Source organism: Lepidochelys olivacea, assembly GCF_965140295.1.
Source record: "Lepidochelys olivacea isolate rLepOli2 genome assembly, chromosome: 9".
Classification (NCBI taxonomy): domain Eukaryota; kingdom Metazoa; phylum Chordata; order Testudines; family Cheloniidae; genus Lepidochelys; species Lepidochelys olivacea.
Window position 1 is genome coordinate 77,757,456 of NC_140419.1, and position 122,979 is coordinate 77,880,434.

The 122,979-nt window shown below is 46.4% G+C and overlaps 1 protein-coding gene and 1 long non-coding RNA gene across 2 annotated transcripts in view; both read right to left on the minus strand.

Moving 5' to 3' along the window:
* Positions 1–2,357: 2,357 nt before the first annotated feature.
* NALF2 (NALCN channel auxiliary factor 2) lies at positions 2,358–81,468 on the minus strand. The gene is made up of 3 exons (XM_084639657.1): positions 80,090–81,468; positions 6,712–6,883; positions 2,358–5,668 (listed from the first exon to the last, which is right to left on the minus strand). Exons 1-3 carry the CDS (start codon positions 80,912–80,914, stop codon positions 5,259–5,261), a joined length of 1,407 nt encoding a protein of 468 aa, XP_084495783.1. The 5' UTR covers positions 80,915–81,468; the 3' UTR covers positions 2,358–5,258.
* Positions 81,469–116,127: 34,659 nt separating this feature from the next.
* LOC311526774 overlaps positions 116,128–122,979 on the minus strand; it is a 10,898-nt gene continuing 4,046 nt past the window's right edge. Inside the window, exons 2-3 of the long non-coding RNA XR_014713128.1 lie at positions 120,894–121,012; positions 116,128–116,953 (exon numbers count right to left, since the gene is read on the minus strand). This is a non-coding gene — a long non-coding RNA (uncharacterized lncRNA). The remainder of the gene's footprint in view (positions 116,954–120,893; positions 121,013–122,979) is intronic.

Below are 122,979 nucleotides of genomic sequence, written 5' to 3' on the forward strand. Positions count from 1 at the left end.
CATTTCACTAGACTGGCAAAGTGTTGAATACAGCATATGGTGCACTAAAACCACAGAACTTACTGACAACAGCCTGGACTTGTTAGAGAAAATAACTCTTTTCAAAAGCTTGTTTCTGTGAAGATACAGCTCTTTCCCCCCAATCACCCTTGATACCAAGCATGTTCAGGGGCAGAGAGAAAGCACTAGCACAAAACAGCATCATCAGGGGACAGTCCTGAACCTGCAGGCCAATGGAAACCCAGCACCAGGCTTCCCTGAATTTCCCTCATGCCGGGCAGATGGGATGGCCTTACTGTTGGTGCAACAGCAGACTTTTATTTGTGAATCTTATGGGAGACTGTAACCTGAAACGTCATTTGGATCTCATTTTAATTCCATGGCATAACTATGCTGTGAGGCCTCTTTAATTACTGTGTAACTGCCTAGCATTCACTTGACTGAAATAGTGCAATTACATGGTAGTTACATGCTCCTGTAGGTTTCTTACTAATTACACTTATGGCGAGGTTTGTTGAAAGCCTCAACACCTACAATTGGACCTAGATTTTGAAAATGGCTTAGCACCCTTCCGTTCCCACTGTTCTTAAATCACTTGCTGGGATTTAGTAAGTGACCTGCCCAATCCAGGCAAGCAAACTATCAGCACTTACCAAGTAAATAAGGAGCATTTGGAGCATATTTTGTGTACTAAAGGTGAAAGAATGAGAGGGTTGAACTCTATTTGCTCACATTGCTATGTGGTCACCCCTCTCTCCTTAAGAAGGGGGTATTTTTGCCAAACTCTGCTCTGATTTAGCATTGGTCATCAAGGACCAAACAGGAATGCATCTGCATTCTGTGCCAACAAGATGTTATTACAATCAAGGGGCGGAGTGGCATTTCTCACAGTAACTATGTTATCTGGAAACTAGAAAGTGGTCTCAGGCCAATTACAGTGGATGGTGGATAGAAGGCATAAATCAAATGGAGACAGGACAGTGGCTTGATCTAGGTCACAAACCACGACAATCCTGAAACAGGTGCCAAGGTACTTTGTAAAAGAGGTGCAGCTCATCAATTCATATTGTATTGAGTAAGGTCAGAAAATGTCTTGAGGCACATAGTATATTCCAACAAAACCCTACTCAACCTTCTCTAGCCCCATTCCATGTCCACAAAACCCTATCTATTCTATTTTAGTTCAGTCAGACAGCATTTCTACATTTGGCCCTGAGTGGTGAACTGGTGGATAAAGGCCTGTCCTGAAAATGTAGGCAACTTCCGTGGCAGATTCTCTCTTTTCTTCAGATTCAGGCTCTGACAGGTTGTGTACCCCCAGATTTGGGGGGACTGTAAACAAGTCACATAATACAGACCTACACAAAATGTCCTTATATCAGTATGTGGCTTCCCGTTATCATATGGCACATGTAGGGCCTGATTCTCATTTACCGTAAGGACTCTTTACACTGTCCTGGCAGTATAAAAGGCTCTGGCAAAGTAAAGGGGCCTTAAAGTAGGCATAATTACATTTACACCCATTTTATGGTCCCTTTAGATTGCCTTCATGTAAATGAGATTCAGGCCCACAATCTTTATGGGATTACCTAGCATTCACAGAAAGCAGAAATGACATGAAAAAAAAAATTAGAAACAGGCCACTATGCCCACCTCTGGCTGAGCAGTACTTGGAGTTTTTCGCTTGGTGTCTGACCTGAACAGAATCAGACCAGACATTGAACAAGTCTGGTGACACAGGATCATGTGCTGATGTGCAAACTGGTCTGCTCTTCTCCATCCTATTGTATTGTTTAAAGCAGAGGTAAGCAAACTACAACCCACAGGCTGCATCCAGCCCACCAGCCGTTTTAATCCGCCCTCGAGCGCCCACTGGGGAGCAGGGTCTGGGGCTTGTCCTGCTCTGGTACTCTAGCCAGGGAGCAGGGTCGGGGACCGCTCCACACGGCTCCCAGAAGCAGTGGCATGGCTCCTCTCCGGCTCCTAAGCATAGGGGCAGCCAGGGGGCTCTGCTCTGCATGCTGCCCCCACCCCAAGCACCACTCCCACAGCTCCCATTGTCTGGGAACCACAGCCAATGGGAGCTGCAGGGGCGGTGCCTGTGGACGGGGCAGCATGCAGAGCCACCTGGCTGCGCCTCCACATAGGAGCCAGAGAAGGGACATGCTGCTGCTTCCGGGAGCCGCTTGAGGTAAGCGTCACCTGGAGCCTGCACCCTTGAGCCTCTCCTTGTGCCCCAACCCTCTGCCCCAGCCTTGATCCCCCTCCCGCCCTCCGAACCCCTTGGTCCCAGTCCAGAGCACCCTCCTGCACCCCAAACCCCTCATCCCCAGCCTCACCTCAGAGCCCGCACCCCTAACCAGAGCCCTCACCACCTCCCAATTATGTGAGCTTTCATGGCCCACCCTACAATTTCTATTCCCAAATATGGCCCTTGGGCCAATAAGTTTGCCCACCCCTGGTTTAAAGACTGTACTCATCCTATCTCTGAAGTAGACACTTCGAATTAGGTGACCACTCAAACCCTAACAATACTAGTGAAGTTTAGTTTCCTTAAAAAATGAGTCAGAGTCTGTTGTCTTGATACAGAAACATGCTTGTGCATGTTCCTTTGGCCTCGTCATCTGGTCAAGTCATCATAGCTATCACAAAGGCTGGTTTTAAAGGCTGGTTTCAAGGCAAAAAACTCCCAAGATCAAAAAAGTCTGATTCATGTTTGCTAAACTGTTGCACATACCTGTTCTTAGATCAGAGTGAACCAAACTGCAAATACATGGTAGCTGTTGTGAATGTTCACACAAGGTCTGTCCTAGCCACAGTGGGTGCAAACAGCCACAGGATCTGTCTTAAGAAGTGTCCCCAGGATCTGCCCTGGAAACTAGTTGTATTAACATTATTACACAGTGTTAGCCTGATAGCCAATGGGTCGGTTTGGCGCTATGAGAATGGTGTTCACAGGCTTTATGCGTTCGTGACTTTGGTAGTGCATGGGAAATAACAACATGTAAACATCATCCAAAAATTCTGAGGTTCCAGTCAAATAAGAATCCAAACATTCAGCTGCTTTTCCGATCCTCTTTGGTCTGGAAATGGGCTGGAAATGTCCCAGCTTTCCCATGAGATTTCTGGTACTTCCTTCTTCCAGCCAGGCAGGAAGTAGCTTTTCTCATGGTGTTTTGGTTATTTCTGCTTCAATTCAACAGAAGCCAGGAAATACAAAAGTATTATAAATCCTGAACTTAAAGAAATTTCTTTGCCCTTCAGACAGGTCTGGGTTTGGTTTGAGATTTGACAGAATAACCAGTCTAATTCTGATTTCAGTTGGTTTGCCTGACCCCTAGTTACAACCACTCGGCCACTGAACATGCTGTCTCAGGTGGTGGGATCTAAATCTTAATTTTTCCCTAAATGAGCCATGCAAGATGAATAATAAATGCTCCCGGTCACTGTGACCTGGAGAGAGGGAGAGCATCTAACTGTACACAACATGCTTTTCTGTCTCCTTGTGCTTCACTTCATACTGATGTTGGGCAACAAGTTCATCTTGCCTTACCCCTCCAAAGTGAGATTTGTCCTCACTAATATTTGATCCTCAACTCTTCGCTCATTCCTGATTCTTTTGTCTTTGTTTCCAGCCAGGCCCCCAAGCATTCCTTCCTAAAATGTCATTTGCTCCTCCTAGTGATATCATCAGCCCAGTACAGTAACATCACTGCGAGTATGAGAGAAATCACCCTGAATGTGGGCTCTGCAGGAGGAAATATCGGCTATAAAGGGACATGGGGGAGGGGAGGGGGGAGAAAAGAGTGCTACATACCTCAAATGGCAACATTGCCTACGAGTATAAATCTCAGTCCTTGGGATGGAGAATTTGAAAGGTCAGAGTTAGAGGTGGGATCCTATGTCTGGATGGGGCTGAATTCCAGTGTATGACTGTGTTTGGACAATCTAAGCGTTGCCAATCAACGTCTTGCCAGGCTAAGTGTGGCTGTTCCAGCAGGACTTCCAGGAGCTGTATGATCAGTAATGGACATAGTGCACATGAAACCTCTCTTCCACACCTGTGCTTTGTTAGCTGGTGGCATTTTATTTGGGAAACTATTTCCCTATGGGCTGGATTTCTCCAGTCCTCTTCCCACATGCTGTAAGAGTTTGTAACGTGGCAACTTTAAAGGGTGCAATTTGGGGCTTTTTATCCATTTGTTACCATCCTTGGCCCCACTGCAAACTAGTGCAGTCAGCTCTGCCCCTGCAGATTCTTGTTGCCCTAAGTGCTGCCCTCTCCAAACTCAAACATGCTGTTGGAGAAAACAAAGTATAGGAGTTTAAGGAAATTCTGAGGACACATTGAAGAGTGAAGTGTTAAGAACTCTGGGAATATAATTTCCTGTTCCATCCTGTACTACAGCCATCTCTCTACTCACTGCCAACACCCACAGGGGACGTTCTTTATGTTCAGTGTATCGAAGGACAAGAGTGGCACAGACAAGGAAGGGCTGACTGAGGTAAGAAACACAACCCCAAATGGCACACACAATGCCAGGTAATACATCTTCCACCCCAACAACTTAGCCTTAGAAATGGATCTTGTCTGTTGGCAAGAGAGTGAGCCTAACACCAGGGCTACCCAGACGGAGGGGTCACCAGGTCACACTAAGGACCCAAGACTGTCCCTCAGCAGGGAGAGGTTTGCTGAGAAGTTAGCTGGGGTTTGTTTTGAGGTGTTTGAGTTGCTGTATATGCCACCTAGCAGCTTTGGCGATATACATGGGTGAAGTTTAAAGACTGAGGGGAAAAAAGGAATAATGGATAAACCAGTTTCTTGAACCCATTGCACTGAATTATCCAGTTGGTAGAAAAAATAGGGGCACCACATGAGATACCTCATAGGTGGCAGGGAGAGCAGTGGCATTTCCATGGGGAGAACTGTTTCAAAGGGACCTTCTCCCATCCCAGCCCCCCTCCCTTTTTCTATACCTCTTTGCGCTAGCTCCCAGAGCCTCTACCAGGCAGGATGCACACAGCTGAAAGGCTGTTGATAACTGAACCCTTCTCAAAGCTGAGTCCTGCAGCCCTGTGTGCATTAAAGACTCTTCATCACGGGGATGCCCCGTGGCGAGCAGCTCTTGGGGTGTAGGTAGGGGTGTGTGTGTGCGCATCACCCCCAATCCTGTGCCTCCCATTGGAGGAATAGCGTGTGCCCCCCTTGGCAGGAAAAGAGCCGGCATTCTGCTTGGACGTTTCCTTCCCCCTCTGGGTCACTCATCTCTTGTTATGCTCTCATCCATAGCAGGTAGGGCCTCCAAGCTCAGGCCCCTGCTGGCAGTCCCCTCACTGCTGTGCACGCTTGAGAAGGACACCATGGTGTGGAGAAGCATAAGGACCAGGACGCACAGTCTGATTTTGCTGTTGCTGAGGCGAGACCCTGCGGAGACAGGCAGCAAAGATGGTGGGTGGGGTTGGTGGTACTGGTGGTGGTGGTGGTAGAGGTGATAGTGATGCTGCTGGTGGTGATGAAGGTGGGGGTCATGACGGTGGTAATGGAATGACTCCGACTCTGTGGATTTGGGGGACGCATTGTAGTTGCTGTCTGGTGGGTGGTCACAAGAGTCCCATTGCACATCGCAGCACTTTGCTTCCTCATTGGATAATTGGTTCTCTAGCAACCCTGGCAAAACATAATAACAGATGGTGAGAATCAGTGAACGTGCAGGGGAAGTGCAATAGAGAGTAAAGCCATAGGGCCTGCCAGAAAATCCACTTGAAGTAGGAAAAAAGGGTTTCCATTCTGGTTGGCTGCCTGCTCCTGGACAACTTTCAGCCTAAGGACTGGGACCCTGAGCACCTTCATCTGGCAGATTTTCTCTGGGACTAAGACCCTAGGCCACATTCCCCCAGAGAAAAAGCAACCATGATCCAGGTCCACTTTATTGCAAGATCCAAGGACCAAGTGTAATGATAATTTGTGACAAAGCTGTGAACATCTCAGGCTGAGTATTTATCAGATCTTACAAACTATAGGATCAGGCCAGGTTCAATCATGGATGGGAGAACTGCCAGGAAAACCTAGTGCTATGGTAGGTGGCAGGATGGAAAGTTTGTACCGCCCATACCTATGCTGTACCTGTTGTATGGATGGATAAATAGAGGACTTCAATCTCTGAGCACCTGCCATGAATACTAAACACACTTTAAAAAAGGAAATCCTCTGACATCTTTTGTATCAGTTAGCGTCAATGAGCTGGTCAAACTTTAACGCAGTCACATATTGCCTCACCAAATAGACCCTTGAAGTTTCAGTTAGTGGTGGGACTGCTTTTCACGTCCTGCCCTAAATTGTCAGGTAGTGTTGCTGTGAGGCTGCTAAACAGCTATATTCCATCTCAGAGATGGAAATATTTCAATAATTGATAATGTACTTCCTATATATATTTATTTTATATATATGACCAAATCCTGAAGTCCTTACACACATGCAAAAAGACTTCAAGATTTGGCCCATGATTTGTACAGTGCTACAGGAGTCTTCAGGGTGAAAGGCTCTAGAGAAATGGAACTTATTACTTGAACATGAGTTGAAAATCCTCCCCATCCACCCCACACATTTGTCTGCCTGTCTTTTTGTATTTCCTCCATTTCCTGAAATGTACAATGGGCAGGAGATAAGAAGTCATTACAGGGACACCTATCCTACTTCCATGACCTTCTTACCCGTACAGATGAAACCAGGTAACCCTCCATAGATCAGCTCGTCATTGTCAGGTAACACAAAGGGGCACCTGGTCTGCACCTCCAGACAGTATTGCTTGCATGGAATCCGGTGTCGGCACTGTTGTTGTGTCACATTGAAATACTCGGAGCACAGCCAGGCCTTGTAGACAGCCTAAGGGAGAAAACAAGACACCGCAAGACACAACGTCACATCAGCAAAAATATGTATATTAAAACCATTTAATAATCTTGTGGCTTAGTGCAAGTTAAAGGCAGATGAATGGTGAGCTTTTACCCCACTGTTTAATCTCAATAAATATTTGTTAATACATCAGGGTTACTTATTGAATTAACTGTTTCCTTTTAAGCAAACTGAAAGATGTGAGACAGTGTGAAATTCAATTCACAATCTAAAACATCTATAAGAGTAAAGCAAATGAACATATAGGCTACTGTCCTCTATTTGTAGGTCCTTAGACATCGTTCATTAGAGGCTTTAGTGACACTGTCAAGGTTGGTAGACTCAAAATTTCACCTGTTTGCAAAATTCATGAAATTATTTGTTTCCTCTTTAAAAATAAGTATGGAAATGCTTTTTCCTCTTATGACCATGAGTCATAAGCAACGCTACAAATAACAAAATAACACTGGTAGCTTGGTTCCTGATAAGTAGTCCTACAATATAACAAACTATATTGTGCAGCCCAACACTAATGAGAAACTCTGCAACAGCAAACCAGCATCGGCAGCCAGTATAACAAACCAGGATATGAAATCTCGCCCTTATGAGCAGCCCCACAACAAGTAACAGTTGATAGAGGCATTAAAGATACATGTACACTTATATGAAACAGAATAGCATCTGCAGTGACACTAGGTAAGATAAAATTACCCAGGCTCTTGATCCTTACACTTCAGGATGTAAAGTGCTTACCAGCTGGAGTCCGGAAGGAATTTACCTCTGGGACACTACTGCACAATAATAATCATTATAGGGATTTTACACCTTCCTGTGAAGTGTCCAGCATTGATCACTGCTGGAGACTGGAAACTTGGCTTGATGGACCTTTGGAGTGGTCCAGTCTGAAAATACCCATATGCATATGACTGCTGGAAAATCTACACTAGCTCCAGCCACTGGGGAGATTCCTGTATATTACCAATCCTGCCTCACACTTTATTCTGAATGATGTTAATAAGAGGTAGCTCATTGTTAGTTAGAATTGCCTCTTCCTCTTCTGCTTCACCGTTAAATCTATTTAATCTTCTACATCCATTTACCTGTTGCTTAGGTGGAATCTTTTATTCATGGAAAGCATGCCATTTCTCTTGGTTCAGATGGGCATATCTCATGGGCAACATTGCATTTTATAGATGTATTTTAATTGCCAGTATGTACCAAACAATGCTTAATCGCGCTAGAAATGTTCCTGTATGCCCCTAAACAAGGATTTTATGTTCATCTTTTAGCTGGTTAGAGCTGAACTTTGCAAAACTCTCAGAATCAAAGGCTAGCTTGTGTGTAGCTTGTAACTTAGGCTCTGCTTGTGCCTGCCTCAACATTCATACTCCACATGTGCCATAAACTCTGGCTTTGAAGTCTATCAGGCTTATCAACAGCAGCAACTCCTCTAATGCAAACAGCATAGGCAAGGCCTGCCCGCCCCAAAGGAGACAAAACCACGCAGTAGTGGGGGAGAGCAAATACCCCTCAAGAACTGGCTAGTGGAGAGGCCCCTCCCCGCCAGAAACCAAATCATGCAAACCAAAGTAATACTGAGTTAGTGATACATGCACTGTCTGGAATTACCCAGTCCCGGAAGTATCCCACTTACAGGAGCCCATTCCCAAGCTCTTCACTACTCCTTTCCTCTTTTCTGAGTGTCCTAATACCCAGCCAGAGTCTTAAGGAAACAGCTAATGTATTCCAGTACAAAACAGAACAGGTGCCTGCAGATAGCTCCACTGGTAACCCAGCCAGGGTGTATCAGGGTGAAACACCCTGTCTTGCCCTGCAGCATGGGGGGCATCTTCCTTTTCATTGCTCAGCTGCTGTCAGAGCCCAGGAAAGTGAGGCTTTGCAGAATGGAGCGGAGCAGTTAACATCAGGTGGGCATGGTTAGACCTGGCTGGGACCCATAGTGAGAAATCATGGCCCTAACAAGCTAGCTCAGATGGACATTTCCTGCCTTTGCTAGTATGAAGTATTTTAGGGACTGGCTGTTGTGAGCCCCTAGGGTCAGGTTTTGGAGGGTCAGGTTTTGGGGAAAGACTGAGAATAAGCTCCTACCAGCCTTCCGAATTAGCACAGACTCCCATAGCACTGAGAGCTCCCACTGTATGATCCAATGGCACAGAAACTCTATTAGCTTGGAGCCCTGTGCTGTGCTGGAGGCTGTATCATCACTTTTGCAGTGAATGACCAAGATGCAGCAAGAGAATATATGACACAGAATTGCACAAACCTCCCATGTATACCAGGGCGAGGTGAAGACATGGCAGCATTCCCACCTCCTTGGAGCTGCAGAACTTTGCAGCTGAAGTGATTAATTCTGGCCCAAATGCTTCACTTCAGTAGGACATACCTAATTCACCAGGAAAAACATAATCTGTAGTGTTATTTAAAGCAGCACCCAATAGATGTTAGACCCCGGTCTTCAACCCTGTGCTATCAGCTGCAACCTGTAGGTCCACTAGCTGCACATTGCTGGTTCTCTCTCTGCTACCAAACACAGGCAGATATCATTTGGCATTTGTAATTTAATTTTCCTTTGAAAGGGAAAACAGTGCAGGTGAGAATGAGGTGCTGGATCGACAGCTCTAGAGACATGTCTCTGTCTATCCCCACAACAAGCACAACACAGGCTGCAGTAGCGTAAGATTTGACACACACATCTCCCTGACCGTGTCCATTGTTAGGAGGGAACAGGAGGAGGCAGGGCGCTGCGGCTTGAAGCAGGACCATTCAGGGGATGGCTGTGGAGGCAGGCCTGTGACAACGGTAGACTTTAGAAAGGGTGATTAGTTTTCCAAGTTACTCAAAACCCCAGTTAAATAAATGAGGTGTGACAGAGTCACTGCCTACAGAGAGCCCTCCTTATGAGGGGCCTGCACAACCCTGCCTTTGTTTTCCTTTCTCACACCTTCGCAATAAACTCCTCACAATCCAAGGTATTCAAAAAAAGTTTCCCCTTATGGCTGGGGTCTAATTTATTTAATCCTACACATGATATCCAGTGGCCCAAACCCTTTCCTCCTAACTAAGGGAATTCCACAACCCTCCTTCTGATGCTTGTGTTGTGTTTCTACCCGGTCCCGTTGACACCACCATCCAGACTGGTTCCACCCAGGCTGGCGATCAAGTCTTTCCAGAACAGAAATCAATAGTGTTCCTCCCCTAGTGGGCCAAAAGAAAAAGTCTTCACTCCAGTCTCCAGCTGGGCCCAATCCTTTCTCCCTGCGGGTAGGGTGACCAGATAGCAAGTGTGAAAAATCGGGACAGGGAGTGGGGCGTAATAGGTCCCTATATAAGAAAAAGCCCTGAATATCGGGACTGTCCCTATAAAATCGGGACATCTGGTCACCCTACCTGCGGGGTCTCTCTTCCTCTCTATATCCAGCTCCCGCTCCTAGTCCTTCTTGCCAAGTCTGGCCTCCCCCTGGTGCCCCAGTGTCCCCTGCATGAGCTTTCTTGCTCTCTGCAGCCTGCAGGAGCCTTTAACTCCTTCCAGCTCTTCCATAGGCCTCTACTCTTATCTTTTCCCCAGAAGGACTGGTTGGTGATATTATCCACCAATCACAGGACCATTATTTTCAGGAGGTGAGCTAATTGTGTCACAGGTGGGATTGGGCCTATATCCCCTTAAAGGGGCTGGCCATCTGGGACATGAGGCCTTTATCATTGCTATTAGAAATCACTGGGACCAAGACCTTAGCAGGATTCCAGCAAGGTTTCCATGAACAGTGAGAACATAAACCATTATACTAGACAGAATAAAAAAAAAGTGATGAGAGGTAAAACCTCATGGTTCAGGGCCATCAACTAAGTAACAAAGGAAATGAAGAAAATTCCTATAGCAGCAGTTTATCCCATAGTTGTCCACTGTGGAGATATCTGTGTCTATTTCTGAACTATTTGGCACTGGTCACTGCTAGATACAGAATCCCAGATTCGATGCACTGCTGCTCTGGTCCAGTGTGGCAATCTCTATGTGCCCATCAGTGCAATATTATTACTTACACAACACTATAGCTATGCATGGCACTTTAGAGAACAAATGAGTAACAGGTCTCTGCCCCAAGCAGCTTGCTGTCGAAATTACACAACATGCAATGGTAATAAGTGAAGGAAGGGGGTGTGGGAAGGCAAGGGTTACAGTGGTGGAAGAACAACCATGAGATAAACTGCTAGTGACATGTGCTTGTAGTTAGCTGCTCTCTCTCTCGCTCTCTCTTTAAAACGTAGTGTAATAACATTTGGGAACAGTCTCTGGAATGATTTCAGGGTGAGGCCTAGCAATGGGAAATGATAACCAAATGGGGAATACATTTAAGAAGTGGGCATTTTGGCAGGGAATGGGATAGCAACAAACTCTAGAAATGGGTCAGTTGCAAAGTCATCTGACAACGAAGGGTCCTCCCCAAGGAGCTTACTTGAAATAAAATATCTTGCACTATGAGGAATTCAAAATACAATTTCTCTAATCTGATGCCTAGGAAAGGTTTATTCCCATCTTCTCCATTAGAGGGTGCATTCATCCCATTACATCTTGTGTTAGCAGAAATCTGCAGGGCCTTTTAGTTCTATCATCAAAGCAGTGGGATGAGAAAAGTAATATTCATACAAATGAAAGCAGACAGGGAGGATGAAGGGCACAGTGTGTTACTACTTTAAAATCTGGGTTCAGAGCCTGACTAGGTCACAGGAGAAATAACTTCACCCTCATAGTAAAATCCTATAAAAGTTAATAGGAAATGATAACTTTTCTAGAGAAATTTTCTGCCATTCTATAGGATTTAATATTTAAGACTGCATCTCTTGAAGTCTTTACATCAAGACTGGATGGTTTTCTAAAAATATGCTCTAATTCAATTACATGTTGTTGGGTTAGGTGCAGGAGTCACTAGGTGAAATTCTATGGCCTATGTTATGCCATAGGAATTGTGACTGGAGTCCCAGGGGAGCCAACTGAGGTCACTTAAATTAGGGTGAACTGCAAAGAATGGGGCAGACAATCCCTAAAGTTGGTGAATATTCCAATACTTAGATTTACCAAACCAGCACAAAACAGCTTCTGTAATACCTCACTGGTTACCCAGAAGCCAACAACACAGTTCCCTTGAAGTAACCCAGCCTTAAGCCTCCACCCAGACACCCAAGTCAACTATGATGAGAATTACTGAAAATCTTATTCATCATATAAAAAAGTTCTACCAATCCCAAAGGATCTGACACATTACCTCCTAGGTTAATGAATATTCCAAATCTTACCCAAATACATGCTTACAGATAATTCTTATTAACTAAACTAAAATTTATTAAAAAAGAAAAGAGAGAGAGTATGGTTAAAAGATCAGTATACATACAGACATGAGTACAATTCTTGAGATTCAGATTCATAGCAGAGATAGTGACCTTTGTGGTTGCAAAGAGTTCTTTCAAAAACAGTTCATAGGTTATAGTCCAATGTTTATATTCAGGGTGGTCCAGCCAGGAGTGGGATCTCAGTCCTTATGGCTTAGGCTTCCCCTGCATGAAGCCTCAAGCAGATCTGAGATGACAGGATCTTTTAAACTGGTTTCTAGCAGCCATTTGACCATACAATCCTGGGTGAACAATAGGCTTTTGATGTAACCTTCTGTTTCCTAAACCTCACCGGTAATTAACTACATGGATTAACATAAGATAACTTATCAATCAGGCAGTCTATCACAAACTTTAAAGAGACATATAGACAATGACATTATTGCATTCAAGATTCATCTAAATGTTAATATTCCCTTTAGATCTCTGAATCAATAGCTATAGTGACAGACAGGAACTGTCTGTTTACATGGCTAATTATTAAACAACATATAAGTAAACACACACAATTAGTATCATTTCTAATTCTCTAACAATACAGGTTTGCACTTCAAAGTTCTAGCCTATCTAGCAGGGAATAGCCCTAATTACCATTCACATACTTTCTAACATGTCTTTAATGGTTGGCTTTGGGTCATTTAGCCTGCAGGATGCTTAACCCTTTCTGGCCATATGTTACACTTTGTATAAGATTCATTGCAATTATATAACAGTGGTAGCAACAATGGTTTGCATGGTTATATTTTAATTAGACAATGTCACAGGAAGTGAGATTAGAAGATCATGATGGTCCCTTCTGGATTTAAAATCTATGAAACAGAATTATCTCCCTGGTATATAGCTCCATAAAATAATTAAAAAATATAAAGAAAGGATTTTATTCTCTGTAGTATTCTTTAAATTTTTACAGTAATTTGTATATGACCTGATTGGCTTTACTCCTATTAAATTCAGTGGGATTTTTTCATAAAGGCAGTGGTTTCATTCTATTCTCTGTTGGCTGATATTAGATAACCACTGGGCAGGTTGACATGAATCACTATTAATGTTCTCCCTTCACTAACCCATTCATTGTGATCAGGAGCTTCCCTAAACCTGCAGAGGAGGTGTAGACAATGGAGAGAGTATGGTCAGCTCCAGACTTGATCTCATAGTTGGAACAGATTCAACTTTCTAGCCTTGAATATGTCTTGAAGCAGCAACTGGAAATAAGAGACAGTTTTAGACACTGATGAAAGCCCCAACTGAACTAGTATAATAGCAACTTATTGGGAAGCTCCCATGCTTTTCTCATCCTGCATCCGTGTGTGTTCACAGGAATCCATTGTTTCCCTGTGCACAGAGCAGAATATGGTTAAATAAAATAGGAAGTGATTCCTAAATATTTAGGTGACTGAAAGTGTTGAGTTCAGTTTGCGGTTATTGGGGTCATACTATTTGTTGTTTGTGAGGGCTTAAATAGCCACCAAGTATTCATTAAAATGTTCATGGGGTCTCCAAAGTTTGTGAATTTTAGCCTAAATTACTCTTTGTGCTAGGTAGGAATTATTTACTATTCTCTTTATTGGTCATTCATTTTTCTCCTGTTCAAAAGTCATCCAGTTAGGGAGCAGAAGCAATACCATGTGGCTTAGGGGACTCCTCCCAATCCATGGGTAATGAATAGAGAATGCATGAACAGTTTGCACATAGCTCATAGGATGAAATTTGTTCATAAAAATTTTGGTGTGAATACTAATCAATAGCGTTCACGTTCACAAAAATCAAGATCTGTCCATGAGTGATTCATGAAGAGGAAAAAGGCATCAAATTTCCAGGGAAGATCATTCATTATTTGACCAACTCCAGAACAGGTGTCTCTCATCATAGCATGAACAGCAGCTGGATGGCTAAATGTGACATGCTGAAGGCAAAGAACTCCTTGATGCAATCCCTCACAAGAGGATACAAAGATACCACAAATAGCTGATCTGCAAGTCAAGTCTCCATTGTATTCTGTTTACTTTCTGGGCTGCACTATAGCCTTGTGCCAAAGGGAGACAGAATTGCTGCACATGTATAAAAATGAAACTATATCTGTAAAATAAATATTCTGTGAGGATTGAAGCCACCCAAATGGCATTATCTGCAGCACCAAAGGCATCAGCAAGACCTTCCCTAAGGTCTTTAAGAGGGAGATGGACACAATGGTGGCCAAATGACCCAAAGTGGACATATAGCACTTGAAATCTTGAATGCCTATAGCAGCCATACATGGCCTGTGCAAGGTCTGTTCTTTTCTATCATGCCAAGGGTTTCAGTTAGACAGCAGGGATGGGAAGGACCATTTAGGATGTAGTCAGTTCATGGCCAGTGCCAGATTGTTTCCCATAGTCTCCTATCCTCCATGACTTTATCTAGCAATAGAACTTCAATACCTACCCTCAGAAGACTATTTCACAGCTGAGAACAGTATATCCTACCTTGGATTTGGTACATCATGCCAGTATATGGATTTGTTAAGAACAAATCACATCAAAAGAACTAATATCCTTTTTTTTGAAAGGGTAACAGAACTTGTGTTGGGGGAAAGCAGATGATGTGATATATCTCAACTTTGATAAGGCTTTTGATACTGTCTCACATGACCTTCTCATAAGCAAACCTCAGAAATATAGTCTAGATGAACCTACTCTAAGGTGGGTGCACAACTGGTTGGAAAACCGTATTCATAGAGTAGTTATCAATTGTCAAGCTGGAAGGGCATATTGAGTGGTCCTGCAGGGATCTATCCTGGGTCTGGTTCCATTCAATATTCTCATAGATGATTTGGATAATGGCATAGACCCATGGAAAATACACTTATAAAGTTTGCAGATGATATCAATGTGGGAGAGGTTGCAAGTGCTTTGGAGGACAGGATTAGAATTAAAAATGATCTTGACAAATTGGAGAAATGGACTGAAATAAATAGGATGAAATTCAATAAGGACAAATGCAAAGTACTTAGGAAGGAATAATGAATTGCACAAACAGAAAATGGTAAATGACTGCTTAGGAAGGAGTACTGCAGAAAAGGATAAGGGGTTATAGTGGATCACAAATTAAATTTGAGCCAACATTGTAATACCGTTGCAAAAAAGCAAACAACATTCTGGGATGTATTAGCAGGAGTGCTGTGATCAAGATACAAGAAGTCATTTTTTCACTCTACTCAGCATTGATAAGGGCTCAGCTAGAGTATTGTGTCCAGTTCTGGGCATCACACTTTGGGAAAGACGTGGACAAATAGGAGAAAGTCCAGAGGAGAGCAATAAAAATGATGAAAGGTCTAGAAAACATGACCTACAAGGAAAAACTGAAAAAACTGGATTTGTTTTGCACTGTGCCTTTGTTGCCAAGAAGGCTAACCGCATATTGGGCTGCATCAGTAGGAGCATTGCCAGCAGATCGAGGGAAGTGATTATTCCCTTCTATTCGGCACTGGTGAGGCCACATCTGGAGTATTGCATCCAGTTTAGGGCCCCCCACTACAGAAAGCATGTGGACAAATTGGAGAGAGTCCAGCGGAGGACAGTGAAAATGATCAGGGGGCTGGAGCACGTGACTTACAAGGAGAGGCTGAGGGAACTGGGCTTGTTTAGTCTGCAGAAGAGAAGAGTGAGGGGGGATTTGATAGCAGTCTTCAACTACCTGAAGAGGGGTTCCAAAGAGTATGGAACTCGGTTGTTCTCAGTGGTGGTAGATGACAGAACAAGGAGCAATAGTCTCAAGTTGCATTGGGGGAGGTCTAAGCTGGATATTAGGAAACACTATTTCACTAGGAGGGTGGTGAAGCCCTGGAATGGGTTACCATCCTTCGAGGTTTTTAATGCTTAGTTTGACAAAGCCCTGGATGAGATGATTTAGTTGGTGTTGGTCCTGCTTTGAGCAGGGGTTTAGAATAGATGACCTCCTGAGGTCTCTTCAAGCTGTCAAGCGATTAAAAAAATTAATCGCGATTAATTGCACGATTAAAAACATTTATCCCGATTAATCGCACAGATAAAGAAGAATAGAATACCATTTATTTAAATATATTTGGAGGTTTTCTACATTTTCCAATATAGTGATTTCAATTATAACACAGAATACAAAGTATACAGTGCTCACTTTATTTTTTATTACAAGTATTTGCACTGTAAAAAAAAATAGTATTTTTTCAATTCACCTAATACAAGTACTGTAGTGCAATCTCTTTACCATGAAAGTTGAACTTGCAAATGTAGAATTATGTACCAAAAAAATACATTCAAAAATAAAACAATGTAAAATTTTGGAGCTGGCAAGTCCTCTCAGTCCTACTTCTTGTTCAACCAATCGCTCAGACAAACAAGTTTGTTTACATTTGCAGGAGATAATGCTGCCCGCTTCTTGTTTACAATGTCACCTGAAAGTGAGAACAGGCATTTGCATGGCACTGTTGTAGCCAGCATCGCAAGATATTTATGTGCCAGATGTGCTAAAGATTCATGTCCCTTCATGCTTCAACCACCATTCCAGGGGACATGTGTCCATGCTGATGACGGGTTCTGCTCGATAACAATCCAAAGCACTGTGGACCGACGCATGTTCATTTTCATTATCTGAGTCAGATGCCACCAGCAGAAAGTTGATTTTCTTTTTTGGTGGTTCAGGTTCTATAGTTTCTGCATCCCAGTGTTGTTCTTTTAAGACTTCTGAAAGCATGCTCCACACCTCGTCCCTCTCAGATTTTGGAATGCACTTCAGATTCTTAAACCTTGGGTCAAGAGCTGTAGCTATCTTTAAAAATCTTACATTGGTACCCAAAGGCGTCAACTTCTCCTGGCGCCGGTGGGTGCTCACGCCCCCCCACCCCTGGCCCCGACTCCACCCCTGCCCGCTGCCTCCCACCCCTGCCCTGCCCCATTCCAACCCCTTCCCCAAAGTTCCCGCCGCCCCAACTCCGCCCCCTCACTGTCCCTATTGGACTCATAGAATCATAGAATCATAGAATATCAGGGTTGGAAGGGACCCCAGAAGGTCATCTAGTCCAACCCCCTGCTCAAAGTAGGACCAATTCCCAGTTAAATCATCCCAGCCAGGGCTTTGTCAAGCCTGACCTTAAAAACCTCTAAGGAAGGAGATTCTACCACCTCCCTAGGTAACGCATTCCAGTGTTTCACCACCCTCTTAGTGAAAAAGTTTTTCCTAATATCCAATCTAAACCTCCCCCACTGCAACTTGAGACCATTACTCCTCGTTCTGTCATCTGCTACCATTGAGAAAAGTCTAGAGCCATCCTCTTTGGAACCCCCTTTCAGGTAGTTGAAAGCAGCTATCAAATCCCCCCTCATTCTTCTCTTCTGCAGGCTAAACAATCCCAGCTCCCTCAGCCTCTCCTCATAACTCATGTGTTCCAGTCCCCTAATCATTTTTGTTGCCCTTCGCTGGACTCTCTCCAATTTATCCACATCCTTCTTGAAGTGTGGGGCCCAAAACTGGACACAGTACTCCAGATGAGGCCTCACCAATGTCGAATAGAGGGGAACGATCACGTCCCTCGATCTGCTCGCTATGCCCCTACTTATACATCCCAAAATGCCATTGGCCTTCTTGGCAACAAGGGCACACTGCTGACTCATATCCAGCTTCTCGTCCACTGTCACCCCTAGGTCCTTTTCTGCAGAACTGCTGCCTAGCCATTCGGTCCCTAGTCTGTAGCTGTGCATTGGGTTCTTCCGTCCTAAGTGCAGGACCCTGCACTTATCCTTATTGAACCTCATCAGATTCCTTTTGGCCCAATCTTCCAATTGGTCTAGGTCCTTCTGTATCCTATCCCTCCCCTCCAGCGTATCTACCACTCCTCCCAGTTTAGTATCATCCGCAAATTTGCTGAGAGTGCAATCCACACCATCCTCCAGATCATTTATGAAGATATTGAATAAAACCGGCCCCAGGACCGACCCTTGGGGCACTCCACTTGATACCGGCTGCCAACTAGACATGGAGCCATTGATCACTACCCGTTGAGCCCGACAATTTAGCCAGCTTTCTACCCACCTTATAGTGCATTCATCCAGCCCATACTTCCTTAACTTGCTGACAAGAATACTATGGGAGACCGTGTCAAAAGCTTTGCTAAAGTCAAGAAACAATACATCCACTGCTTTCCCTTCATCCACAGAACCAGTAATCTCATCATAAAAGGCGATTAGATTAGTCAGGCATGACTCCTTCCCCAAATCCCCACCACGGCCCCGCCTTTTCCCCTGAGTGCACCACATTCCCACTCCCGGAGCTGTTTCGCAGTGGCAAGCACTGGGAAGAGAAGCAGGGATGCAGTGTGCTCAGGGGAGGAAGCGGAGGAGGAGGAGGAGGTGAGTTGGGGTCGGGGGGGCAGGGAGGGGAACTTGGCTGCCAGTGGGTGCAGAGCACCCACCAATTTTCCCCCATGGGCGCTCCAGCCACGGAGCACCCACGGAGTTGGCGCCTATGTTGGTACCTTCTTTGCGTTTTGTCATGTGTTGGGTCATCATCCAAGACTGCTATAACATGAAATATATGGCAGAATGCAGGTAAAACGGAGCAGGAGACATACAATTCTCCCCCAAGGAGTTCAGTCATTAAGTAATTAATGCATTATTTTTTTAACTAGCATCATCATCATGGAAGCATGTCCTCTAGAATAGTGGCTTAAGCATGAAAGGGCATACAAATGTTTAGCATATTTGGCACGTAAATACTGTACCTTGCAATGCTGGTTAAAAAAGTGCCATGGGAATGCCTGTTCTCACTTTCAGGTGACATTTTAATAAGAAGCAGGCAGCATTATCTCCCGTAAACGTAAACAAACTTGTCTGTCTTAGAGATTGGCTGAACAAGAAGTAGGACTGAGTGGACTTGTAGGCTCTGAAGTTTTACATTGTTTTGTTTTTGAGTTCAGTTATGTAACAAAAAAATTCTAAATTTGTAAGTTGCACTTTCACGATAAAGAGATGGCACTACAGTACTTGTATGAGGTAAACTGAAAAATACTATTTTTTTTATCATTTTTACAGTAGAAATATTTGTAATAAAATATAATATACACTTTGATTTAAATTACAACACAGAATACAATATATATGAAAATGTAGAAAAGCATCCAAAATATTTAAATAAATTTCAATTGGTATTCTATTGTTTAACAGTGCTATTAAAACTGCGATTAATCTCAATTAATTTTTTTAAATGGCGATTAATTTTTTTGAGTTAATCGTGTGAGTTAACTGTGATTAATCAACAGCCCTACTACAAATATATAAAAGATTGTTATAAGGAGGAGAGTGGTAAATTAATCTCCTTATCCACAGAGGACAGGACAAGAAGTAATGGGCTTAAATTGCAGCAAAGGAGATTTAGGTTAAATATTAGGAAAAACTTCCTAACTGTCAGGGTAGTTAAATACTTGAACAAATTACTTAGGGAGGTTGTGACATCTCCATCTTTGGAGCTTTTTAAGAACAGGGATGGTCTAGGGACTGTCAGGGATGGTCTAGATAATACTTCGTTCTGCCTCAGTGCAAAGAACTGGACTCGATGACCTATCAATGTCCCTACCAATCCTACATTTCTACGATCTCACTGTCTAGAGGGTCTCTCTGATATTTAACCTACATTTTCTCTTCCATAAGGGAAAGGGAAATCGCATCCCCTTGTATTGCTATAAATCATTCCTAACGTCCTTGGTGTTTACACGTTTCTAATATTTGTAGATGTATTGTACTGTCCATTTAAATAATTGCTTAGACAAACTAGGCTGATTTAACTCTTTTCACCTTTCCCTATAGGTCAGTCTCTGGTCTCTTTAATCTTTCTGAACTCCCTTCAGTTTGTCACAATCCTTCTGTTATTAAGGTTCCCAGAACAAATGCAATATCCTATAGGATGTGCTGTCTACTCTAATTGGTCAACATAGGCTGGCAAGGACCGGATTCTGTTAGTTGAAGTTTGCCTCTTCTGCACTATGTGACCACTCCAAGATTCTTTGCCAGACTCCTTGTCACTACAACTGTCTCTTGCACCATGCACTGATTGGAAGTGGATGTGTCCACATACGTAGTTCATGAACAACCAGTTCCTTCCTACTGAGCATGCATTTCCTACCATAAAAGGACATCACCTACTTTTGCCCCTAGGATCAAAGGGGCCTCATCAATATTACTGCCCCATCTGGTATAGGTAGATCATGGGCTATTTCTGTGCCACTAAAATGCATTAATAAAGATTCTCCTGGGTTCACCTGCACTAGAAGACAAAGGAAAAATATTAGTTTAAAACCAAGTTAACATTTATCATATAGATTTTCAACTGGGGTATCCTGGGATGGTGGGGCCAAACTAACCTCCCTTATGGATCTCACAGTCTGTGTTTCTTGTCTAAGCTGCAGCTGAAGCCTGCTTATGACTAACACCTGCTCCTGCGACTCTCAGAAAACACAGCACCTGAAGTGGCACAGCTTGGGGATAATAGTTCATGGGGGGTTTCTATCAGGAACAGGAGTCAATTCCTGGCTGAAGTAGCAGGTGAAGGGCTCGTTGAAACAACCCTTATGTTTAGGGCCCTACCAAATTCGCAGCCAAGAAAAATGTGTCACAGACTATGAAATCTGGTCTCCCCATGTGAAATCTAGTCTTTCATATGCTTTTACCCTATACCATACAGATTTCATGGGGGAGACCAGCGTTTCTCAAATTGGGGGTCCTGACTCAAAAGGGAGTTGCGGGGGGGGGAGTCACAAGGTTATTTTAGGGAGGTCACGGTATTGCCACCCTTACTTCTGTGCTGCCTTCGGAGCTGGGTGGCTGGAGAGGGGTGGCTGTTGGCCGGGCACCCAGCTCTGAAAATTCAGCACCCTGCCAGCAGCAGAGTAGAAGGGTGGCAATACCATACCATGCCACCCTTACTCCTGCACTGTGGCCTTCAGAGCTGGGTCGCCAGAGAATGGCGCATGCTGACTGAGGGCCCAGCTCTGCAGGCAGCAGCGCAGAAGTAAAAGTGGCAATACCATACCATGCCATCCTTACTTCTGTGCTGCTGCTGGCAGCGGCTCTGCCTTCAGAGCTTGGCTCCCAGCCAGCAGCCACCGCTCTCCAGCTGCCCAGCTCTGAAGGCAGCGCCGCCGCCAGCAGCAGCACAGAAGTAAGGGTAGCAGTACCACACCCCCCCGACAATAACCTTGCAAACCTGCCCCCCCCCACGACTCCTTTTTGGGTCAGGACCCCTACAATTACTACACCTGAAATTTCAGGTTTCAATGGCTGAAATCATGAAATTTATGATTTTTAAAATCCTATGACTGTGAAATTGACAAAAATGGACCATGAATTTGGTAGGGCCCTACTTATGTTACAGGAAGTAGACCCATATAGGCGAGGGGAGCTGGGGCTCCCTCAAGCATTGGTGGAAGAGACATTATCTTAAACGTACAGGAAAAAACAAAAGAGAGCAGCTCTTTTCATGTCTCCAAAAGGCCTAAATAGCATGTGGAATGCTCCTGTATCACAAACACAAGAAGAGCCACTCACAAATCACAGAGAAAGCATGAACAGAACTTGTTTTGCATGGTCTTTTTTGTTTATTCTTTCTTCCAAGTGCACCTGCTGCTTGAGACACTGCTTTGGGATTGGGGTTCTCTTAGGCTTCTCATTTCTCCCCTATGTCTCACTTCAAAGGCTACACCTCATGTTGCTCCTTCATTGATTTGACCAGAGGGAGGGGCAAAGAAGCCTCCCACAAGACCCAAACACAGCAGTACATTTTGTTGCCTCTGGAACCTTAGGCCTGGCCTTCTGGGGCACTTCATGCTAATGATCCACCTTGGTGACACAGAATCAGGTTTCTCCTTTCTGCCTTGCAGTTTGCTGGTGGCATTGTGTGGTAGATTGGCAGCACTTACTATGTAAATTCTGCTGCCCCATCTCTATTGGGCACCAAGACCCTCTTTGTCTGGAGAATTCATGGGCACTGTTCTCCCATGAGCCCCATGGCACAGTTCCAAGTCTGATACTTTCTCTTTAGCACATGTTGAATAAGGAAAAACCTACTTGTGATTTCTGTGGGTGTTTAGCTAGGAAATCCTTGCGCCATGCATAATAGAAATCTCCTGTTCTTGGTCAAAAATAAAGATGGCAAAGGGCCACTGGCTAAATACAGCTTGCAGCTGCTCCACACCAAAGCCAACCAGACTATCACAAAGCCAGCTTTCTAGGACTAGAACAAAGTGCTGACTTCAAACAGAAACTGGCATTTTCCTATCAAATACTGAACAGACTGAGAAATATTCCAACAACATTATATCAAAGGTATAAAAATAACAAAGATTACTGAAGCAGGAATTCTTACGGCTTCTCTTGCTGTGGACGTTTCTGAGGTTATTCCATTCTTTTCCTATCAGCAGGAAGTGAGAGATGTTAGGACAGAAAGAAACTTATTCTCCATTAAAATCGAACGGAAAAGCACAGCTATGAACCCTAATTTTACATCATTGTTTTACATTTTGTTCAGAAAAGTGAAGCTTGGTTTTAAACTTTACTGGTGTTTCTTTATTTTATTGTCAGCTTCAAGTGAAGATAAATAGCTGGCACCCCCGAGAAGTGGTGCACCTCTGATATCTGCTGCATTCCCTGCTTTTTCAACTCACAAGTCTGACCAGAGGACTACTACTTCAAGGAGGAGATGGTACAAAGATGCACCATTCCCCGGGAGGAGGAAGGATGGGTTATATATCTGCACTTGAATTTCCAAGACACCATCTGGCAATCAAATAAATAAATGTTTAAATAGATTAGATATAAAAATATGATAGCTAGATAAACTAAATGTATCTGCCCTCCTAGTCATTGACACCTAATATCAACATTCAAAGTCCAGGCTTTCCCCCACTGATTTCAGTGCAGAAAGAATTTCATCCTGTTCAAATTTCTCTTACTGCCTTCCTGTTAACAGAAAAACAGCAGATTCCATGAGGAAAGTTTTACCCTTTTGTTTACATTGTTTCATATTAATTTATTTTTAAAGCAATTTAACTGCAGTTCTAGTTGATATTGAGTTTTGCAGACATTGGCATTTTCCTATAAACTTCATTAGCCAAATTCAGAGTGCTGCAGGGGTCTGGGTTTCAGGTGGAAATAAATCTTTGGGATTCACCCAACAAGCCCCTCAGCACTTTTCAAAAGGATTCTGTGCCTGGGATAAACCGGGGGCCCAGAGGGAGGATCATCTGTAATTAACTTAACAAGCTGCTGTTTTCCTATTAAAACAGGAAGTAAGGCTTGGGGAAATCTCCCCTGGGAAATCCTGCTTGTGGCTAATCATCAGGGGGGTTGGCCCAGCTGGAACAAAACTCTTCTCTTTAATTAGAGACGGGGGCTCTGGTAATGGCTGCCATGGCAACTGCATCTGCTTATTGAGGAAACAGGATTTGCAAATTGAATGGAAAGAATACAAGGGCTGTGGGTGTAACAGAGCGAACAACAGGTAGCTAAGGACAAGAGTGAAAGATAATGAGAGGAGAGAAGGAAGCAGGGAAACTTTCAGACATGATTTAATATGATTCAGCTCAGAAAGGTAAGATCTTGTGGCTGCTTCCTCTTCTGCTAAAATTACATCTGGATGAAGAGCAATTATTTCATCCCATCTAACTGTAGAATAGGAGCATCAGGGTGGCAAGAGCATGACCACCAACAGCAATGCAACAGGACCTTTCTAGCCCTGGGGCTGGAGCCAGGCAGCTGGCTGCACTCCCTTCCCCACTAGAAGCATTTCACACAACAGAGCATCTGGCTTGAATTCCTTCAGTCAGGGTCTAGACCCATGCAGGAGCACTCCCTATAGATCAGCAGTAGCTCTCGAGTCACCTAACCAGTGGTGCCCACTCTCTGAGGCATTTCAAATCATACACACAAGGTCAGGATCACTCAAGAAACCATCTTCTTCAGGGCTAGTTTTATTTACTCATAACAAATTATCACAGTTTCTTTCTCCCCTTTCACAGGGACAAACTCAGTTCTCTCCTAGCCTCTCTTGCTTGAGGTCTTCATCAAGCCTTTTCACTGCGTATTTAACAAATACAAAGCTCAACTGTCTTGACCCTTAAATCTAATCCCTACAAAGTCCAGCTGTTTTGGCTCATAGTCCCAGGTCAATTTTCATAAAACTTACCAGCCTGCTCCCCTTCTATAGGATTCCTCAAGACTTCTTTCTAGGGCTCCCTACTCAATTACTCCTAGTGGGTCCCTCTCTAGCCTTTCCTGGCCCCCATGCCTCTGTGCCTCAGGATTCTTCCCTAAGTGACCTTGGTTTGCTTCCTATGGGTCCCTTGCTACATAGGAAGCCCATACATCCTGTTTTAAGCTGAACAGTCCTATTTAAAGTTTGTATCCTGTCCCATATTGGTACAAAACCAGCCATATCACCCACTATCGGGCATGGCTGGTTTTGTACCAATTTTAAAGAGTGCACTGCTCCACCTCTGGTGGCATGGCCTTGCACACACCATATATGTGAGGTCAGACTGCTCAGGGTGGAGCGTTGTGCTTTTTAAAACAGTGTCCTCTGTGTGGCCTGGCATCACACTAATGAGGGCAGGGTTATACCAATGGGGGCAGGCCCACACCGTTCCCAGAAGTACCAGAATGTCTAGTGTTGTGAGGATGTGCAAATGACCACCCTCTTTCTACAGGAGAGTCCTTCCTTGCCCACTCTCCCTTACTAGACTCCTGGCTCTTTCTATTCCTTTAGCTCTTTCCTCCCCACACCTGGGACTAATCACCACAATTAAGCTCCCATCCAAGGAAGGTATGCAAATCAGATGCCCTGGCTCTAGGGCCTAATTAATTAAATTTGAGGAGTGTTCTGATGAGGCACAGGTGGACTGGCCTTAGCTTACCCTCAAGAGCCCTTACTCTGTGACAACTTCCTAAGAAAAGCCTTCCAAGGCAACTGAGACCACTGAGGGGCAGCGATAAGTGGTTACACAAGGTAACCACCTAACCCCACTGACTGCTTGGGAATTTGGCTGAACTGTTCCTCAGTATTTGTTCAGCCTTAAATTTTGATTTCTCCTACATGCTTAGAGATTTTGTTTACATTTTGCACACCATGTGGATAAGGGTGCTGATCTGGAAGTTTGCAGGTGCCCAGCTATTGAGAAACAGAGCTCGTAAATCTGTCCTCAAGTACATCCTTTCCAACACAAAAACCTCCTGTCTCTCCCTATCACCTTCTCCCTGGTTCTTTGAAGAAATAGTTGCCAGGTCTTGCATTTCCATCGTGACTTGAGATGAGCATCTGGAGTGGCCGCGCCTCATTAATCTTGGACGCAAGGAAATGAATACTGCTAATGAGATTCTTGGGCATCTCTCCAAGCCTTGGCACATCAGGATAGAGTGCAGGAGGAAGGAGCTCTAACAAGGGGGAGAGAAGAGCCCCCCTTTAACAGTGAATACAAGGGAATAGCTAAACAGTCCACTACTCTCCAGAAGGAATCACAGACTAACAAAAGCACCAAAGCCCAATTAGCATTGTACACAATTACAGCCACCTGGAATTTTGACATTTACAACGCTGAACTTTTTCACAGTTCCCCTCACTTCTCCCCCAGATTGGCCTTGGTGAAAGCTGTTCTAGTGTTACATCTGTAGCAGCTGCATTTTTGGTGACTCTTTTCCTGTTTAGGTCCTGACTTGCATCTTGGCTGTATTATTCCAGTCTTGGCTGAGTGTTTGCATGTTCTGATTCTTTGGCTTGAGAAAAACGCTTTGATTTTATTTTTTTAATAACATTACATTTTGTTTAGTGATGATAGCGCTGGAGCCTGGGCTTCTCTGTTTTCCAATTCAATGAGTTTAGTCCAGGCAGCAGCAATGTAAATTTTGTCCCACTGCCCATAGAATGGATACTATTCAAGATGGGAAAGGTCCTAATGGCGAACAGCCCCTTAATTTAAGACATTGTGGGGGATTCATTGCTCCTGATTTTCCAGATAGGGACCCAGATTCAGATCTCAGGTGAGGCTGGCATAGTTATCCTAGTGATTTCAGTGGAAGTACTCTGGATTTACCCTGATGTACTAAGATCAGAATCTAGCTCAATAAGAGGCACATGACAGCATCTTTGTCAATTCTTGTAATTTCATTTTGAACCTCATGATATTTTTAGTGTTTTTTCTAAAATCCTCAGCTCCTGCAGTCAAGTGATTACACGAAAATCTCAACTTTTATAAAAAAAATAAAATTTTCTAGCCCTCACGATTGCAGAGAAAAGCTCAAAACCATGACCCAAGAGCACCCTAAAGGTTTAGAAACCAGATGGCAAAGAAAAAGAACCCAGAATAAAAGTGTATTAAATCTTGTAATTTTTGAATGCTTGGGGTTGGCAATCCTGCACAAGGGAGAGGAAGATAGAGACCTAGGGCTCTCATCCATAAATATAGATGTATATGGGGAAACAGATTTGAGACGCATTTAAAGTGGCCACTTTACCTCAGAACAAGTGGGTGTGAAGATAAGAATCTATTGAGCCATAGAGGGTTTGCACCAGCTATGGACGAGGCCCTGATCCAGGGCATCTTAGGCATATTTAGGATCTATGGCTGGCACTAGCTGTGAGAAGGCCTGGAACAGGAAACACTATTTATCAGAATTTACAGCCTATAATAATCAATTTCAGGGGAAAAGCAAAGAACAATTTTAAACCACATATTCTGTAAACTCATCAGATGGTCCAATTGCTGAGTTATAGAGCACTCTGTAGGCTGCCAGACCCAGGGAGTTGGAACTGCACGCACACACTGGGCCAGACTCTGGTGACTGGCTGTGCCGTAACTGGTGCAGCACCAGAGTGTCAGGGCACCTAGCTAGCTGTAAATTTCCTTTGCATTGACCTGATTCTGGAGCTCCTGAGCTCCGCTCCAGTCATTGATGCGAAATAGAACAGTCAAGGATGCTCTCTTTTACTTCCAGCTGCACATGCCCCCACGGGCTGGTCTAGCAGGCAGGGATTGGCTGGAGTTTGTGACACTCTGGTACCACTCCCCAGGACATGCACCCAACGGATAGGGGGCTGTAACTGCGGTTGGCAGAGAGTTAACTACAGTCACCCTACACCATCCAGGAATTCCTTGTCTGCCAGGGAAATCCCCAGGAACTCAGTTAAGCTGGCTTTGAAGCTACATTATACTGTTGGAGCAGCACAAAGCTGCCTTAGTGGGAGTCCAAATCTTGCCTTCTCATTATAAGGCTATTCAGATGCTTATTAATGGTGAGAATTTTCAGTGGTGAGTTGGTAGTGATGTGCAAGCGTCAGGAACCCCTTGGAACCAATATCCCTTTGCTAACCCATTCAGCATGAGCAGGAGCTAAGCCTTCACTAAGGATGAGGCAATGACAAGACTTGGACATGTAATCAGAGGAAATTCAACTTTATAGCTGAATGTGTCTTGAAGTAACAACTGGAAATGAGACATTCTGGATCCTAAATTCAGTGTGTAAGGTGGTATCCCTTTAAAGAGCTTGTGCCCTCACAGTATTTCCAACATCACCAGATCCATGTCAGAGCAGCAACACGTAGGCCTTAGATATTGCATATAGTTAGGTAACATGGTTATTTAAACCACACTCTGTCCACATAGTTCCTTCATATTACATTTGTTGTGTAAAGAGGAAAAGATCCAACACTAATAAAAGCCACAGCTGCCATGGTCAGTAAGTTATTGGGAAACTCCAGTGCTTTCCTTGGCCTGTACCTGTGTGTGGGCATATGCAGGTTCATTGGAACCCCATGTCTCCCTCTGCACCGAGTGTCTCTTCATGCAATCAGCATGCAAAACAAACAGCTGCAAGGCCCAAGTGTGACTTTCAGACCCACACAGCTGGCAAAGAGCCCTCTGATAGTTAGGAGGTGCAGAGGGTGCTGCAGGTGAGGACTGAGGTGCACTGGCATAACTGTGTAAGAGGCTAAGATTGGAATAGCGGGCTGTGCTGCAGGGCCATAGGGAGAGGCATTGGCAGGCATTGGCAGATCATGTGTGGAGTGTGAGCAGCATGCACAGACATACAGGGGTGCACACTGCTCTATAGTAGTGATGGGAGGAGGCCCATAGCTCTAGTGATCCATGAACCTTATTGTATCCGACTATATTCTAGGCCCCAGAGCTTCCTGGGCTCTCAGAGGCCCCTTTAATCTTCCCTCCACCAATGTCACTCACACCATACATAATCTCTGATTTAGTCCAATGCAACATTTGCCATTGCAGCCTGGTTGCCATAGAAACCTGTGAATGTTGGTTTCTAGGGGTGGAGAGAAGGGGCTGGGAGCAGAGAGGAAGGAGGAAGCAACAATTAGACCAGAATCAACAAGGCAAAGCTCTGAATGTTTTATCCAGGCAGACAGTGTGTGCTGTGAGAAGAGGGACATTTAAGAGGCAGCCCAAAGGCCTTTGTGTTACTGCAGCTGCTGAGCTCACTATGCTCCATGGCTTTGCTAAGAGAGTGGCTGCTTGAAAGAACAAACAGCTTCCCCCAAATTCATGACACACACAAAAAGCAAATGAAGACAAAAGCTTCAGTAACCTCGATGAGTTACATGAGCCAGCCAGAGAACAAGATAAAACTCATGTCAGGGAAACTGCTGCAGGGCTTTCCAGGGGAAACAAACAGGGCAGATGGGAAGAAAAACAAAATCTCTCTCAGCCTGGTAGGATGAAGGGCAAGCTGTAGTGTAGGAAGCTATTTCTAGCTAATATCCAGACACTTTCCTAACTCAGCAAAAGAGAGGGGGTTGATATGGGGGAGTGGAATGCATGACTATAGCCGGCCTGGTGTCAGGGAAGGAGCAAGGATTTGCTAAAGCAAATCCGACTTGGTCCATGAAGTCCCGTCTCCTGTCCATAGGAGTTGTCAGTACCTGATGCTTCAAGGGAAGGCAAACAAATCCCATACCACACTTGACTTACTGATGGTTCAGTGCCACAGATAGCTGAGTGGCAGACTTATTTCCAGATGCCTGAGGTGATCATCTTTCCATTTCTTCTAACATGATTTCACCTGCAGGTCTGAGTCAGTAGCATACACTGGATTCGCTACAGAAGTTTCTTGGTAACAAATCTACATTTCAAATGTCGTTTTCCAGGTTGCAGGAAAGAGATTAGTTTAACAATTAAACTTGGTCTTGCAGGCAATCTCCTTGCTCCTGCAACCAGTTGCTTGCTCACTCAAACTTGAAAAGGGTGGTTTCTCTCACTACGGCAAAGGGCTCTCACCTTGAGCAGATTCCATGACCACTGTCTCAACAGGCATAACTACAAGTATTATTGTTCATAGAATTACCCAGGCATTCATCAAATCCAGCTCCAGCATTTGTCTTACTGATCACCTACAGGTTTAACAGTAGATGCAGGGGGAAGAAGAAATTCAATATTTTTTTCCCTACAATGAACAGCCATTAATAATTTGCATGATGACTTTTCTTAATTATGTGACAGGTTAACTTTGACGTCTCTGCCCACTGTAATTTCTCAGATGTTGCTGGGCTGACGAAACACAAAGAACCTAATTTTCACATTTGTGCCCTAACTTTGGCACATACATTTTTCAGTAGTATATATGGGATATATATCCCTTATCCCCACGCTGTGTTTAACTGAAAGAAAAGGAGGACTTGTGGCACCTTAGAGACTAACCAATTTATTAGAGCATAAGCTTTCGTGAGCTACAGCTCACTTCCTCAGATATGCATCTGAGGAAGTGAGCTGTAGCTCACGAAAGCTTATGCTCTAATAAATTGGTTAGTCTCTAAGGTGCCACAAGTCCTCCTTTTCTTTTTGCGAATACAGACTAACACGGCTGCTACTCTGAAACCTGTGTTTAACTGGTTTATTCCGATTGTAAGCTCCTTAGGCTAGGGAGGACTCTGCTTATACAGCTCCTAGCCCAATGTGGCTCCAAGCTTGGTTGGGGCCTCTGGTTGCTACTGTAATACAAGTTAATAATTGTCACCCCCTTCCTGTTATTTGTTGGTTTATAACAGTACTGCCTAAGGACCAACCACGACTGGGGCCTAATTGTGCCAGATGCCATATGAAAACAGAGTAGCAGACAATTCCTGCCCTAAAGAACATTAGACAGTATAGACAAGCGGGACCCAGGAAGGTGTATGAACACACTAGGAGAGGTTTCAGAGTAGTAGCCATGTTAGTCTGTATTCACAAAAAGAAAAGGAGTACTAGTGGCACCTTAGAGACTAAACAATTTATTTGAGCATAAGCTTTCATGAGCTACAGCTCACTTCATTGGATGCATTCAGTGGAAAATACAGTGAGGAGGTTTATACACACAGAACATGAAAAAATGGGTGTTATCATACACATTGTAAGGAGAGTGATCACTTAGGATGAGCTATTATGGGGGGGCGGGGGAGGAAAACCTTTTGTAGTGATAATCAAGGTGGGCCATTGCCAGCAGTTAACAGGAACGTCTAGCGACCACTAGGATAGCAGCAACTGTCAAGGTTGCTTTTTATTTTTTGAGTGGGGTTGAGTGAGGAGGGCATTGGCTAAATGAAAGGGAAAGGAAGGGATGGGGCTGAAGAGGGAAGGGGAAAAAAATATGTGGGGTGAGGCTGAGGTAGAGGGTGAGAGAAGGTTGAAGTGAACAGCCAATCAGCAGAGGGCAGCGAATATCCAGTCAAAATTGTAAAATATACTTTCATGACACTTTTCAGAGTAGCAGCCGTGTTAGTCTGTATTCGCAAAAAGAAAAGGAGTACTAGTGGCACCTTAGAGACTAACCAATTTATCTGAACATAAGCTTTCGTGAGCTACAGTTCACTTCATCTGAAGTGAGCTGTAGCTCACGAAAGCTTATGCTCAAATAAATTGGTTAGTCTCTAAGGTGCCACTAGTACTCCTTTTCTTTTTTCATGACACTGTGTCCCATAGGCGCTGCTTAAATTGTTTCTCCAGCTGTTTTGCTGGCTTCAGTGTGCCTGGCTGCTCTCTGCAGTTTCTTTTCTCAAGGCCACATGGCTGGAGGGTGGGTAGGGTACCATGCCCGATACCTCTTGTGGTACAGAGGACAAATTCTAAAAATGGCAACTGCAGAAGTCTCTGGAAGGACCAGAGATAAGGGAAGCTTGCCCTGCTGGTGCCTGTCCTTCACTTCCGGTGGGGGACGCAGAGGATTCAGCATTGCTAAATGTTAGCAGTTGGATGACTCCACAATAGGGGATCAACTTTGTCCATGAACTCAAACAAATTCTAACATGCGGATCTGCTAATTTATGATGCCCCAAAAATACAGACATTGGATTAAAAAAAGTGTGCATTACTACCTCAGATTCCAGTGTGAAACAATGGGTATGTTCCTACAGCAAAACTATAGGCATTGCACTGTGATGTGAAATCAGACAATAGAAAACCCACAGAAAATTAAGGCAGTGCCAAATGTGGCAATTATTTGTGGAGAGGCCCCTTTATTTCATCCCCTGAACCAGGCTTGGGCGCTAGCTAGCTGATAAGATGGTTGCCAAAGTGGTATTGCTGGAATGAGGCTGCTGTGGACCTCACTGCACCAATCCTATTTTGGGGATTGGAAACGGCCACATTCTCCCTCTGGAAAGGAAATCCACTGAAATCCAGCTTGGGCACCACAAAATCTGGGATGGGCACACCTGGTAAGAGCTCTGGGTGCAGCTCCTCATGCCCTCGCCTTGCTGATGCCTTCTCCAGGCCAGATGGTTGTTGGCCACCTTTTATCATCTCATCAACTCTGCAGACCTTGTGGTGGGACAAGTGTGGCAGTTTCCGCTGTGGGACTTGCATTTACACACATTCTCCCACACTATCCATGTGTCTTCCCCCACTCTCTAAGCTCCCTCAGGACCTGAATGCTCTGGCACTGCCCTTAGCACACACTTACCACAGTGAACGAAAGCTTGCATTGTGGTTGTAACGTTCAGTGCAGAGAGAGAGAGAGAGAGAGAGAGAGAGAGAGTTTTGCCTCCTTTGCTCTGGTTAGTGGAGCTTTGACTTTGTTATATCCTTGGGGGCAACAGTTTTAGGAAGAAATCACTGGAGACACAGAGATCTGTAAACCCTGAAAACAGCCATGACAACCAAATTCACAACAGACTTGCTCTGTGTTTGAGCCCAAGTTGCATCCCATGCTCTGGTACCCCTATTTATAGCTGGAAGCCAACCTCGTGGTCTGTGTGAGGCACTGTGTTAGCCCAGGCTGTTCCCAGCGGCTCTGCCTGCAGTCCAGAGGGGAAACCAGCACTGACTGTTACTTGCCAATTCCCAAAGAAAGGAAGATGTCACTGTTACAAGTATATTCATCTCAATAAGTGTTGTGACCAGTCAGCTGGTATTTTAGGTAACACACAATAAACGTCTGATTGAAATTAATTCACAAAGTGTATGTGGGAGCCTTTGTTTAACATGTTCTGGGATTGTCTGTCACTCACTCCCTTCTGGACTGAATTTCAGCACAGTTCACACTCCTGCTCTTCCCCCAGCACCTGGAGCTGCTGTAATCTATGCATTCATTCCCTTCCTCCCAAGAGGGCCTGCTATTTGGCACTAGGGGACAGGAATCAGGAACAGGGGCAGACCCCTGAGGCATTGCACCTGTTCTTTATTTTCACTCCCCTCACCTACAAGCCTTGTGTCTAGGAGTTGACTTCACTCTGCACAACCACAGTCCTCTCACACTTTGTGCCTGTTCCAATGGACCACGGTCAGATGGGAATGGAGCACAAAAAGCCAACTTGCACAAACCTGTGGCAAAACTATCTATTGTAGTTAGGCTTTTTGATTAAGCCACAGCAGGACTGTAAAGTCACTCACTGGCCCCAGAGCTGTGCTGCAAAGGGCTGTAGGACTATGCACTGCTAACCATGCTGCAGGTTTTTGCACCTCACTTGCTTCCCATCACACAGCTCTGGATTAATTTGCTTTCACAAATCAAAATTTAACAAACACAGACAGATTGGGGAACAGGGCAACCCCTCACAAACTGGTGATGTTTTTTCTGCTTGTCAAAAAGGATTCATGTACCAGACATTGGTTCTGGGTCTGCAAATAAAAAATAAACCTATTTGAGTATTTACAATAAATTCAATTTTCCCTGATTTTTACAGAAGAATAGTAACTGAGCTTTTGCTTTTAAGGAAGGAAGAGCCCCCAGTTTGCCTCAGAGCCATGATAATTTTCCTGAATTCTTACCGCTACCCTAAAGCCCTGGATTGTGGCCATTCTCCTTCCAGATGAGAAGGATGGGAGAGTATCTCCTTCACAACAGGGGTGTCAAATGCCTCCTAGGCTGAGGTCCAAAGGAGGATTTCAAGTGTGGTTACAAATTGGGGTAGTAGCAACACTTTAGTTGGCCAAGTTAGCAGTTATCACCACTCACATGGATTTCTGAGCACCCCAGCTTCTGCCAGCTTTTGGAATGCAATGCAAGTAGGATCTCTTTGCTGCCTCTACAGCTCTCTCAGCATCTGCTGGCACAGGGGGCCAGTGAGTAGGCAGGGCAGATTAGGTCACTGTGGTATCTTTTAGGTATAGTGCTACCTCTATCTAATGGGATAGCATTCTGAGTGGGGAGCATGACAACAGGGGAATCTGAATGGATACAAATCCGAGGTCATAAGAATGCAAATACTAGCAGGGTTATACCACTAATCTCTGAGCAGGAAAGGGATACTGAATGCCCAATGTTTAGGGATATCAGAGAGGCAATAAAAACAGTAATAATGGATGAATGACCTTAGGTAACTGCACATAAACTGGTCAAATGGCTCAGCAGGACATGGTTTAGAGATGAAATTTTCCAATACCTTACACGATTGCCTCTCAGAATAGCCACTGCTAGCCACATGGTTGCTTGCTTTAGCCCTAAGTAATGTGCAGGAGTTGGTTCAAGAGGTAACTAGTTAATTAAACAGCCCTACAAATAAATAAGTTAGCCATCCTTGGGAAAGGGATCATACTAAAAACAAGCACTAGGATGCCAAACTTTAGAGAAGGGGATTTAAAAAATTAATAATAATAAAAAAAATGGAGGGCACTAGGCAGAAAGACTCTGAAGTCAGAGGTAAGGCAATGAAAATATTTGGTCTCAGCACAGAAGCTACAAAAGGAACCATAACAGAATCACAAAAGGCATGCAGACCCCTAAACAAAACAAAACAAAAAAAAACAGAACAAAAAACCAAAGAAACAGAACAGCAAGGGGACAATCACTATGGTTAAACGGAAGTATGGTTATTAGAACCAAACAAGTGTCCAAATGGAAATCTAGCTCCACTTCAGCAACAGAAAGGAAGATAAACTATGACAGATAATATGCAAGATGGAGATTACAAAGGATCTGGGGGAATTTGAAGAGCAATTTGCCAACATCATGAAAGTAATATTTTAAGTACATCAGAAGCAAAAAGCCTGTGAAGAGAATCAGTGAGCCTATTTGATACCAGCGGGCGAGAAAGGAGAAGAACGCTACTGAGAAACTAAATTACTTCTTTGCATCAATTTAAACCACAGAGGATGTTGGGAAGTCACCACCTCTCTTCAGCTACTAAAGACACTGTCAGACTGAGGCGACAATGGAATAGTGCAGAACCAGAGGGTGTACATCCAAGAGTTCTGAAGAAACTTAAGAATGCATAGTTTTGTTAGCAGCTCAGCCACTTGAATCTCTCACACTGTATCAGAGGATTGGAGAGTAGCAAAGGTGTAACTATCATTCTTGTTTTTTTTATTGAAACAATCACCTTGTGCCCCACACACTAGGGTGATCCTGGAAACTACCCGTGAGCCTTATTTCAGTACCAGGTAAAACAGCTGAAACAATTAAAGACAGTTACGAAACATCTAGATGAACATGATAGGGTCAAACCAGCAAGTCTTCGATAAGGGAAAAAATCAAGTTTCTCAAATCTATTAGAATTGTTTGAAGAACTCACTTCCATTAGATATAATTGCAGCCAAAAGCTTAGCAGGATTCAAAAGTGGGTCAAGAATTTATATGGATGAGAATATCCAGTTACATTAGGTAATAAAAACAAATAAAAACAGTCTCTTGTGACACATGGCATAAGTCAGCCACTAGCAAATAGGGTTTAGGACAGGGGTGGACAAACTTTTTGGCCTGAGGGCCGCATTGGGTTTCAGAAATTGTATGGAGACCCAGTTAGGGGAGGTACTGCCTCCCGAAACAGCCAGGCATGGCCCAGCCCCTGACCCCCCACTGCTTCTCACCCCCTGACAGCCCCCCCGGGATGACGACCCCATCCACCCCCCTGTCCCCTGACCGCCCCCAGACCCCCCGCTCCTAACTGCCCCCGCAACCCCATCCAACCCCCCCTCCTTCCTGACTTCCCCCAGAACCCCTGTTCCCATTCAACCACTTGTTCCCCACCCTCTGACTGCCCCAACCCCTAACCACACCCCCAGCCCCTGACCTCTATCCAACCCCCCTCCCTGACCCCTTACTGCGCTGCCTGGAGCACTGGTGGTGCGGCTGAACCAGGACAGGCAGCCGCACCACCTGGCTGGAGCCAGCCACGCACCCTGCAGCACAGAGCACCGGGTCAGGCTGGGCTCTGCAGCTGCGCTGCCCAAGGGGCTTGCAGCCCCGCCGTCCAGAGCATTGTGCTGGCGGTGCAGTGAGCTGAGACTGCGGGGGAGGGGCTGGGGACTAGCCTCCCGGGCCAGGACTCAGGGACCAGGCAGAACAGTCCCACGGGCCGTAGTTTTCCCACCTCTGGTTTAAGAGGACAGTCCTTCTGGACAGGGAAGTCTTCCATCTTTCTCTGAAGCAACTGCTATTGGCCACCTTACACAAAGGACATTTGACAAGACCAACTACTGGCCCAATCCACTACGGCAATTCCTATGTTCTACAGGGTTTACTGCAGAGCAATATGAGGAGCTGCTTTCAGAGTACTCATGGTCCTGGTGATGGGAAGGTAGGGCCTGATTCTCTGAGCTGCCGAAAACACCTAACTGGCACTATAGCTAATATAGTAAGGGTACATTACACCTTGCTCAGTCAGGTCCTTTATGAATATGGAAATAACTTGAAGCTATTTGTCAATTTTTAATCACACTCCACAGCCCCTCGGAGCAGATTCTGAGCTGCCTTTTGTCTCAAGGATGCTGGATTTTAGCTGAATATAGATGAAGGAAGCAGCTTCTGACATTCTTCCACTTCCTTAATACAGCATGTCAGGGAGAGGAGAGCATCCCTTCTTGCTAGTACAGTCCTTGGATACTATGATGATTGGTGCTATATAGACGATAACAAGGCCAAGCCAACCCTGATTACAGAATGAGCCCCACATGAGGGGAATTGGGCAGTTTCTGATAAAGAGCAGAAGGTGGCTGCAGTAAGGGGAAAGTTTGGGAGAGGAACACACACACTCTCACTCACCTCTGTAGAAGAGATCCTGAGACCAAGAAGGGCTAGGAGTAGCCTGCTTGGCAGGAGGGACTCTGACCAGACTGGGGGAATTTGGGCTGTACCCAGCTGAAGGCAAGACTGGTGTTTAGTTCTGAATGTTTATTTAATAAATCAGACCTTAAGGAGGGCTGTTGTGACTGGACTTGAAAAGCCCTGTGTGGGAGTTTATTTGCGGATCCAAGAAAGGAAACTGAGATGAGAGGTTGTGTTCAGGGCTGCCCTGAGGCCACGATGGGGGCGCTGTGAGGTGGCCACTCAGATGCCCCCCCCCCCAAGAAAAAGAAAAAAAATAAAGACAAACTGAAAGAGAGACAGATTTCCCTCCTCCCCAGCTATGCGGGTGTGGGGTGGCAGCTGGGTGTTCAGCTGTCTGGAGATACCAGTTGTCATACACGATGTGTGTGGAGGTTGCTCAAACTAACACTGAATGCAGGGGAAGTGGTAATGTGCTAAGCATTTGTGAAACGGGCAGAAGTTACTTCTCCCAGCAGGAGCTACGAGAAGTAACTAGCTCAGATTTGGCCCCCTGTCAGAACCAGAACTGGTTTGGGAGTCTCATTTTTACCCCTTGTTGAACACAGCTTGGGAACATCCCTTCCACGTGGGCCCTTAAGGGCTGCTGGCTGAGAGAAAATGAAAGGTTAGGAAGAATCCAGGATTGCTCCGTTTCCATGGTGACCAGCAGGAAGTGAGAGACTCCCAGGCCAGCATCTCCCGACCAGAGACTTCAGACAAACATGTAGGAGAGAGAGACTCCTACGCAGACACTAAAGGGGAAGCCTTTTCTGTGCGGGGAGCTCAGGGAAGGGCTGAGGCTGGAGCTGGTGCTCCCTGTCCCCAGGTAGATGGGGAAAGTGGATCAATAAAAGCAGGGAAGAGAACAGAAATGAATCAGATCCCTCTAGCTGCAGAAAATTCTAGCTTCTGGCAGACACCCCCCCCAGAAATACCATGGCACAGGGAGGGCTCCCCAGAGAGATCCCCTCCCCTGCGGAGGGGAAGAACATAAGAGCTGCCATACTGTGTCAGACCATGGTCCACCTTGCACAGTTTCCTGTCTCTGACCAGAGCCCTTACTAGAGCTTCAGGGTGAGTGTGCAGAACAGGGAAATTATGCAATGATCTGCCCTCACTTTCTGGTAGTCGGAGGTTTAGGGTTATTCTGAGCATGGAGTTGTGTCCCTGGCCATCTTGGCTAATAGCCATTGATAGACCTATGTTCCATGAACTTACCCACTTCTTTTCTGAACCCAGTTATACTTTTGGCCATTGCAACATCCCATGGCAATGAGTTCCACAGGTTAGGTAGTGCAAAAAAGTACTTCTTGTTTGCATTGAAACTGCTGCCTATTAATTTCATTGGGTGACCCCTGGTTTTTGTACTGTGGGGAAAAAGTAAACACTTCCTTATTCACTTTGTCCACACTGTTCATGATTTAATAGACATATACCATATTCTGTTAGTAATTTTTTTTTCTAATATGAACAGCACTAATCTTTTTAGCCTACACATATGGAATAGTTTCAATACCTTCAATCATTTTTGTTGCCCTTTTCTGAACATTTTTCCACTTACACTATATCCTTTTTGAGATGGCATGACCAGGACTGGATACAGTATTCAAAGTGTGGACACAGCATGGATTTATATAGTGGCATTAGGATATTCCTGTCTATTTTCTAGCCTTTTCTTAATAGTTGTTAGTGTACTGCTAGCCTTTTTGACCACTGCTGCACATTGAAGAATTCAAAGAATTGTCCACGGTGACTCCAAGATTTCTTTCTTGGGTGGTAACAGCTAATTTAGAACCCATCATTAGGTATGTATAGTTGCAATTTTTTCCTCATGTGCATTACTTTGCAATAATCAACATTGCATTTTGTCTGCCATTTTGTGAGATCCTCCTGCAAACTTCTCAGTTTGCTTTGGACTTACAAAATTATTCAAGATTATCTACGAACTTTGCTACTTTACTGTTCACCCCCTTTTCCAGATTAATGATTATGTTGAACAGCACAGCTCCCAGTATATATTTCCCTGGGGGACTCCTCAGTTCACCTCTCCATTGTGAAAATGGACCCTTTATTCCTACCGTTTCCTTTCTTTCAACCAGTTACTGATCCATGAGAGGACCTTCCTTCTTATCCCATGACTATTTTACTTTGACAAGGTCACTCACCAAAGGCTTTTAAGCAAAGGCTTTCTGAAAGTCCAAGTATACTATATCCATTGGATCACCCTTATCCACCTGCTTGTTGACTCCCTCAGAGAATTCTAACAGATTTCCCCTTACAAAAGTGGTGTTGACTCTTCTCCAACAAATCACATTGTTCTGTTCTTTACTGTAGTTTCAACCAATTTGGCCAGTACTAGAGTTAGACTCACCAGTCTGTAATTACCAGGATCTCCTCCCTAAAGCCCTTTTTGAAAGTCAGCTGCACATTAGCTACCTTGCAGTCATCTAGTAGTACAGGGGCTGATTTAAACAATAGATTACATACCACAGTTAGTAGTTCTGCGATTTCATATCTGAGTTCCTTCAAAACTCTGGGGTGACTGCCATCTGGTCCTGTTGACTTAATAAACTAAACAGTAATAATTTGTGTAAATAGAAGAGGTTTTAGATCATCAGTTTGGGACAGTACTTAAGATTGGTTACCCAAAAAGAATAGCTCTGATGCTAGTATCTCCCCTACAGTCTCTGTAGTGAAGACTGATACAAAGAATTCACTTAGCTTCTTTGCAATGGTCTCGTCTTCCTTGAGTGCTCCTTTGTCATCTAGTGGCCCCATCACCTGTTTGTCAGGTTTCATACTTAAACAAGTACTTACATTCTATGGCACAGACAGGGCAGCCCCAGAGGCACAACCTTGGCTCCCAATGGAAACACCCCTAGCTGTGGAATGAACTTAACACAGAAACACCCCAGGCCATGGGACAGCATAGGTCAGGCACCCGCACAGACAAGTTTTCAGAAGCTTTGGGCAGGGCACCCCATAGCCCTCTCCACCAACATCTTTGCTCTTGACATGGCACTCCACAATTCACCCCCGTGAAGATGGCCCATGGGCAGGGTATCACACTGACCTTGCCCCATGACCCAGGGGTGTGACGCCTCAGACATTATGGGTCTAAGTGGGATTGCCAACTGGGGCCAAAGCTCACAAGCATTAAGCAGATCCAAGCAGGTAACAGAGGTTTAAAGATCAGGAAAATAACCAGAAACTGCCCTGTTAACCTTGTGATTGGGGATAAATCTCAATCACTGCAAATCCAGTATTAGAGCTGGGAAGATCCTCCAGGAGAGTATGGGAAGAGAGGATTTCATAGTAATTAACCAACAAGTGTGGAGTATCCACAACTGGCATAAAAATGGCTAAATGGAGCAGAAAGTGGAGTACCTCACACATTACCTCAGGCACAGACAGTCCTGCGCCAGAGCTCAGCCCAAGGAGAGTAGTTTCAGAACACATTAGGGTAGAATTAGTTTGCTACCACTTCCCCCACTGGTACCAAGGATCAGTGAAACTGAAGGCATTCTGAACATCAACCTTTTACTATTGGACAGTTTAAAGAGGGACTCTCGGGGCAATTTGAATGACAGTTTATATCCTTTGCTCCTCGCAAGATCCAAGGCCTGACTTGCACACTTAGCTGCTTCCGTTGTTATTCTACAATGATATATGTATAGAGTATGAGTATCCAAAGCCTTCCATACCATATGACAAACAGTAGGATACACCTGTGCAAATGGCTGCTCTAATAGAATCTCATAAGGTGTTACACAGACTTGCTTTACATCTGTTGCAAGTCTGCATGCTGATTTAAATGCCGTAACAACCCCAATTTGGGGTAGCCAGGAGAATGCACAAGCAATAGCGTCACTTTTATTCCTTAGAACTACCCCCTCCCCACCACCATCTGAGCAAACCAAGGAATGTAAGAGTTGGTCAATCAGTAACGGGTAGAATGCATATGCATATAAATTAAAATACACAAGCCTTTAGTTTGTCATCTTAGCAGCAAAAATGTTTAAAAAAAGCGGGGGGGGGATTGATTTAGAAGGATGGAATCTTTGAAGGGTCACGGCATATTGTTCTACAGAAGTAACTGGACATGCAGGAATATCACTTCCTTCTGGACCTCACAGCAATGAGGACGCAGCTTTCAATATCTTTTTCAGGCAGAAGAATTCCTGGGGAGCTCGGGGGAGAGAATTTAGTGTGGCTAGTTTCCAACAAGAGGAGAGCAGCAGTGGGGAGGAAGGACACAGAGTGGTTACCAAAGAGAGCCCAGGCATTATAATAGGGAACCAGGTCAGATGGGGAGAGAGAACTGGATATAAATTGATTCAAACTGGACAAACACTGAAAACTGGCAAATGGAGCTTAACTACGTAGTAACAGTGCGAACACACTATGATTCTACAACACGGAGGCTGTTGGGGGGCTGAGGGAGGAGAAGGGCTAAAAACCTTGGGACATTTTAAAAAAAACTAGACTAGACAGAACATGAGTAAAACATACATTGGGGAACAATCCTGGTCTGCCTCTGGGAGATGGGCTGGATGAACTCACGGGTCTTTTCGATCTCTCATAATACTAGCATTTATACAGAGGTTTACAGTTCCAAAGCACTGTGCAATCATTAATTATTCTGATTAATGATAAATGGGAATAGATCCCATTGTGGGAAAGAAATCTGGTGAGATACCAGAGATTGATACCTGGTCTAATTTTAAACACCTTTAATTATTTAAAAGAGGAAGTAAACAGCACGTTAATTACATTTGTTAATGATACCGAACGGTAAGGTGTTGTGAACACCAGCAGGGACAGAGAAATGATAAAGATACACAGGGAGGTTAAGATATACGGGCAGGAAATAAATGAGATTCATTTTGAAAAATGCAGTTAATCAAACTGGTAAAATTCATTTCTAAGAGCCTACCATCACAGAATATAGCCACAGTAAAACCATTTTCAATGAGAGCCAGGACTCTCCAAAGAGAGCCAATTCTTCAGGCTGTTCTTGGGTTAATCATTGGCTTCTGCTTTGGAGTAGACAGATTTTTCTTCTGCTCTGGTTCTTTGGGAATGGCATGGTGAAAGTGGGCGTGGGGCACAACCTCAGAATGTAGAAGGTTGGACATGAAATACAGATATTCAGAAGGAAGGAGGCAGCTGGAAAGCAGTTGTGTCAAAAGGGAATTAAGAGTGATAGTGGATATCAAACTGAATAGGTTTCAGAGTAACAGCCATGTTAGTCTGTATTCGCAAAAAGAAAAGGAGTACTTGTGGCACCTTAGAGACTAACCAATTTATTTCCACAGTTTCCACAGTATGCATCCGATGAAGTGAGCTGTAGCTCACGAAAGCTCATGCTCAAATAAATTGGTTAGTCTCTAAGGTGCCACAAGTACTCCTTTTCTTTTTGCAAACTGAATAGGGAATTCCTAATTGGAAACTACAGTGCTATATGGCAAGGGAACATTAGCCAGTGCTGTGTACATGTAGGCATCAGATCATGGCCTGGGATCCTCCTTCTCTGTACACCACTGGGGAGACAGCACTGTGAATTCTGCATTCATTTCTGGAGTAGGGTTGTCAGGTGTCCGGTTTTTGACCGAAATCCCTGGTCGAAAAGGGACCTTGGCATCTCCGGTCAGCAGTGCTGACTGGGCCATTAAAAGTCTGGTCAGTAGTGTAGTGGGGCTAAGGCAGGCTCCCTGCTTGCCTTGGCTCTGCACGGCTCCCAGAACCAGAGGCATATTCCCCCCCCCCCGGCTCCTACGTGTAGGGGCAGCCAGGGGACTCTGCATGTTGCCTCCGCTCCAAGCGCCAGCTCCGTGGTTCCCATTGGCCAGGAACCATGACCAATGGGAGCTGTGGGGGCAGCACCTGCGGACAGGGCAGCACGCAGACCTGCCTGGCTTTGCCTCCGCATAGGAGCTGGAGGAGGGACATGCTGCTGCTTCTGGGAGCTGCTTGAGGTAAGTGCCGCACAAAGCCTGTGCCCCTCACCTCTCCCTCACACCCCAACCCCAGTCCTGATTCCCCTCCTGCCCTCCAAACAGCTCGGTCCCAGCCTGGAGCACCCTCTTACACCCCAAACCTCTCATCTCCAGCCCCACCCCAGAGCCTGCAAACCCCCAGCCCCACCCCAGAGCCTGCAAACCCCCAGCTGGAGCCCTCATGCCACCTCCCCCCAACCCCATCCCAGAGCCTCCTCCTGCACTCTGAACCCCTCAGTCCCAGCCTGAAGCCCCCTCCTGCACCCCAAATCCCTCATCCATAGCGCTACCCCAGACCCCACGCCCCCAGCCAGAGCCCTCCCCCCCCCACACCTGCCCGGAGCCCCCTGGCTCAGCCCAGAGTCAGTACCCCCTCCCAGACCCCAACCCCCTGGCTCAGCCCAGAGTCCCCTCCCATACTCCAAACCCCTCAGCTCCAATCCCCAGCCTGTGGCCCCCTCATGCACCCAAACCCCTCATCCCTGGCCCCACCAGAGCCTACATCCCCAGCCAGAGCCCTCACCTCCTCCACACCCCAACCCCCTGAGCGAGCCCAATGAAAATGAGTGAGTGAGTGTGGGTGGGGTGAGCGACAGAGGGAGGAGGAGGATGGAGTGAGCCATCACTGCGGGGGCCTCAGAAGTGGCAGGACCTCAGAGGATGGGTGGGGCAATGGTGTTCAGTTTTGTACTAGCAGAAAGTTGGCAACCCTATTCTGGACCCTGCAGTACCAGAGGTCAACAGATTAGGAAATTCTGAGACGAGCTACAGAAATGATAGAGCCGGAAGTGTTGCTTTCATGATGCGCTGTATACTGAAGACCACTCCGAAATTTCATCTAGTACAGAAGCTAGCTTCCTACTTCCTCTGTGCTTCCTGCAGCAAGGACTTAAACACCCATGTTCCAAAGCCTAACACTGGCTGTCAAGTTGTTTCTGGTGCAATTCAAGACACTAGTTTTGACCTGAGCAGGGCAAACTATTTGTAACAAGTGACAGAGCTAATTTTCTGTTCCCAAACTACATGGGAACTGCTGAGGATTGTCTCTCATCTCTTGGTTTTTTGTAAGCATCTGTGGAATCATTAGTCTGAACTACAGCCTAAAGATTAGCCTCAAATTGAGCACTATGGTTATTTCATATTCCTTTTGTCACCTAAGTCACATGGTTTTGTTTCTATTCCATGGTTTGATGACAAACTTTTAACCAGAGAGTAATGAATTATTGCTAATAAGTAACAAATTAACAGAATAATGGCCAGGATTTGCATGCAAATACAGGGGTTTGTATATATATATATATATCTCATCCACAAACGTGTACAGAGACTAGAATTCTGAATATTTGTTGGAAAATTAACAGAAAGAGGCACAAATATGGCCAAATCAGATGGTTGGATTTTGCACATACATTCACATATATTTTCCCCATCACTCAGCCAGCTCTCACTGTGACCTGTACAGCTCTAAATATTGTGGATCCTGTTTTTTCCTTCTGTTAGCAGCTGTTGCAATCAGCTGAGGTGCTGGTGGAGGTGCATTCTCAATAAGGAATCCTTGACTCTGCCTCACCACCCCCTATACAAGGCTGGCAGAGCTGGAATTTGTTAATTTTAGGGCTGGCTTGGCTGACCCTAACTGAACTGATATTATGTAAGGATTAAGGCAGTTTTAGATAGTGAAGACTCAAGGGATTTAGGGCTTTGTAGGTCAAACATCTAAAACCTCACCTGGAAATTGATGGCAGCCAATAGAAATCGTGGTGCATTGGGGTCACATGCATCCTGTGGGAGATGCTGCTTAATAAGTGGGTAGATGCATCCTGAAGTAGCAGCAGTTTCCAAATGGTCTTACAGTCCAGCTTCCTACAGAGTGCAGTGATCTAGGCCTGGATAGTGGGGCTGGGGTTCAGACTGGAGGAGGCGGCAATCTTCTTGCCAAGCGCAAGCGAGAACAGCATTTTTGTAACTGCTGCTATCTGGAGAACATGAAGGAGTAAAATGTGGCAGGAATAACCATTCAATAAAGGGAGCTAGTATCTGCCACTTCTGCTAGTTGCTTCCCCAGTTATTCTAGATGGAATCTCAAATCAATTAGCTCTCTTACAAATCCATTCTCTGCTGAATGCTTGGTAAGACATCTGCACTATCTGGGTTAGAAGGAATGGAAATACAGAGCAAGGTTTCTTTGGCATCCTGAAGACACCACAGACCATGTTTTCTTACTAACCTTCCTTAGATACATGTTGGACAGGAGCAGTGACAGAGTGGAGCGGCTCAAGACTACCTTCTGTGATTTCTCCAAGGAAAAAAGAGGAGACACACTTAAGAGCAAGTCATCTATTCATGCTAGTGGCTGTAGATAGGTCAGTAACAGCTCATGCTCAATCAAATGTAAAGCAGCTGCTTGATCTAAAATAATTGATATGGACACCTGACCTACATTCTTTGCCCAGGGGAGATCAACCAAAGCCACCCGTACATGCTCTGCACTGTACCTATACCTAAAACTAAGTTGATAGGGATCAAAGATCTGAGGTATTGCTGAGGATGCCTCCCAAAACATCCCCAATAATATTCCCCTCAAAGGGAAGTCTGAGACGTGGTAATAATTGGAGGGATTGCCAGTGACAAGAGAGTCTTGCTGAAGAAAACAGTCACCTCTTTCAGAGAGACTGACTTCCTGTCCTCCCTCCTGAAGGCAGGCCTTGCCAATCTTTCTTAATGGCCCCAGCAATTCCATATTCATTTTCACTAGCTCTCTAAAGCTGAGGTCATAGCATACTAATCCTCCAGCAATTCTAGATGCTTGCTGGGATTCATCAGCCAAGACTCAAAACAGGGAAACTGTGTTTGTTCACTTGAAAATTGATTGCTAGCATGGAAGCAAATGGCTCAGCCTAAATCTGAACAGTCTTCTGTGACAAGTAAACTCCTAGAAGTGGGAAATTCTTGGCTGCCACCAGAAGCAAACAAACTGGAAGTGAGCATCCACAATTCCCATTGACTTTACTGGAAGTTGTGTGGCTATTCCATTCCTCTGAAAATCAGGGCATTGACCTTTATGAAACCTTTCTCTAAAAACATCCTAAAAGGAAAAATCCAAATCTATAGTCTGAATGAACAGAAAAAAAGTGTATTTCTGTAGAGCCTAATCATTGTGATCCACTGGAAAAATATCCAAGTCCAATAATAGGCCTTATCTTATCAGTCAAATGACTTTTAAAGCCTTTAAATTCCAAGCATAATACAACCCCAAGTGATGAATATAAAAGTTAGGCACTGCTGTCATATAACAACCAACAATTAGATATCAGTCCAGAAGGGATATTCTCTCACAGTTTCACTGAGAGAAGCTATTGATCTTGGTTCCTTAACTTGTTCTTCATCCAAATTCCTCATAGTAAATCTACTGCCCATTATTGAACACTTTCCAAAAGTATATGGAATTTTGCTGTTTAGGATGCTGCCACCTGTGCTCTAATTTGAGCAAAATAATCCTTCATAGAAGCAAATCTCTATCATCTGAGATGTACAGAATCAGAAACACCTGGAAGTGTGCATTCAACAAACCTTACCCCCCTCCTTCCCCGCAAAACACAACATTGTCTTTTGGCTTAAAATCGGTTTACATCAACAAAAAAAGGTTATGATTACACAGTGCTTTTCTTTTGGTGTTTTAGGATTAGTGACCTAGCTGGATCCAAACCTTTGGGGAGTGTGCCTGGAAGGGAGAGGCCAAATTTGGTACACTAGAACCTCAGTTATGAACACCAGAGTTACGAACGGAGCAGTCAACCACACACCTCATTTGGAACCAGAAGTACACAATCAGCAGCAGCGCCAAAAAATAAAAATAAAAAAAATGCAAATACTGTACAGCGTTAAACGTAAATTATTCAAAAAAAGGGAAAGGAGCATTTTCCTTCTGCATAGTAAAGTTTCAAAGCTGTATGAAGTAAATAGTCAACTTTTGAAAGAACACTCTTAACATTTTGTTCAGAGTTATGAACAAACTCCATTCCTGAGGTGTTCGTAACTGAGGTTCGACTGTATCTAGAAGCTGGAAAAAAAGATCGAGCAGTGGCAGTAACAGCATGCATGCACAGAGTTTTTAGCTACTAGACCCGCCTGCAAGATTTGAAACCAAGGGCCAAATCTCTGCTTGTGTAAATTGGCACAGCCCTGTTAATGTCTATGGAGCTGCACCAATTTACATCAGTGGAGAATTTGGCCAAAAGGAAGGGGCTTTCCAAGACTTCTCATTTCCTTGACAGCATGACATTTTCCTTAATAACCATGATGGAAACAACTTTAATGGTTGCTCCATCGGTTGCTAACTCATCATGTGCAATACTCACCATTGCCTCTGGATTAAAGTGACAGAACCCTCTAAGTTAGTAATTTGTGGGGGGGATTTGTCTATTTCTGCCTGGGATTGCTGTCAGCTGTCATGGTGGACAATACCATTTAAAAAGTAATTTCTTAGCTTGATTGATCAATAGCAGGTGCTCCCTCAGCAGTAGCTTGTCCCAGATGAAACCAATAGAGCATTAACCACTGCTCCCCCCCATTCCACAAGTGTGAAATCTTAACAGGTACCCTAGAGAACCACCCCTTCCCACTGATTTTTGGCCTTTGCAGAGCTGTGCAAGATAGGATTTGCCTGTAAGAAAAGGAAGCTCCACTTATTCCCTCCATCTTGTTATTTGACAAGAGTGGAAATGGCAGAGTCAATATTTATAACTAGTCATCTCTTCTGCAATGAGCTGCTCTTCTTTGCACTGTCCAGTGCGGAGCAGGCTGCCAGCCATCTCCTCAGCACCTGGATTTAGGACAGACACCATTCTCACCACAGATGGAGCTCTCATCTGCATTTCAAATATGGCAAAGTGATCTTTGATGCATTACATCTGTGTGTAGTTGGGGATGTTTGATAATTAGACATTGCTTCATGTCTAGGCATCTGGTAAAGCCCCCTCCTACTCCACATTTCATGTTTCTTTCACCTCTTTCCCTGTCTACACTACCAATTTATTTCCCTCCCAACCCTATCACTGCTGTTCATGCATGTTTCAGAAAGCATGGAGCAGATCAAGGGAGACAGTGGGTCAGACCTTATGCTAAGCACTCTCCTTGCTGGTAGCAGGCTAAGGTTCAAATGGGCCATGGGGCCTTCTCTCCCCTGCCCCATAGATGGTCCCTCTAGGACAGCGTTGAAATATACAGCCCTTCCACTGTGGAGAGAGCTTCTGCTAGAACTACCTTCCTATTCCTCCTTCTTCCTCCCCTTAGCAGCTTTGCTGTTTCCAATGCAGGGGTAAGATGTCAGTTGGTATGCTAAATGCTAGAGTCCTATGCCTCAGGGACAGAGCATAGTAGGGAACATTTTAGTGATTCCTCTTTTCTTTCCCCTATGCAGCATACATGTCTGTTGCAAGGAGTTCAGTACAGCTATTCACACAGAATTTTTAAGACAGAACCTTCTCAGTTAGTGCCATATTGCCAGTGTTCTTTCTAGAGAAAGAATTGTTACCTGAAAATCTTTGAGACAGTATCTAGCCCATGTAGGGTTTTATAGAACCCTTCATCTCCAGGGCTCCTATAGAGCCATGCCCAGCTGTGTGATGCTGTTACTGCAGGCAGACTAGAAAGGGAAAAGAAAATGCAGAGGAAAGAGAAAAGCAGTGGACAATGAGAATGCAACCAGGTTTTCTTTTCAGAGTAGAATCATTGCTGGTCTCTATATCACTGCTGGGCTGAATGAGCATGGCATAGAACAGTTTGCGGTGTCTCACATGTCAAGCTTTTGTCCTTTTTCATTGGCTGAGCTCCACCGCTGCATGCGGTGTGTCTCACCAGTGAGCTGGCAGCTTGAGGGGAGCTAGGGCTACATCTAGTGTAGAAGGATGGAGGTTTCTTACCCAACCAGCCTGTGTTTCATTCACAGATTTGCTGTCCTTGAGTCACTGCCCTTCAAATGACAGCTGAGTTTAGTGCTCTGTGCAACACCAGGTACGAGTTGCATCCTAATGCCGGTGAGTGACAGCCACTTGCAGCCCAGCCTACATCCACATGCACCTGCCTTTCTGGTATTTGGTCCAGAGTCCAGAGTCAAGGAGCAGAGTCCAAGTGGTGGAGAGGCCTTTTTAGATGGCCAGGTACATGTGGCTAGGCCAACTGTTTCAGAAAAGATAAGCCCCCTAGACCATTTCTAGAGTGAGGCCTGAGGCTCTGGAACATTTAGATAAGGGATTTCACACTTCTGGGTTTAGGAAACAATTGAAAGTGGATGTTCTGAAATGCTGCAGGTTGTTCTCATGGCATCTATCGGAGGCTTAGTCCACACTAAAAAAAATGGACTTAGGTCGACCCATCTAGTTGGGAATGTGTTGATACCTAAATTTAGTTTCCCCACTAATATAAGCACCCCATTACAGTTATGCAATAACACCACATCCCTGAATAAAGCAGAGGCACTTGACCTACTTCCATTAGTGCAGCGAGTATAGACACTGCATTACTGGTCTGCACCCTAACAGTCCTTCAGTAGCTCAATCACAATGCCCTTCTCCACACTAGTGGACACTCTAGTCACAATTTTGACTTCCACTGCCCAAGGGTCAATCACCAGAAGCCAGTCTCTCTTCCCCCCCCTCCCCGCCCCCGAACCTCCCACTAAGACTTTAGTATGTTCTTGAAATGCCTTTTATTGATTGCCCACCTTGGAGACCACACCTACTTAGCCCCCTGTTGAGAGCATCTGACCATGCTGGCTCCATGCAGAGAGTACTAGACACATTCCTGGCTGGTGCAGGAAAGAAGTCATGGATCTCCTTGGCCTGTGGGGAGAAGAGACTGAAAACCCAGCTAAGGAACAGCTGTGTGTCTACAACAATCTGTATGCCAAATATGGCATGGACTGCATACCACAGGACACTTTGCAGGAGCCGTATGTGAAGACCCCTGCAGTGCACAGTAATGAGGGAGAGGGGGGAAGGACCAGAAGAGATGCAAACCATGCAGTGAGTGAGGCACGGTTTGAAACTCCACTGGAGTCAAGCATGTCCCCACCAGGTGAGCTCAGATGAATGTGAAGGGAGCTTGTGTACATATATATTATTGCTCAAGCATTTTTCCACTGGGTAGCCTGAGCCCTTCTCTCCCTAACCCCTGCCCTTCTTTCCCCTTTAAAAAATGGCACCCAGTGCATCCCTGTGTTTAGAGTACAAAGACATGACTTGTGATTCCTCTCTACTAAAAAATGTTGGAAAATAATATTTAAAAAAAATTAGCATGGTACTCTGAATTACATCATCCATGTCCTGTGCTCAGAAGTAGAAAGAAGAGGTAGAAGCTGCATCTGCTTTTTCATTCTTTGGCTTGATGTGCTAGACAGGTGTCCCCACAATTTTCCCCATGCAGAGTACTTGATTTTTCCCGAACAGGGATGTCCCTATTATCCTCTTGAGCAATCTCAGTGAAACTTTCATGGAGATACTCTGCATTCCTCTTTTGAGCATTGCTAGGAATGGCACCCTAGTTTCTTTCCCATGCCACTCTGATGAGCGGCACTCTGCTGGCATTATTGTAGTAAGTGGGCTAGCAGCATACGAGCCAGGGTGGCTTCAGGACACCAATAGCAGTTGGGTTCTCTGTGCCTTTGATATTTCACTCATGAGAGTGACAGCCAGAGTCACCACTCTCTTTAGTGAATATTGCCAATATTTTTACACTTTCCCTATCCTCATACCCAGGGGCATCCAGCATCTAAACATTCCAGGAAACAGACCATGCTCCCACCCCTCCTCCCCCACGAGGCTGTACTCACCATGGCTTGGGCCTCAGAGCAGTGCTGTAACAGTATGCGCCAAAGCTAGAGTGATTAGTATTTCTCATTTTAAAAAAAGAAGTATCAATGGGAATAATGCAAGAGTTCTGAGACTTCATTCCCTTTCTGTTGTGACTAAGTCTAGTGTGGTACCTTTCTATCCTAATAGACCTTGAGATACACCCCCCTCCATACTTCTTTCTTCAGGAAAGAAAGAAGAGGACCATGGAGGAACTGTTCTGCAAAATTCTCCAGTCTTTGCTAATCATGACCACAGGGCTTGGAGGGGCCAAATGATCATTCTCCCTGGTCTTGACTAAGAATGGAGAGAGTAGTTGCTGTAGGAGAGGCAAAGGGACAAAGAGGTGTACTTCCCAGTGCACCAGGACATTGTGTGTTTATTCAGGCAACAAACTCAGATGTTCAGAAGCTTGACAAAGGTCTATGCCCAAAGATCCCAGATGAAGCAGACTTTCCAATCCCTTGAAGACTCCATCGCTGCTGCTCCCTATACCCTGACATAATAGGTGGCAGCATGATTTAAACCCTTACTCCATGCCAGGGGAAAAACAAGGAGAACCATAACTACACCTACACAGACCTGTGAAAAAGCCACAGGATCAGCCACAATGCACAACAGGTTTTGTAACATGACAAGCATGTCACATTTTTAATATATGAATGTTTACTTGGGTTTCTAGAATACGGGTCACCCTCTTACAGTGCTGCTAAAGTGTTTTTACCTTGTGTAAATTCACTTTATTTCTGGGTTCTCTTCACACAAAGAAGTTCTATTTTTGGAAACCTGAGTACATTTAATGGTTTACACCAAGCATAATTGTTACATTACAGAATTCATAATGAGAGAGAGAGTCAGTAACCCATTGTATTTAAGCTCTGTACACATGAAGGCATAGTACTTCATAGAAATATCACACAACACTACTGTGGATGATTGTTAAAATGTGCTTTTAAGGCCTTTCACAGCCTTACAGGTCATGGGGAGCTCTTCTAATAGCCCTTGGTTCTGGCTGTTCAAATTCAGCAGTCAGCCAAGTCCACCCCAGTCCTGCCCCTTGCTTGTAGCTGTTCCCTCTTTTCCTCACAGGCACACATCATGGAACTCTAACAATGGGATGCTGACCTTGCTGAAATCCATCTAGTCAGTAAAAGGTGCCAGTAACCCTTCAGTCTACCAGAAGACCATTCAATAGTCATCCTGCACCTGCTGAACCTTTGATGCTATTAAGGTGCCACTGTACAGCTTCATGGGACAGGGATCCAAGGGGTAGGCCAGGTCCCCCCGAATCACTACTGCCATTGCAACATCACTGATGAGAATGTAGTGGTTGGGGAAGAGTGTCTCTGCTTGCGGCTTTTAAGAACACATGACTTTTCCAAAGAGCATTATGTGCCTTCCTTGACCAGCCCATGTGGATATCAGAAGAGCCCCAGTGATCCCCTAGTTCTTGCCTAACCATAGAAAAGTAGCTCTTTCTGTTGCTGTACTCTGTGGCAAGGTATGGTGGTGCCAAAATAGGGATATGCATCTATTGTCCCACTGCAGTTTTGGAGCCCCATTGCTGCAAATCCATCCACTTTGGCCTGCACAACAGTCACATCAAGAGTCACAGATCAATGTAGCAGGTGACAACTGATGGCCCTACACACTTGCAGGACAGTGGGCCCTCCATATAGATCTTCCAACTCCAAAATGCTCTTGGACAGTGGGAAATCAATCATTCTGGCATTGCAATCTTCCAGCATGGAGTCACCACTTGTTTTTCCAATGTCAATGCAGCTCTTATTCTGGGGTCCCATGCTGGAGGGAGCTCGGCACACAGATCCAGGAATGTGGCCTTTTGCTTCCAGAAGTTCTGCAGCCACTGCTCATCATCCCAAGCTTATGCTCTGTGATCCCACCAATACGTGCTTGTTTCTTGTGCCCAGAAATGTGATCCACTGTGGGAAGCTGCTCCGTTAATTCCACTGCCATCTGGCACTCTTATTCTGTTAGTCAGCAACAGTTATTGAAATCTCTTCTTCCTCCTCACACAGCCAGTTGTAGTAGTAGTTGTAGTAGTCATCATCATCGTCATTGAAGTCCCACAAATACAGGAGAATTGTGCGTCCTGAATTAACAATGGTCATGAGAATTGTGCTGAGATCTGCAGGGTCCATGCTTCTGCCAGAGATATGGCAGATACTAAAGTGTGGTGTACTGGACTGTGGAAGTGTTATAAATGGTGCAAAATTATAGAATGGGACAAGCATTATGGGATGGGGAAAGTGACACTGAGGGAACCTGACCCCTAGTTTTGAGAAATCCCTGGGCTAATTGCTGATATCCCACAAAGCACTGCAAAAAGTGTCCCACAAGGCATTGTGCCAGATGGTGGCATAGGGCAAACTAGGATATCTGCCCATGGTGAACTGCATTTTCCATCCATGCAACCACTAGTGGTGAGGACACAGTGCCAACACAAGCAGCAAGTGATATACAAAGTTGGTGGCTGCATGCCCACATAACTTATATCAACCAAACTTTATACCGTATACAGGGCCTCAGAGCAGGAGTGGATCTGGGAGAAGACTCAAGAGAAGCCTCTTCTTTGTGGTCTTTAGTCCAGATATGCAGGCCCAAGAGATTTGGAGAGCGCAGTTAAGCTTGGGTAAAGCTAACCTGAACTAAACCTTTTGAGGCTCAACCATCACTAATGACAAACCCCCTAGAGTCCCATCAAGGTATGGACCCAACCACAAGGACAGTCAGGAGACCCCAGTTTATAAATGAGGTTAGGGTGCAGTGGCAGTTTTAGAGATGGATATATGGGAGCTTTCTTGGGCTAACAACAAGTGGATCGTGACGACTGCTAGTTTGGGAAACACTGGTCCAGATTCTGGCCCATGCTACTTGCCTTTGCACTGCTCTGATAGTGAAGGATTCTTCTGTATTGAGGGATGCCAGGTGCATGTTATGGAAGAGTGCATGGCCATTACAAGCTGCTCTAAGCTACACTGGGAGCTGAAGCAGCCCACAGCTACCACGGGGATCAGAGCAGGCACAATTGCCCCCTGCAGCCTCAGTGGCACTGAGTGGAACTCTGGCACAGCTGATGATCTACCCTGTCTCACCAAATAACTATCTTGCTGTGTACAGATTACTGACAACCCACATAGGCACATGTGGCACCTGCAAAGACCCAGATGTGCTCAACCTCCTAAAAAGTGGGCAAGACAATCCTTCTGCAGTCTGTGGGCAGTGTGACACCTCCTGCACAGCCTATAGTTGGTGGGCAAGACTGCCTCCTCCTGGCAGCTACAGGCCTCATCTTCCTAGCTATGGGCCATGTGAGACCACCCCGCACCCACCTATGTGCTGTGCAAGACCACCCCCCTATACCTAGAGGCCAAAACAACCCCACTGCCCATAGCTATGAGCATTTCTCTATTCCCAGAGGCATTGCGCCCTCCCCCCGCTATGGGCTATTCACTCCAAACTACTTACTATAAAAGAATCATCATCATCACCATTTGCTCCTATGAACATCATGAACTGCTATGCACTGCTACTAGGCCGAGCCCTTCCTGTTCTGCCACCCCAGGCCACCATTACACACAACCCCTGTGCAGCAGTGCACCGCACCATTCATCCTACAACTCTTCTGTGCACGCAAGTCTGCTCCCTGGGACGTGTAGCCTCCTGCCCATACTGTTGCACTTGCCCAGGGCCTGTTGTACTCTGACTCTCCATCTGTTCCCACTCATGACCTCCTCCTTCATACCTGCACCCTGCCACTCCATTATTGGCTAATTACTGGCTCAGCAACTCATCTGCCAGGCAGTTCCTATTGCCACATGCCTCCTAGTTCTATCTTTGAAGGAACAGATATGGCTATTGAGCAGGGCCTAGTGGCTGTGGTGGGATTGCAGAGGTTACTCTTCCCAGGATCACTTACCATCTTCAGCCTGGCCATCTCCATCTCTGCATCCCTTGTGGGGTTCAGTGCAGACACCAGAAGTGGGAGGGACAGCGCCCTTGCCCTGCTGTCCTCTCCCCCTTCCACACAAAATGGTCTTAAAAAGTGGGAGAGAAAAATCAACAGCCTGGATCCCTGTTGAGTCTGCAGGATGGAGTGCGAAGCCAGACTCCATGGGACAGTTGCTGTGTTTATGTGCCCATCACTACACTATCTATGCCACCTCGGGTCTCTGTTTCTTCTCTACTTGGTAAGGGCTGGATTTGAGTTTGGGAGCCTCCCTGATACTGGACTTGGCTCCCAAACTCAAATCCAGCCCTTACCAAGTAGAGAAGAAACAGAGACCCGAGGTGGCATAGATAGTGTAGTGATGGGCACATAAACACAGCAACTGTCCCATCTCTTCCCTCCATCTGATACACACTCTGAATCCCTCCATTTTGGGACTTTTCGGAGATTAAAATATGTAAACATCTAAATAATGAAGTTTATACAGCATCTGTGCAGGTCTCAGACTGCAGCCACTTTATGCTGGTTCAGTGAGACAGACAACTGAGGGCATTGCACATCGGTGAGGGAGAATGAGGGATGTGGGACAGCAAGGTGCAGAGGAAAGAGAGCGTAGGTGGGCACAGCAGGACACATATGATCAGCTGAAAGTAAATGTCTGTGGCTGCAGGATAAATGTAGTTTGCGGAGACTGACACTTTAGGCTGAGTTTATTGGCTCCTACAAACTGCCTGTAACCTGACAGAACCATTGCACATTGGATGCTTTCCAAAAGAAATCATTAGCCACTGAAATATTGCACCATGACTCTCATGCTAGAGCTCTGGCTGCTGCTCCATAGATTCTGTTCCACCCCTCACGGTAAATCCAGCTCTGCAACAATCCCAGTCATATGTTTAAACATTGCTCTAGGTTGTAAATAATTTTGCAGTACATAAAAGATTCCATTCCCCAAGGATTGACAGTTCCAGATTTGAGGCCCCATTAAATCCTCATCTGGAGACATTTCGGAGGCACAACAGTGTTAACCGAGGGTTACAAATATAACTCCTGCAAATCTGTCTACCGTATGCATAGGCAATGCACCCAGATAACATGGTGACAGACATGTGAGAGATAGACACCTAACGCTATCACCTCTGGGAATACACTGAGTTCCCTCCAGGGAATCCTCTCTGCAGCTGAAGTTTGAGAGATTTGGGTCCAGAGAATTCAGGCAGACTGGCAGCATAGTATTTGGTGAACATAAGAGCATTATTTTAAATGTAATTTTACATATGTATTTTAGTTTATAGTAGGGACACCTAACGTGTGGCCTACGGGGCTCTGCAATGCAACATCTACCACCTTCATCTTTAGTATGGAAGGGGGGACCGTGCACCAAGCATGCTGGGCCCACTCACTCACCGGCTGCCATAATGAAGCAATAATTTGTTTTATACCAATTTGAGGTTGGCTCTGGAACTCCTGACTAGTTTCTAATGAGGTTCCCTTAGCTGGGCAAAGACTGAGCTCCCCGGTTCAAATAAAGGGTGAAGAAAATCAAAATCTATCCTACCAGTACCTGAGCGTGCAGATCAGGTTAAGACCCTGTTTTACGAGCAGGATAAAGGAACAGTTGTTAAACCTAAATGTTGGGCTTGTTCAACAACAACAACCACCACCACCAGTCTTCAGTGACCACCCCATGCATGAAATGAAGTTATCACCCTAGCAGAGTTATCCCATTAACTAGGAGGTCACACAAAACTTTGCTGAGCCCTTAGAGACTAAGGCAGGCAGCTTCTTAGTGCCACTGTCACACAGCAGCAGCAGATGACTGCAGGTGAACCAAGGTGCAGTGAGTCACTGCCCCAGCTGGGTGAGAGGCAATAACCAAATGCATGGGATCAAATTTTCAGCTGTTGTAAACTGGCCTAGCTTCACAGAAGTCAATGGAGCTATGCCAATTTAAACCAGGCGAAGATCTGCCCCATGGCATCAATGGGCTGACTGGCTCCCGCTGATGACTGTTCAGCTCTCCTGTTAGTCTATGTACAAAGCCCAGGTGCCTTTATGCAGATGGAGTCTTTTCATGAGGTGAATAATAAGGGGGGAAACTGTTACAGTTTTCAGCATTCACAATCAAAGGGATGGGTAACAAAAAGGAAGGAGTTACACAAGATTTTTATCTCGGCTGCATCCCTCTCATTAACTGTAGATTGTACCAGTGGGCAGACAGCAGCACTGCATTTCATGGGACTGAGCCATTTTAACAAATCTGGTGAGCATGACTGCCAAGCACTCACCATAGTCCCAAGCTCTTAATGGTTATGTGTCCAACACAGAACGGTGGGCAGAGTAGAGGTAAGTACCCCCCAGGGTTCTGCCTTGAGACACCACCACATTACAGCTGGGATGGACACACACAAACATGCCACTGACCTGTAGAACCTCTGCAGCAGCTGGAAGAGTTATGCTCAGGGTGCTGCCTATCATCCAGGCTGAGCTGATGTTGATGCTCTGTCTCAGGGGGGCGGGGGGGGGAGGGAGGTTTCCCAAAGGCATTGCCCGCTAGTGATCCTACTCTGGGCTGGACAACTCACCTGCATCAGAGCAGAGATCCACTATACAACTGGCAAGTAGGATCAGAACCTCAAAGCACGGCTTGTATTGTGGTTTTCTAAACCACCAGACAGTCTGCGTTCATTGGAGAAAAGTGGCCTAGTTAAGAGGGTTGCGAATTTTGGTGGGATGAATTCCTGGAGGTTTCATCACATGACATTATCTTTAAGTCCTGGAGACTCCCGGACAATTCTGGGGGGTTGGTAACCCTATGTTTGAATTATGTGAACGGCCACGATTATCTACAAATCCAGGTACAAGGTACATATGGGCAAACAGACCCAGCCTTTTTTTAGGGTCCTGTTCAGCTCCCAACGAACTCAGTGGAAAAGTTTCCATTGGATCGAAAGCAAATTGAAGTCAGTCTCCAAGGATTGGATCCCCCCTAAGTTTTTTCTGACAGAAGCTGGAAACTTTGCAGATGGTAGCAGCATCTCCAGCCCCTCAGCCAGTGAGAGAGAAAGAAGGCAGCAACCTCTCCAGCAACTGTCCCTGGCTGATAAGCAGAGCAGCACTGTAGATCTGGAGGAAACAGGGGTACAAGTGATAGCAAGCACCACTAAGATATAGGCAGACATGTCTACAAATACTTGCCCTGCACTGTCTAACAAACTACCATGCTGAAGGAAGTTCAAACCTGGCTTTGCTATATATTCATGCAGCAGAAACAGCTGGAATCCTCAGTGGAAGCCACTAAAAACTCTGGGAGTAGAAGGATGGCTTAGTGTTCAGAATAGCCTCCCCAAACAGCCAGGGATGGCCCAGCCCCTGCCCCCAATCTGACCACCCCTGCTTCTTGCCCCCTGACGGCGCCCCAGGACTCCTGCCCCATCCAACCCCTCCTCTCCTTCCTGACTGCCTCCCTGGGACCCTTGCCCCCATTCAAAACCCTGTTCCCCACCCTCTGACTGCCCCCTATCCACACCCCAGCCCCTGACTCCCATCCCAAACCCCCTCCAGCCCCCACTGTGTTGGCTGGAGCACCTGGACAGGCAGCCACGCCGCCCGGCTGGAGCCAGCTACGCCACCGCGCAGCACAGAGCACCAGGTCAGGACGCGGCTGTGCAGCTGCACTGCCTGGCAAGAGCTCGCAGCCTTGCCGCCCAGAGCATTGTGCTGGCTGCGCAGTGAGCTGAGGCTGCAGGGAGGGGGAAGAGCAGAGGAGGGGCCGGGGGCCAGCCTCCCAGGCCAGGAGTCAGGCAGGATGGTCCTGTGGGCCAGATGTGGCCCACGGGCTGTAGTCTGCCCACCCCTGCATTAGAGAGTGGGCTAGAGCCACGCTGTGGCAGCATGGGTTATAGAAGTATGCCATTTCAGCCACACCTTCAAAAAGAGTGTGGGGCAAAGTGGTTGATCTGTGCATGGGTGGTAGGTATAAGAAGCCAGGGGAGGCCAAGCCTCTCCTAAACCAAGTCCTGGTCCTGTCCATGCAAAACCCTCTCCTCCAAGCTGGCGGCAGGTCAGCTCTGGCCAGAGACCAGCAGGTGGCTGGGGGTGACTGGGGTGGCTGGTGGGGGCTGTTTGGCCCAGCCTCCTCCAGCTGTGTGAGGCGGGGGGCCCTTGGGTGGAAGGGGCAGGGCCACATGGCTAGCCTCCCCAAAGGCGGGAGGAGTTCACATGCCACCCATGGATCTGTGGCTTTATTAAGTTAGAGATGGGGCTAAACCCCCAGTCACTATCTGAAGTGACCCTGTGCGGGCTCTCAATTATCTGATCTCTGAAATGGTGATTTTAGGGGACATAATCAAAGCCTCATATAGCTACCTTGATGGTTAACTGTATGCATGGGGAAGGGCACATAAATATTAGTAGTCTGCTGAACAGCTAGGATTAGACTACCTGCAAAGCTATAGGGCATTGTGTATGGGTCTGGTCTTCCTCTTATTGTGGGTCCCTAAAATCATGTCAAGACAGGAGCTTACTGCGTTTTCACGACCGCTCCCATAGCAAGGGCAAAAAGTCAGGGCTCATGATAGGTTCACTGGAGTTGGCAACACTCTTTCAGGAGCGCTGTGTCCATGGGGTGGTAAAGCACCTTCAGGCTGAGAAGCATGAGCAAATGCTGTAGTGGTAGAGCAATCGGTATCCACTTCTAACATTGCTTGCAACCCGTCCAATTCACAGAACTGGAACTTTAAATATGAAAAAAATCTAAGTATATTTTGCATCAATCCTTTTACTACAAAACCAACTCCTTTGATCTATTCATTGATACCAAGTGTTCTGGAGGTGGGGATTAAATGTAACAAGAGTGAAGTGATCTTGGTAAAGGCTAGCAAGTTAAATGCTGTCTTGGTCCCTTATTTACTCATTCTTTTTTGCCCCATGAAATGTGAGTAAAAATTCATATTGTCACCAATAAAAAGTGGCACTGCTGCTTTCTTTTCTTTTTAAAAAAGAGTCAGTCTGGCAGGAGTGTTCTTGGGGCTGCTTTTTATGAAGGCTTTGTAACCTTGTTGATTTATTACCGGATGTGATGTAAAAGCGTGAAGTAACTTTAGACAATGCCTGATCAATAACACACTCCCCCTCAGTGAGTAGTTGACAGACTGACAAAATCCATGAAAAGCAAAGGCACTTTTGATTTTTTTGATCGCTGGTGCCACAAAGGACTAACTTTGCAACATCACTATTGATGCAGATGATAGGCTTCCAGAAATAAAAGAGTAACAAAAACTAAAAGTATAACAGGACTTAAGCAAGCAACATGGTCTAGCAGGATGAATTGAAGTCAGTTCTTAGGCCTAACCTTTGAGTTTCCTTGCTTGTATTTGATTCACAACTTTGGCATTGAGCACAGCAGTAGTATTTAAAAATATATTATATATTTTAGATAGCACGTTTAGATAGCACAAGAAACAGCTCCTCCATAGCAGGGAGAGCTGGCAGGATAGACTGACACAGGAGTGTAATGCTCAAATGTAGGCAAGGCTCTTCCTAAATATCTACTCCCAGTGTGCATAGTCACTGTTCTCATGAAAAGCAGTTACGGCACATGCTGTTTTTCCAAAGCTAAATGTCTCGGCCATTTTACAACATATTTTGTTCGCATTATCAGAAGCAACTGGGTCACACACTAGCTGCTCACCACATTCTACTGAATCAAACTTTGTTTAGAGTGTTAAAGCCCAAGTTCTGAGTCCTTAAATGAGAAGAGGTCCCACTGACTTCCAAGGCCAAGTAAGGACTACAGGACAGGGCCCTATTGTTGGGGGGCGGGCAGTCAGTTTTAAAAATCCCCCTGAATGTTAAATGTGCTTTAGCTGAGAAATTTCCTCCAAGCCGAATGCTGACACCAGGCTCAAGACATGACCGCTTGGCTTCACATAGCAGCTCTCTGGCTTGTGCAGTAGCCAAGAAGGCACCCTTGACTGGAGCCCAGAGCACATGCAGTGAAATGGAAAACAGCTGCCATATGGAGAGTGCATGAGATATGTACACGCTGTCTCCACCTGCAACCAGGCCAGGAACCAAAAGGAGGAGGAGCAGCTGAAGCCCAGCCAGTACAGATGAGAGGTTTATAAATGAAATCTCATTGCTACTTTCATTGGGGGCACTTGATACATTCATTTGAGCAAACTTTCAGTTCTTACAGTCTTTATCAGGATGCAGCATGGGCTACTCCCCACACCCTTACCTCAGCGTAAAGGGGAAGTCAAAACAGAGGCAGTGTTCTTCAGTGGACAGAACACTGGAGGAGGACTCAGGAGAGGTGTTCTCTTCCCAGCTCTGCCACCAACCTGCTAAGTGACCAGGGGGGGAGGGGAAAAATCACTTCCCCTCTCTGCCTCAGTTTCCCTTTTGTGAAATGAGAATAGTGTTACTTATAGATCTCAGAGCATCTCCTTAGTTGAGAAGGGCTAAAAGCTATCATTATTAACAATATCTGCAGCAGACTTAGGAGTCTGTGAACTTGCAAAGCTGTGGCAGGATTTCATTGCTTCTCTATGAAGCCAGGGAGAAGGGTTGTTGCTCATAGCATGTTAGTGACAATGGCTTCCATGTCATAGTCACTGTACTGGTTGGGTCCTGCTGCTCCAGTCGAGGTATATCTGAGGCCAAACATTAACTTAACAGGAACAAATCTTACACTGAAGTCTTTCCTAATTCCAAGAGAGCTGCAAACAGAATAGAAATCACAGATGGAAGAGACCCATCCGACCATATCTTGTTTCCATCTCACTGGTGAAATCCTGACCCCACCACAGTCAACAGGAGTTTTGCTATTAACTTCCATGGAGCTAGGATCTCCTTTAGGAGAGAAGCAGGAATGTTTTCTCTAGTATATTCTGCAGTCCATTTCAAGTTACATGAATAAATGGTTGTCTAACCCTTCCCTTGAAGGCTCATTCCTGTCTGGAAGATTTTCCTAGTAGTCAGCCTAAATCTCCCTTTGTTTAACTCTATCCAGTTCCTCCTAGTTCTATCCCTTGTCCCCTCCCCCCGACCTCCTCCCAACAGTCCCTTTCCCTTCTTGGTGTTTGAAGCTTCCAGACAAGCATCAGGTTTCCCCTCTTCATCATCACTGCCCAGGAAGCAAGAGTTCTTTCCAGTTTTCCTCTTAATCTCACTGGAGAATCCTGCTGAAATCAGAGCCGAGACACACAAACATGACTATGCCAGAGATCGCAGGCCAACCTTAAATAAGCAAGGAGTCAGTTCCTTGGGGCAGGGAAGGTCTCCTCCAGTGTTTGTACAGCACCCAGTGCAACAGGATCCCTGATCTTGATCCAGGACTTCCAGGCACCACATAACAGCTATTAATAAATAACAGCATTCGAAGTGTCCACTGATAGGTGTGGACCCCACAGTACATCTCAGTGTTCTACTCTCAAAGGGGAAAACATTAGCTAATAACTTAGACTGGAAGAGAATTGACACAGGGACCATCTCATCTTCAACCAATCAGTGAAGGCTTTTCTCCTGGGATAGTTCCAGGGAAATCCCAGCCTGAGACACCCAGCACAGATCAGGTCAGTGAATGCTGTAGCTTGGGACATTTCCCGGGGAGCCCCTGCTGGGGAGAACCCTTTCCTTTGGGCCCTGGTGCTGTCTACATTTGTAGGAACATAGTGTCATACTAGCCATGGACCAATGATCTGGTGTCTCATCTGGCAGTGGACTGTGATATTTTAGAAGACGTTGAAGACCACCCTTAAAGTGTTTGTCCAATTGCTGTACATGGCATGGGGGGGAAAAAGTTCTCATCTCCTGCATGGATCAGCTGATGCGTGAAGCTTGCTTACTCCTCCCTTAGCAAACCTGGTTGTTACTCGTCAGAAAAAAAAAATCAAAAAGCTCCTTTTATATCTCCAAAGTGATAGGATTTGACACTCCAGCCTCCAGGAGTTCCTCAGACTGTGGGTGGAATATTTCCTTAGTTTAAACTAGGGCTGTCAGGCAATTAAAAAAATTAATCGTGTGATTAATCACACTGTTAACCAATAATAGAATACCATTTATTTAAATATTTTTGGATGTTTTCTACATTTTCAAATATAGTGATTTCAATTATAACAGAATACATAGTGTACAATGCTCATTTTATATTTTTGATTACAAGTATTTACACTATAAAAAAGAAATAGTATTTTTCATTTCACCTGATACAAGTACTGTAGTGCAATGTCTATCATGAAAGTTGAACTTACTATGTATAATTATGTACAAAAAACTGCATTCAAAAACAAAGTAAAAACTTTAGAGCCAACACATCCACTCAGTCCTACTTCTTGTTCAGCCAATCACTCAGACAAACAAGTTTGTTTACATTTGCAGGAGATAATGCTGCCCGCTTCTTGTTCACAAGGTCACCTGAAAGCAAGAACAGGTGTTCTCATGCCACTGTTGTAGCTGGCATAGCAAGATATTTACATGCCAGATGTGCTAAAAATTCATGTCTCTTCATACTTCAACCACCATTCCAGGGGACATGCGTCCATGCAGATGATGGGTTCTACTCGATAACAGTCCAAAGCAGTGCAGACCAAAGCATGTTCATTTTCCTCATCCAAGTCAGATGCCACCAGCAGAAGGTTGATTTTCTTTTTTGGTGGTTCAGGTCCTGTAGTTTCCTCATGGAAGGGTTGCTCTTTTAAGACTTCTGACTTTATGATCCACACCCCATCCCACTCAGATTTTGGAAGCCACTTCAGATTCTTAAATCTTGGGTCAAGTGCTGTAGCGATCTTTAGAAATCTCACACTGGTACCTTCTTTGCATTTTGTCAAATCTGCAGCGAAAGTGTTCTTAAAATGAAGATGTGCAGGGTCATCAGCTGAGACTACTATGAAATATATGGCCGAATGTAGGTGAAGCAGAACAGGAGACATACAATTCTCCCCCAAGGAGTTCAGTCACAAATTTAATCAATGCATTTTTGGGAGGAGGGTTGTGTGGGGTTTTTTAAAAACAAGCATCATCAGCATGGAAGCACATCCTCTGGAGGTGGCTGAAGCATGAAGGGGCATGCGAATGCTTAGCATATCTGGCACGTAAATACCTTACAATGCTGGCTCGAAAAGGCCCATGCGAACACCTGTTCTCACTTTCAGGTGACACTGGAAATAAGAGGTGGACAGCATTACATCCTGTAAATGTAAACAAACTTGTTTGTCTGAGTGATTGACTGAACAAGAAGTAGGACTGAGTGGACTTGTAGGCTCTCAAGTTTTAAATTGTTTTGTTTGAGTTCATTTATGTAACCAAAAAACCCAAAACAAAACTACATTTGTAAGTTGCACTTTCACAATAAAGAGATTGCACTACAGTACTTGTATGAGGTGAACTGAAAAATACTGTCTTTTGTTTCTCATTTTTACAGTGCAAATATTTGTAATCAACGTAATATAAACTTAGCAGTGTACTCTTTTTATTCTGTGTTGTAATTTAAATCAATCTATTTGAAAATTTAGAAAACATCCAAAAATCTTTAACAAATTTCAATTGGTATTCTATTGTTTAATGCAATTAAAAAACTGTGATCAATTTTTTTTGAGTTAATCGCATGAACTGCGATTAAATCAACAGCCCTAGTTTGAATTTATCAGCCACTAACTTCATTTCAGTAATAGCAGTTCTCTTATTACAGAGTTATAGGATTAGAAGAGATTGCAAGGGTCATTTAGTCCAGTGGTTTTCAAAGTTTGGTTTGCAACCCAGTACTGAGTCACAGAATGCAAGGTACTGGATTGCCTTGCTCAGCACGCAGGGACCCTGGCAGATGGCCAGTAAAAACTAGTCCCTACCTGTTCTGAAACCATACTGTGCCCCGGAAATGGCCAGCAGCAGGTCCAGCTTGTAGGCGGGAGGTCATGGGGCTCCATGCGCTGCTCCCACCCTGAGCACTGGCTCCGCACTCCCATTGGCTGGTTCCACCTCCGCCTAGAAGCCAGACCTGCTGGCTGCCTCTGGGGCACAGTGCAGTCTGCTGTGCCAGGACAGGCGTGAAGCCAGAGCCCCTTCCTGCACCCCAAACCTCTCATCCCCAGCCCCACCCTAGAGCCCGCACCCCCAGCCCAGAGCCCTGACCCTCTCCCGCACCCCAACCATCTGCCCCAGCCCTAAGTCCCTTCCCACCCCCCAAACTCCTCATCCCCAGCTCAGTTGGGTCATGGGAATTGACAATTTTCTTCAACTGAGTCGCCAGAAAAAAAGTTTGAAAACTACTGATCTAGTCTAGCCAAGATGTAGGATATGTTGAGTCTAAACCATCCAAGACAGGTGGCTATCCAGACTCCTTTCAAAAAACATCCAGTTTAGGAGCTTCCATGACCTCCCTAGGCAGTCTGTTCCATTGTCTTACTGTTAGGAAGTTTTTCTGAGATTTAATTTAAATCTGCTATGCTGTAGTTTGAACCCACTGCCTCTTGTCCTGTGTCCATGGCAAGAGAGAACTTTTCTCCATCTTTTATTGAGTCAGTCTTTCAAGTATTTGAAGACCGATATGTCTCCCCTTAATCACCTCTTTTCCAAGTTAAACATGCCAGTTCCTTCAGCCTTTGCTCTTATGATTTATATTCCATCTCTGATCACCTTTGTCACACCCCTGGATCCTTTCTAAACATCGGTGACCAAAAATTGGTCATGTTACTCCAGCTGAGGCCTAACCAGCACCCAATATAGTGGTACTATCACCTTGCGTGACTTGCATGCTATGCCTCTGTTAATGGAAACTAAAATTGCATTTGCTTTTTTTTTTTCCCCCGCAACAGTATTGCAGTGTTGATTCATGCTGAGGTTAGAAGTTGCGGTGGATCACAGATTGTTGGGAGCAGTGCTGCTGCCAAGCCAGCTATCCCCCTTCTGTATTTGTGCATTTGGTTTTTCTTCTTTAAGTATAGTGCCTTACATTTGTCTTTGTTGAATTTCATTGTCATCTATATTCTAGTTCTCCAATTTAAGATCCCTTGGAGGAATGGGATAAAATTCAAAAATGTTGGCTACTCACCCCGCTTTGTCTCATCTGCAAATTTGGTCACTGTGCTCTCTATTCCTATATGCAGGTAATTAATAAATGTTAAACCCTGGACCCAGAACAGATCCCTGTGGAACCCCATGCAAGACCTCCTTCTAATCGGACATCATTCCATTAAGAGTTACTCACTGTTTGCAGTTTAACCAATTATGTATCCACTTAATGGTAATGCCACCAAGCCCACATTTCTCCAGCTTACTTATCAGAATGTCGTGTGGGATGGTGTCAAAAGCCTCGCTAAAGTCCAGGTATATTATGTCCACCATATTTCCCCTACCCACCAAACCAGTTACTCTATCAAAGAAGGAAATCAAACTGGTTTGACATGATTTATTCTTAGTAATTCCACGCTGGCTGCTAACAATGACCCCTTCATCCTCCAGATATTTGCCAGTTGAAGGTTTCATACATTGCTTGAGTAGCTTCCCAGGTATCAAGGTCAGGCTAACTAGTCTATAGTTTCCCAGTTCCTCCTTTTTAAGGGATGGGCACTATGTTAACCCTTCTCCAGTCTTCCAGGACCTCTCTTGTCATCTATGAATTTGCAAATATTATTGCAAGTGGCTCCAACATTTCTTCAGCTAATTTATTCAGCACCCTGGGGTGAAAGACGTCAGGCCCCACTGACTTGATACATCAGATAGCATATGAACAGAGAGACTGATGCATTTGCACTAGACTAACTCTTCTCTAACAATCTCTACCTACTCTGCTAAGGAACCTTATATGCTGCTACTGATATCTTTCCTGCCCTTTCTGGACCTTTTTCATCTTGGCTTAACATTTAAGACAAGGAGCCCAACAATGGGCAAAGCTATGATGTCTCACTCTCTTATGATATAACATATTATACCATGGCCGGTGTTAAAAAAGCAAGTAGAATGTTGGGACAGAATTAGCTGCAGATGATTCCATGGCGCTCTCACATCAGGTCTCAATTTTTCACAGATTTCTCTTAGAGTTCATATCCCACAGCTGACCTTTACATTTTGGGGTTCGCTTAGCTCACCACCAGCTTCTTTGATGTGGAAACTCAGCTGCTTGTGGATGGGGCTCTCCTATAGCTATCAATATTGAAAAGAAAATTCAAGGGACAATTTTCTACAAAAGCATGTAGTTTGGGAGACACTAGGCTGAAATGCAAGGGTGCCAAGTGGTGAGTGTTAGAGAAAATAACCCAAGTAGGATCCAGAGTAACCCATTACATAAGTGTACCCTGTCTGCTCAGAGCCCTGGCCTCCAGACTTAGAGATGCTGGGCAGCACCATAAATTCAATACAATTCACTAACCTAACAGGTGTGCGTCTGTTCCAGCTTATTCCTTTCTCCATCTCTTTATTCCCATCTTTTCCTTCCATTCTGTCCATTTTCCTTCTTGTGTCTTGTTTCCATACCTACTTGGGTCTAGTTCACCCCCCACCCCATCTGAAAAGCAGTCCCTCCTCTCCTCCCACTGTTGCCCCATTCTCTGTTGAGCCCCCTGGTTGTCTCCCAGGTTATGTTGTCTCTTCCCTACTGCTATTCTCTTTGCTCACCATTGTCTCAGTGGAGTCACCCTGGCTCCCCTCTGCATTCCATTGTCTTCTCAACATCAACATTGAGTTCTACTATCCTGGATGCAGTGCTTTACAAACATTAACTCATTATTAATGGGCTCAGTGCTGACCATGTCCTTGGTACTGTACACTACACAAAGGTAAATATAGTCACTGCCCTGCTGAGCTTGCAGTCTGACCGACAGATGTATGTGGGGGGACGGTCCTGCTATTATGGGGAACTTTCCTACCTTCTGCATAACCCTGGTGAAGTGGGCTCGCGAAAGGATCTGAGTCCTCACTCCCACTTCCTTTACCCAGAGGCATCCCTGCCCTTGAAGGCTCCCCTTCCACTCTGCTGTCTGGCAGAGTCCTCGTAACCCCAACAAGGCTGGGCCCAGGATTCCTGGGGGGCTTGACCACCTACCCTGCTGTGGTCACCTGGCACAGGGGCTAGGGTGTCCCAGCTCTGGGGTACTCTCTCTGCACTGGGCACTTCCCTTACCCACTGATCATTTCATACAATTTAAGGCAAATACAAGTTTTTTAACAATTGAAAAAAATGAATAAGGAAAAATGGGAAAGGTTAAAGGAAAACACATCACCCTGCTCTGTGGCAGGGAGCATTACAAACAGTGTCTGTGGACCGTGAGGGCACTTCACAGTCCGTTTCTTATGGGTCCCAGGGCTCCTTCTCAGGTCTTGGCTGTGCTGCAGGGATGCTGCGGGTTGGACACTTGCAATGGTGGTGGCTACTCACCTCCAGACTTTGGGTGGTGGAACCCTTCTTCCCAGCATCAGCCCCCCATTGGGTTAAGATCTCCCTCCCAGTCTGGCCTGCAAGGACCCTTGGCTGGGGGGGGTCTTTCTGAGCTGGGCCCTTTGCCCAAGGTCCCCCCTTGGCTGGCCCCAGTTGCTCACCACACTTGGCTCTGTGGCTGCAGCTCTGCTCCCAGCACAGGATCTGCTCTCCCTGGGCTGTGTCTCTGGCTCTGTGGCTGCAGCTCTCAACCTTGACCTGCTTCCTGGGCTGCTTTTCTGGCCCCTCTGGCTGGCACAGCTCTGCTCCCCAGCTCAGCTTGGGCCCCTGCTTTCTCCTTAGCTCAGCCCCACTCTGTCTGACCCAGGCAATCCCAGCTCACATGGAGGACGGGACCCCTCCTGTTCTCCTTACTCCCTGATTAGCCTGCCCGCCCTGTCATTCAGGCTGACCTGGAGCATTGGCCTCTCCACATTGTTCCTGGGGACTGTCAGTCTCAGGGTCCTGATTTCCCATAGACCCTTCCCCTTTTAGTACAGGGAGCTAGCCAACCAAAACACCCCCACTGAATGTTAGTAAGGGGGCAATAGTTCCCCTACACAGAACAAACTGTTTTTTTGCAAATTCTAATGAGATAAGTAACAGCTAGCCCCCATCCAGGTCTGTATATCACGCTGTCCCACCAATAGGCCATCCAGGATAGCTTACCACCAGCTCAAGATCATGGACCAAGCTCAGCACTTGGATTCTCCCCCTCCCCTCTCCTTTCCCCCATTGTTGTTGATTGTACCAGCTTTCTCGCCATTGCTCAGGCTTGCAATCTCAGGGACATCTTGGACTCTATTCTCTTCTCCCCACCCAACCAGGAAGTAAGTGCATTTCTGAATCACTCCACTAGCTCCCTCTTGCTCATCATATTGAATTTAAACTTCTCTCCACCTTCAGAGCCCGCAGAATTCAGCCCCAACCTCTATCTCAGCTCCCACCTCTAATCTTGGTAACCCTAACCCTCTTTGCTCCACCAGCAATATCAATCTGTAGACCTCAGTTTCCTTCACCCATTGCCACCTTCATGCCTGCTCCCATCCTTCCCCTCTCTATCTTCATCTACTACCCCCCACCCTCGCCTCGTTCAATCTCTCCAAAAGACTCACTTCTTCTGTAATGCTCAAAGAAAAGAATTAAAGGTTTAAAAAATTATCTAAGGGAAATTGTCCTTTTCATGACCCTCCCAGCACATCTTATCAGTCTGTCTCCTGTCTCAAGGATAGGAACTGTCTTGTATGGTGGTGAGCATGTTGTTGGAGCTTAAATATAATAAGTGTTTTACATAAATACAGATTTGACAGTTTCAGATCCAGGGAAGCATTTGTCAATGTGAACTTCTGTTTTGACTCACTGAGAGCATGTGCCGGTTATGTGGGTTCCCCAAGGGGATCCTACAGCCCTGCTACACCATGCCCATTGGTGCCCTTAGGATGTGGGCCTCCTACACCAGACAAAGTGGTGGGTGAGTGGGGCATAGGTTAAATACAAAAAGGGATTTCAGAGTCCAAGCTGGGGGACTCCCTGACCTGAGGCACTGAGATGCAGCTGTGCTTGGACTAGCATTGGGAAGAAGAGTGTGATCTGAGCAGAAGCCAGGACAGAATACTTAGGGCAGCTGTTATGTCCCCAATGTGCGTTTTGTTCAATTTCCTTTGTTGGTTTGGAATTTACAGCCTGATAAGCTGCAGGAAAGAAAGGCAGCCAGAGACTTTCATGGTGTGTGTTGTTTCTGATTGAACAGGAATAAGAGGGGAACCCCAGAGCGGGTTTTTATTGTTTAACCTGGGCCACCTGTGAAGTCTCTTTCCAGCTGCTCCAGCTCTGGCCCTGCCACACTCATTGAGCTGTGTAACTTGTATCATAGTATGTCTATTAGTGACATGCAGCTTGGATCTAGGTGAAATTTGGACAAGTGACATCTGGACAACAGAAAAATTGATTGAATCAACATGATCATTGTGCAAAAACCGCACTCTGGAATTAAACTCTGACCACCTTCCACTCCATCACCTCTAATAAGTAGAGTTTATAGATGAGGAAACTTGGCCAAGTCACTTAACCTCCGCAGCCTTGAGCTAGAGAGGTGGTCAGTGGCAGCACTGGGACAAGACCACAGAAATCCCTAGCTCAGTCCAGATGAGCATGATGTTGCCACATGTTACTGAGCTGCCTCTGAGGCCACAGGCCACATTAGCTACTCAGCAAAGAACATCTCAACTGCCAGGAGGAAAACTGGAGTTAGCTCCAGCATCAGCAGTAGTTCCTGCTCCTCATAGCTGTGAAGTCATGATCTAGGTTTCTGGACGATTCACAAATGACAGACCCGCTACAACAGGAATGGGTTAATATCACTGGGTTTTCATGGCTCTCTCAGCTAGGAAAAATCAGGAGACTTCTCCCCTGCAAACCCGAGATTGATCTTGCCAGCTACAGAATCCTAGTGTCAGGCGGCAGGCCATGCCAGTGTGTCTCCTCTACCAGGCTACAGGAGAGAGGTTGGTACCCCTCCTTACCATACGCTTATCCAATGTGTATTTCAGCAGCCATCTGGCTGTTCAGCCCAACAAGGACTTCAAGTCTGTATGAAGTTCCACACTAGTCTTGGTTTTTCATTAAAAATTAGCATGTCTAAACAAGACCTCTTTATTCAACTCCCCCCTCCTACCTTTTGGTGGGTCAGAAAAAAAAATTGAAACTAGACATGCATCACTGCTGGCTTTGCAAACATATTTCAGCCTCCTCAGCCCATTTCTAGTTTTTAATTGTGAAACTATGTTTAGTATCATCAGCAAATGCCACCAAATTTAGAGGAACTCAATACATCAGTGATCTAGAGGAGGAACTAACTAATATACAGAGCCTGGGGTTTCCGCTATTAACTTCTCTATGCTCTAAGTAGTAACTAGCCACAACATTTCTTTATTTCCTACCACAAAATCAGTTCTTAGTCCACAACAGTACTTTGTCCCAGGGTTATTTATTTTCCTCAATAACCTTTTAAGGGACTTTGTGTTCTGAGTTAGTACGTAAAGCTTTTGGGAATAACTATTTGTAGAGGAAAATATAAATACAGGGCTTGGCACATTTAAGAAAACAAATATTTAATTGTGTAGTAAACAGATCTAGAGAGCATTGATTTGTTTGTCTGCTCTGAATGGGGGCACCTCCAGAACTGCCACCTATAAATATAATGAAGAATATTGACTTAGTATTGGCTTAAGTGGGCAAGTACCACCCCCTGTGACTAATCCATCTTTATATTAGGTCTTCATCCTCACAGCACTGAGCCTTCACCTTCTGAATTACAGCTGGTCAAATAAGGAAAATCCAAATTTACCAAATACAGTTATGAATGCCAACTTCACTCTGCTGCTGTTCACAATGGAGCCCTGATCTCGACTGGGACCTTTAGACACATCCATCATACAAAGAGTTAATAGCTAGTTGGTCAGTAATCAGGTGACCATAGGGTATTTGTGAAAGCATTCCTAGAAGTTTCACACATTTTAGCACCAGAGGTGATTTTTCTTGTCATTTGTGCCAGGAAGTGCTTAACTCATTATTCAGGATTTGTTGTTTATTGAAAAAAAAAATTTCATTCATCCAAAGAGTAGCAGTATTGCCATGTGACATAAGTGAGCCTTCAGCCACCAGATAAGTAGCACCAAATAATCAGAGTAAAGAGCTTATTTAAACAAACAAACAAAAAATACACACACACACCCCCAAAACCCATGAACTGAAAAGGGCAAACCACCCATGACACAGAAACTGCACCTGACTTTGCATCCCCTCTGCCACATTTTGTGGGTTTACAATTGCAGTTTCTTTCTTTTTATCCTTTCCCTTGTTGCTGTGAAATAGACCCACACAACCAACTAGGGAAAACCAATTAACTGAGCATATAGGGGGGACAGTGAAACCGACACTACACAATGTGCTGCCAAATGTACTGAACCAATAAAATAGAGAAAAGTATTTTCCTCATCTAACCTGTTAGCCATAGTGCTCTTAGTTGGAACAGTAATAAGTAAAACATTTTCAGACAGAATGTGGTTTTAAAGTTGATGGTGTCCCTCTAGAATACCAAAGTTGTTTGCAGAAATCAGGATAAATTTATGAATGACTCCCAAACACAAAAAAGGTCTAAATTTGCTCTAAATATTTTTGTAATGAGTAATCTAAACAGCTCTATTCCTTATATAGAGACCCCACCACATTAAGTAATGTCCATCTTCTGGGTCTGCAAGTGTGATTTTTGTCTAATCTTTGCTTGTCTTTTACACTGCAAGCTCCTTGGGGCAGGACCTGTATCTTGTAAGGTGTTGAACACACTGATACTTAGCAAATACTTAATATTGAATGATCTATATCACTTCCTGCAACACCTGCCTTTTTCTTAGCCAAGTACTGACCAGGCCCACCTCCACTCAGCTTTTGCTGCCTGAGGAGGAATGGTTGCAGCTGATTTATTAAGAAACAAAAAGAAAAGGAGTACTTGTGGCACGTACCTACTTCTATTCAAACAAACCAGCAAGTGGTCAAGCACTCACCACAGAGTGCTGGACTTTTAAACCATTCCATCTCTTCCTGTGCCCAGGAGGGCTGGAAAGGCTGGAAGGAAAAACAGGAGAGACAGATCTTGGAGCTGGAATTTACCTGTGAACCTACTGCAAAAGAAGAGGGTTTGCTACAGAGTCTATACTAGCTAGAGAAGTGGTTCTTCAATTGTGGTCCACCGCTTGTTCAGGGAAAGCCCCTGGCACATTGGGCTGGTTTGTTTACCTGCCACGTCCACAGGTTCAGCCAATCGTGGCTCCCACTGGCCGCAGTTCGCCGCTCCAGGCCAATGGGGGCCGCAGAAAGCGGCGCGGGCTGAGGGACGTGCTGGCCGCCCTTCCCGCAGCCCCCATTGGTCTGGAGAGATGAACCGCGGCCAGTGGGAGCTGCGATCGGCTGAACTTGTGGACACGGCAGGTAAACAAACCAGCCCAGTGCACCAGGGACTTTCCCTGAATAAGCAGTGGACCACAGTTGAGAACCACGGAGCTAGAGGCTCCTACATCTCATTGTTCTGTTGAGAACATTTGCTAGCATGCACCTTTCTCCTTTGCGAGTTACACTGGAATCCTATTCTACAGTTCAGGGCTCTGTTCTTCCGAGAACGTGCCTCTTGGGCTAAACAATTGGATCGGGTCCCTGAACCTGACATAGGGCTTGTCAACACAGGTGTGTGTGTGTGCTGAACTGGATTGATTTGATGTATGTTATTTAACTTACTGAACGTAAGCCATGATAATAGCATGCACACATGTGGGACACTTGTTCCTTCTTTCAGTTCACATCATTGTGTACAGATAGCAGTGCCTTGCTAAGCCATGATAATAGCATGCACACACGTGGGCTAAGCATGTGGCATTTCTCAGAGGGTATCCCTTGGTCCTTTGCCGCTCAGCAGTGGGCATTCAAGGATTTTCTGCATTGGAGGAACCCAGATAGGTTCAAAACTTTTTAAAAACCCCATGATGCCACTGTCTTTGCCCATGCCGAACACTTAATTTTCTCAATTTGTGACTGGCTCTGGGGATCAGGTGGGAGGAGATGGGCATCCAGATGCCTAAAGTGAGGCTACAGAGTGCATGCCCAGAGGCAAAAACTTCGGGGCTCTGTGAATTCAGGCACCTACTGGGTTAGGTGACAGCTGAGTGGGAGTTTGTGAATCACCGTGGTGCCTAACTATGGGATTTAGGAGCCTAAGTACCTTCATGGTTCATTTCCGAGGTACCTATGGCTGACAGCAGTTCAAAATTGGTCAGGGCTCTCTGGGAGTTAGTTCCTCCCACCAGCTGTTAGTTAAGGTGCTTGCCTCTGTTGCTTTTGTGATCAGACAAGAAGAAAATGAAACAAACAAAAATAGAAGGAATAAAGTGAAACTCCTAACACTGCTTTTCTCTGCTGCTGCTGCCCCCTTCATCCACCAGACTTCTAACCCCCAGTGCCTCTCCCAGACAATTGACCTTTACCCTCTGAATGTAGTGAAATGGACCGTTTTCACAGAATTCATCAGATTTTGTTCCCTTTCATGGAATATCAGTTTGCACTTTTCACTGGAAATTTTATAGGTTTTGCTAAGGGCCAAATCTGCTGCAGCAAAAATGGAGTGGCTATTTCGGAGTGATAAACCAGCCAATAAAACCCCCAAAGTCAATAAAATCATTGGGGTCCCCTAGTAGTTGCATTTGTGATATTTATTGAGTTGTATAGTCCCTCTTGGAGGAAATTCCTGGTGGGAGATGTGCCTCCACAGAGGGAAGAGTCTCTGAGGAATTTTGTGCCAGTAGAGCTGGAATCGTTTTGTTTTCTGGCATTACGTTTTTCGTGGCTTATCATGAAAGACAGAAAGATATTAATTAGAGAAAGGGCCAAAAGATTTACTTCTGGAAGACTGGTTGGGCCAGGGATAGTGAATGAGACTTAGAGTCTTTCACCAGTTCCAGTGCAACCCCCGAATCATTAGTCTCTGATGTCTGTTTAATGGCCATTTTGTGAAATGGGTTTGGTGGGTCTCAGGCCAGTTCCTTATGGGCAGGTATCCAGGTCACAAAAGCCACCATCACCACAACTGGCACGAATTGGCCTGCTTTCTGGCATTCTCTACAGTGATGTCAAGGGTTGAGTGGGCCATGGAGCCCAAGTTACTCTCACACCCCTAGAGGGGGTCCTCTCCTCCAGGTCAGGCTGAAGGATGTTGACAGGAGCCACCATGTGGAGGAAGTTTGTCCCCCCCTGCCTGTGCTATATGTATTCGGTGCATACAGAGACATTCCATCCTCCACAGCTGTCAGTGCAGCACCTTTCGCCTGTGTTCAAGTCAACACAAGAAAAACTAAAGCAACAACCAACCCTGAGTTGTGTCCTTTAGGGGAGGCCCTCTGGGGTTCCCTGCTTCTGCCTTCCCTACTTTGGGTCTATATCATTCTCTCTGGAGTCCCTCAACCCAGGGAGGGACAGGGAAAAATACGTCTCAAAAACTCCTCTCACCCCGCCTCACAAAAATGTTGTCTGCAGAGTCCTGCTCTCATCCCCTGCTGATCTGGAGGAAAACAAGGGAAGTCACAATCATTTGAAGGAAGCATTTTCCTCTGGTGACAAAAGCAATTTCCAGTAAGGATTAATGTTCCTTCTTGTTGCATATTTCCTCAGTTCAGGAAAACTTGTACAACTGAAGAACCCACCAAATGAGGTATGTGGTACTTGAACCTCCAAAATCTTTATGGCCAGGGTCATTTTATGCAGGATTTTTGCTGAAGCCACAGATTTTCCAATCGGATTTTGCTTCATTTTCCTTTAATTCTCCTATTTTCACTCTTTTTATCATTAAAAAAAAACAAACATAAAACAAGACAAAACTTTCACTGAAAAGCACTCTGCAATGTTGCCTGAATGCGAATAGTCTCTGAGGAGCACGTAGCCCAAAGTTATATTTTCAAATACAGTGTGATATTCATTGCAGCATTTGAACAGCCCTTTCCAAAATTAACTCGCTTTATGCACAGAAATAGCTTGAATTTTCAGACCTGTCGAATAACCGCAACCTCGGCTGAAGGCAATGAGATCTGCACGTGCTCAGAACCTTTGCAAATGAGGTCATAACTCCCTAATCACCACAACAACTGATGAGTTAGGTAGCACCTTCTTTTTGCAAATGGCCAACTCTAATGCTACTTTTCAAATATATCTTGTCAAACTTGTAAAACTAATGTTATCTGGTGATATAAATAATCATAGTAAATATTTGACAATCTAGCAAATTACCTGATATATTTCTTATTATCACTACCTTGGCCCCTACATATTATTCTTTCCAAGTTCCCAGGCCAAGCCAATCACCATGGTATCTGAGTACCCATTTTCGTATGGACCTATTTCTAAGTGTTTGGACTTTAGTGCTGTCAGTTTTTCATCTAAGCCCCCAACCCACTAATTTCTTTAGTATTTTAATCTGTTTATCTATTAAAGCTCTTATTCCACAAAGCACATGTTAAACTCAACAGAGGTGGACATTAAACAAGTGCTTAAGTGCATTGCTGAACTGATGCCTAAACCATATACTGAAAATGCCCAGGTAGATGGCCACTGGGGATTAATAAGACAGGGGCTTTTCAGTTTGGAAAAGAGATGATTAAGAGGGGGATATGATACAGGTCTATAAAATTATGACAAGTGTGGAGAAAGTAAATAAGGAAGTGTTATTTGCTCCTTCTCATAACACAAGAACTAGGGGTCACCAAATGAAATTAATAGGCAGCAGGTTTAAAACAAACAAAAGGAAGTATTTCTTCACACAGCACATAGTCAACCTGTGGAACTCTTTGCCAGAGGATGTTGTGAAGGCCAAGACTATAAGAGGGTTCAAAAAAGAACTAGATAAATTCATGAAGGATAGGTCCATCAATGGCTATTAGCCAGGATGTGCCAGTATGGTGTCTCTAGTGCCTCTGTAATTGCCAGAAGCTGGGAATTGGTGACAGGGGATGGATCACTTGATGGTTACCTGTTCTGTTCATTCCCTCTGAAGCACGTGGCATTGGTCACTGTCAGAAGACAGGATACTGGGCTAGATGGACCTTTGGTCTGACCCAGTATGGCCTTTCTTATATTCTTATATACAAAGTTCCCTCTTTATATTGCTCCCCTAATATACGTCTCCTGTGTTTTGGTTACTCACATCTCTGAATTCCTCTAAGATAGTTACACACAGATAGTGTCTGACTTTCCTATAGGCCTTTTATGCTAAAGGATGCCAACATGTTTTTAAAATTATGCACACAGGAAATATACACATCTCTGCCACTCCCTACCTGTGACTTATTGAGTCACCTCGCCAACAATGCCTGCCCGTTTGTCCTCTTCCCCCACAAATGTCTTTGTGCTTTCTTCCACTCTGCTCCTTACATATAAAACACAATCCCCACACTGATCCATAAAGCCACTACCTTTTCCCTCCTTAAGATCCATTTTGTCTGTGACACCTATGGAAAACTGCCATCTGAAAATGCCCAGGTGGATAGCCAGTGGGGATTGTTGATATCTGTTTTATTTGTTTGTTTTAAAGTCAAGTTGAGACTGTAGCTAGTCTATGCAGCCACATATCCCTATCACTATTACCCTTCTCCTTCCTCCCCTATTCCCTCCTTTTGTTTTTTTTACACTTCTTCCATGACCGTGTCTTAGATTCTGGGCTTTCTGGGGGCAGAGATCATCTTTCTACAGGTTTGCAGAGCTCCTGTTCCTGACTAGGGACTTGGAAGCTACTGCAATACAAATAATAAATGGCAATAATGCAGTCATTTTCCAGTGGAATATGACAACAATTTAACAGAGAAGAGCAGCAATACAAAACAATTCAGTGTAAGCAGAACACCATATACCTTTGAAACTGCAGGAGGAATTTAGGTAGGCAGAATGTAATTCCCCAAATTGGAATTTTCCCAGGACACCAAAACTAACATCTTTCCAAAAAGGTTCATTACAAAAACTGTCCAGAAGTGATCAGAATCTCAATTTTACATCATCTGACAGATGGTACCTCCAGCACCATACTAAGGTGTCAGTTCAGTGCTTCCTTGGGGGGATGAGCATCACTTAATGCATCGCGAGAACCTTTACTGCAGCTCTGAGTTTTTCTTCGAGGTCTCCCATAAAAGCGTTGACCAAGAACAACCCTGGTCAGTTTGTGAGTGCTGACACAATCGCTTTGTGAGGTGACCTAGAAGCAAAGCCTCTGCTATAACACACAGACACTATCTGACCCACAAGAAATTGTTCTGAGAAAAGGTTTCAGGGATAATTAACAAGACAGTTACATTTCCTGGACATAGCAGCCAAAGGGAGATTGCACAGATGAAGTCAGGAAATCTCATCAGAGTCACTCAAGGGTTGTTGAACGTGCTGAAGTTCAAAGAGCCATGTCATGGGGATTAAGCCTTTATGTCATTTCCATGAGAAATGATTGAAGAGTTTAATGTAATTTACAAGGAATCTGGATGGACATTGGAATACTTTAGAAACGTAGTTGACTACAGTGGGCTGGGAGGTTTGTTCCAACTGCTGCTGGGGAAGGCAACTCTTATGCTTCTTGAACATGAAGTGATCACCTGCCACCTTGGGAATAAATTCTTCGCCACAAGAGCTACAGCATGGCACATTTAGCTAAGTGCATTGTGGGTATTTTTGCCTTCCTTTGAAATACTGGGCATACGTGTCACTGCCAAGGGCAGGAAAAGGGCCTACATGGATTAATGTGCCCAGGTACAAAAATGTATTTGGTTATGGTTATTTCTCTGTATTATAGCAGCACTCACACTGCTCAAGGCACTGTCCACACACACACACACTGGTAGGCCCGGCCCCTAGAGCTCTCAGTCTTTTGTCTGCACAAGTCAAGTAGAATTCCCCCAGTGCCTGTCTATTTACTGCCCTGGCACCCCACTCCAGCCCTGCATCCAGCCTCAGAGTCCAGGGGGAAGTACATTCACTTTTCTTACCCTGCCCGGATCATCACCCAGTATGGGCCTCAGAAGTAGCCCCACTGCTGTCTTTCTTCTCCCACCATCACCACCTGATAGAGCTAGCTCACCATGAGTCAGTGAGGAGAACTGAGAACTAAGATGCCCCCAGCCCAACCCAGAGGGGTAGGTGTGTGCTGATGGGTAACAGCGACCCAGGGGTCTGCTAGGAATGTAATCTGGGGCAACTAGAGCTGCCTTTGAGTGACTTGTCTGGGGTGGGGAGGGATTGTGGGGTGGCTGTAAATTCAGATAGAAAATGCACGCTGCTAATAACACTGACTCTGCACTGCGCTGCAGGAGGATGGAGGGCTTAGCACGAGCAGCTCCAGGGGCCTCTTCTAGCAAGGGGAAGGGAATCATTCCTTCCCCTCCAACTTTTGGGGAAATGGGGAAAGTGATTTGCAGAAATAGATGGTTAAGAGTAAACAGTTCAGAGAGGTTCAAGGGCCTCGCCTCTGCTAACTCCTAACTCCCTGATCTACCAGCCACTTTCCTCGGGACACAAGTATGCAGGGACCAGGGTTGGCAAACGTCTGATTCTTCCCTTTCTCTGGCTAGCTCTCTGGAGATCTGCCTCCCTGGCAAAGGACAATCCGAGAGAGCTGGGGGAAGGAAGAGCCATTGTTCTCTTGGGTCACATCAGGTCGCCACTTCATTTCAAACATCTTTGCCTAATTATCCGCCGAGAGTGCACCCCTCCCCCGCACACTGCGCAGGAGCGACACTGATTTACACCAGGCCGGAGGAAGCAACAGCCAATGGGCTCCCACACCTGTTCCGTGCGCGAGTTCTAGTCACTCGCCCAAAGTCTGGGCTGCGTGCATGGGGGGAACGCATTTCCATAGGCTTTGCGCCACTGATTTCCCATCCAAAACGGGCATTTCTCTGGGACTGAACTTGTGCAGCACCCGGATTCCCTTGAGCAGAGGAATCTTCTTTGTGGTGGCACCCCCCAGGCTATCTGCCCCTTCCAGCCTCCTTTGTGGGATTAGGTTTGGAAAGCCCAGGTAGCCCAGGGGAATGCCACTGGCTTTCAGACCAGGAAGAAAGGAATCTGAGGACCCAAGGAAATGCCTTCTGCCAGGTTGTGCTGGGTGAGAGAAAAGAGAGCATGGGGGACCCACCAACGCTCGAGTCATAACCTCAGCGGGCTTTTTTTTTTTTTTTTTTTTTTACCAGACTGAACGGTTTCATTCCCTTTTCCTCCTCCTCCTCTTCCTCCTGCTGCTGTGACTTTTGCCTGTATATTATCACACTGCAGGGCTGCAGGGCTCCAGCACATCCAAAGAGGCCATATCAGCATTAACCAATTCTTGTGAAAGCAAAAAAGTCCAACCAGCCAACAGACAGAACAAAGGAGCAACAAGGGAGATGGGGGAGGGGAGACTGGGACCCAGGAAAATGGTGTGATTTGCCTTAAGCTACTTTTCTTCTAGTGTGGTTTGGCAGGGGCTCGGAGGCCCCCCTGTGCTTCCCCCTCCTACCTTGCAGTCTCTTATGCAGGATCTAACTGAATACTCTTCTGATTGCAAGTATTTCTCCAGCAAGAGGTCAAACTCCTCATATTTTTCCTGAGCGTGTTGGTCCAGCCTCTGATAAGCCTGGACGCAGCTGCTACACGCCTTTCCGTCCAGAGCACCGGCTGCAGCAGCCACGAAATCCACCATCAGGTTGTCCAAACTGCAATCCAAGCTGTCTGGGCCGGCCATGCCCAGCAGCAGGTCCCAGATCGTGTAAGTATCACAAAAAGAGAGGTTGAAGTTCCTAAAATAAGCCTTTAAGAAGTTTATTTTGGAGGAGGAAGAGGAAAAAAAAGAGGCTGATGAAGAAGAGGAGGAGGAGGAGGAGGGGGGTGGCCTTAAGGGTACAGAAGGGAAAGAGCCCAAGAGTCGCTGCAAGGAATACAATTTGGTGCAAGCTGAGTCCAGATCGAAATGACCCCGGGCACCAGTGCAATATGGGATCGGAGCAGCAAATTTGGTCAAATTGCTTAAAAAAATCTCACACCTCCCCTCCTGTGACTGTTGATCCCCTGTCAGTAGGAAATGTGGCTGGAAGGCGCGCTGGCTTGCGTCCCCCCAAGGCGTCTGCATGGCTAAGCTCCTATCCTTGGATCTGAGCTTGGCTCCAGCACAGAGCCACAGATGATCAGAGAGGAGGACAGTGAAAAATAAAAGGGATGCCAGAGACATTCGCCATTTCTGTGCCCTCTCGGAATCAGCGCAGGGTTTGTCGTTTTGTCTTGGTGCACAACAAATTTTTAACACAGCGTCATCTTCTCTTGGATACATCCAAGCCCCCCTGATCATATTTTAGGGGCTGAGTGGGGGGGCTACTGCGGTCTCCGGTGTGGTTCTCTTTGCTCCTCTCCTCTTATAGACTCCCCCCAACAATGTCACCTACCTCCTCTGAAGCATGGTGTGATGATGGGCATCATTCTCATGGCTAGAAACAAGGAAGTGCCTTCCCCTCCTCCACCACCTCCTCCTGGGCGGCTAAATGCTACCCCCAGCCATTGCATGTTGCTGCGGGAGGAAAAATCAGCGCCACGGTCCTCAACACGTCCAGGCTGCTGTTCGCCGACGCCGGTCCCTACAGCGAGCCGCTCAGCCCCGAGCGGAGCCAGGCAGAAGCATACTCCGCCTCCCCACAGTCAGCGCCTGGCCCTCCTCATCCTCACCCCGCCGGGGCGCCTAGCCTCCTCTCCGCTCTCCTGCCCGCCTCTGCTCCCCGCTGCGCGCACAGTCACTCCGCTTTCCTCTTTCTTTTTTGGTGGGCAACGTTTTTCCCGTTCCTGATCATCCTGGATCGGTGTCTCCTGTTTTCCATCCCCCCTCAATCTGTCGCCATCTTCAGCTGTACAGAGAACACCTTGAGAAATTGATCCGGGGAGGGAGGGGGGGGCGCGGGGGGGGGGGGGGGAGGGGGAAGCGGAGGGAAGGCGCGTGCGCGCTCCTCGTCCCCTCTTCATCTCCCCTGCCATTTGTTTTGTGCCTCCCCTCCCCCCAAAGCCAGCCTCTCCATTCACTCCAGGGAGCCGTTCATTCATCCGAGCCGCTCTTCCCAGCCTTCATTCAGGCGCCGCCCCGCCCCCCCCCCCTCCCGCCGGCAGCCCGCGCACACAGCGCGCTGGGACACGGGGCACGCGCGGCACCTTGGCCCGGGGGCTGGTCCCTGCTGCAGGTGGCGTGTGCTCCGCGCTGCCCCGCCGCCGCACGGTGTCTGGCCGCCCCCGGAGTTCATCCTGGGGGGGCTAATGTCTCTGTGCCTGTGCCACCGCGGCAGATCCTCCCCCGGCTCTCGGATCCAAGGGGCTGCGAGCGTCTCCTCTCCTCCTGGCCGCCTCCTGCCCCCCCCCCCCGCCCTCCCCCCAGCCTTGCATCTCCTCACTGAGCTGGAAGAATAAGTTGCCTGGATTCAGGAAGCAGGTCCCGGACCAAGCGGACATTGCTTCTGCGCGGGGCTCGCTCTGCCCCAGGCGGGCTGCGGGGCTGAGCTCCTGGGGGAAGACGCGGGGCGCTGGGGGCGGGCGCCGCGGTCCACCCAGGGGCTAGCAGGTGCCGCGGTGCTGAAGGACAGCTCCTGCCACAGCTCAGCCAGACCCAGAGGGAGACGGAGGGCCCCACAGCGCCTTCCCTGGCTGCAGCCTTCCTGTCTGTAGCATCCCCCCGCCTGCGCTGGCTGCCAGGGTGCTAACGATTTGCTTGTGCACAAGTTTGGAAGCGCAGTGACATTGATCGGCTCTGGCCGAGCCCGGTTCCGTGTGTTTTCCCAGTAAACAGCTGTTTAGAGAGGAAGGGAAATCCTGGGAGCCATGCTCGGAAAGGAATTTACAGGAGCTGACAAAGCAGGATGGGAGCTGAGCTGGAAGATCCGAGCTTCGTTACGTTTCTAAGGCTGGAGCCAGTTAGGGAGAGCGGGGCATCTGCTTAATCCAGAGACAGCAGCGCGGGGGTCAGAGCTGCGCAGGGATCCGGGCTCTCTCTGCAGCGAGGTTCCTAGTGGAGATGGGTTACGTCTCTTTAGCCGTCTCCTCCTTTCTGCCGGGACCTCCCTCGATGCTGCCCTTCTACTAACCCCGGGGAGACCGCGGAGAAGCCCCAGCCCAGACCCGGGCTCTTTCCGAGCCTGGCAAAGCGCCCCGGGTAATTCCTGTCCGGGAAGCAGCTGTTCTGCACAGACAGAGGCTTCGCGCTAACCGGGTCCGTCTGCACCCCCAGGTCAATCCCACTGGGCCTCGCTGGGTGGCTTGGCAGGACAGCCACCGTCAGAGACGGCGAGCGGCAGCACGAGCCAGGTGTGGCTCCGTTTATTACTGGCACACTCAGGAGGGACTCATCCCATTGTCTATTCCCATGTAACCAGCCCTGGGACCCCGCCAGGGAGAAGATACCAGCGCGACCGGGCTAGTACCCCAGCGAGCAGAGCTGTCTGGCGATGTGCGGCTCTTCGCCTTAGAATTACCAGGGCTGGAAGGGACCTCAGGGGTCATCTAGTCCAACCCCCTGCTCAAAGCAGGACCAATCCCAAATTTTTGCACCAGATCCCTAAATGGCCCCCTCAAGGAATGAACTCAGAGCCCTGGGTTTAGCAGGCCAATGCCCAAACCACTGAGCTATCCCTCCCTCCAAAACACATCCCTCCATTGGCCGGGAATCAAGCCCCGGTCAACTGCTTGGAAGGAAACTATGCTCACCACGAGGGGTAGCCAAGGCCCAGTACTTTGCCTCCTGGCAGCAATGTAAGGGCTTCTGCGTTGTGGGGCACGAAGCTGGCTTGCGTCTGTGGTGACAGCAGCCACCGGGCTTGGTGCCTCAGGACAACCTCAGTCCCAGTTTTCCGACGGGGAGGTGAACGGCCTCTGTCAGGCAGGGGTTTGTTCCCATCCCTGACCCCGCTGAACATCTGAGGAGCCAGAGCGGTGCTGAGGCACCTGAGCCCCATGGTTTGGTCTTCCGAGCAGAGGCCACTGCAGGGGCCCATCAATCCCAGAAGGAGAGATGCCCTCAGCCCTGAGAAGTGTTGGGAAATGAGCCCTCCCAAGAGGCAGCCCTGGTGTTCTGTCTCTGGGGCACTGACAGTGAACTCGGAATTGCCACTGAAGAATGAAGAAACCAACTTTCAGGGAACATCACTTGCCTGTGCCCCAAGCCTTGTTAACATCCCACTAGGGATTTCATGAGCAAGAGAAATGAACAATAGATAGAGCTCTGCAATGTGAAACCCTGCTGTTAATAGAGATGCAGACAGTGCATGCTCTAAGCCTGCCTTTCCAAACACAGATCCATTCTCACTCGCAGGCATTAACCTGGCTTGTGGGAACTGGTCCAAGTGTTCCTATTTCTGGGGCTTTCATCTAGCTGTATCCTGAAGTGAGTTACACTGAGCTGAGCATGTCATTGCTTCCAGCTCTAATAACATCTCTCCGGTTATACAGTCATTTGCACTGGAGCTGCTCCTCTGGACCACCCCCTGCATTGCAGCCTGACTGATTCCCTATAAGGCTAGCATGAAGGAGAGAGATATAGGGCATCACAAAGAAATGGCACTAGCTGGCTACATGACAGGTGCTCGCAGCATGCAGAATAAATCCCTATTGCTCAGTCTTCTGTGCCCCGGAGATTCCAGACAGAGCTGTGTTCATGATACTCACATATCCGGGGCATGGATTAGGGAGTCCCACAGGGCATTTTGCCCTACAGTGTTTTTTATGGTAAGGACATTGCAACAATGATGGTGTTGGAAGAAATATGGATAACTTCACACAAAGGACAGAGATCTCCTTGGGAATAGGGGATGCAGGGTAGTTCAGAGGATAGGGCACCTGACTGGGAGCCAGGAAACCTACAGGGTAACCTTGGCAAGTCACTCCAGGTCTCTGTTTCCTCTCCCACCCATTGTCTGTCTTGTCTAGTTAGATTGTAAGTGCTCCATTGAAGAGACTCTTTCTTATTGGGTGTTTGTACAGTGCCTAGTACAATGGGGTCTTGGTATTGGTTGTGGTCTCTAGGTGCTACTGTAATAGAAAACAGCAATAATAACATGAACTACATCCACACATTGTTATCACTATCTCTGTTTAACTGCCCTGTCCCAGCTATGTGACTGTGGGCTTTGCCTTCACCCCCCCAGACTTAACCCCAGACAGCCTTCTCTGATTTTAAACTTGCCCAGCCTCTGAAGTCAGGACCTAGGCAGCACCTGTGAGAAGACTTTCATTGATCCCTTCACTGTAACAGAGCAAGGTGTAACAGCTGCTGCCCTCACTGATGTTTTAATGCCATTCCACAGCCAGTCTCTAGAGAGGGTTAGGAATACTGCAACCTCCTTTCTCCCTCTGACTACTAGGCCAGTCAGTCTTTGGATAGCCCAGTCTATAATGGCATTAAGTAGGAATTCTGAGGTCACGCCTTATTCATATCCTCCCACCTGTGATTGTGCTGCTGAGTCAGCAGCTTTGTTCAGTTGGTTTCATTTATTGAGAGGGCAGCAGGAGTAAATTGTGTTTTGTACAATGCTTTCTCTTTCCCAGGCTCCTCTTGCCCCTCCTCACTCTACTTCCTCCAGAGTCCAGTCATGTCACAACATGACTCTCTTGACTCCCAGGCCAATGTATTAGACTCAGTACCATCCTTTCCCCTCTTACAATTTTACACTGGGAAAGTTTGTCAGGGTGAGGCTAGGATTCCTTCATCCATGGACAAGTGATGCTGTGTAATAAATACAGGTCTGTGATATATACTTCTGACTGTCATAGGGTGGAGCCATATCAACAGGCATCAGGGCATGAGGGCAATGTAACAGGCTCACAGAAGACACAGGTGGAGGCTGCCGCTCCTGAGCCCTGCTTTGGAGGCAGTTGTGAAAAAGCTGATGGTTTCTACCTTTCTGCCCCTCTCCAGAGAAACCAGAATTGTGATGGGGAGTAGCTGCTGGTGGCTCATTTTCTATCAGTGCTCCTGTCTTCCCATGAGACATCTGCCTCTTTCATGTGTGCTCCCGTCCCGCCCATGGATGCAGCCCTCTCTTCCTAGCTGCACTTTTGTCTCTCTCAGACTCTTAGGGTGGCCTCTCACACCTGATTCCACTATCAAAGGAGGGAATAGGGTGACCTTCCACAACCCTATTCCCTCACATCCAAAGGGAAGAATGGGGATTGTTTTTCCTCTTCCCTCTGCCACAAGAGACAACCTGTCTTCACTAGTGGCTTGTGAGCTTTGAACTGAGCTGAAATAACCTAAAATAATCCTAACTGCTAGGAGTAAGGACAAGATCAGTGTAAAGAATGAAACACCCTGGTTTGATGGAGATTTTTAGAGGGACTAATCTTTTGAGTAGGCAGATGGACACCACTGTACGCAGGAGAGCTTGGTGTTTCAGGTATATACATTGCTCTAGCTGAGCTCATACCAATAGCCCTGCCTCTGCTATTATTTGGCAATTGAGCCAAAAATAAAGGTTTATTAATTATGAAGGCCTGTGTGGCTTTGCTGCCAGGACATTCCATAGTTAAGTTTAGCTCAAGCCCAGGGAGTTATTTGGAGAAATATTTGATGATTATCCAGCCATGATTCTACAGCTGAAGTGACAAGATGTTGAACCACACAGAATGTGGGATAAGCAAAAGTTCACTTCCTAGGAGGAGACTTAACTGCCTCAAACAGCAGAGCAAAAGGCCATGAATTCTGCAGAGCACTGAGCACCCCGGAAAGGTTTATAGCTCTGACTTACTCAGGGAACATGCTTCAATTCACCCCTCAACCCCCTACCCCACCCTACCCCAGAGGCCCATGCTGTCTATTCTTCCCATCCCAAGTGTTTTATGTAAACATTTTATCCACATCTTTCCCCTTCAGCATTGTAAAGGCTCATTCATGATTGGGGGCTTCTTTTGGAACAACCTTTGCCACATGAATACACACCATCACTGGGATGGTACCCCCATGGGCATTTTCTTTCTGAGGTATATGTTGTGCACACCATATGCATGATAATACCAAACTTAAGTAATCTGAAGGGGAAGTTAGAGGATTAAGCAGCATCCAACGAAGAGGAGGTGGGGTTAAAGACTAAAAATGCACTTGGCACAGTCACTTCGGAAACAAATGTACTATTTAGTTCCCTCTGTCTTGCTCTTTTGTTATTTAACCCCTATCAACTGCAAGGCTAGCAAAGGCACCCAGTTAGTTATGCTTTTTACCTGGGAAGGTGAGAAGCTAATTGGCTCCTGGCCAGAGAGGACGGTGCTAAGGCATAATAAGTCGACTGAAGGAGCACACTGGGGGAGACAATTCTCTTTCTGGCAAAAAAAATGACAAGAAAGAACAAAAGTAAAGTCTCCAGGAGTGATCACAGTGTGTTTGTGTCTTCTCTGTAACAGGCCTGGGGGTGGCGGGGGGGGGGGGCGGGGCGGGAAAGGCTGCTGTCTTTGCACACAACTGCTTAGAAATGTAAAGGTGTGGTACTTGGAAAACAAAGGCACCACAACTGGAAACCAGTGAATGCTGCAGCATGCCATACCTATCTTGTTTCCTCAGTCACTGGGTTTCTATAGTGTAGAGACTGGTCCAAACAACAAAGTTCAGCTCAGGGTCCAAACTTTCCCAAATGCCCACAAGTGTTGTGAATGAGCACTCATTGCTACTGTCAATCCCCTTTCTGTTTCCCCCCTGGCACCAAGCTGAATGTCAGCAAATGAAGATAAAGCCTATGCAAATATTGGATGGCTCACCTTGTTTGAGGAATGGGTTCGTTTCCAAGGTACAAAGCTATGTTTTACCTGGGAGTTTCTCCTTATCAAAAGAACATTGACAGTTCCTCCCACTCTTGGTCCTTTCATTAAAAACCTGCTGGTTTACACATGTCCCTAATTAGACAATTGATTAGTTTGCTCAGCCTTCCTTGGATTTCTCTTCTTACTACCGCTGCTGCGGTTATTCAGGAAGCAATCTCATTTATTAACATTTTTATTATTCCAAGCAGAGAAACGTGGGTTGGCTAACAATGCCATGGCAGTTCAGTTTGGAAGCCTGGGCTCCAGTCCAGCCTTTGTCCTAAGGTTCAGTATTTGGTTGACAAGTGGGACACTTGTATCTACTCAGAGTCAGGAATCACAGCCTCTTTGTCATTACCAGGCACTAATAATTGCTGGTGGGGATTCCATGGAGGAAAGGAGGCACTGTATGCAAACTAGGAAGCCCCTGTCAGTGTAATGACAGCTTTTCCTCCCAAGATTCTGCATCCATCTGACAATAGGAGGCCTGGTTCCTTCTCCTGAAGGCCTGTTGATGATGGGCTTTTATGGTGCCCTAGATATTGTACTGATGGGTGCCTTAGAAATGCATATAATGAAATACACTGAGGGGCTCCAGAACCTGGTAATGGAATACAGTGGAGGTTACCAGTTCAGTTCCAGTCAATGTCAGTACTCAGTAACTTACTACCATGAAGATGGCTATCCAGGGACCTGTATAAGATGGGGACTTCCAGTTCCTAGAGGTTGGATATTCACATCAGAAATATCACCAACTGAAATGGTCCCCATCTTCTCCCCAGAGGGGTCCCTTCAGGTCAGGGGTGAGGCACATTGTCAGGATGAACAATGTGTTTGGGAACTAGCTCTGCTGCCACCTGTGCTTTACCTGCCCCACCTCCCTGCTCAGGACCACCCCATCACCTTGTCGTGTTCCGCCCTATCTTCTGTCCAGAACACGCCCACAATTATTTAGGGATTTCAGTAGGGAGCTTCTGCCACATGCTCTGGTGCCACCAGTGTGCTGACAACAACCAGCCGCACATCACTTTCAACAGCTGCAGGCATTGTCACCTAATCACTGTGCCAGAGAGATTAGCACATGGGTGACAAGCTCAGGAGTTACCCACATGATTTCTCTCAGAAACAGAATGTTGATTAAAAAAATATTACAGCTAAGCAGGTCCCTGAATCAAGGATGGGTGGAGGGATGGATCAATGCTGTGCAACCCTTCTGTATTTGGCACCCAACTATCATGGGGGTGGGATGTTTTAGACATGTCACAGACAGGCTGGCTAGTACATAGTTCCAGAATGAAAAATGTCTTTGTTATCAGAGAGGGTTCCTGGGTTTGCCAGTCTTTATTCTCTCAGAGATGCTCAAATCAGTGTCTGCCCCATTTCACATTGATCACCAAGTCACTCCTTATGCTTTGTTTTCTTGGCAAAGTTGGATTTGGGTTATGTGGAACATGAACCATGTATTGTTGGCATTTCATTGTGGGCATTTCATCCCTGTTAATGCATGTGAGACCCAGGGTTAGAGGCTATAAACCCAGATCCTGACTATCAAATCTCCTTTTCAAAAAGTCCCCTAACAGCCCTGTCTGTGTTTGGGTTTCGCATGCGGAAGCAGAGCTGCCATATTGTAAGCTTTGTTCTCAGGGATGAAACTGTCACATCACGATGCTGTGTTTCTTGCTTTGCAATATCACAAATCCCTGCTGTAACTGAGTCACCTCCATATCTTAATGCATTGTCACCCACGAGAGCCTGGACAGGTAAGGAACCTACATGGAAATACCCCTGCCTTATAGAGTGCTAAACTCTGGACACGCTGCTATGCAGGGGGCACTTCTGCAACCCTCTGCTAGGCTATGTGGACTCAGAAAGGTGGAGATGAGGGATCACGGTGGGAGTTCTCCCTCTGTAGGGTGCTGGGGTGCAGCTCACATCTCACCCAGCCAGCGTATAAGCACTTTGCTGTGCCCGGGGTCTTTGTTTCCTCTCAGTGGTCTCCAGTGACGGCAGGCTGGGGTACAGAGCAGACAGCAAGTGCCTCATGCTGCTGGGGTGACAAACATTTGGCAGCAGCCTGTGAGTTAGCGCTGGCAAATCTAAGCACTTGAAAGCAGCAGTAAGGCTGAATGCTGATTTATTGCCCTGAATCTGTGCGACAGGAGAACTAAGCACATTAAAGGCCTTGACTGTAATGCAGGGAATCTCTTAATTTATATTATTAAAATAGGCTGGATAAGAGGTGGAGTCTGACTGGCCAGTTTGGCTCAGAACCACGTGGGTATCAAGTGAAACAGAGCAGGGCCCAGCAGCTGCCACAGTTGCCTCACTTTTCTTCTGTTCTGTGAATGTGTTTAGTGCTCCGTTGTGATAATGAAGGATGGAGCCAGGTGTAGTGTGGGCAGGTAGTCTACAAACAACCCCCACAGCAGGGGCCTGCCAACGCAGTCAGGGCTGACACACAATGCCTTCTTATTCCAGTCCCGAGTCCCCATGCTGCCAAGGCTGCTCTCACCCTCTGCCTGCAGGACCCCTGCTGTTCAGCCCTGCGGTACAGACCGGGCTGCTGTTCCACACTGTCAGTCCAGGGGAGGTCGCTTAGTTCTCTTGACTTTATACCACGATTAAATGAACGTGCTCAGCCTTGCTCTGGGCTCTCTGGTCAAACGGTGGGCTTCAAAAGGCCTCCTCAGAGAACAGTTCTGCTCTGAGAAGTGGCCCCTTCTTTCCCATCAGATTGTCAGACTCACTGCTGCTGACTTCAGTAACAATAAGCGTATGGGGTATGTCTGCGCAGCACCCGGGAGCTTGCTTCCCAGCACAGACAGACACAGGCTAGCTCTGCTCCAGCTAGCATGCTAACAAGAGCAGTGGGGCGGCAGCAGCTCAGGCTAGCTGCTTGAGTATAAACCCGCCCAATCCCCTGGGTATGGACTTGGACAGCTAGCATGAGCTGCTGCAGCCACACTGCTATTTTTGGCAAGCTGGCTTGGGCAGAGCTAGCCTGTGTCTTTCTCCCCATATTGGGAAGTGTGCTTCCAGCTGCACTGTATCCTTACTATTTTTACTCCGAGTAGCCCTGAAGGGCTATCCCAGCAAAAGGGGGGTTGGCAGGGAAGTGAGATTGCTTTATGATCTGCACAACATCAACAGAATTGTTAACTAGGTTCTAATTGCAGGTCCACTTGTGTAATCCATTGGGCCATATCCTACGCTAGAAATCCACCAAGCTCTGTTGAAGTACATGGAGCTACACTGATTTACACCAGCTGAGGATCTGGCCCTCAGTTACAGCTGTAGAGCCAGAGGGCTGTAGAATTGTACAGGTGCAGCCAAGGGCAGCCTTTGGCTGGAAGATTCAGTATTTCTGGTGATGATGCATGAGCTAGAAAGGCCAGTTTGACTTTCAGATCACAGGGGGAATTTGCAGGGCTGGCAGCAGGAAGCTTCCTCCCCCGTCTTTGGCTTGTAAAATGAACAATTTGATTAGGAATCCACTGTTAGACAATAAACAGGGCCATGATGCCATTTTACAAAGCTACTTTTCAGAGCAGAACTGCACTTTAAAGACAAAATCCAGCTAACTCTGGCCAAGGGAGAAAGCGGTTCAGAGGGTGAAAACACACACCGAAAAGTCTAAAACATAATCTAACAAGATCCAGGCTTTGTTCAAGATGATCTCGCACCAGCAACTCTTCCCAGTCATGGCTGATTTTCCTTCAGTCAGGACCTTCCACAGAAGTACAAGGAGCTGGCTTCCCTTGTCTTCATAGGCAAAAGATCTTTGCCTAAGTAGGTTTCTCACCTATATTCATTTCTAGAGAAGTCACACTCCCCTTGGGTGAAGGACTGATCTTTCTCAGCTTGCAATAGCTCTGGCCTCTTGTATCTGTCTGTGATGGATGCCAAAGATGGCTTCTGTCAATGCTTGTATCTTCCAAAGTTCAATTACTTTGTTTGAAGAGGCAGGATGACCTCAGGCTGTTCTTCCCTTCCTGTGGGCTTCAAGTCCTTTGATCCCACCATACTTAATTTACACAGAAGACAGGTAAGTAGCTGCCTTCTCTCCTGCCCCTAAGGAACTGGTTTCTCCCTGTTTGGCCACAGACTTTAAAATATCATGTAATTAAATATCCATATTTCCTCATATTGTGTTTACCCATGATATCATTGTGAAATGTAATCAACAGTGTGCCATTTGCTTTCAAAAACATCTCACTCCATAAACTTTTACAGTACAGTAATATTATATACGATCCGTTGATTCAATTGCTTATCACTTGAGATTGTCACTGAGATTAAGCCCCTCCCCTCTTTATAGACCAGTAAACTTTTGAAAGGGATTCTTCTGAGGGTTACCCCTCAAGGTAAAGTTTATTCAAGCTGTCTGGAAGGTGACATGGAGTCTGGTGGTAAAGGAAGCTCCAGACTCCTTCTTCCCACACCTGTGTTTGTTAAAATGCAAATTGTTCTGTTTCCTGCCATCTCCTACCTATGTTGTCTTGATGGCCCTGTTTACTACTCATATGTAAACTGAAGTAAACACACATTCCTTTGTTTAGGATAGACCTGTTTACCAATTCCCCTCCCACCCTATGCCTGGTTTACATACACACACTTTAGTCGTAATTCTGGCATATATTTGTAACTCTTAACAAACGTTGCGCACACATACATCACACAGGAATATTAATGCTCACTGAGTTATTGGTTTTCAAATGATACCTCACAAGGCATATCTTCTACAAAGATTATTACAATAGCGTGCGAATACAGGGGTACTTCGCGTCACACCCACACACAAACAAAAACCAGACAAGCTAACAACAGAAATAAAGGCCCAAGGGGGAAGACGTGTGAGAGGCAATTACCAGGGGTTATTCAAACTTTCCAAAATGGCCCCTCTCAGCCAAAGTGACTGTGGCTGGAATTTCCCTGACAAGCATCTCTGCAGTGGGCATCAGTTTGGCCCGACTACCTTCCCTCGGACCCTGCAACTCTGTCACTAAGATATGGGGGGCTCACTTTGAACATCCACCAGCATCACATGTGCCTTGTGTGGTCGTGGCGCAGCACTCTAAAAACAGGGCACTGTTTACACTGGCGCTTTACAGCGCTTCAACTTGCTGCGCTCAGGGGGGTATTTTTTCATCCCCCTGAGCAAGAAAGTTGCAGCGCTGTTAATTGCCAGTGTAGAAAAGCCCTAAGCGTGTGCCTGTTCACTGTCCATGTCCTTTTGTGCAGCTGCTCAGGAGCCCCCTCTTATTGTTTTTTAGTCTTGTTGCAGACATCCTTGTCAAATGGAAATCTCTTTTGTCATTAAGGCTGTTGATCAGCTGTCTGGATAGAGCAGCAGAGGGGATGGGCCTTCATCTGGCCCAGAGCAAGAGAATGGAAAAAAAGCAGAAAAGTAGACTGCAACAGAATGATAACACTGGTATATGAACCTAATGAGATTGGGGTGGGGGATTTGCATCTACAGGTAACAATGAATAAACACACATTCCCATTTCCACATACATTCACCCACACAGAGGGTGCCCCAGTCTCTCTACAGTCTATCTACTTTTACATGCTGGGGGGCTGATTTTCAAATATCAGCACCATAATAAATCATCCAAATCCACCTTCTGGTCACTCACAACAGCATGTAGGTGTGTAAGTGAGAGTGCCGATTGTGGATATTGGGCTGGTACCTTTCATCATTATCACAAAACCTGCTCTGTTAAAACCCATAATACTAAAGGACAGACCTCTGAGGCAGTGGTTCTCAACCTTTCCAGGCTACTGTACCCCTTTCAGGAGTCTGGTTTGTCCTGAGTACCACAAGTTTCACCTCATTTAGAAATTACTTGCTTACAAAATCAGACGTAAAAATACAAACGTGCCAACACACTTACTGAAAAAGAGCTTACTTTCTCAATTTTATCAAATAATCATAAAATAAATAATCTGAAATATAAATATTGTACTTACATGACAGTGTATAATATATACAGCAATATCAACAGGTCATTGTCTGTATGAAATTTTAGTTTGTATTGACTTCGCTAGTGCTTTTTATGTGTCCTGTTGTAAAACTAGGCAGATATCTAGAGGAGTTGACATACCCCCAGGAAGACCACTGCGTATCCCTGGTTGAGAACCACTGCACTAGAGTTCCTGGCTGTAATCCCACTGAAGTCAGTGAGCCAGTGAGGGACGTATCACACTGGGCACCCCTTGAAATCCGGGAAATTTATCCCCACTGTGCTGGGCCTGCATCCTGCACAGTTACTGTCTGTTATATAAGTGCATCTGGATTATGACTTGGTGACAAACTGGAATATGAAGCCCCACTACTTTCCAGCTTCTGGCAGGGAAAGAACCAACTCCGTCAGTGGGGCCTGGAAGAAACTAGTGTTTGGGGTTGGGTATAGCTGGGACTCATGAGTAACCCCCTCCTTAAGGGGGCAAGTCAAGTGTAAAAGTAGTATTAGGCAGGCCAAAAAAGAATTTGAAGAGCAACTAGCAAAAGACACAAAAACTAACAGCATTTTTTTTTAAAGTACATCAAAAGCAGGAAACCTACCAAACAATCAGTGGAGCCACTGGACAATTGAGGTGCTAAAAGAACGCACAAGGAAGGCAAGGTCATTGCAGAGAAAGTAAATGAATTCTTTGCATCAGTCTTCACTGCAGAGGACGTGAGGGAGCTTCCACAATGGAGCCATTTTATTTAGATGACAAATCTGAGGAACCGTACCAGAGTGAGGTGTCAATAGAGGAGGTTTTGGAACAAACTGATAAATTAAACAGTAAAAGTCACCAGGACCAGATGGTGTTCACCCAAGAGTTCTGAAGCAACTCAAATATGAAAATGCAGAAATACTAACTGCAATATAATGTATCACTTAAATTAGCTTCTGTACCAGTTGACGGGAGGATAGCTAACGTGACACCAATTTTTTTAAAAGGCTCCAGAGGCAATCCTGGCAACTACAGGTCAGTAAGCCTAATTTCAATATCAGGCAATTGGTTGAAGCTATAGTAAAGAATAGAATGATCAGACACATAGATTAACATGATATGTTGGGGAAGAGTCAACATAGGTTTTGTGAAGGGAAATCATGCCTCACCAATCTATTAGAATTCTTTGAGGGGGTCAACAAACATGTGGACAAGGTTGATCCAATGGATATAGTGTATTTGGACTTTCAGAAAGCCTTTGATAAGGTCCCTCACCAAAGGCTCTTAAGCAAAATAAACAATCATTGGGTAAGAGGGAGGTTCCTATCAAGGATCAGTAATGGGTTAAAAGACAAGAAACAAAGGGTAGGAATAAATGGTCAGTTTTCAGAATGGAGAGAGATAAATAGCAGTGTTTCCCAGGGATCTGTACTGGGACCAGTGCTGTTCAACATATTCATAAATGACCTGGAAAAAGGTGTAAACAGTGAGGTGGGAAAGTTTTCAGATGATAAGAAATTATTTAAGATAGTTAAGTCCAAAACTGACCGCGAAGACTTACAAAGGGTGGGATCTCACAAAACTGGGTGAAGGGGCAACAAAATGGCAGATTAAATTCAAAGAGCAAAGATAAGTACAAAATAATGTGTATTGGAAAATATATCTCCATCTATACATATAAAATGTTAGGGTCTAAATTATCTGTGACCACTCAAGAAAGAGATCCTGGAGTCATTGTGGATAGTTCTCCGAAAACATTCACTCAACAATGTGCAGCGTCAGCCAAAAAAGCTAACGGGATGTTAGGAACCATTAGAAAAGGGATAGATGATAAGATAATAAATCTCATAATGCCTCTCTATATATCCATGGTACCACCACACCTTGAATATTGCGTGCAGTTCTTGTCGCCTTATCTCAAAGAAGAGGGAGCGTGTTTGATTGTTTGGTGAATAAAGCACTTGAAGAGCTTCAGCTGGAAGGCTCTCTAGACTAGCAAAGCAGTAACACTAATCTTGAGGGGCTGGGAGCATACAGGCTGTAGAGAGACCTCATAAACTCATCTCACCCAAGATGGGAGCTGTGCTGGATTTGGGAGCAGGGTGTGGTTAAGTTTTGAGCTGTCAGGTTCATTCCTGGTTATCTGGCTAGTTCCCTGTTATCTCTCCCTCTCCCTTTATTGTATTATTGATGAGGGAGACTTTCAATTTCAACTTCTGTTTTATATTTGCATGAGAAAAGTTGGTTTTCCTCCTCCCGCAACTCCTTTCTCTGCTGTGCAGATAACTTCATCTCTTTGATGGGAGTCAAATGCCTGATTCCTGGCAGGTACTTCAAGGATTTCTTCCTAACCATTGAGACTAACAAATTTATTTGAGCATAAGCTTTTGTGAGCTACAGCGTAGCTCGCATAGCTACGCTGTAGCTCACGAAAGCTTATGCTCAGATAAATTGGTTAGTCTCTAAGGTGCCACAAGTCCTCCTTTTCTTTTTGTGAATACAGACTAACCATTGTTGATTAAGGAGAAGATTTTCTCCTCCCCAGCCTGCAAGAGCCTTTCTGCTTTGATCCCAGGTTGAACGTGGGACATGATGGACAAACTTGCCTTGGCTCCTCTCCAGTCTGTGGGAGTTGATACTAGACTGTTCCAGGCTCTCACTCCTGCTTTTGGGGTGCTCTCTTGGGGGCAGGAAGGAAAGAAGACCCCAAACAAGGAAGTCATTGTCGGGGCAGAGGGGAGAGGAAGGATCCCAGTTACATCTACCCACCATACCTTCTGGATACTGGAGCAATCCGTGTGTATTGGGGGAGGAGCTGCTATTGGGAGGCCTTTGTCCTCTAAAACACATAAGTAGTGAAGCTGGATGGAGACTGGCTTCCAGCCCCTGACACTGGGGGTTGAGGCCAGGGTCTGCAGCCAAGCAAGATGGCAGCCCCAGCACAAGGCTCTGAAAGTCCATTTTCATGACATGTCTCAGGCTCTGTAGAGAGCGAGAAGAGCTTTTTCCAGCCAGGAACTCCTCTGCCTGAGGGCAAGAGGAGAGGGAATGGCAGCATCCTCACATCCACCCCTACCCTGGAATGCTGGCAGTACCTGTGTGGCAATCCACATCCTTGCCAGGTCCCAGCCTGCTGGGGGGAGATTCTGCTCTTCACTGACCAGCTGCTAGGACTGGTTCTACCCCCAGCATTGCGAGGAAGCATTGCCCAAGGATTAGCACAAAGGCCTGGGAGACCTGGGTTCTAGTCCCAGCTCTGTCACTGACTGGTTGAGTGACCTTGAGCTAGTCATTCCCCACCTCTATGCCTCAGCTACCAACTGGGGATAGTAAAAATTGCCCATCTTGCAGGGGAATGGGGATTGTGTGGCTTATTGACTAGGTGTTTGTACTGGGATCAGGGCTCGAGCTTTTCCCTGGCTGTGTAATGACCAGTCAGATTGGACCTGATCTGTATGTTCTCCCTGGCCCCCATGTTGCTTTCAAAATTACATTGGCTTCCTCTGGGGTTTCCACTCTTCCTTCTTTCAGGCCTTGCATCTGAGTCTGGCTGAAGAAGGCTGAATGCAGTTCCCTTCAGAACCACCAGTGACCCTCTTTGAATCAGCCTGATTTGGGGGCAGGGGAGCCTGTCTCTGCAGAGCAACATGAGGGATCCCATCCCTGAGTCCCGCCTTTCCCAGCCCAGTTATGGGGACAGGGCTCAGAACCCAATGCAAATCCCTGGGGTGGCAGCACACTGAGATGCTCACTAGACCTCTGGATCAGCTCATATTATTATCACATAGTACCCTGATCCCCCGCCCACTTCTCAGCATTTTAAATCATCCTTCATCTGGAGGGGCCTTAAAGGGTTTACAGCCCTGAGCTAGCCGAGCTTGCAGAATTCTTTCAAATGAAGTGGTACACGGCTGCATGGTAGCCTGCTCCTCCTCCAGGCAGCATCTCCTGGATACTCCCAGCTCTTTCCTACTGTCCTTCAGCAGGGGGATTTGCTGGGAGCTAAAGGAAGTCCCTGGATATTGCTGGCTGCAGCTCCATGCTGCTTCCAGCTGTGACTGCTCAGAGGGGAGGAAGAGGGTTTCACATCCCACAGAAGCAGATGTTGCTAATTGAGCCTTTGAGTTTCGTGCCAAGCGTGGCACAGAAACTGCCTGGGTTTCAGAATGGCTGCCAGGTCTTTGACTTTGAAGATGGAGGAAGGGGGCTGCGGAGAGGGGGAGGCCATGCGTGCATATCAAATTCAGCGTGTGGGACCGCAGCCAAACTGATAGAATCAGTGTCATCTCTGCATGCACAGCAGAGGGATAAGAGGCTATGAAAGTTCATCCCTCTGTAATAAGGGAGTGCTGGAAAGAGATGGCTGTTTATGTCCTGGCCTCAGTCACCAGACATGGGTCATGGTTACAAAGGGTTAATACCCATTGTGGACAGAGGTCAGTATCTATCTGCTCAAGTAGCTACTGATACATCTTCCTTTTTGTTTTCTTTGAAAATAAAATGCCAATAAATCCTAATACCAACCACAAATCACCACCACAGATCAGTACAACTAGTTATTGGGGATGCATAGGCTGGGAGTCAGGGGAAACAACCTGAAACCTCTGACTGAGCAGAGGATTATTCTACCTTTTATTGGACATCTGACCCTCTGAGGTCAGCTCTCTCTGACCCTCACTGGTTTTCTGATCACACGGCCAAGTCTCATCCCCAAAAATGTTCCTTCAGCAACGGTCTGTTTGGCCCTTGAGGGAGTCTACTACATGGAGCCTGTGTTTGCTGCTCCGTGTCTTTCATTGTCAGTGACTAGGTGGGGTGTATTACTTCTGTCAGTAGTACTCTGAGTATCCCCAGGAAACAGAAAGTTGTTGTTTTTCTTGGCTTTGGTTGGATGTGTTCTGTTCCCCCTCTAGAGCCGGCCGTAAGGGATGGTTATGCTGTATGACCTCGGAGCAGATGGAAGATCTGTTACTGCAGGTTGACAGACACAGTCTGTCTGGAATCAAACATTCTCTTCCACTTGCACTGGGGTAAGCATTCGAAAGTTTTGTCCTAGTGTTGCTTTTGTTCTGGGCAGGAGCTTCTTCAGGGTCAATTGTTTTTGGCTCAAGAAGCTTGTTAGAGGTTGGCACTAAGATTTTTCCCTTTTGCCCATCAGTTTCTGAACTGGCAATCCCAAAAGTGAAATATGTCATGATACTCTAGCAATGCTAAGTCTAGAGCCCTGGAATGTGCCAGGGCTATTTGAATGGATTTTTCTGTAAACCCATTTGTCTTCATAATTGGCCTGATGTGTTTGAATTGCTATTGTAAAGAGAATTGCCAGAATGAGCTACTTGTGAATGGTGGGCAATTGTCTGTTATTAATTCATCTGGTATCCCATGGTGAGAAAACACTTCAATGGCTATTGTTACATCCTCTAGGAGCCAGGGGATAGGCAAGATCCCAGGGAAGGGTAGCAAGGCCATGAGTGTGTGACACTGTACAGTAGCTGGTGTTCCCAGGGAGTAACTGAAATATGAGCTATTCAATGAATGACATGGAAATGCTTTGATGAAGAGTTCACCCAGAAGGGAAAGTTATCAGGGAACGATCCTGCAGCAGGAGGGGCTGCTTACATACAATCACCACTATTAGAGATAAATGGAGGTGTCTTGGGTTGCTTATCTGACTGACCTTCCTGGTGGGACCAGTTAATCAAATGAGGGCAGGTATGGCCTACAGTCTCTCTCCACATGTTTCCCATAGTCAATCAAAATCATGTCCATCATATTCAGACCAAGCATCAGCCTCTCACCCAGACCCATGTCTTAGCCAGAGACTGAGAAAGCCTAGAGAGCACACTATCTGGGTCTGCTGGAGTGCAGTGTCAGAGGTGTAGTGAGGGCAGGACAGTCTATCCTGCCTCATTGCCCTCCTCATGTAGGACTGGATGGCAGACAATGAGCACTGGCTCACCCCTCCCGAGAGAGCCCCAAGGACAGGTAAGCAGCTGCTGGATACTCCCCTCTGAGGTCTCGGAAAGGAAGAAGGGAGCTCATCTGTCTCAGTTCCCCCTGCACTGGCAAGGTCCTCAGCCATGTCAGCAACAAAACTCAGAGATCATAAAGGCTCAGCCAGACACCTGACCTTTATCCACTGCCAGAAGGAGACCAGCACTATTTCTGTAGCATATCTAGGGCTTAAAACCCAAACTGACAGGGGTCGAGGAATTCTGAGGACTCTTTACAGTGATCTTCCTCCCAAGGGAGGGTTAGAGACAGAGCAATAGCTAGCAAGGCTGTCATTGTGAAGAGAACATGTCTTGAGTAGTTGCTTGTTCCCAGCGTGCAGGTGTCTTGCCCTCCCCTCAGGGAGCTGTTGTCAAGTTCCATGAATAGCAAAGCCAGTATCCACCTTCCAGCTTTTCTCATCCATGTGGAGCATGGGTCCAAAGGGCAGGCTGCAGCCTGCAGCTCCCTCAGTGCCTCCAGACCCTCAGTGAGCATGACAGGATGAAATACAAGCGGAGGAGATGCTGTGTTTGCCCATTTTCAGTGCTGATCTTCTACAGTATCACAGAGGCAGCCAATCTGACCCAAACCCTGTATGTCTTAGCCAGGAATTAGAGAGAAAATCCTGCCCAGTGACGAACACTCAAGCTTCTTTCCAGGTGAAGACAGCCCAGCTTCACTGCAGCTTGGGGCTCTAAAAACACAATCAGCCAGGAAAGAATCCCAGGTTCCCGTGATGGGATGATTTCCCTGGCGCTACCTGGAATCCCCCCACCCTGTGCCTCTATGGGGTCTTGCCTCCCTGCACAAAACAAAGACATTTCATTTAGGTTTTAAAGTTGAATTTGCATCATTGTTGCTAAATTAAAAAAGAATAAAACTCAACAGAGAAGCAAATGCAGAAGAGAGAGGAAAAGGTGGAACACGAGAGGGGAAACACTCTTATCAGTCATAGAGCAGCGATAGTGACAGGTAGAAGAGCAATAACTGCCCCAGAGCAGTGCTGAAGTCTTCGCAGTGACAAAACCCTCTAGAGCCATTGCATAATTTTACTATTTATTCCACTTTCTGCAGGAAATGAAATGGGCTATTTCTTACACTCTGCTTCCCTCTTGTGGGCTGCCCGGACCCGTGCAATCCCAGTACCCACAGTCATTGCTTCATACTTTATTGTATATCACTTTCCTCACACAATCTGGAGCCCAAAGCAAACACTTGAGGGTCTGATCGTCCTTCCCCTGGATATGCCTGCCTGCATGTGTCAGTATCAGTGTATAGAGAGACATCTTCTTTTGATCCTTACAGTGGTCCATTCCATCCCCATTGCATTGAGAATCTCAGGCCTCTGTTGAGGAGATGGCACGTCTGTAAAAAAACAGGGGAATGACACTCCTAGGAGCACAGTGGTCTCTGTCCTGATTGCTTATTCGTTATGCACCTAATTCCTTAAAGATCCATTTCTCCTGTTGCCTTGAGCAGCCTTCCTTTTTACCACCATCACACCGGCACAAGATTGCACACACATATGCAGCCCCTGCAGTGCACAAATACAGCGCACACACGTGCGCCTATAGGCATACAATGCTCACACTGAGTGCAGGCATGTACACCCAGCACACATGCATCCACAAAGAATTCACATATTCACAGTGTGCATGAATACATGTATGTGCACACATACTCGTTAGCACGTTCACCACATTGTGGCTTCCCTCTGCATCTTTCTCTGCCTTGGATGCTGCTGCCTGCCTCCCACACACCTTCTCTTGACTCCCACTCAAATCACGTTCTGTGCTCCCCATTCACCCAGCTTGGCCTTTTTCTTGTGCTCCTGTCCTTTCCCTGCTCCATGACGTGGATCCCTGGGACTGTGCAGGAATTTCTCATCAAGACTTCATCACATGGTTCCCCTGGGACTTCCCATCAGAGCCGGGATGTGCTCTGTGAGGGTTCAGTGTCCTTGCTGTTCTCACCTATAGAGTCTCATTTTAGATCTAATTATTAAAAGATTGGTGAAATTAGGATAAATGGTCACTGTAGGAAGAAGAACTGCCGAGACGCTCCTGTAACTGCAGAGCGGGGTTCAGCCTGGGGAGGGGAGGAGGCGGGGAGAACAGGACTCTGTCTGGTAATGCTGCAGTGGAAGGCCAGGCCAGAGAGCAGAGCACAGGGCAGGGAGAGCTGGGAAAGCAGTGAGGAACTGTAATGCTGCAGGGCAGATCGAGAAAAGTCCTATTAACATTGCAGAGTGGGTACAAACTGGGGAGAATGAGATGGGAGCGCCTTGTGCAATCCCTGCTTCCTTTGGAGCCCAGCCACTGCTGCCTCTCTGGGTGACAAACCCCTGATCCCCTTGCTCTCAGATGGCCTCTTTCTCCTGCACTAAATCAGGGCTCAAAGGGTTAATTTCCATTGCAGTCATGTGTAACAAATTGGCCTGTTTTATGTTTCTCAATCAGCCTTTTTGTGGCCAGTAGAGCTGCTGGGTGCAGCCTCCAGCCAAAGCCCCATGTAAACAGCACCTGGCGCTTCCCCTGTTAGGGCTTCTGCTAAAATAAACAGTCGCTTTGAAAAGCCAACATGAATCACCATCAGCAGCAGAAAGTTTGTGAGAGGCCAGCCCTGGACTTGCACCCTCCCAGGCAGACTGGATTGGGGTGATGGGGAGAAACAGGTGCAGCTCATATCAGGAGAGCCAGACTCCTCCGGGGCAAAGAGGCAGGCCAGACTGGATGCTCCTTGGAACCTAGCTGCTGTGGCCTGGGGTGTGAGTGTCAGGAGCAGATTCTGAAACAGCTTTACTGCCCTTAACTCCAGCAATAAGCATACAGGACACACCAAGAAGCTGGGAAGTCAGATGCCAGGACTCCACCACTCTCCAGTTCCCTCTGCACTCCCTCTTCCCTCTCCGCATCTTGGTCTGGGGCACTCATCCCAAGAAGTGGGCAGGGAAGTGGGTAGGTACATTGTGGCCTTTGGCTCAAAATGACGCCTGACAGGAGTTGACATATGGGTGGGAAGCCTACAGGCCATACCCACAGCCCTGCTGCAGTGTGGGGGTTAAATGGCTTGGACTATTCTGAAATAGTCCTGTAGGAGGGGGTGTTTGTTACCATGGCATCTGAGATCAGATGCCCCATTCCTGTTGGCAGCAGGTGTTAGTTCTGCCCTTCCTTCCTCAGGCCCACACAGTGACTACAGAGCCCCGTGTCACTCTGTCACCTCTCCCTGTTTGCAGGGCCAGGATCGCCTGCTATTTACTCAGTGATAGCAACATGAACAAAAATTCCATTGTTCCCAAAGCCACTGCAGAGTGGCCAGGGCCTGCTGGAACCTCCAGGCCCTTTATCACATCTTGATTTTCAGTCCAAGGAGATTAGCAGGCTGATAAAACCTGACCAGCAATATTTCACCGCTAAGCCTGGCCTGACAGCTCTCTCCAAACTCCCCTGGAGATCTTCCCACCCCTTCTTTTAAAAACCACAAGGAAACAAGTGCCTGCTCCTGGGGCCCGGAGCAAAGCTGCCTGCCCAAGTGGGTTGGAAGTTGTGCAGCTCTCACATAGGAGAAAGGGTCACTATGAGGACAAGGGGGTTGCTGGCCTGGTAGTCATCACAGGTGGCTGACAGCCAGTAAAACCTAGACATAGGGTGTGTTGAGGAGAAAAGTAGAACCTGCTTTTTCAGTCTCCTGAAACACACCTGACTTGGGGACAGAGCCTGGGGAAATGGCCAATGTTCTGCTAAAAACAGGGATGGTCCCTCCACGTAGGGACACTTCCAATTAATGTTTCTGGAAGCACCAGCTCTGGAACAAAAACTGTGCCGGGAGCTGGAGAGCAGGCTGATGCTGGGATTTTGTCCCCTTAGGACCAGGAGAGCTGGCTGGCCACCAGTGGGAATAGGAGAAGATGCGGCAAGCATAGGGGTGGGCTCTCTCAGTGGATGGTGGGGAAGTTCTGCAGAAGCCCAACACACATCGAGCTCCCCGAGTCTTGTTTCCCATTCCTGCAGAGGCTCAGTTCTCCAGGGCAGTGGGACATTCGGAGTCTCAGCTAGGAAGCAAAGGTCAGAAAGGGGGGCAGTAGAGAGGGCCAAGCAGCAGGGCCCATGCAGTGAAAAGCCCCGCCCGAGCAGACCCTTCACACTGTCTGCCAGAGCACAAGTTCTTCCCTAAGAACAGCTGGAACCCAAATACCTTGCTGGCTTCCCAGCCATATCTGACCCATCCTTGTGACTCATGAGGAATCTGGGAGTTTCGGCCTTTAATGCTGTCACCTAGAGGAAGTTCCAATTGAAAGTGGTGCCAACCCTTTTAATCAATCTGATTTAACATGGTGCTACCTAGCAGTGCAGAGAGCAGTTCAAGTAGAGGAACTTGTCTGAGTGGACGCAGCCCATCTCTGAAGGGCCCCAGCAGTCCATTGCACAGGTAGGGTTGTCAATTTTGGTTGGACATATTCCTGGAGGTTTCATCACATGACATAATTTTTCATCCCATGATTAATCTTTAATTCCTGGAGACTCCAGGAAAATCCTGGAGAGTTGGCAGCCATATGCTCAGGGCCAAATCTCCAGCAGTTTGACACTGCCTCATTTACCCACAGAGGCCAAATACAAACAGGCAGTGCACCCTGCACAAAGTGCCTGGCAAACAGCAATAAGCTGACAGCTGCTTAGTGGCACTGACCTGAACTTTCTGCCCAGCAATATAGAGGTTTTATTTCACAGCCATATAGCAAGCAGCTGGGGTCAGAGGCTAATCCTGGCCCAGGGAGAGGGAGACAGAAAGGGGAGTCTAAGCCCGGGAAGCAGGAGAGGTAGCTGACTGTCTGTTCTGAACAGAAGAGCATCAAATAGTCCCTGAGTGACTCACTAATGGTGGCCAGCAGTCCTGTGTTCATACCACATGCACTGGCCTGTATGTCCACGTAGGGGTTGATATATCTGTGTGAGTGTATGTACGTTAGCAATGCCCGTCAGGACATGCGTCTATGTAGATTTGTGTATGACAAGCTAGCACTGATGGATGAATTACCTGAGCCCCAAGTGTCTTGTTACAGAGCTGTGCTTCCTCCCGGCTTTTCTATCTCTCCCCATTTCCATCTCTACCGTTTGATTCCCTCCTTCTTCCCAGCTCCCCTCCTCATCTTTGATCCCCTTGGACAAATCCTCTCCCTATTCTGTTTGCTTCCTTTGGCTCCACCAGTGCTTTGAATAATGATTGTGTCTCTGTCCACTCACACACTCAGATCAGACATACGGACATGCACATGGGCATATACCTACACATTCATACTGATGCACTCAAACACACAATTCCATGCTACATACGCACATGTACCCACAGATACACATGTGCACATACAAACATGAGCATTCACACATACTCAGACCCAGAGACACACATCCCTGCCTCGTGATGCACAGGAAATGGGTGTATACCAGTGCTGGATGGCATGTTCTTTATCTTACATGTGTGTCTTGGCCACAAATCCCTGTGAAATAAACCCTCCAGTGGCCTGACAATGTTCTGAGCTTGCAGATCTCGGCACTAATGAGATGGAATGGTTCTGCTCTAGGAATGGATGAACGTTGAATCACAAGGCATTGGCTAATGAGGAAATGGTGTGTGGGAGATGGGTGAAGGGAACACTAAAAGAGATCCTCTCAGCAAGACTTTCTAGCTGAGTAATATAAACCCAGAGCTCTGGGCACCTGGAGTAGCCAGTCACATGAGCAGGCATCAAACAGGAGATGGCAGAGTGAAGCTAACTGACAACAGCCATCAGTGCAACCAGGGAACACAGAGCCACCTCTGCCTCCACCTGGTGCCCAGATGCCATAGAAATGGGTGCAGTATCCATGGCTACATAGATTAGGTATTGCAAGAGCCCCATCCTGTGCATCAGACTCACTGGCAACTGCACATCTTCCTGACCTGCAGCAGGATGTGCACCCACTCCCATGAGCTTTAGTCTGTGGTTACCCAGAGATGGGCATCCTATGGGGGGGGGGGTTGTAGAGGTCTCTATGTAAGTGAGCATAAGAACAGCCATACTGGGTCAGACCAAAAGCCCATCTATCCCGGTATCCTGTCTTCCAACAGTGGCCAATGCCAGGTGCCCCAGAGGGAATGAACAGAACAGGTAATCATCAAATGATCCATTCCCTGTTGCTCATTCCAAGCTTCTGGCAAACAGAGACTAGGGACACCATCCCTGCCCATCCTGGCTAATAGCCATTGATGGACCTATCCTCCATGACCTATCCCGAGGCAATTTATTTCAGTGCTTAACCACCCTGACAGTTAGGAATTTTTCTTAATGTCCAACCTAAACTTCCCTTGCTGCAATTTAAGCCCATTGCTTCTATCCTCAGAGGTTAAGAAAAACAATTTTTCTCCCTCCTTGTAACAACCTTTTACATTCTTGAAAACGGTTATTATGTCCCCCCTCAGTCTTCTCTTTTCCAGACTAAACAAACCCATTTTTTTCTATCTTCCCTCATAGGTCATGTTTTCTAGAGCTTTAATCATTTTTTTGCTCTTCTCTGGACTCTCTCCAATTTGTCCATATGCTTCCTGAAATGTGGTGCCCAGAACTGGACACAATACTCCAGTTGAGGCCTAATTAGCATGGAGTAGAGCGGAAGAATTACTTCTCGCGTCTTGCTTACAACACTCCTGCTGATACATCCCAGAAGGATGTTCGCTTTTTTTGCAACAGCATTACTCTGTTGACTCATCTTTAGCTTGTGGTCCACTATGACTCCCAGATCCCTTTCCGCAGTACTCCTTCCTAGGCAGTCATTTCCCATTTTGTATGTGTGCAACAAGGGCCGTCCCTAGCCATTTTGGTGCTCTATGCAGCCCCCCCCGCAGGGGGGCTGTGTGGGGCCCCAGGCCTCTGCGGGGGGGGGGAGTGGGCTGTGGGCAGGGTGGAAACTGCCCCCCAGCATGAGCCGGCAGAGCTGAGTGGGTTGGGGCTGGGTTGCTCTACTTACCGCTGCTGGTGAGTGCAGGCCCGCCCCCTGCTGCAGTCCTCAGAGGAGTGGGGGCGGGGCTGGGGTGAAGCAGGAGTGGGAGGAGGTGGGGTGGGGGCAGAGCAGGGGCGGGGGCCATGGGGAAGAGGCGGAGCAGGGGCTGGAGCAGCAAACAGCTGGGTAGGGCACCAGGAAATTTGGTGCCCCAAATTTCCTGGTGCCCTAAGCAGCTGTGTACTTTGCGTATGGGTAGGGACTGCCCTGTGTGCAACTGATTGTTCCTTCCTAAGTGGAGTACTTTGCATTTCTTCTTATTGAATTTCATCCTATTTACTTCAGATCATTTCTCCAGTTTGTCCAGGTCATTTTGAATTTTAATCCTATCCTCCAAAGCACTTGCAACCCCTCCCAGCTTGGTATCGTCCGCAAACTTTATAAGTGTACTCTCTATGCCAATATCTAAATCATTGATGAAGAGATCAAATAGAGTCAGACCCAGAACTGATCCCTGTGGGACCCCACTCGTTATGCCCTTCCAATAGGACTGTGAACCACTGAAAACTACTCTCTGCGAACAAAGAGAAAAGGAGTACTTGTGGCACCTTAGAGACTAACCAATTTATTTGAGCTCACGAAAGCTCATGCTCAAATAAATTGGTTAGTCTCTAAGGTGCCACAAGTACTCCTTTTCTTTTTGCGAATACAGACTAACACGGCTGTTACTCTGAAACCTGTCTCTGCGAACAGTTTTCCAACCAGTTTTGCACCCACCTTATGGTAGCTCCATCTAGGTTGCATTTCCCTAGTTTGTTTATGAGAAGGTCATGTGAAACAGTATCAAAAGCTTTACTAAAATCAAGTCTACCACTTCCCCCCCATCCAAGGCTCGTTACCCTGTCAAAGAAGCTATCAAGTTGGTTTGACACAATTTGTTCTTGACAAATCCATGCTGACTTACTTATCACCTTATTATCTTCTAGATGTTTGCAAATTGATTGTTTGATTGATTTGCTTCATTATCTTTCCAGGTACAGAAGTTAATCTGACTGGTCTGTAATTCCCTAGGTTGTCCTTTTTTCACTTTTTATAGATTGGCACTGTATTTTCCCTTTTCCAGTCTTCTGGAATCTCTCCCGTTTTCCATGACTTTTCAAAGTCACTCGCTAATGGTTCATATCTTCTCAGTCCACTCCCTGAGTATTCTAGGATGCATTTCATCAGGCCCTGGTGACTTGAAGACATCTAATTTGTCTAAGTAATTTTTAGACTTGTTCTTTCCCTATTTGAGCCTCTTCTGATCCTACCTCATTTTCACTGGTATTCATAGTTAGACGTCCAATCACCACCAACCTTCTTGGTGAAAACCAAAGCAAAGAAGTCATTAAGCACTTCTGCCATTATTTCCCCTCCACCCTCATTGAGTAATGGGCCTACCTTGTCCTTAGTTCTCATCTTGCTTCTAATCTATTTGTAGAAGGTTTTCTTTATGTACCCCTTATGTGTCTCGCTAGTTTGATTTCGTTTTGTGCCTTGGCCTTTCTAATTTTGTCCCTACCTACTTATGTAGTTTATATTAATCTTTTGTAATTTGACCTAGTTTCCACTTTTTGTAGGACTCTTTTTTGATTTTTATATCATTGAAGATCTCCTGGTTAAGACAGTGTGGTCTCTTGCCATACTTCCTATCTTTCTTATGCAGTGAGATAGTTTGCTCTTGTGCCCTTAATAATGTTTCTTTGAAAAATGGCCAACTGTCTTCAGTTGTTTTTCCCCTTAGACTGGTTTCCCATGGGATCTTACCTACCAACTCCCTGAGTTTGCCTTCTTGAAATCCATTGTCTATTTTGCGGTTCTGCCTCCTTCCATTCCTGAGAATCATTAATGCTATCATTTCATGATCACTTTACCCAAGCTGCCATCCACTTGGAAATTCTCAACCAATTCCTCCCTATTTATCAAAATCAAATCTAGAACAGCTTCTCCCCAAGTAGCTTTCTCCACCTTCTGAAATAAAAAAAAAAAGTCTGCACTACAGTCCAAGGAGTTATTGGATAATCTGTGCCCTGCTGTGTTATTTTCCCAACAGATGTCTCAAACTGGACAGTCTCTACGTAAAAGAATAAATGGACACAAATCAGATGTCAAGAATTATAACATTCATAAACCAGTCGGAGAACACTTCAATCTCTCTGGTCATGCAATCACAGACATGAAGGTCGCTATCTTAAAACAAAAAAACTTCAAATCCAGACTCCAGCGAGAAACTGCTGAATTGGAATTCATTTGCAAATTGGATACTATTAATTTAGGCTTAAATAGAGACTGGGAGTGGCTAAGTCATTATGCAAGGTAGCCTGTTTCCTCTTGTTTTTTCCTACCCCCCCCCCCAGATGTTCTGGTTTAACTTGGATTTAAACTTGGAGAGTGGTCAGTTTGGATGAGCTATTACCAGCAGGAGAGTGAGTTTGTGTGTGTATGGGGGTGGGGGGGATGTGAGAAAACCTGGATTTGTGCAGGAAATAGCCCAACCTGATTATCATGCACATTGTGTAAAGAGTTGTCACTTTGGATGGGCTATCACCAGCAGGAGAGTGAATTTGTGTGGGGGGGTGGAGGGTGAGAAAACCTGGATTTGTGCTGGAAATGGCCCACCTGATGATCACTTTAGATAAGCTATTACCAGCAGGACAGTGGGGTGGGAGGAGGTATTGGTTCATATTCTCTGTGTATATATAAAGTCTGCTGCAGTTTCCACGGTATGCATCCGATGAAGTGAGCTGTAGCTCACGAAAGCTCATGCTCAAATAAATTGGTTAGTCTCTAAGGTGCCACAAGTACTCCTTTTCTTTTTGCGAATACAGACTAACACGGCTGTTACTTTGAAACCTGAGTAGTTGAAGTTCCCCATCACCACCAAGTCCTGTGCTTTGGATGATTTTGTTAGTGGTTTAAAAAAAGCCTCATCCACCTCTTCTTCCTGGTTCAGTGGTCTGCAGTAGACCCCTACCATGACATCACCCTTGTGTTTTACTCCTTTTATCCTTACCCAGAGACTTTCAACAGGTCCGTCTCCTATTTCCATCTCAACTTCAGTCCAAGAGTATACATTATTAATATATAAGGCAACACCTCCCCCCTTTTCCCCCTGCCTGTCCTTCCTGAACAAGCTGTACCCTTCCAGTATGTATTCCAGTCATGCATCTTTTCCCACCAGGTCTCTGTAATGCCAACTTTGTCATAGTTGCGTTCATTTACCAGCATTTTGAGTTCTTCCTGCTTATTCCCCATACTTCTTGCATTAATATACAGACAAAAGATATTGATTTGATTCTTCCCCCTGGTTCTGTCTTGTCTCTCCTTTATCTCTGCTATAACAGCCCATGCTCCCCACAAATTCCAAACCTTCTCCCAGGTCTCCATGTTCTTGACTTACCTGTGGGCTTTGATCATCAACTCCCTTCGAACCTAGTTTAAAGCCCTCCACACTAGGTTAGCCAGTCTGTATCCAAATATGCTCTTCCTCGATAGGTGGACCCCATCTTTGCTTAGCAGTCCTTCTTCCTAGAACAATGACTCCAAGATCTCTCTTGAGTGGCAACAGCTAATTTAGACACCATCTTTTTATATGTATAGTTGGAATTATGTTTTCCAATGTGCATTTCTTTGCATTTATCAACTTTGATTTTCATCTGCCATTTTGTTGCTCAGTCACTCAGTTTTGTGAGATCTCTTTGTAGCTCTTCACAGTCTGCTTTGGACTTAACTATCTTGACTAGTTTTGTACCATCTGCAAATTTTGCCACCTCACTGTTTACCCCTTTTTCCAGATCATTTATGAATATGTTAAACAGCACTGGTCCAAGTACATACCCCAGGGGGACACCACTATTTGCCTCTCTCCATTATGAAAAATGGACCATCTATTCCTACCCTTTGTTTCCTATATTTTAACCAGTTACCAGTCCATGAGAGGACCTTCCCTCTTATCCCATGATAGCTTACTTTGCTTACGAGCCTTTGGTGAGAGACCTTGTGAAAGGCTTTCTGAAAATCTAAGTATACTATATCCACTGGATCCCCCTTATTCACATGCTTGTTGATCCCCTCAAATAATTCTAATAGGTTGGTGAGGCATAATTTTCCTTTACAAAAACCATGTTGACTCTTCCCCAACAAATTAGCTATCCTTCAGTCATTTGGTACAAAAGCTGATTTAAATGATAGATTACAAGCCACAGTTAGTAGTTCTGCAATTTCACATTTGAGTTCCTTCAGAACTCTTGGGTGAATACCATCTGGTCCTGGTGACTTATTACTCTTTAATTTACCAAGTTGTTCCAAAACCTCCTCTAATGACACCTCAATCTGGGACAGCTCCTGAGATTTGTTACCTAAAAAGACTAGCTCAGGTTTGGGAATCTCCCTCACGTCCTCAGTCATGAAGACTGATGTAAAGAATTCATTTAGTTTCCACGCAATGACCTTATTGTCCTTGAGTGCTCCGTTAGCATCTTATCATCCAGTGGCCCCACTGGTTATTTAGCAGGCTTCCTGCTTCTGATGTACTTTAAAATTTTTTTGCTATTTTGTCTTTGGCTAGCTGTTCTTCAAATTCATTTTTGGCCTGCCTAATTATATATTTACACGTCACTTGCCAGAGTTTATGCTCCTTTCTATTTTCCGCACTAGGATTTAACTTCCACTTTTTAAAGGATAACTTTTTTGCATCTGTAAGGGGACTCAGCCGGGGGTCATCCCTCTGTGGGGTGGTGGGGCACCACACCACCTCGCTACACCCTCTCTGCTGGGTTGGGGAATACCCAATCTATGGCCCAGACCTTCAGGCAGAGCCCCGCAAGCAGTACAATATAAGCCCAGCCCTGAATCAGGGCCGGCAGCAAACAAGTAGTCAAGGCTCAGGCCCTCAGACAGGGACTGAGCAAGTAGTTCAATATAAGCCCGGGCCCTGGGTCAGGGCAGGGCAGCAAACAAACCATCAGAAGCTCAGGCCCTCAGGCAGGGCCTGAGCAAATAGTTAAACAGCAGATCCCAGGCTCCTGGCTTTGAGTGACCAGGGAGAGGGGGAGACTGCCACCCGTGAGGTGGGTGCCAGGGGGGACGCAGGCCCACCCACTCCACTGCGTGCCAGCCCAGGGCCCTAGCAGCGGCAGAAGACCCGCTGCTGTGTCAGTGGGGATCCTGGCCGCAACACACTGACATTGGCTCTGGCAGCGCTGCAGCCAGACTAGGGGCGGCTGCCCCCTGGCTACTTCTGGACTCCCCCTCGTAGGGTACTGGGGTCAAGGTGGTGTCCTCGGAGGGTTCCAGCACCATGGGTTCCTCGGGGTAGCCGGATAGGCTTGGCAGCTTCTCTGGGTAGCCGGCGACGGGTAGGCTTGGCAGCTCCTCCGTGCACTGGTCAGCATTAGGCATTGGCTGGTCCAGTCAGTCCTCGGGTCAGCTGCGAATTGCCAGGGGCTCCCAAGCCAGAGCTTGGCATCTCCAGCAGCTGCCACCCAAGTGAGCTCTGGGGTTGGGCTTTTATACTTCCTGTCCTGCGCCTGGACCTCTGGGGGGCGGGCGCAGGATCCACTGGCTCCGCCCACTTTGGTGTCTAGGGAGATTCTTCCCTCTGTGGGTTGGTGGGGCACCACACCGCCTTGCTACAGCATCTCACTGCTTTTTTTACTTTGTTGCTTAGCCACGGTGGCACTTTTCTGGTTTTCTTACTATGTTTTTTAATTTGGGGTGTACATTTAAGTTAAACCTCTATTATGGTGTCTTTTAAAAGTTTCCATGCAGCTTGCAGGGATTTCACTTTTGGCGCTGTACCTTTTAATTTCTGTTTCACTAACTCCCTTATTTTTGTGGATTCTAATATTTGTGACTCTATTTGTCCCCAAGGGTCTTATCCTCAAACATCTGAAACGAGCCTTGAACCCGATAATGTCCCTTAGATGGGACTGAAGGAGCACGACAATCCCCAGGGCAAGTAGGTGAGGTGCCAGATAAAGGACGCAGTTGCTTGGCCAGGTGCATTAGCAGAGAGGAGGAGAGAATCTGGAGTGGGTAGGCAGGTCCTGGGGGCACACACACTGCCTTTTCTTCATTCTCCTTTCCAAATAAGCTGTCAGCTCCCAGGGATTAGTGACCATGAAAGCTGGTGCTAAGAGCCCCACCCTGAGCCAGGAACACTCCACCTTTCTTGCCCGCTGCACTCTAGAGCTGGCCAGCCTGGGCTATTTTTAAACAGGGAGGAGACAGATTGTCAAACAAACCATCACTCAAACTCTGGCACAGGTGACGGGAGCAAAGGGAACAAGAAACAACGGGGTCAGATGGGATGGGGGGAGGTGATGGTGGAAGGAGGAACAGGGGAGGGAGACAAGGTGGGGGAGGCAAGCAGAGAAGAGAGGAAGATGGGAGGACAGCGTTGTGGAAGCAGACGGCTCAGGCCTCAGTTTATTTAGCCTTCAGTTCAAGTGTGCCATCCTACTCTTGGTAGTTCTGCCTGCCACTACAGCTCTGCCCTGATTCCCTCAGAACTCCATTCTGCTGTGCCCTGGCCTCTCTCCCCCTTTCCCACTCCCAACTTGCTTCCTCCCCATGTTCAGAAATGCCTCACTATTAATGCCATCAAAGCACCCTTCTTCACCAGCTCCAGCCCAGCACTCGTCAGCCAGGCTCATGTGCTGATACTCCCAGACAGCATATTCTAGGAACCTCCTTGTGCCTCCAGACCATCAGCTCTTCAGGGGAAGGATCTTATCACTGGGTGTTGGTTTGTGTGTGTTTATCCCTGTAAGCACCATGCACCCAGCTCCTGAAGGAGAGGCAGCACCATCTAGTAGCTGGAGCACAGGGCTGGAAGCCAGGAATTCCTGGATTCAACAACTCCCGCAGTGACTAGGACAAGTCACTTCCCCTTTGTGCCCCTCGGATTCCTCATGCGTAGAGTGGAGACAGTGCTTTCCTTCCTCTCTGAGGACTTGGGGGAATGGCGACATGCCCCTCCTGTGGAGATGGAAATGCTGCTAGGCTCAAATGGCTAAGAAATTAGTTCAGAGCTGGGCAAATAGCACCAACCATTTCCCATTCGTGTTGGCTAGTGCATCTCAGTGAATTCACTTTAGCCAGGCTCACTTTCCACAAGCACTTTTAGTGAATGTCCATGGAAAGGGAATGTCTGAATTAGTGTGAATTCTCTGCTGAAAATGCTTGCCTGTACACCCAATCAGGGAACCGAATCAACACCATATGACTCTTCTGACCAATCACCACTAAACAGGACAGCACAAATAGTGAATACTCAGAGACCTGTTCCAACTCAACCCACTGATTGAAAAAAATCACAAAAAATCTGTAGAATCCTGAAAAACAACTAACCTGAGGGAAGAGGGCTCTGCTCCCAGTCGCAGGGGAAAAGGAGCCACTCGTAGGATACAGTCACTACTGGAAATTGTTTGCACAACTCTAATTATTAGTATTGTTATTAGACTAGAGAAATCATACAGGTACCAGCCATTCGGAATAGCCCTGCCCTAGTCTCTGGGGTGATAGACACATGGGACCTAGCAGGACTTCTTCAACTCTAACAGATCTTGGGTGCTGCACCCAGAGTCCATTCCAGGGGGTAGAGAAATGCTGTCCTCTCTCTGTCTGACAGCAAGTGCAGATTCCTCCAAAGAGCTTTCTTCCTAGGGTGCCAACCTAAAACAATGACTGGCTCTTAGCCCCCAGCTAACGGTTTGTGGAGAATGGTCAGTCTGAGACACTCCCCTTTGCATTCCCAGCATCAGAGAGACACAATGTGATGCTCATGTTGTAGCTAGTGTTTCTCCACCAATGGACTTGAGGAGCTGATCATAATCTGATCATTGATGGGGGTGGGAAGTTGTATTTCTGGGTTATGTTTCTATAGGAGCCAAGCAGAGAGAGGAATTGGAGTGAGGATGGGAGCACTGTGTGAGCATGCATACATGTGGGAGCCCGTCTGTGTGGTGTGGATGGATTTGGAGCCTTCCAACAGGCTGGGTAGGAAGGCATGAACAATGATTGGCTGCCCCAAAAGCAGCTGGTGTGTTCTTGGGTACATGCTGTTTGGGAAACACTATTACACTGCAGTAAAACTGGGGGAGCAGGTTAGTGCTATCTGGCTGCCTTGCTCTCAGGGACTGAAGGCAGGGCCAGCTCTACGTTTTTTGCCGCCCCAAGCAGCCAAAAAAAAAAAAAAAAAACCCTGCCAAATACGCCACCACCGGAGAGAACAGGAACATTGGAGGGAGCTGGTGCCGAATTGCCACTGCGGGAAGCAATGGAGAGGTATTGCCACCGGGGCTTCTGCCGGAGTGCCACCCCAAGAACAGCCGGAGTGCCGCCCCTTCAGCAGCACCGCGCCAGGCTCCAGCTTGCTTAGCTGGTGCCTAGAGCTGGCCCTGGCTGAAGGTGCCTGTAAGACAACCCTGACTTGGAAAACAGCTCAATTCCTTCAGCAGCGTGGGTCTGGGTTAATATTTCACCTCATGTACACTTACCTGGGGCAAGTATGGCTCTTTCCTGCAACTATGTACCCAATTAGTTATTCTTATCAAACCCAAATCTAGACTCCCGCCCTCCTACTCCCTTCTTGGCCTTACCTTGTTTGTTTCCATTAACTGATAACCAGCAGGATCAGGATCTCAGCCTGTCCCCAAGTGTAGTGTGCGTGCTGGACTGGAAGGTTGGGATGACATTACCCTGGACACCGTGCAAAAGGCAACTGCCTCTGTCCGTGACCTCCTGCACAAGGCAGTACAATGCCCCGGTTATCGAACTGAGAAGGGCCAGCTAGAGTTGTAGTGGGGAAGAGGGCAGTTGAGGCCTGGGAGATGCCCTGCAATGCTGGGCTGTGCACACTGGGTTATTGTTGCAGGGTTGCTTCTGTAGACACTGCTTTGTCACTGTAGGATCATTCACACCGGGTTATTATTGCAGGGTTGGTTACAGGCACTGGGCTAAACCTGCTAGTTTTGAACTGGGGGGGTGGCAAAAAGTTGAAGGCTAGAAGGGACCCCCACATCATCTAATCTGACCTCATGTATAGCGTAGGACACCAACAGCACCCAGCAACTACACACAAAGCCCAACAGTCAGAATCAGACCAAAGTGGTACAGCCCATAGGAGACTAGACTATTATGTGCCACAGGCAGAGAATAGGAGGGACTGAGGTGCACCCATGCCAGAGGCCCCCACAGAGGCAGGGAGATGTTTAAGTGAGATATACCCAGATAATCCTGACAAATGATCCGCACAGCCCTGCATGAGTACTGGGGCTGTGCACAAGGTGATTACTGGAGAGCTCTTTGTGAGTGCTGCTTTGGAGTGTAGGGTTGCGGGCTGGGTAACACATACTTCCAGGTGTGGAGTTCTTTAGGAGGGCTGCTTTGTTACTGGCACTGCTGGGAGTTTCCTAACTCAAAGCAATGCACTTCCGCTCGAAAAATATCCCACTCTGCCCTTGCCTCACCCTGGGACTTGCACAGGCCCGCATCTCTCATTCCAGCTCCCCCTTCCCCACCCGCACTGGAGCATAGAAGGGGCCCACAGAAATCACCTGAGGATTTCCTGCCCAAAAAACCACCATCTGAAACTTCCATTTCCAACCAACTGCTGTGGGGACAGTGCAAGCCTCTGCAGTCTGGGGAATTGCTGCTATTTCTTATAAGAAGGGGCTGGGCTATGATACCATGTGCCAGAAGGGGATGTAGGGTGTTGCCCACACCTGACTCTGTCTAGCAGTCTAAGCAGGAAACTGCAGCTAGGACATGACACTCAGCCAGGGAGGGAAGGAAATTCTATTGCAAATTACTAGTTCCAAAGGGTGAACACTTACAGATCCTTGATCACTTTCCTCACAGAGACACACACAATAGACATGAGTGCATTTGCATTGTGCACCTGAGTGACATGATGACACTTTGGTCAAGCTGGGGGGAGGGGTACCATGTCGACTGTGACATCATCTCTCCTGCAAGAGGGATGGGAAGGACTCACCAAGAAACGTGATAGAAAGGGCACTCCAGCATGCTCTCCTGCTCTATGTCCCCTTCTCAAGATCTGATGAAGTGAGCTGTAGCTCACGAAAGCTTATGCTCAAATAAATTGGTTAGTCTCTAAGGTGCCAAAAGTACTCCTTTTCTTTTTGTGAATACAGACTAACATGGCTGTTACTCTGAAACCTGTCATAGAGGGAATCAGCTGTTTCCATCATCAATTGCTTTAGTGACTTGGTCACCCATGGACCCATGTCTTCCAACAGTTCACACTGGTGGAAAGTCCAATCTGTGGGACCATGAACTATTGCAAAATCTTTCTGGGAGTTGGTGAGAGGAATTTGCTTGTGCTGTTACTTTCCTGCAGCATGTCCCTTCAGTTTGCATTGCAGAGATGTCATGAAGCACACTGGCCATTAGAGGACACTAGAATTCCGCTCAGCCAGACTTCATTGGCTCTAGTGCTGTGCTATGTTTGATACTTGCAACAAAAACTTCACACCTTTAAATGGACAACTCGCCTCCTTTGGAGTTCCACAACAAACTTAGAGCTCAGCCCCAGTCTGTGGGAGGGTCACTGAGGCTTCTGGACCAGGAGCCTGGGTGGTCTTGGATGGTTTCTGAAATCATACAAAAGTCATGACTTTTAACATGAAATTGGGTGAAATTCAGCTGTTTGGTTTAGTGATGTAAGGTTTATTTGAACCTAAAAGCCCAAAGCATAATTTTGGGGTGTAACCTAAAGTGCTTGGAATATTCCATGAGCTGCTGTGCCATGAAACTGGTGAAATTATATGTTAAATGAGAGTAAGGTTTAATTTCCCTTCAGCCTTGAGTCAGGCTGGGTGTGAGTCACACAGACAGCACATCCCGGTTTGTGGAGGTGCAGCAGGAAGTCACCAACCCCTGGTTCCAGGGGCTCATCAGGTTAAAATATGGCAAGGAGCAAAGGGCACTGGGAAAATCCCAGAGGCTGCAGGATGCTTGGAGCTTCCTTCCCATTGCTGAAACTCCAGCTTCATGGCCTGTGTCCACCAAACACATGTGCACACCCAGCCCCATGGCTGGCTCCCACACGTCACTGCAAGAAGTACAGAACCCTCCAGGGTTAGGACTTCATATGCGTCCCTCTACCAATCACACAGGCTAAGAAGATTGTGCTAGGGGAACCCACTCCTGTTCTCTCCTCAGGTGCTCAGTGAACCAGCTCCATGCCAGAGAGGAAGGGAGAAGAAAAAGGGATGAAGGGAAGAAGACAGTGAGAGATGCCCCAAAAATGCAATGCCACTTAAAAATACTATCACTAGATGTTCCCAGTACCTTTCTTATACTGGAAAAGCTATTCTTCCAAAACCAGGGCTGCAGGCCTGACAAACTGCTGACAAAATGACCTGACAGTGGCAACACCAGGCTGCTAAATTTCTCTCAGAGAAACATTTGAACTGGACATACTGCTAGTGGGCCATCAGGTCTGTCCCTCCTTCTTCTGGGCAGGATTGATTTCGTTATCCACAAACTACCCTGTGAACTGGATGCCTCTCTCAGTATGAAACATCTCTAGGAACAGTGATTCCACAGCCTCTATGAGGAGCTTATTTTGTCATCCAAACTCTTGGTAGAGTTTGAAAGCTAACATCAACTCTTCCTGCTGCAGGTGTAGCCCACTGCTCCTGCCACAGACTTGGGGACTAGTGAGAAGCCCTGCTTCCTGTCCTCTTTGGAATATCCTTCCCATGTTTGTAGACATTAATCATGTCTTCTGTCACCTGTTCTCTGGGTTGTGATGTGGTTGGCATGATGTGGGCATCGGACGTGCCTATCCCTGTCTTCCCATACTCTGCTGCTCCACTCTGTTCTCTGAGCAGACCAGAGACTGAAATCTCCAAGAGTCTATCTCTTAGGAGCATTCAGAGAGCACTTCTTTTAGGCAGAGAAATAATATATAACAGTGTAGGCCAGAAATATATGAGCAACTGTCTCTGCCCCATGTCTTGCCAAAATTGCTGAGGTCGGCTGGGTTTTCCTTGCTCTCTTTTCCAAGGCTGTGTCTGAATCAGACCTTCTCAAACCCAGGACCCAATCTATGGGTCTCCCTTCCTTAGCATACCCACCAGCACCTCTCTGGGGTAGGTTTCAAGGCTATGTACATGGCCTTTTCATTCAGGCTCAGCCACCATTACCATCTTGGTCTTCCCTGTTAGCTCTTTCTGAATTTCATTTTCCTTCTGCCTATATTCTCCAGTTTGGTTCCGTGGCTGCTTCTCCCTGAACCACTGAGCCCAGCCCTGTTTTGATCATTGCTGTTTTACTCAATGTGTAGTGATGTGTGCTAGATATATAAGAAGGTACCAGGGACTCAGATGAGTGGGCAGGGCCAAGCTGGAGAGCAAGGGTTTGGAGACTCTCACAGTAGCATTGGGTCTGAACATCTCCTTCAGAGCAGCCACTAACCTTAGTGCTATGCACAGATGTCCAAAGATGCCACACTTTTCTGGAAGGCTCTTTCATACCTTGCCATTGAAGCCTGAGGGGACCCACCACTGTGGCTACACAGGGGAGTGGGTGGCTGGTAAGAAGGGGGGCTGGGCTATGCTAAAGGAGCAGCTGTGTTTACTTTCCATCTGCTAGACGGAACAACAGGAGATTTTTTTTCTGTGTCTCTGTGTGTCCTTAACCAGCCAGAAACATTCTTGTAAACATCCTGCTGCTCTGGCACGGAGAGGAGAGCTCTGTGGTGGAGAAGGCGTCCTCCTGCTGCTCCTCTCTGTACAAGGCTGCTTGCTGTTAGAACAACAAACACTTACCTTCTTATGGCCCAGTGACATGAGAGTATATGGGCTTCCCAACCAGAGAGCCCTGATCCCCTTACCCCTGTGGAATTCTCCTATTCCCCAAGCCTGACTTCAGTGATGATGGGGTCGGGTGCAACTGAGCAGGAGACAGAGGCTGGGAATTATGGGAGCTTCTGAGGCTAGTGGGCCTACTTTAGCTGGTTAATGCAATCCCATCATAATGGGCTTGGTGGTGTTGTGCATCACTGTGCATTTCCCCTGGGGAACACAGAGACTCAATCAAACGGGGAGCTACCCACTTAACTTTTTATCTACTGTGCATAAGGCAGGCTCGACTGAATCAAGACAGATGCTGTTAACTGCTGCTATTTATAGTGGGTGCCTCAGGGGAAAAGATGCCCACACCCAGCAATGTGGGTCATTAGAACTGGGAAGGAAAAGGCCCTGGCTAGGTAGACAGCAGTAAAAGTTGTCATAGAGATTGCAAAGCAAAGCTTCCTACTCCCCCAGTCATTGCACAACAGGCAGGCATGTGCCTCTCCATTCAAAGACTCCATGGCCTGATGGATTGAACTGCTCCCAACATGCGGGGTGCATAACATGCTAACAGTGGGGCAGGTATAAAAGGGCACCCACTGCTGGGAACCCCTTTGTAAAAACAGTCCTGTAGCACTCTGCCAACTCCTGCTTAGGACAAAGAACACAGACTTCTCATCACATGTGGGGAGCTGGCTGGCAACTCAGCAGCTTCTGGCTGACCCTGCCAGTGATACTCAGTACCCTCTGGCTGTGCCCCCGATTATACGCAGTACCTGCTGGCTGTGCCTCCAATTATAGTCAGTACCTGCTGGCTGGACCCCCGGTTATACTCAGTTCCCACTGGCTGTACCCCTGGTTATACTCAGTACCTGCTGGCTGTGTCCCCGGTTATACTGAGTATCTGCTGGCTGTGCCCCCAATTATACTCATTACCTGCTGGTTGTACCCTGGTTATACTCAGTACCTGCTGGCTGACCCTGCTAGAGATACTCAGCCCTTACTAAGACATGCTGATTGCACTGGGGGATTGTGTCATCTGGCAGATTCCTGGCTGATGAGGGTAGGGAGCTAGGGATATCAATAGCAATGCCTGCAGGGTTAGTTGGGGTGTACAGAGGAAAATATGTGCTGAGGCCAAAAGCTACATAATTCTCAATCTCCTCCTTGGGGCAGGAAGGAAGAGCAAGAAAGTGCTATTAATGGAGATACAAATCTCTGTAGAACCTGGGGTTCCTTTTTGTTTCTCCAGTGAAAAAAGGAGTGGGGAGGGATTTTTATCATCCAGACACTATTTAACATTAAAGGAAAGGGAGGGGAAGGGAAGCAGTGGGACAGGAGTCCCCATACAGCAGAGAGAAACAAGTCTGCTGCCAGAACTGCGTTGGAGGCTTTTTTAAATGACTTGATAAATCCTGTTCTCTCTTCCTCTACCTCATTGTTGAGGGTGATTTATGGGGAGTTCTTGCCAATCCCCCATGACTGACAGTGGCTTTCTGCTGGGAAAGCTAGAGGGTCAGGGCAAGACTGCAGGGGACAGTTCTCTATACCAGTGCTGGGCTATTGTGCTATCAGCCAGGATTCTAATAATCATCTAATCACACATACAGAACAGCCAAATGGATCACTCCCTTGCTGGTTTAGAAGGATTTCTATTACAATCTGTTGTCCCCTATTATTGATAGAGTGGCTGCTACATGCCCCCTTTCATAGCTGTGTCCCCACAGTTTACCTTGGTGTGGGCATGACCTGCACCAGTTGAAACGAGAGAAGATGGCTGGAATGCTGGTGGTGTGGCTGGATGAATGCAGTCCCTCGCTCCACAAGGATTGTTGAGCTCTGATGCTGTGGCTGTGCGGGATGCAAAGGAGAGGTCCTTAGCACACACCACAGACTCTGCCAAGTCTTAGTCAGCAAATTGTTCTGAGTTGTGGCCAGCCTGATTAATCCAGGCTGTCTCTGGTGGGATGTTGATTTCAGTGCCTTCTGCTGTGAGGAAATTTCTAGCTATTACGTAGAGGAAATTATTCAGGTTCAGGTTGAAATATCTGTGTCCAGGGTAGCAGGGTAATATTGCGATGGGATGAACATGAGAGCTTTTCTGCTTGAATGTCAGCCTGTGTCACTTCTGGAAGTGTTGAGTGAACTTTGGACCCAAAGCTATGATTCAGAGCCATGTCCCTCCTGGCTGGTGTAGGGCCAGTCAGGAAGCACTGGGCCTATGGTTAGTTGACACTGTCATTGACTCTTTTGAGGACAGGATGCCTCTGACTGTGAAGGAAGTTTTCCTTAGCTTTTTGAGCTTGAGACTCTGGTCAACTATTGAGTCACTTTAAATCTTCCTTTCTGGGTAAGGTGACTTGGAAGGTCTCATAGCATTGAGATGCCTCATCTCCTTGAACTTTCTCAGCTTGGAAACAGATGTCAGTATTGCACAGAACCCAAACTTGTTGCCTCAGTCAACAACCTCCTTCTGGAAATGGATGAAGAGCAGGTGCCAGGCTGATCTTAAGCCTATCAGCTGCCTTTGATACCATTGATCAAAAGATGCTGATGTATCCCTTGTAGTTCTGTGCAAGAGTGGAGTGGATATCTTTAGGGGGCTCAATGACTGAATGGTACTTTGGTGTGGGGTGCTGCAGATTTCAGCCTTGTCATCCCCTTTGTTCAATGACTACATGGGGGGCTAGCAAGGAAGCATTATCTATCTATGTGGCTTAAAATGTGCTGACGATACCCTGTGGTAATGCTGCTGCTGCTGCAGTGAATGGAGGTGCTGGAGCTTCCTTGGTTTAAATGGGAGGTAACGGCAGACACACCATTCTCTGGGCGGGTGCCTATCTATGGCACCCATTCCTTTTTGTCTGAAATAGCTCAAATCTGCTATGACCTTCAGGGCAGGCTGCAAGGCCCATCTACTTTAGCCGGGGGGAGTGTATGTGGAGGGCCTCAGTGGGGCTTGTGGCGGAATGAGGCATTGCTTTGTTTGTTCTGTTCTGATGACTCTGACTGGCTTTTGATGAGGAGTCAGGCTGATGGGGTGTTTTTCCTGTGTTTTACAATTTCCTGTGTGGTATTTTAGTGGACACGAGGGTCCCTAGCACTACAGAAAGGCACTTTTTGGTTTTAGAAATGGCAGTACGTAAATAATTAATTAATTGTATATTGACATAATCCAACCCCTCCTCCCAGCTGCTTTACTAATTCTCTCTCCGTAATCCCCAGTCCTTGCCTTCCCAGCTCAAGGCAACCTAGTTTAAGCCAAGCATGATATATTTTTAACAGGGGCTGTTAATTAGTGAGACCCCAGCCTGCTGTGCTCTGCTTCCATGCAGACCGGGCCCAGACTTTAAGAAGCAGCATGTCACGGAGGTGGTAGTTCATTTTCTTAGTCAGAACAGAGACTCCTAGGTCCCTAGGAGCCCTGCCGCTTTAAACTCTTCATTAAAAGATGGCTTCTTTTAGAGAGAGGCATTTTACTTGGTTCAGTGGAAAAAGACCTGAGGAGAGAATCTTCAGGAGACTAGAGAAATGAAAGAGAAGTAGAGAAAGCTTGTTACAGGCAGAGAGAAAAGTAACCATGACCAGGTCTTTTCTTTTAAAGAAGGTGAATTTGCTAGCGGTTAGCGCAAAGGATTAGATGAGAGTCAAGACCCTTGGGTCCTATTCCAGTTCTGCCACTGACTCGTTGTGTGACCTTGAGCAAGTCTCTTCACTTCTCTGTGCCTGTTTCCCCAGCTGTAAAATAGGGATAAGAATAACAGCACTCAACAGCACTTTTCCACAGTAGGGTTCAAAGCACTTTACAAAGAAATAGT

What these genes read in the sequence shown, in the direction of transcription:
- NALF2 (XM_084639657.1), bottom strand. Translation starts at nt 80,914, where the DNA reads ATGATCAGGGGGGCTTGGATGTATCCAAGAGAAGATGACGCTGTGTTA. An exon ending in CCTGCATAAGAGACTGCAAG is followed by an intron (nt 6,884 to 80,089) that starts GTAGGAGGGGGA and finishes TTTCTCCCTTAG; the next exon opens with GCTGTCTACAAGGCCTGGCT. An exon ending in ACCTGGTTTCATCTGTACGG is followed by an intron (nt 5,669 to 6,711) that starts GTAAGAAGGTCA and finishes ATGTTTTGCCAG; the next exon opens with GGTTGCTAGAGAACCAATTA.